Here is a 144,179-nt window from a genome sequence, read left to right as displayed (position 1 = left end):
TTTTGGAGCCTCAAAATACAACAACGGTCAAACATTCTGGGTCAAAGTAGTCACTACATATTGGTGTGGTTTTGTTTTCATGGGGGGGGGCTTGTAATGTGTATCAGCTTGCAAATTTAGTACACAATTATTAAACAACGCCCCGAGATTTAAACATTTTTATTGACTAGTTAAAAGCATTTTGTTAATCCATCATTGTATTGTAAACACTGAGATAGTTCAAAACTGTCCTCTCTTATCACTAATCACATCCCATTAACTGAATGTACTAGATCAGATCCAAGATTATGAATGTCCTGTGCTGCAAGAAGCTAGAATAATTAACTATCGAGAGCAACTTTTCCACTGTCTCACACCTTCCATATACTCTCAGGAACTAGCCAAACTCAGAATAGTACAGCTGGATTATATGCACTATACCGAACAGCTTATTAGATACAAAAGCTTTAAAGCTTGAGCAGGAAGTGATTAAGCATCTCCTATAATAGTACTCTCAGCTTTGCAGAGTGAAATGCAAGGGACTATAGAGAAATTCAGATTCAGATAATCTCTTGAATCACACATTACGCTAGCAGAGTGAAGCTAATGACCAAGAAGAAGTTATTTATGAGAGATCTCCAAAGCCAGGGGAAGTGGCTCAATAAATTTAGTTAACTCAAAACAATGGAAAGGCGGACTATTGGTCCATCCAGCATATCATCAAAACTGAATGGCAATGGCTGTTGGGTTTCCGACAGGGCACTTTCCCCGCCATACCCGATATACAGGGGACTGAACCTGGAACCTGATGCATGCCAAGCACACATCCTACTCCTGACCAAAGGACCTTTCACAGCATAATAAATCCCAACTAGGGCTGGAGCTTCAAAGTGGACTCATGCAGATTTATAAAAGTATTACTTCGTTTAATGAATTCAAGCTGAATTGGGACTAGCTATTCTGTATCAGGGTGACGCTGTGGGTAAAACCTCCGTGCCTATGACTTGCCGATCGTATGGTTGGCGGTTCGAATCCCCGCGGCAACGTGAGCTCCCATCTTTCGGTCCCAGCTCCTGCCCACCTAGCAGTTCGAAAGCACCTCTAAGTGCAAGTAGATAAATAGGTAGCGCTTTATAGTGGGAAGGTAAACGGCGTTTCCGTGTGCTGCGCTGGTGCTGGCTCACCAGAGCAGCTTCATCACGCTGACCACGTGACCCGGAAGTGTCTCTGGACAGCGCTGGCCCCCGGCCTCTTAAGTGAGATGGGCGCACAACCCTAGAGTCGGACATGACTGGCCCGTACTGGCAGGGGTACCTTTACCTTATTCTGTATCAGCAGAAGTAACAGCTCGAAACACTGAAACCCACGCACATTTGTGTAGCACATTGAAAAAACAAGTTACTTACCTTAACTGATGTTTGGGCACATTTGATAGTCCATGGTATCCACAAGTTAATTATTTGAACTTTACAGTCAATTTATTAAGCAATAAAATACTCTAAACAAACTTTTGGGTTTATTCAAATCACACAGACCCTAATTTCCCACTTTAAAAATTCTAGTCCTTAAGTTACAGAGATGCTTGAAACAGTTTAACAAAAAGCTAAAAGGTTGACTTTTAACAGAAATGGTTTAAAAGTCTTCTGAGGTTTGGCATTTCTTCACATTATCAATTGCAGAATGCAAACACTGCATAATTCAACTGCAGCACACCACAACTGTGCCATCATATTTGTGTGAAATAGGCAAGTTTGGATTAAATGCAATTTAAAATTGTGGCCCACAACACTGACCCAATTCCTACCTACATCACAGCCAGAGTGCTTCTAAACTGAGAATCCCAGTTGTTCACCTAGATGCCTTGCACATTGCCTTGTTCTCATTAAATTGTGCGCAAGACCATCAGCAACTCCAACAGCTGCAATGTTTCTGCATTTTATTTTATTCTGTATATACATTCAACAAAAACAGATGTTTTAGCTTATGCAATACCATGAATATATCACAGTGATAAAGGTTATCATCAGAACCAGGGTTTAATCATTTCACCCTTATTTGAATGGCATTTTAAAGCCAATGATGAGTAACATCATCGCAACATACTACATATACTGCATATGTGCATACTGTAAAAATAACGCACTGTAAAGATTTAGGGTGTCGTTTCCCATAGTCACATATGGAAGGCACTCGCTTCAGAGCTAATGACAGCATCAATACATAGTTGGGAAGTCCTCAGAAAGTATTATAAAATGTTACAGAATTCCATGAGGCTATTAAAAAACAAAACATGCAACTCTAGAAAACATGAGGAGACATGAAGGACAAACAGATCTCTTGAAAGACTTCAACATACTCCAAAAACTGGATAAAGCAAATCTAGACTTTTTTATTTTTTTTTAACAATTTGCCAAGACTGGAATGAGAGATAAATAGAAGGCACAACAATTTTGTTTTCGTTTTAATACAAATACAAACTAAACATGAAAAAAACTTCCCTATTTCAATAAAAAAAAAATATCACAAGTTCAGGAACAGTGTTTTAAAGAGTCAAGTTCTAGACATTTAAAACCTATCCCGCAATCCTTGAAAGTGGTAAAACAGTAGTGAGAATTCCTTTTCGTGATCATGTACCAAAAGAGAGCATTCTATCGATACCCTTTATTCCACTTTTACAGCGCCACAGAGAAAGGGTAATGTCAATTTTCAAGTGGCAACATCTCCAGACCAAGGTCCAACAGGTCATGTGACCCCACCCCCCCAAAGGGGTGACGGATTTCTCTGCCCTTGAAACGTTTGTCACGTACTAGTTTTTCCTATAGGCTCCTGAACACATGCAGCTGAAAAGGTTAATTCCACTGACTGAAGCGCACCCCATTTCAGTAAGGAGGGGAAAAAAGCGCCACACATTCCATTAGGAAAAACAACAAGTACCAAAAAAAAAAAATCCAGTCCACATGTCTGCAGCAAGCAAGGATTCAGTTCTTTTCTTTTTTAAAAAAATCCACTTTTTCCCGAAATATTGTTCCACAAAGCTGGAATCTGGGACAAAGACTAGGAAAAAAAAAATCACGAAACCAAACACAAACAAAATGGGCCAAAATAGTATCAAACGTAGCAGTCTATAACAGGGTAGGGCCACATTCCAAGATACCCAAGGCTGAAATTCACAAATCTGCAGGAAGAAGGGTTTGTCTCATCATGTCATCCATTAATCACTGGCGTTGCCCGATGCCCCTTCCAGTGCCAAATCCTGGTTTCTGAGACATTCCTCCACGTGGAGGCCCTCGGATCCCACCTCCCAGCCCCCCACGGGGGCCACCAGGCCCACGGGGTCTGTTGTCTCGGCGATCACCCTCCCTGGCTGCTCGCGTTTTTTTCTCTTCCACATTTAAACGCACTTCTCCTCTGAACATGATCGGCTGGAAGAGAAAAAGTGGTAAAGTGGAATCAATGAACAGGTAAGAAAGTGCTAAATACATACAATAATTCATTGAAGTGAATTATTGCATGCAACAGACATTGCAGAAAAATAAGATCCTGATCTCCCAAAATCCAATGTCTTTGTTTACTCAAGTTGTGAATTCTTTCAACCTCCCACCCCACCCATATTTGGCAAGGATAGTTTTGAACTGTTGCATAGGCCATTATTTTTAACTATAACTGCAAATTAACATTGTAATCTAGCCAAGAGCACCAACAGCTTTGTCTATCTATTCCCACTTCAGCTGCCACCCCCAAGTTAAACAAAGAAGCCATTCTAATTGGCTGCTCTTGGTTTTTCGTGTTTGCTTTATTTCAAAACATCAGTTCTTAGTACACCTCAGTATAACCTTTATCACTTAAATATCATTTAATGTACCCTATTGGCAAGGATCTTCTGAACGGGCTCTGGATCGTCAAACACCACAAATCCAAAATTAGGGAGCTTTCCTCCACTGTTGATACGTAGTTCCACAACATTCCCATAACCTGCAAAAGAATTTCCAATTTCTTTGATCACACATTAGACTGCTCTGTAGAAATAGGCATGTACTTTTAGACACAACCCTGAAGCCCCACCACTAGGCAAGCAATATTCAAGACTTACGTTGGAAGAAATCCTTTAGTTCTGCCTTATCCACATCATGAGGGAGATTCCCAACAAACAGCTGGTGACTGTCTGGGTACCTCACAATACGCCTAGTTTCCATGTCACCTGGCTCTCCTTCCCGCACTTAAATTAAAAAAAGATAGATGTAACTCATTCATCATCTTTTGCTTTCTATAAACACCATCATAAGCTTTGCCTACTGGAACAATGACAGAAGTCAATAGACAATAAAGCTTCAAATAAAACACAAGAAATGAGTGACTTGGTGCTCCCATTCAAAAGCCTGTAGTGTCCACTTAAGATTAAATTGTGGCACTTCAGATTTTGAAAGCATCTGGTTTAATTTATTCCCAAATTCTTTCCAACTCTTACGGCACACTCTTATTGTATTTAGTTTAACATATTTGAGTATCACCACAAGAGTTGACTTTTATCTGTTCCAACAGTAAGCGATGCTTTAGTAGCTATATTGTTATTACCAAATACACCAAATTTCTTACTTGGTCTAGGGCCTCTTTGTGGTGGGATATTTGTCCGTTGTTCTCTCACCCTCTGGTCTCGCTGAGGTCTCTGCGGTGGAGTCTGGGATTCAGGCTTTGATTCAGGTCGGGGCTGCAAAAATGTACCAGCACAAATGTAATGCATTTAAGTCATGGGTAGGCAAACTAAGGCCCGGGAGCCAGATTCAGCCCAATTGCCTTCTAAATCCGACCCACAGACTGTCCAGGAATCAGCGTGTTTTTATATAAGTAGAATGTGTCCTTTTATTTAAAATGCATCTCTGGGATATTTGTGGGGGATAGAAATTCGTTCATTTATTTATTTTTCAAAATATAGTGCAGCCCCCCACAAGGTCTGAGGGACAGTGGACCGGCCCCCCTGTTGAAAAAGTTTGCTGACCCCTGATCTAAGTTAAGCAAAGCTTTATGTCAACATACTTACACCCTAACCATTCTAAATTTGGGAACCCCAAGGAAAGGGGAAAACACAAGTTCAGATGCCAGAATAGAGGAAGATTTATCGGCCCTTTCACTTGAAATCACATGCCAAGCAACGAATTTCAAAAATATTTCCCCTGAAAAGGATGCTTTTGCAGAGAAAGAGATGACTGCATCAACAACAACAAAACGACCATGTCCTAAAAAGTAAAAATAATGCTCTACTACTTTATATACTATCAATTTGCAATTAACCTGACAGTTGTTGATCGTGGTTCAAGTTCATTAGTTGGCTGGTATATTTTTACCTGTGATGCAGGTAATTTGACAACGTGAGGTGGTATGCCTGATACTGGAACAGCTCCACTAGGTGGGAGATTCTTACTGGTTACAGATGCCCATGAAGATGTCTAACAGGAAAAAACAGTATTTTATTATTTCTGAGTAACATCAGGTATCTGTGCTCTTCAAAATTACAAAGTTTCTTGCACGTGTACAAATTTTGACATCTTTCTTCAAATAATTCTACAGCCACAAATGTTTATGTTAGAGACAGCATATGGCCAGACTGCAACTTACTTAGAGGCTTTCAGTAGATTTTGCTGTGACTGCCGAAACTGCACCCCCCCCCCACCAAATTCATGCCACCAAATTGTGCCCCTCACTTGGGTGGCTCTCCCTGCATGCCTTTCTACCCTAGGAAACTGCACTTTTCTAAGTCCGAATGGGTGTTTGGTGGCCTGGGGTAGTGTGATTATGTCCGTGAGGGATATCCCTGATGTGTTTCTATCCTTGGAAACTGCACTCCCCCAACCATGCTGTTTGGCATGCTAAGGAAAACCTCATACCCATGGGTAGCTGGAGCACAAAGAGCCCCCAAAAGCCCACGGCCTGTGGCTACTAGAAGAAAAAAAGATTGCCCATTCATTTTTATGTCTTTAAAATGTTTATAAACTGAACTCACACAAAAATATATTAGAAATGTACAAAAAAAATCAAGAAAGCAGAAATGCTATTTATAGAGAGCCTTTATATAAATAGTATTTAATCCTTGGAAATTAAGGTTCCTTTCAATATCTGGAATGCAAACTTAAGGTGTGTCTTACAAACTGTCCTAAAGGTCTACAAATGGTTAAACCTACACAATTTATGAATGGCTGCAATTTTTCAGGCTCTTTTAGCCAGCAAGAAACCCAATAGACTAAGAGTATTCTTCCAGATACTACTTAGAGCAGTTATGTGGAACAAAAATAGAGAGGGGTTTTTTGGACTTATATGCTACAGTGTGATATAGGGAATTCTTATGCTACAGTGTGATATAGGGAATGCTGTAAAGACTGAAGCTCTACAACTTGGCAACTACAGTACAGTCTGAACAATTGCCTTCTTGTTATCAAGATAGCTGCCACTGACTTTCTGCTAAGATACAACTGCCTTTTCTTCAACCTAATGTGAGTACACAGGAATTATCTTGAATGTCTTGACAGCTCTTGTAATCTTTCTCACTTCAAACTTAAAAATACACACGAGTAAATGTGAAAGGGGATATCATTAAAATCATGCATGTTACCCTTGAGTCCTCTTGCACTACAGGAGCAGGGTCCACAGGGACTGGAGAAGGACTCTTCTCTACAGTGTCTTCAGGTGCTGCTTCCTCCAGCACTGGCTCAGTTTTTTCTTCCTGAGCCTCTGGTTCAGGCTCCTGTTCAGGTTCAGGTTCAACTTCTTGTTCCGGCTCTGCAACTGGTTCCTCCAAATGTTCCTCCAAGTCATTGCTGTTAGTGGAAAAATATTTTCATTATGACAGCAATGCATTTGCAGAGCTCAAGCACCAGGACCATAAATGGAATCCCAATATTGTACTATTTCAGTACCAGGGTTACAAACAAACATTCATCCAATCTGAACCCTCATGCAACAATGCTTTGTTAAGTCAGCAATGTTCCCTTTTTAATCAGTATGGATTATACTCATTCATGTCCTCTCTCTCACACACACTCCCCTAGAAATCTGAACTTCAATGCTCCCACTTCAGTAAATTTTAAGAAAGAGCTGGTGGACTTTTAGTTATGCAAAAAGACTGCAGCATTGTTGAGTATATTGATGGACACTTGTTAGAACAACAGTCTTGAGATCAGGCCCTAAAATTATTATTTTTTTGCAGTAAAGTCAGCACTGATTCTGCAGGAGACCATTATTAAAACAGAAATGAGATTAGGTTTAGTCTGAAAAATTAGTATTCTACAGAATACTGGTCTCCTTCCTACATTTCAGCCAGCAGTTATAGGCAAACTGGTTTGAAGCAGTAGCATAATTATGATTGTAACTGTGTCTGAGTTACCTGACAGACTGCTCATAGTAGGCTGCTGAATCATCAGCAACTGCCTCAGGAGTCTGTTGCCTATCCTCAGGTTCCTCTGCTTCCTCCTCAGATTCTGGTGAGGGAGAAAAAGTAGATTTTACACTGATTAAGTACAGGACAAATTTCCACACTGCAGTCAGAATGTACACACAGTGGCTGCATTCTCGTGTTATAGTAAGCCGTGCTAATGGTTGACCATGAACATGCAGACTGCTTCTATCTCGCTCCTCTCTACTAGCAAACAAGACATCACTAGCATACCACAATGCTTACCTTCATGTTTTGTCAAAACGGGAGACTGTTGCTTGTTTCAATCAAACAAATTATGACTGGTAAGCCAAGAACAAGCCTTGGCTTCAGATTTGGTTTGGAGTGAAACAAACTGAAGCCCCCAATCTGAACATTAACACTAGGCCAAAAATTTTGATTCGTTGCTCCTGCTCGCTAGCAAGGAGTATAGGAGGGACAAACTCTGCATTCCTGGTCAGCCACTTGCAAATATACTCAATGCTTTACATATTAGGAATGGGGAAATTTGATTTTAGTTAGCTGAAATATCCCCTTACCTTGACATTAATTAAATATTTAAGATTTATAGCCTGCCCCCCTCCAACTATGCTAATACCAGGCCAGGTACATTATAAAACAGAGTACGCAACCAAATATATACATAAGAAACAGTAGAATGCTAATAATCTAGTTGTTCACATCATTGCACAAACAGCTGATCAATGCTCAACACATATTTCAGAGGCACAGTTTTGACTGAAGCTTCTAAACTTCAAGCAAGTACACAGCACAGGGTTACAAAAGGTATGAATGACAGCTGCTAAAGAACTGGTTTTAGCCCCTTAACCAGCAAATATGCTTCTATGTCTTGGCATGGCAATTACAGGAGACTGAAATGCTGAAGAGAGTAGTGAATCCCAGTAGTAAGCCTAAACCATAACCAGCAAAGGCCATACCTCCAGTGACGTGTTCACTATTTTTTCTTCTGTTTTGCCATACAACTTATCAGTCTCTTCATATATAGCTCACACTAGGAGCCATCTTAGATAAGGCGAGTGACAATTTAAGGATGGGATTGAAATTACATAAAAATGGCAGTGAAACTTCTCAAGACTGGTCTTCATCAGTTATTGATGAAGATCAAATTCCTACATTTGGTAACTTTAAAAACTCTTATATTGATGTAAATAAAATTTGGCTGGCTCAAGTTTTAGCACTGCTGCTATTAAGGTTTTAGCGTGTTCTGATGTTGGCTCCCAGTCTGGGGAAAAGGTGGGATATAAATATATTAATAATATTAAGTTTGTTATTTGTAAGCAACTTGAATTTGACTGGGCAAATCGTGTTATCATTTTTTCATCACAGAGAACTAATTTAGGAGGAAAACACATTGACAGTCTTGGTACTTACCCTCTGGAGGTTCAGCATCTAAATCACCAAAAACTTCATCCTGGTAACGGAATATGTCATTATGGACATAAAACTTGTTCGCAACAGAACCCTGAAGACAACACAAGGAGAAAAGGAAGTTTAGTCTACTGCATTCAGTACCAGTGTACTATGAACACGGTGTTCGTGTTTAATCTGGCAGCACAAACCCCCTTTGCTTATGTTTGAAACAATCTAACCCTGCTTTACCTACTTGCACTATGCTACAAATATAGAGGGACACTTCAATTGTTACATGAACATTACTTCCTGAACCATCTCAGAAGTACGCTCTACTCAACTAAAAGGCATTCATTCAAAGTATCAATGATCAGAAGAAAGCTAAAAAACAGTTTTTAAAGACAAAAACATAATAGCTTTTAATGCATAATTTATTTATTATGATTTACTAAATTTATATACATCATGATAAAGGATTATCATGGAAGCAGAGATTTTTAGTAACCAACACAGCCAACTAAACAGTGAGATGTCAGTATTAAGACAATGAGTCTACCAAGGCCAGCAAAAATTTAAGGAGCCGTCACACTCATACATTTAGAGATTTCTTATTTAGAAATTATTGGAACCAGGCCTTATGACAAATAGTGCTTTTCAGTTATGAATGCTGATAATTATCCCTTTGTCTATGGTATGCAACAAGAACAGAAAAAGGACTTGACACAGACACAAATGCTAGGCTTATTCTGGCAGAGCCACATATCCAAATACAAGTGCATCACAGTTGTTAATGACTCTAAAGTAAAGAAGTTCTGCAGCCAATGACAGAGGGGAGCCAACTGAACCTTCCTGGCATCCCCAATCCCACTGAACTGATATAAAGTAACACACTGGTTCACAGGCTACATACCTCAGGAGCAAGGACAAAAGTCTGCATGAATCTCCGCATTGGCTGTGTGTTATTGGAGAGCTCACCCATGACCTGTACAACAACACCATCATTCAGAGTGGCATGAGCATCCACGTGGTGGATCTTCGTGCGGCAATCCTTAAAATTCAGCGACAAGACCTTCTTGTGGATATCCTATAGAAATCATATTGAAATATGTATGAGCTACTTTAAGGATTCAAGCAGAGATGAATTACAAGTGTCATGAGTTTAGTACTGTAAAGCAAAGAATTTAAAAAAAACAAAAACCTGAAACATTAACAGGCCCAGACTACCCGCAGTCTGACTTAACTGAAGTCTTGCCCTTCTTACAACAAATAGTCTTCTATTTTATGAAAGCTTTCTTCATTTAAAAAGGGACTTAATTATTAAGAACATAAGAAGAGCCTGCTAGATCAGGCCAATGGCCCGTGTACACTAGCATCCTGTTCTCACAGTGGCCAAACAGGAAGCGGAGCATAGCCATCATGGCTAAAAAGCCATTGACAGACCTCTCTTTTAGGTCTAATCCTCTTTTAAAGCCATCCAAGTAGGTGGCTATCATTGGCTTCTGTAGGAGCGAGCCCCATTGTTTAACTATGCACTGCATGAAGCAGTACTTTCTTTTATCTGCCCTGACTCTTTCAACATTCAGCTTCATTAAATGTGCTCAAGTTCTAGTGTTATGAAGAAGAAAAAACTTTTCTCTATCGACTTTCTCCATGCCGCATCACTCCTTACTCGCATTTTCTCTAAACTAAGAAGTCCCAAAAGCTTCAACCTTTCTTCACAAGGAAGTTGCTCCATCCCCTTGATCATTTTGGTTGCCCTCTTCTGAATCTTTTCCAACCCTGAAATATTCTTTTTGAGGTGAGGCGACACAGTATTCCAAATGTGGTTGCACCATAGATTTGTATCATGGCATTATGCTACTGGCAGTTTTACTTTCAATTCCTTTTCTGATTATACCTAGCATGGAATTTGCCTTTTTCACAGCCGCTGCACACTGGGTCGACACCTTCATCAAACTATCTACGATAACCTCCCATTCTATGACTGCTAAGCTTACTCATGAGTCTTTGGTACGGTACCTTGTCCAAAGCTTTTTGAAAGTCAAGGTACACAATAACAACTGGATCACCTCTATCTATAAGTTTGTTGATACTCTCAGAGAATTCTAATAGGTTCATGAGACAGGACCTGCTGTTGCAGAAGCCATGCTGTCTCCCACTTCAACAAGGTTTGTACTTCTATATGCTTGATTATCCTATCTGCAACAAAACTTTCCACCAGTTTTCCTGGGGCACATATTAAGCTAACCAACATATACATTCCAGCATCCGTTCTTAAAGACTCATGCCACTTTACCTGAAAATACATGACCTATAGAAATCTAGCAAATATCTACTTCAATCAAAGTCCATCCACTGAATATCTAAGGACTAAGAATTCAGATAGCTGGCACAGAAATCTGATGCTAGTTGCCCACCTCCTCAAATTCTATTTTCTAATTTGAAGATATTTTTCCTCACTTTACACTGCATCTCGACTGTGCCTCAGTCAATCATAAAACGATTTTGCAAATGCTTACGGACTGCCCATGGACTGCATCAGCTGGTTTTCCATTCGAATCCAAGCCACCGTGGACATAAGAAGAATTCTTTCCATAGAACCTGTGAAAGAGCAATTTACATCCATTTCATCAATGTACAATTCCATCACATGGTCCTTTTCAGCACTAAAATGTTAGCCATATTGTTGACTTTAGGCGTAAGCAATCTTTTGTTTTGATGTGGGCTGATGGAAAGCCAGCAAGTGATCAAACCAGTTTCTGCAGCTGCTCGTTGTCAAAAACAAGTCTTTTAACTGTCTGTCTCCAAGGAACACAATCCCAACTTTATCACGATTATCTGGCCACCACTGGTAACTAGAAGTTCCCTGCAGGTAACAATCTACATACTGGGGGCACTCAGCTCCAAATCACTCCTGGTGACCTTATTCCCCAGTGCCATATTGATGTTAAAAAGCATGGGGGACAAGATGAAACCCTGCAGTATACTACAGCCAACTGCTAAGGAGTTGAGTAGCAGTCCTCTGATGCCTCTTCTCTGGTAAAGGTCCTAAAGGTCATCAGCCTGTGCCTCAAGGCTCTTTCGGTTCTGATTTTAGGCCCAAAGTCAGATTGAAATGAGGCCAGATAATCCTTTTCCTCCAAGCACATCTGAAGCTGACCACCACTCAACAACCTTGCCCACCCACCCCACATGGTTTTCTCAATGTATAGTTCCGTGCAAGTGTCTATAGTTTGCATAGTCACTTAGGCTTCCATCCACTGCAGTATTGCAAAACAATGTGTTTGATAACAAATGGATTTGCTGTGCCCTGTTGGTTGTTGTTCTGGAGTAAGGTTCCAAGTGATTGTGAAGCACCGTGGCAACACTATGAGCTACTATGACTTGCTTATTGAATTGTACTGTTTTGATTAATTTGTTGCTGTTGTTTGCTTTATTTATATGCTATACTGTTTATTATAATGAATGCAATGTTTAGAGTTTTAAAAAATGTTATTGTGATTAATGTGAGCCACTTTGAGCTCAACATTTGTTGTTGGAAAAGTGGAATACAAATATTAAATCAAATAAAAAACCAGGTTTTCACAGATTGCTTAAATTTGCCACCTGAGTCCCTTGTTTTGTTAAGCAGCACTTTCACATTAGAAGCCTCTTGTTGTTTGCATAAGAGCTCTGTTGTATGTAGAAAAGAGCTCTGCTTTTTGTGTAGTTCACTGTTCAATAAATTAAGATGATGCAGTCCACATATTGCCTGTAGCCTGATGTGGTCTTCGCAAGGAACTCTCATCTCAGGCATAGGCAATCTCGGCCCTCCAGATGTTTTGGGACTACAACTCCCAACATCCCTGACCTTTTAGCTAGGGATGATAGGAGCTGTAGTCCCAAAACACCTGGAGGGCCGAGTTTGCCTATGCATGTCTTATCTCCTTATATTTGCATTTCATTTGCCCGGAGGCTGGGTTATAGGGGAAGATGAGACAGGTTTTGCTGATCCTCCAGGAGCTACAACTTCCATGGAAGAAACCAACCTGGAAACTACTTTTGTATGTAGCTTTATTATTACTATTTTAGGGCAATGCAAGAATAGTGAGTGGCGAGAAGAATGTTAAAACTCCAAAGATTATAGGCAATATCCAACTAAATCATATTCAGAGAAGACTCAATGAGATCAATAGGCTCAAGACCACTGATTTCAAGGAGTCTTTTCTGAATATTACTAACACTGAATATCAACTTATTACTTTACAGTGGTGATAGAAGAGGGAATCTGGTCCAGGAGCATATACAACTCCGGCTCAAATTTAAACTGCAGGGAGGACAGAGAAAAGAAGAGATGTAGAAGTTTATCTGCAAAGTCTTCATTGCACCCATAATTTTTGTTTTGCTTTTGGCAAATTAAACATGTGAAGAGGAGCCAGTATTTCTGTACAACAGTGTCCCTGATTCTGAAATATTATTTTAATTAATTCAAACAGGAGACTTTACCTGTGCAAGAAGTCTGGTGCTTGGTTCAGCAGAATATAATACTGTCTTACGAACTCCCGCCCAACCAGCAGGGGACTTGGCTTCTCCATCACCATTTCTTTGGTCAACTGAAAACTGAAGACCAAAACATTTGTGAAAATATATCCAATACTCATCCTTGCCAAGGAAAGCTTATATAAACTATAACCAATTTCTCACACAGTTGCCAATTTACTGCACACACTGCTAAATTACTTGAAATATTTCAATGGTAGGGAAAAGAAACAAGACAATAATCCAAATACAGCTTTTTGAAGTGATTATATAAAAAAAATACAAGTGCCCAAAATTTCAAGTATAGCAGCAGAAAATTAGTGGTGAGCAAGTAAATCTTCTTGTAGACTTTAAGAGACTATATATGGCTGTACTAATTCCCATTAACCTTGTCTGACTTCAGTAGCTGAACTGAAAGGCTTCAAGAAAAGGTGCAATGACCTTTAAGTTTACATACAGTAAGTCATCTAATATTCTAAGCAATAAGCTGGGACATGATACCTCTTATCCAGGAACCCAATTTTTTACTTGACTGGCTCTCCACCCACCCATTTTGCCAAACTCTTCGCGCGCATACACACACCTCACAAACAACCCCCCACGAGAAAACAGTGGAGTCCAGAGCAGAGTAGGGTAAGGTGCACAAAAAGGTTTTTGCAGTAGCAAAATTTGGGCACCATCATTCCTTCACCCAGCTTTCAGTAAGCTGGAAAGTTGTATTTTTTGTACACAAACAATGCTCTTCACTTGAAAACACATTATTTTATAGGAATGATCATTCCCCTCCATAACAGTCCATCTGTTAAAGTCAACTATTCAATTGTTTTCCATTGAAAAACAGCCACTTCACAATACAGTAAAAAGGTAAAGGGACCCCTGACCATTAGGTTCAGTCGTGGCTGACTCTGGGGTTGTGGCGCTCATCTCGCTTTACTGGCCGAGGGATCCGGCGTACAGCTTCCGGATCATGTAGCCAGCATGACTAAGCCACTTCTGGTGAACCAGAGCAGCGCACAGAAACGCCGTTTACCTTCCCACCTATTTATCTACCTGCACTTTGACATGCTTTCAAAATGCTAGGTTGGCAGGAGCAGGGACCGAGCAACGGGAGCTCACCCCATTGCAGGGATTCAAACCGCCGACCTTCTGATCAGCAAGTCCTAGGCTCTGTGGTTTAACCCACAGCTCCACCTGCGTCCCTCACAATACAGTACACATATCCTAATGCATAAATTTGAATCCTATGCTCTTTCAGCCCATGTGTAGTATGAACGCAGAGGGAAACTTGATCACTCACTAGCCCATCCCACTGCACATCCATAAGAAGCCTAGCAAGGGCAAATGTATTCCTGCAGACCATGTTCTTATCTTCATCCAGCACAGAAGGAACCTGACCAGCCAAAAGTGAGAAACAGGGCTTTCCTTTGTCAGGAGTGGGGTGGGTCTTTAAAAGCTGAACTGCCATTGGAGCTTTGTCCGTAAGAAGGTAATCTTGATGACTGAACTGGAAAGACAATCATACATTCACCTTCATGATCATGGTATTTGGCTGCAGGAGTTGCCAGAAGGAGGTGTACAAGGTGCCATACAACAGTCTTAAGGACCCCACTCCGTATTTGCGTAGGGTTTCTCCTTAGCCTTTTCTTCTCCCAAAGACAAGGCAGCTGCTGTTTAGGATCAGTGTTTCCCTTCTCCTAGATGGGCTACCTTTCCAGGTTGACAAGCCCCATCTGTCCCTCACTTCCCTGTACAGCAAATGCAGAAACCGCCTGTTGACAGCTAGACCCACTATTTGTCTGATCCACTCAATCTGCCACAGCCTTTATTTACATGCAGAGCTGAGTGCATTGTGGGGACCAAAAGTTGGTGAACTACTTCGAAGGAGCAGTGTCCCCCACCAGAGGTACTACCCCCTCCCCTAACATCCCATACATCAGTAAAACAAATACCAGTAAAACAATTAAAGTTGATGCTTTATTGTCTTATGGCTGTATTGGGAGAAACCCTGTGATCCTACTTGGATACAAAGCAGTCTAAAAGTGTGGGGGGGGGGGATAAACTGGCTAAAATAAAATGAAGATTGAACCTTTATCTCTCAGCTACCAGCTAAGCAATATATCATAAACTTGGGGGAAATAGTGGATATATATACATCAAATAAATAGATAATATCACACACAGATGTTGTGGGAAGAGTCAGCGTGACCTAGTAGACAAGGCCTTAAATTTGGGCACACCTTCCATGTTCCAAGAAATATAAACATATTGGTGGTCTTAGAAAACTACAAGTCTGAGTTTTTAAAATGGAAACAATCATCTACCACACTGAGTTATCACAAGGAGTGATATTAGTCTGTGCACATATTAGCAGCACAACAAAGGTCTGTGACCAATAGAGCAGAGCATGTCATTTACTTCCAATACATTACTCAACACTTTCACACAGCAGTCCAAGGCATGCTGGTTGTGGTGGTGATGGGCGGGAGGGGTGATTTTTTCAAGATAAAATATTGCAGTCTTGACTACTGCAGTGGAATCAGAATATTAAGCCTTCCGGATTTCTGGATTTTTCAATGGCCTGGTCTTGTCTTTACAAAACAGTCAATATGTATGTTAAGTTTCTCTTTTGTTGAAGAAGAGTTATCCAGGTTTGGTGACTGTTTAATGTTTTTATATGTCTGGAATTATTAACACAAGCAACTCAGAATTGTGGAAAACTAGTATAATCTCTTGCAGCAAGGAAATAACACCTATACAAAAACACATTTAAAGGGAAGGGCACGCTTTTAAAGAAAAGCACATGCTTTCATGAAATACAGTAGGTTCTTGGTTCAATACCTGAATCTCCAGCTTGGGAAGGAATCCCATGAGTGGGCCAATGGGATGGACCATCATCTGACTCAATTAAGTTAATTTCCTATGTACCTACTATGATTCCCAACTATAAAGAGCCACAAATAAAAACAGAGTAAGAAAAATGTATATTGCTGTATGTGGCTTCACAAAACAGTGGCAAATATCAAGCTCAGCGAATCCACTGACACCCTAATGCTTGTTTCCTCAGTCCCCATTGCACATCTGCCAAAGTCACCTTACAAAGACCTTTTTTCCAGGCTAAAAGAGGTCCAGCCATTTAAGCCCTTCCTATTATAGACTGAGGAAGGGGAATCACGTGATCAAAGCTGCTATATTTGAGCTCATCTCCTTAAAGGGAGATGAGCAAAGTCTACAACTCTTCTTGTACAGTATAGCCATTTTATACCCAAATTACCCTACTACAAACTCAACAAAAAACCCTGGAAGCATTCACTTGTTTCACAGCTACATTTCATTTCAGTCATGTTGCAAACCGAGAAATATCCAAGAATCCTTTATTTCTGTCACCTATTAATGAATGAATCAGCTGGAAGCTATAGAGGGTTCTTATGACCATGCACACTTTGTACGATTAAATTTCACCCTACATGTAAGTTACAGAATAGGGCTGGGCGATATCTGGTTTTCCACATTGTGATATATCACCAGCTAAACATCACGATATACTGAAATATCACGATGCCTGAAATAAGGATGGAACTATGTAGTCATTGGCTGGCTTCATGGGTTTTGCATTTGATTTTTGCATAGTGCGTGCGTGCGTGCGCGCACACACACACACATTAAGGCTTGGCAACGTATTGATACATAGACAACAAATCTGTTTAAAGTCCACATTATGGTAACAGTTTCATAATATTCAACATAGTGATATATTGTTAATCACAATGTGTGTGCTATGTAAAAAAAATTGTGATGTGAAGCCAATCACTGCTTCTCTCATGATTCCTGTCGCTTTGTACTGTACTATAAAATAAGTTGTAACAATGTTACAGGTAAGTAAAAATGTATCAATTTTAGACTCCTAAATAGTAGCAGTTGTCAGGACATTACCTCGTGCACCTCTACATAGTTAGAGCCTTATTTCAGACATCGTGATATATCGGTATATTACAATAAGTCTGGTGATATTTCACAATGCTGAAAGCAATACGTTGTTCAGCCCTAACACACATCATGATTCGCGATATGCCAGGTCAAAAATTATGAAACTGATATCATATGGACTTCAAATTGGTTTTGGATATATCAACATATTGCCCAATGCTACCACCTGTCCTACTACAGCTACCTTTCCTAACCACATAATAACAGAAGACCTCCTCTCAGGGACACACAGAGGTTAAGTGCCCATGCTGTTTTTGGCAGCACAAGTACCACTTTACACTTAGGTGCTCACATGGCACAACTGGTCATCATCTCTTGCATTCAACCAACTACAATTTGTCTAAAATTTGTGTAACATATACTTATCTACAAAGCAAGAGAGATATGACTTCCCATATTCAGCTACTTCTCATTCATTCTGCTTTTCCAATCTCCCACTATTAAGATAGACACTATGAGCAACCCCAGCCAATATGAATAATTCTGGAGATCTCTTTGATTTGGACCTACTTCTGGAAGTTGGAACAAACTGTTTCAGTTCTGCCTCCCTTTTACCACTGTTGCACCTTGGGCTAAATGAAGGACACTGGCTGATGTACAGAAATTCAATCTTTACGTGCTCTGTAACTCACTAACCTGGCTCCAACAGATACTCAGAACTGAAGGTCACCCTTTTTTATGACGAGCCTGATTGAGAGAACATTTCACAGTCTAGCAATTACTGCATACTCAAGACCTATTATATTTCAAAGACTTACAAACTAAATTGCTTAATATCAAATAATGATGCTATAACCACATTAAACATTTCTTACTGCCTGATTCTCTGCATGTTTACTCAAAATGAAGGCCCACTGTTCTGGATGAGGCTTACTCCCTTGTAAGTATATGTAGGACTAATCTCAGGCTGCAATTGAATACTCACCCAAGAATTAGCCCCTTTTAAGTCAATGTAGCTGAGTAGACGTGTACAGGGATGGCACTCCTAATCTCTGTGTTTGTGCCTGAGACTTACACCATCTCAAACACCAGAACTGATTTTAATTCATTGGAAATATTGTCTATTTTCTCCAGAGTAAAAATATTGTCATTTAAGAGTGGAGCTGGGTTCCATATGCTTTGCACAAACAGAATTGGGGGATCCTATACTCCCAGAGGACGGGGGGTGGGGGCTCTTAAGTCCAATAGCTTAACCTCCTACATATTCTTGGTAAGAGGTATTAATAAGAGGGCAATCTAACACGCAGGGGACGCAGGTGGCGCTGTGGGTTAAAGCCTCAGCGCCTAGGACTTGCCGATCGAAAGGTCAGCGGTTCGAATCCCTGCGGCGGGGTGCGCTCCCGCTGCTCGGTGCCAGCGCCTGCCAACCTAGCAGTTCGAAAGCACCCCCGGGTGCAAGTAGATAAATAGGGACCGCTTACCAGCGGGAAGGTAAACGGCGTTTCCGTGTGCGGCTCTGGCTCGCCAGAGCAGCGATGTCACGCTGGCCACGTGACCCGGAAGTGTCTCCGGACAGCGCTGGCCCCTGGCCTCTTAAGTGAGATGGGCGCACAACCCCAGAGTCTGTCAAGACTGGCCCATACGGGCAGGGGTACCTTTACCTTATAATAGTACTCTCAGCTTTGCAGAGTGAAATGCAAGAGACTATAGAGAAATTCAGATTCAGATAATCTCTTGAATCACACATTACGCTAGCAGAGTGAAGCTAATGACCCTTTACCTTTTAATCTAACACGCATAAATGGTATTTGACTTGGGGGGGGGTCTAAACAATAATAATTACCTCACATTAAGTATAGTTTTCTTTGTTCATTTGATAATGTATCTTTATTTTTCCAACTCGAATAAGTCCACAAGAAACCTTCAAGGAATAAAGTGTTATAAACCACAAACTTTAACGAAAAACAGGTAAGTCCAGTAGTAGGACCAACACCCTTCATCTGAGTAACCTTAAGTAAGATGCATGTGGCTTAGATTCAATGTGTGATCTTAGTTGCTAAGAAACTAATCTCAATGACTTAGAAATCCAAAGTTATATTTAATATTAATGGTTGGGTAGCAGAACTGTTAGAATTGCCATCCCTAGAGTGTGTGATGTCATATAATTACCTTACACAAATTTAATGCCATGAGAAACAGCATTCCAGAGTGCATTGATGGCTATTGTATATTGCTCCAAGCAAGAACCATTGCGACCCAATACTTTTATCTGGCTCCTAGCCAAACTGACAACAAAAATTCCCTCCCAACATTTATACTGAGTCGCACCTTCCTACTGACAGAAAACATTTGAACTGTGCATTCACAGAAGTGAGGCAGCATACAAGAACATAAATTATTAGGAGCTTGTTTTCTTTTGAATAATTTTATATCATGTGAGAAAGGCCTGGTTCGTGTCACTTTAAACTAGGCATAGGCAAACTCGGCCCTCCAGATGTTTTGGAACTGCAACTCCCATCATCCCTAGCTAACAGGACCAGTGGTCAGGGATGATGGGAGTTGTAGTCCCAAAACATCTGGAGGGCAGAGTTTGCCTATGCCTGCTTTAAGCAATAAATGAAACACTGGGATAAAGCAAGCAGCATGCTGGTTCACAGCACTGTGGTGCTCCTCTTCCAATTCTACCCACAGGACCCTGGAGAGAAAGCAAGCGAGAAGCTGACTTGGCATTATATGTCAACCAGTGCTCATGCCTTGTAACTAGTATTCTGCACATTCTTGCTATATCACATTTAACTTTTAACAATGATTTACTGTAGTGTGCCAACTGGGCCACTGAATTTGCTTTCCTGGGTTCTAAGATTAATGTTGTTGGTTTTTTTTTTATAAAAAAAACTATATTGTTATTTGTAAAGAAAATAAATATTAAGACATCAATTGACTGATTCCTGCTATTTTTAAGCTTTAGCATGGGGGTCCCAACATTAAATAACTCAAAAGCAAAGAAAATCTTTGAGGTGTCGATTACAGGTACCACAAAGTTCACACATCTACTCAGAAGTTCCATTTTTCCTCAATTTGTTGGAGCTACAGATGTGACAATGCCAGGCTAGTCTCTAAAGAAGTATGAGTTGCTTGGATCAATTTTGAATATATCCCCCGTGAATGCTGACAGTTTGCCATTATGAAAACCACCACATGTACTTTGGCTCTTGAACAGCAGAGTTGGTGAAGGTCAGCGAACAATGGTCTTCTAGCCAAGACACTGAATGTCTTCCTGGAGAAATGGAAGGTTTCTCCTTCTTTAAATCCTTCTTTAAAGAAAGTACTGATCATTAGTTAGGTGATTTATATATAGCTTTTCATTTCAAAAACCTAAGAAGCTGCCTTATTCTGAGTCGGATCTTTGGTCGATCTTCAGCTTTATACATACTATACCTTTAAAGCACACTCAAAGCATATCCTTTCCCTCTAAGACAGGGGTGTCAAACTCAAATTCATCGGGGGCCGCATCAGCAGTTTGGTCACCCTCAAAGGGCCAGTTGTATCTGTAGGACTATGTCTACTCTTTATTATCATAAATTATTGTCACTGCATTCAATTATTACTGTTTTTTCTAATAATGTAGACGGTCCAGAAGGATGTTATGGTCGATTGTATCAAAGGCCGCTGAGAGATCCAGCAGAACTAGGAAACAAAGTTGTTACAAATAATGAGCCCTAATGAGACGATTGCTGCAATCCTATGTGCATTTACTTGAAACTCCTGTCGAAGAAAGTGAGGATAGCTTCTGAGTAAACATACACGGCATGGGGCTGTAAATAAAATGTGTGTGTGTGTGTGTGTGTGTGTGTGTGTGAGAGAGAGAGAGAGAGAGAGAGAGAGAGAGAGAGCACGCAAGAGAGCGCGCGAGAGAGCGCTCTGACAGGAAAGCATCAACATGCCTTGTGCACTCTCATTTTCCTTGGCTAATTCCCCCGCCGCCGCCCCCATCTCGGGGTGCCATTGCATAGCACAAAAGGCAAAAGAGCGCGAGTGCGCTGCCTGCAACTGGATCTCCGGCTTCTTCCTTTCCTTCCCCGAGGCGGGAGGGAGAGATCAAGGCGGAGCTGCGGGCAGGGCGGAGAGCGAGCTGCCCAATTGTGTGACCGAGTGATGGAAGGGCTGCAAGAAGCCGCGTCCGATCTCCTCCCAGGAATGTGCCAGCGGGACTGACATGTGCCGGAAGGCGGGGAGAACCGCGCAGCGCCACTGCGCGGAGTCCAACTTGTGGAGCTGAGATAGAGAGCCGGGCGCCAGATCGCCTTCCTCGCTTGGCTTGCCGCGAAATTGCAAGAGGAGGAGGAGGAAGGCAGCGGTGGGGGGCGGGGAGCGGAGGGGGCGCCAGGGAACACAGCCCCCTCCCATCTCGGCCATCATCATCGCCGCCCCCACTTTACATTTATTTTAAGGGTGTTTGGAGTGTGCGCGTGCGCCTCTCTCTCTCCCCCACTCACCCCCCCACCCCAGATTCCCAAAGAACAACTTGATCACGGGCATCGTCGGTCCTGGAAAGGCTGGCTGTGCAAAGATGGAGAGGGAGGTGAAATGAAGAGGAAGGGAAGCCCCGGGCTGGTGAAATCCAGCGTGGAGAAGAGGACGCCTCCCGCAGGGCGAGTTTGCACGCCGGGATCCAGCATCCCCGGAGAAAATCCAAGGCTGGAATAAAAAAGTTTATCCGAGGAGAAATACTCCCCCTCAGCGCCGAGAGACCTGACCTTCCGCTTGCTCTTTCTGAGCAGTGAGCGGGAGAGAGAAGCCAGCTGCCCGCCTCGCTTCGGTCCCCGAGGACAAAGGCGCAAGTTGAGAGACGCGGGGACATTTGAAGCAGCAGCCACGTCCTTAAGAGCGACGGGGGGGAGGCGAGTAGGGAGCCGCACCATGTAAACTTTATTGTGTCAAAAAAAAAAAGCGAATAAAAGGTGAAGGCTGGCGGCCAGCGGCGGCTACACGGGCCACATGAGGAGGTCTGGCGGGCCGTAATTGGCCCACGGGCATTGTTTGACACCCGTGCTCTAAGAATTCTACTCATTCCTCTGTAGCTTTGCATTTGCTGTGGCTAACCAAACCACAATTTAAAACCATGGTTAAACCAAAGGAGTTGGATTAGCTCATAAGGTCAAATCATAGTTCAAACAAGTCATTGTTTATAAACCAACAAACCATGGCATCACATAATGGTTTGTTATCTGAGAACAAACCATGATGAGCTGGCATAATTCAGACATTTAAATCAGACCTCACTTTGACTACCCCAACTATGAGAGTCAGATCTATCTGAGCAAACCTTTCGGCAAAATGCTACTGTGTGCCTTCTACTGAATACTGGCTAATACACATTCAACCTGTGTTACAGCAATTTCATCAGATACTACTGTTTCTGAGCCCAATTAAAAGTATTAGTTTCTTTTTTAAAAAGAATATTAGTTTCTGTGTTAAGAACCCTTCAAATCAACCCTTAGACTAGTTGCACTCAGAAAATAAAGCCCTGTTTTATGTCCCCTTCATTACCTGAGGTATGATATCCTGCAGCTAGAAGCAGAACACTTGCAGCAGTGGCTCTGCATGTATGGAGCCAAGTTCACATTCAGACCTGCTAAGACTAAGTAGTGTATCTGTCCTGATCTTTGTATGACTAATCTTCTGGCAGGCTTTTGAATGAGTTTAGCTGCCATTATATAATGGTTGAACTGTGGCTTTCTGGATTTTCAGTGGCTGTAAGCATCTTCAGCTGCACATATCAGTATTGCACTCAAAGTAAAAACCTCTCTTAAGCCAGGGTTAGCTTAAACAATTGCTACCTAATAAAAACAAGAAAGGAAGCAATACAACTGGATTCTTTTGCTAGCTCAGACCTTGATGACCAGAAATATGTAGTCATAAAGCAGCACATATTTACGTAATAAAGAAAATGTTTGCACATAGAATTCTAGGTGCTGTCTTTTGGGGGGAGGGGGAGAAGCCAAACAAGTCCCAAGGATTGAACAAAGGGAAATGCATCGCCCCAAAGCTGCTGCTTTTGTAGCCAATTTCGCAGCCACCTTATTTCAAGGATAACTTGCACAAGTTAAACCAACATTTTCCCTCCAGAAAACTTTACATGTACCGCTGGAAAGAAAGCATATATGGGAAGAGGAGGCACATGTCCATATGTTCAGCTGGTATGATTTCATGTACAGTACTTTGGTTCAACTATTATTTCTGTAGCACTGACCCAAGCCCTCCCATGTGCTTAGTATACACAGTGAAACTAAAAGTACTGTATCAGGACCAGTTTAAACAAAATCCTATCAAACTATTTTATTATATTTGAGAAGCAATTCTACACCACAAGCTTCATCCTCTCTTCTCCTACATGTTGAAATAGCAGCATCCTATTGAATGCAAAGAGACGGGTGGTGCTGTGGTGTAAACAGATGGCGCTGTGGGCTTGCCAATCGGAAGGTCGGCGGTTCGAATCCCTGCGACAGGGTGAGCTCCCGTTGCTTGCTCCCACCTCTTGCCAATCTAGCAGTTCAAAAGCTCATCAAAGTGCAAATAGATAAATAGGTACCGCTCCAGCAGGAAGGTAAACAGTGTTTCTGTGTGCTGCTCTGCTTTCACCAGAAGCAGCTTGGTCATGCTGGCCACATGACCCGGAAAAACTGTCTGCAGACAAATGTTGGCTCCCCCGGCCAGTAAAGCAAGATGAGCATCGCAACCCCAGAGTTGTCCGCGACTGGACTTAATTGTCAGGGGTCCTTTACCTTTTTATTGAATGCAAACTAGGAAACTCTAGCTTAATCTCAGGCTACAAACTCAGATATCAAACCAGGATCAGATTATGGTTTGAAAACCGATTAAGCCAGTTTCCCAGTTCAGATATAATGGAAGACTAGTTCAGATATAATAGAGAAGGGAGAGGAGAGGACTGAGGGAACACTCCACCAAGGAGGGTGTTCGAAAAAGGGTGAGAGGCTGCCAGCTCTGCAGTCAAGAGGTGACACAACTGGACTTCTGAGCCCCACGGGGGTGTCACAGAAAGAATGTAGTTGGTTAAGGGAGCCATGGACTTAAAAAGTTTGAAAACCTCTGCCCTAGGCATCAGAAAACTTTCCAGCAAACCCACATCACTGTTGTGCAGAGAATCTTGAACTTCCCGTTGGGTATCAAGACTGAGCTACTACCAGCATGCTTTTATCCCATACTCACCTTTAAGTCTAGAAATGGGCTCACGTCAAAGAAAGCCATTTGTCAAAGTCCATGTGCAAATACGAATGTTTTATTATTCTGGCATACCAATATTGATGCCACAGCAGGTGCAGTGTTTGGAACTCCCATTGTTCTAGGCGCATTTTGAGACAGGGAATTTCATTAGCACGAGCAGTTTCTGAGCGCAGTATTGTGCCTATGATTTCAGATAAAAACTGCATAGTGGAAGGGAAGGTGGAGCTTTTTCTGCCTCCCCACTTCCAGCTACTCTCTGAAGACTGGAGAAGACCCTCTTAAGAATATTAGGGGGGTGGGCAGGGGGAGGACTAAACCATGTGAAAAACAACATATTTTAGCTGAAGTTCATTTTTAGCTTTGTATTCTTGATATTAAAAAAACACACCTATACACGCCTATTACCTAGGTTTAAGGTGCCATTTAGCTCCTAGCTTTCATCTTTGTTTCTAACACTGAGCAGATGTGATAGATATGCGGCTGTACAGATGTTAGAGACTGCAACTCTCACCATCCCCAATAACTTTCTGGCTGGGGATGATGGAAGTCACAGTTCACAAACACCTGGAGGACCACAGGTCCCACCCCCGGGGGGCTTGCAAGGTTGTAAAGATGTTGATATAACATGTAAGAAATACTTTAAACATTAAATGTAACTTTCCTTAGGTAATGTTAACATTTAAGGTGCTGAAAACATTCAATCCTTAAAATTCCTTATTTTACCTAAATGTAAATAATAGTGGTTTTCAAATAGTCAGAAGTGAAATGCAATTGCTAAGCTGATTTGCACCTTCTGGATTTCACTCGAGACTTATTTTATAGTGTGCATAAGACCCAGTAAAGTGTTTAAACTGCCCAGTCTGTACTTAAGTGTGGTTTTGACTTAAACATCACTGAAGGTGGGTGATATCACATTTAAAACACAGAATAACATTTCAGAAATGAAACTGAATTCAGAACTATGAATTTGAATAACTGTCACATGCAAACTGTTTGGCGTGTGGGGAGAGGTAAAAATGTAGTTAATCCTAAACAGTTTTATGTAAAAGCTTTTTCAAACTCATATTCCACAATTATTTCTTCAACAGCAGGTTCGCCGTTTGGGGGTGCTTCTGGATCCAGCTCTATCTCTGGAGGCTTAGGTAGCCTCAGTGGCTAGAAGTGCCTTTTACCAACCGCGGCTGGTTTGACAGGTACAGCCATTCCTGGACCAGGAAAGTCTTGCCACAGTAGTTCATGTGTTGGTTACTTCAAGACTGGATTACTGCAATGCGCTCTATATGTGGGGCTTCCCTTGTGCTTGATCTAGAAGCTGCTGCTAGTGCAGAATGCTGCACCATGACTACAGAGTGATGCCTTGTCAGCATATAACACCTATGCTCAGAAATCTGCACTGGTTGCCAATTTGCTACTGGGCAAAGTTCAAGGTGCTACTATTGGTACATAAAGCCCTCAACAACTTGGGACCAGTTTACCTACAAGATCACCTTATCCCCATGTGCCACCCAACCTCTTCTGTCAGCAGAATTGACACTACTACAGGTGTCACATAATGCCCATTCCACATTTGTAAGAACTTGGTCACTTAATGTGACACTCCCTGCACTTTGGAATTCACTGCATATCGAGATCAAGCAGGCACCTTCACTGTACTCTTTTCAATGCCTGCTAAAAACATTCTTGTTTAGACATGTCTACCCAAATCCTTAGAAGGTTGAGGTAATTTTAATCAGTTTTAGTATTTTAACTTTTGTATGTTTTAAAGTATGGTTGTGAATTTTATTTTACTGTTTAATCGTTTGTATATCACTTTCGAGATTTTTTTGCAATCAAACGGTGTATAAAATTATTAAATATTTCCTCAGCAGCTTAAAGTATACTAATAAATTTATGTATGTATAATCAAGAACATGTATGTATAATTAAATGTATATGTTGTTTTCTAGTTTGAACAGGAGTATAATTTTCAAACCTACTGTAATTTTGTAGCTGCTTTTCCTGACTATCTATGGATTAGCTATCGATCACTACAACCCTACATTTCCCCCAATCTTAAAAAGCCAATGTCAGTTTAGTGAAGGGATAGGAAACCTTATGCCCTTCAAATGCTGATAGAACTTCAATCCCCATCAGTTCCAGTTAAGTATTACCAGCGCTCAGAGTTCTGCAGTGTAGAGGGTAGGGTCACAATTTTATTTACAGTGGTACCTCAGGTTACATAGGGCTTCAGGTTACAGACTCCGCTAACCCAGAAATAGTGCTTCAGGTTAAGAACTTTGCTTCAGGATGAGAACAGAAATCATGCTCTGGCAGCGCGGCGGCGGCAGGAGGCCCCATTAGCTAAAATGGTGCTTCAGGTTAAGAACAGTTTCAGGTTAAGTATGGACCTCTGGAACAAATTAAGTACTTAACATGAGGTACCACTGTACTTTATATAGAAGATCTCAGGGCAAGTTACAATTTAAAAATAATAGGCCAATAACACACAGTTAAAATTTTCCAGTACAATTCAACAATACAAGGATCTGAGATGGGATAGTAGAATGTAGTTATACATAACTTGGATGGCCTGGAAGAATATAAAAGTTCACTCCAGTGGTTCCTATCCAAACCTCAAGGGAAAGGATGCTCTATAATGGAGCTGCATTGCCAAAAAGGCCTTCCTGGCCACCTTATGTATCCTCTGACCTCAACTCAGTGATGGCACTGCCAGAAGAGCCTCCTCTGATCTGAAAGCCCATACAGTTTGAGGAAAGTAGCTTCTTCAGGTAACCTGAGCCTAAGCTATTCAGATCTTTATTTGTCAAAACCAGTATCTTGGTCTGGAATGGTTTGAGTTCTGGTTCAGCAATATCTGGAGTAAGACAAGTTTGTCACCCCCTAGTTTAGAGCATCACAACTCTAAAATTCTACTGCAACTTTCAAGCAGCAGACTATGAGTGGGTAAATTTAGCGAGCATTAATCCACCACAAAATGGCCCATCAAGGCATTTCTCTTGTCTTCATGCTTGTTTTATTCCTGGACTTTTAAGTCTAGGTGAGTGAGCAGAAGTACATCGTAAGGAAATTTATCCGACTACCTTATTTTCTTAGTTTGTCTTTGTTAAGGTATCCTTAGCTTAAATGTCAATAAGCCAGTAGCATATCTGAAATATGTAAGTCTTCTCCATATAAAAGAAAGCAGAAGTTTGTTTCATGTAGTTTGTCTTTAAAAATGACCTGTAGGGAATACCTATTATTAAATCCTTTAAATTATTAGCGTATCAAGAACCAAAAAAGGAATCATTACCCAAGACCCTATTGATTATACATATACAATCTAAAACTCCTGAGATTGTTTTATTCAAATACAAAAAGTTCAGTACACCAGGTGAATATTTTAGTCTAAAATGGATTCTACCACCAGGGTCTGCTATTTTTAGATATAATAGTTCAAGCAGCACTTCCAGTTTAGTACACAGAAGAGCATGTCTGGACAGCACAATGCAAACTTTACCATTGCTGTTTTGGCTGCTACAAACAGAAGTGCAAAAAAGATTTGATGCCAAGCAATTGATAAATTCATTTAAGTCTCATTTATGGATTTAGCAAATTTGAAATGGTTGGCATCTTTGTGAAACCTTATGGGAACACATGATGGTATTTTTCCACTTAACCATACAGAACACCTTAGCAGTGGAATTATCTTTTACTCAATGACTGACCAGAGCCCTGCAAGTGCCCCCAAAACAGTAGCTCTTAATAAATGGGCATTTTTCTATAGCTTAGTAGTCTGCCTGTGTTTCCTAAACCTAGCACTGTGTCCATGGGAGAGGCAGACAAAAATAGCACCAACTGGAAACATGGCTACTTGCTACAAATACTCCGCAATAGATCATGACACGACCAGATTTCAATTATCAGAAAAACATGCCCGTGAACGATTCCCATTAAAGCTATTTCAATAGTTTTTAGTAAGATCCTGGAAATTACTAGAAGCTCCAGGCATGCTTAATCTAGTTTCTATGAACACGTCGAGACTGACCTTGAGCAAGTGTCCTTACTTTTCTACCTTTATTACTTTATTTTTTACAGGCAAAAACTTGTCGAGAGGGCTTTGTTTTTTGGCTTTTAGGCGTCCACAGCACAGGGTTGTTTAAAACACTGCCGATCTCATCTCTCAAGTGAAAGGCTACGCCACTTTAAAACAAAGCTACTTAGCTCTCTATATTCCAGCCTAGCTTTTTTTTTCCCCCTGCGCGCTAAGGAAAAGCGTGTGGCAAGGGACAAAAGCTTGCAGCTCCGTCTGCCTAGACTTGCACAATGAAGCACAGCTCACTTCCGCGGCCCCTTTTCACAAGCGTCTGCCCCACTGAAAAGGAGCACCATTATGCCCCGGTTCCTACGCAGCTACTCCCGCGGACAAGTGAACGGAGCGGCGTCTCGCACCTCCCGTCGCTTTCCTCCTCCACCCCCTACACCGGTGGAACCAGCACCGTTCGTGCATTTCCGCTCTTTCACAAAGCTCGCGGGTTTTTGTTTGGTGGGGTGGGTGGGAGGTTCTGGAGGCGCGAGAGAAGCGCGGGGAGGGCGGCAACGGCGCTTCAAGAGGGTCCCGTTCCCCCTGCCCACCCCCTCCCTTTGGTAGGCCGCTTTACAGGCACGATCAGAAACCTTCCTAGTTTGTTATTCATAGCGCGGGGCGAGCAATCGAGTAGGGAGGGAGAGGACCGCGCGGGGGCCAGGCTGGGCGCCGCCTCCTCCGCATGTCAGAAAGGAGACCCTCATCGTTAAGCCAGCACCGAGTTCCTTTCGCAGGCCAGCGCAGCGACCCGTTAACAGCCGCCCAGCCGCTCCTCTCTGCCCCCTTATCTCTTAGATCACGCACTTCCCCGCACGGGCGGGTCCTTCTCGCCTCGCTTTTGCTACCCAGAGGGCTTCTTAACGGCTCAGGCCCGGCCACGCAGAGGGAGCCCCGCTCGCCGCTATGCCCCAACCCCCCTTTCTCCCCCCCTCCTCAATATACCGCCAGGCCGGCCAGGCAAACGCCCGCCAGCCCCGAGCGCCCCCTCGGCTCAGCGGACACCCCGACCGCCTGCCCACCCGCCACCGGCGTCCCGCTCCCGCCCCGAGGCTCAAGGCCGCGGAGCGAAAAGCGGCGCGCGACAAGGAGGGGGAGGAGCGCCGCCGGGACCCCGCGTGTCTATGGCGACGGTGGCGGCGGCGGAGACGCCACAGGGGTACGAAGCCCCCTCGACCCCCATGAAGGACGTGACCCCTCTGCGCCCCTCCCGCACCAACCTGCGGGCGAGGCGGAGCTGGACGCGGAGGAGGAGGAGGAGGCGGTTTCACTCCGTACGAGGTGGGCAGGCAGGCCGAAGGGGACGAGAAGTACCTCACGCAACAGCGTGCTCAGCCACCGGCTAAATATACCCGGCGCGCAACCTAACCCTATGGCATGCCCGCAGCCAGTTAGGAGCCGGCTCGATGCCCAGCTCGGAGAACGATAGGCCGTAAGGGAGGGAGGGGAGGCGGTTGACATCCAGAGAGGCCAATCGCGGCACAGCAAGCGCAAAGCCGGTTAGTAGGACTGACGTCCGCATTAGTCAATAGCTGTTGCGGAAAGACTTCTGAAGGCGGAGATGGTCATCGCCAATTCGGACGAAGACCAATGAGGCGACGCTCCTTTCGTTATTAGGAGAAAGGTTCTGTGGAGGTGTGGCTACTTTGCCCGCCAAGGATAGGTACGCTGCACAGTAGAAACCCTGGAAGTTGAGGCCTAGAAACCCCGTGTGAGGAAAGGCGTGGCTCCAGAGCGGCACCGGGCATACAGTCCAATTACGAAGGACGTTACCCTATGACGGGCAGGCGAGGAGCTCGGGCTTGTTAAAGAAACACACCTTGCCTTAAAAGAAACAAAAACCCCTTTCTTCAAGATTCCTCTTAAACCTCTCAAAGCCGCATTGCCCACTATAATCCCCCTCACCAAACACCACTAATTACCCAAAACACACACACTCTAAAAATCAGCTGCCTTCCTTAATAATCCCATAATTAGCTCCCATAAAGGAGATGAGCCCCGCAACCCCAGAGTCGTCTGCAACTGGACTTAACTGTCAGGGGTCTTTTACCTTTACCTTTTAATTGTCATAACATGAGTATCTTCAGTCACATTGGATTAGATCAGTACAATGCACTGTATGTGGGGGCTACGCTTGAATACATTTTGGAAACTGCAACCACTATTGGCACGTTTACATTGGCTGCCTTTATCAATCAATCAATAATTTCATTTGTGTGTCTCCTTTCCAAAATCAGTACCTTGCTCAAGACAGCTTACAACATATGTTTGTAGTTATGTTTAAAAAAAACAACACAAAAGTAGTCATAATAAACAAAACACCAAAAAGAACACAACTGAACAATTTCCACATAAATCATAAGATACAAAATAAAGACACAAAAAATTGACCGCAACAACAACCCTTTCCCAACAAAAACCTCTAAATAATACCCCAGCCCAGGATTCTGGTCAAGAGCCTCAGCTTTTGTAGCTGGAGTCAGTCAGGGCCTCACCCTCCCAGACCAGGTGGAAAAGGTGCTACTTTACTGAAATTTGGCAGGATTCATCCCCTCAGAAGGAGATACTCTGCTTGCAAATTGGATCTAATTCTGCTAAAAACAAGAAAGTGAGATTGTTCATTTGTTAGAAGAGGTGTAAATTTTGGAAGGTGTCCATTACAAAAAAAAAAAACCCTCTGGATCTATTTGTCTATAATTTGGCAGGTGTTACCTACTAAGGAGATGTCTGTATGCCTGCTAACCTCATCCACTTGTGTCAAAAGGAAAACAAGGGATGGGGATATTTTTTTTCAGGATAAGAGTTAGAGGTTGTTCCTACGGAACCTCAATAATATAGATTTAAAACAGTGAGCACTGAATCCCAGATAAAGGCAGCCTTCATTTAAATAGGATGGAAATATTGAAGCCCTTTTACAATACTTTCTCTTTTCCTAGAGTAGCTCTCTAAAGACGCCTTCTCCCTGTGTCAAGAGAACTGCAGTCACTAAACTGGCATTTTGGCATTCTCAGATTTTAGTCCTCCCCTCTGCCTAGCTATTTAGGAAAGTGGAACCACTGTGCAAGCTGCCAACTCATAAATCAGCGGCTTAGGCAAAGCTTTTGTAGAACTGATATGAAATAAATGACCAAACAAGAGAGATTCTTTTTCAATAAGCCAACTCCCACACCCAGCTAGTCTTCCAGGAAGAAACTTATTGCACCCAGCCTGAAACAACATCCATGGTGACGCACACAACACATTCCCTGCTCTTGAACTAGTCATCCATAATTCCAGGGAAACAGTATCTTCCTACACCTCTCTTTAGCGGTAGTGCAGCTAAACTGGGAGAGGGAGGAAGAGATCTGGATGGCTTTATGAATTAGCTGAGCTAGCAAAGGCTAGCAGAGAAAGAAAATACTGATCCCTGCCTGTTCATTATGCTTCTCCCTACCCTGCAGATGAAAATGATTTTCCTTCTAAGGGAAAGTTGTTACAGCAGGAAAACTGTGGGGCTCACTAATATAACAATGCATTTCAGGCCAGATCAGAATCCGATCTCAAGGCCCTCTGAAAAGATCTGCTAACACAGTGGTTCCAGGTTAAATAGAAGAGGTGCCTCCCTTTCATGGAGAGCTGTTTTACTGGGGTGGGGGGAAGCACACACGAAACTGTCCCTGGCACTTTTGCCAGGGGGGAAAGCATGACATAGATTTCTGCCTGTCACGCAGAAGTCACAATTTCTCTGAGCGAAGATGGTGGCAAGCCTAGACACTAGAGTCAGCAATGTCTCTCATGCAAAATGGGAGACTCATAGGGAGTCTGGAACTACCATTTAGAAGACAGAGAAGCAAGGAACAAAATTGATATTTTTGTTGTATGCGTCTGCCTGTACACTGTTCTGTTCTGGTCGCCTCATCTCAAAAAAGGATGTTGGGGAGCTGGAAAGGATAAAGAAAATGAGAACTAAAACTATCAGGGGGCTCAGCCATCTCCTGTAAGAGGTTACAGGTTACAATGTTGAGGCTTCTTAGCGTAGAAAAAAAAATGAATTTAGGTGGGGGGCATAACAGAAGTTTATATAACTGTCCATGGCAGAAAGAATGTGGATAGGGAGAACTTTTCTCTTTCATAAAATTTTTACCACCTGGAGCCATCCTGTGAAGGGTGAGAGATTCAGGACAAACAAAGGGAAGAACTTCTTTGCCTCAGTCTTCTCCGATAAAGAAAACAATGCCCGACCTGAAGAATTTGGAGCAAATGATTCAGCAGAGGAAACACAGCCCAGAATAACTAAGGAGATCGTACAAGAATACTTGGCTAGTTTAGATGTATTCAAGTCTCCGGGGCCAGATGAACTGCATCCAAGAGTATTAAAAGAACTGGCAGATGTGATCTCAGAACCACTGGCAGTCATCTTTGAGAATTCCTGGAGAACAGGCGAAGTCCCGGCAGACTGGAGGAGGGCAAATGTTGTCCCTATTTTCAAAAAGGGGAAAAGAGAGGTCCCAAATAATTACCGCCCAGTCAGTCTGACATCAATACCAGGGAAGATTCTGGAGCAGATCATTAAGCAAACAGTCTATGAGCACCTAGAAAGGAATGCTGTGATCACCAATAGTCAGCATGGATTTCTGAAAAATAAGTCATGACAGACTAACCTGATCTCGTTTTGTGACAGAATTACAAGCCTGGTAGATGAAGGGAACGCAGTGGATGTAGCCTACCTTGATTTCAGCAAGGCATTTGACAAGGTGCCCCATGACATTCTTGTAAAGAGGCTGGTAAAATGCGGTCTTGACTATGCTACCACTCAGTGGATTTGTAACTGTCTGTCTGACCGAACCCAACGGGTGCTCATCAATGGTTCCTCTTCATCCTGGAGAAGAGTGACTAGTGGGGTGCCACAGGGTTCTGTCTTGGGCCCGGTCTTATTCAACATCTTTATCAACGACTTGGATGATGGACTCAAGGGCATCCTGATCAAATTTACAGATGACACCAAACTGGGAAGGGTGGCTAACACCCCAGAGGACAGGATCACACTTCAAAACGACCTTGACAGATTAGAGAACTGGGCCAAAACAAGATGAATTTTAACAGGGAGAAATGTAAAGTATTGCACTTGGGCAAAAATAATGAGAGGCACAAATACAAGATGGGTGACACCTGGCTTGAGAGCAGTACATGTGAAAAGGATCTAGGAGTCTTGGTTGACCACAAACTTGACATGAGCCAACAGTGTGACGCGGCAGCTAAAAAAGCCAATGCAATTCTGGGCTGCATCAATAGGAGTATAGCATCTAGATCAAGGGAAGTAATAGTGCCACTGTATTCTGCTCTGGTCAGACCTCACCTGGAGTACTGTGTCCAGTTCTGGGCACCACAGTTCAAGAAGGACACTGACAAACTGGAACGTGTCCAGAGGAGGGCAACCAAAATGGTCAAAGGCCTGGAAACGATGCCTTATGAGGAACGGCTAAGGGAGCTGGGCATGTTTAGCCTGGAGAAGAGGAGGTTAAGGGGTGATATAATAGCCATGTTCAAATATATAAAAGGATGTCACATAGAGGAGGGAGAAAGGTTGTTTTCTGCTGCTCCAGAGAAGCGGACACGGAGCAATGGATCCAAACTACAAGAAAGAAGATTCCACCTAAACATTAGAAGAACTTCCTGACAGTAAGAGCTGTTCGACAGTGGAATTTGCTGCCAAGGAGTGTGGTGGAGTCTCCTTCTTTGGAGGTCTTTAAGCAGAGGCTTGACAACCATATGTCAGGAGTGCTCTGATGGTGTTTCCTGCTTGGCAGGGAGTTGGACTCGATGGCCCTTGTGGTCTCTTCCAACTCTATGATTCTATGATTCTATGACTTACAACAGTACATACATAGGACTTGTCCACATCTGAGCATTATTTAGCTATAAATCCCCTCCCCCCCCTTCAACTGCTACTTCGACTGGAGTAGCACACACCAACACGTTATTTTGTGTATGAGGAACAACTTTGGTATTTCCTGTTCATACTAGTAGCTTTCCCTTTTGTGTTTGTCCATGCCTTCTAATTTGTTGAATCTATGATACCAACTGAATACCAACTGTGTATGGGACCAGATAGGTGCATGTGCACTTTGTTTTTTAAAAGTTTCGTTTCTACCAAAAATAAATAAAATTGAGAACAGTAGAGCAGCTCAAACATGCAAACTAGTCATAATATAATATATATGAATGTTGGCATCTTTCTCGAGAGACAATAGAATGAGCCTTTGGGGATGAGGTCAAACTGCTGTGCTAGCAGCACTGAAGTGACCTTCCCAGGGCACAAGTTTGGGTGGTGTGTATGGAGGGGCTGGGCTGCCCAGACAACAAGAAGGCCTCACTGATGTGGACCAAAGGAAAGCAGAGCAATACATTTGGCACCAGCTTGGCTGCAGGAGTTGCCAGAAGGAGGCATGTAAGATGCCATCCAACCATCTTAGGGACTGCACTCTGGATTTGTGTAGGGTTTGCTCCTTAGCCTTTACTTCTCCTGAAGATGTCCTGCAAGGCAATGGAGATCAGAAATTTCCTTCTCGTAGATGGGCTACCTTCCCAGGTTGATGAGCCCCACCTGCCCCTCAGAATGAATGAAGAAGAAAACTTACACACCCAACATGTTAATTCCCCAAGTTTCTACCATCACTCGCTTACAGATCTAGAGTTAGTGAATGTTAAAAATTAGTAAAATGGTAGAATTTAGATAATACTGTATTTAGGACATTGAAGGGAAAATACAGGCTGCAGCAGCTCTGCTGAACTGTGCCAAACATGGGAATTCCTGGGGTTAACCTATGCAAACTAACCTGGCAGGGCTAGCTGAGTGCAAGCCATTATGAAACAATGGTCAGTCATTAACACATTAAAGAAGCACCTTTGGGACTGGGCAAAAAAGAGTTGCCTTGGTTACTGTTGAGGGAGAAAGGTTGGGAGGAGGCAGGCAGTGCCCACAAGGAGAAAAAATGTCCTTTTACACAGAGGCTCCGGAGCCAGTCGTCCACAAGAGCAATGCAACTGATTTCAATGATATCACTCCTAGTACACCATTAATTACGGTAACTATGAAGTCTGTGTTTCCTTAGCATAATTTTGAAATGGAACACCCCCCAAAATAAATATTATGCAGGAAACATAACCAAACAATATAAGAATAGTCAGAAAATAAGGAAGGACAAAAATTTCAGGAGTTCATTTTCGAACCATTGGCATATCAGGCAAAAGAAAATAAGGATACATTACAAAATGCAATGTTACATTATAAAGCATAATAACCAATATTTCAATCTCTAATGAAACCAACCACCTGTCTCATTGATCGTTGCCCATCCTGGCTTATAAAAGTTAGCCGGGAAGGGCTGGGCGATGGGCTTCGCGGGGTGGTGAATGCTTCTGTCTATGAGGGAGCCTTCCCAGACCCGCTGAAAGAGGCAGTTATTAAACCGCTTCTTAAAAAACCATCTTTAGATGCTGCCAATATGGCCAACTATCACCCAGTCTGAAATCTTCCATTCTTGGGCAAGGTGATTGAGCGAGTGGTTGCTGAACAACTCCAGGCATGCCTGGAAGAAGCGGACCTGGAAGAAGCTGGATTTCTCAGTGGCTTTTGACACCATAACATCCTTCTGGACCATCTACAGGGGCTGGGAGCTGGGGCACTGTTTTACAGTGGTTCCGTTCCTTCCTCCTGGGCCATGTTCAGAAAGTGGGGGGGGGTGAGTGTTCAGACCCCTGGGCTCTCACTTGTGGGGTGCCTCAGGGTTCTGTCCTCTCCCCCATGCTTTTCAACATCTACATGCAGCTGCTGAGAGAGATCATCAGGGGGTTTGGGCTGGGTGTTCATCAGTATGTGGATGATACCCAGCTCTACCTCTCTTCCAAATCAGAACCAGTGAAGGTGGTGAAGGTCCTGTGTGAGTGTCTGGAGGTGGTTGGAGGATGGATGGTGGCTAACAGATTGAGGTTGAATCCTGACAAGACAGAAGTACTGTTTTTGGGGGACAGGAGGCGGGAGGGTGTGGAGGATTCCCTGGTGCTGAATGAGGTAACTGTGCCCCTGAATGACCAGGTGCGCAACCTGGGAGTCATTCTGGGCTCACAGCTGTCCATGGAGGCACAGGTCAATTCTGTGTCCAGGGCAGCTGTTTATCAGCTCCATCTAGTACGCAGGCTGAGACCCTACCTGCCCGCAGACTGTCTTGCCAGAGTGGTGCATGCTCTAGTTATCTCTCGCTTGGACTACTGCAATGCGCTCTATGTGGGGCTACCTTTGAAGGTGACCCAGAAACTACAACTAATCCAGAATGTGGCAGCTAGACTGGTGACTGGGAGCGGCGGCCAAGACCACATAACACCGGTCTTGAAAGACCTACACTGGCTCCCAGTACATTTCCAAGCACAATTCAAAGTGTTGGTGCTGACCTTTAAAGCCCTAAATGGCCTCTGTCCAGTATACCTGAAGGAGTGTCTCCACCTCCATCGTTCTGCCCAGACACTGAGGAGGTCCAGCGCCAAGGGCCTTCTGGCGATTCCCTCGCTGCGAGAAGCCAAGTTACAGGGAACCAGGCAGAGAGCCTTCTCGGTAGTGGCACCCGCCCTGTGGAATGCCCTACCACCAGATGTCAAAGAGAAACATAACTACCAAACTTTTAGAAGACATCTGAAGGCAGCCCTCTTTAGGGAAGCTTTTAATGTTTAATAGGTTATTGTATTTTAGTGTTTTGTTGGAAGCCGCCCAGAGTGGCTGGGGAAACCCAGCCAGATGGGCGGGGTATAAATAATAAATTGTTGTTGTTGTTGTTGTTGTTGTCATGTGCCTTTGACAGCTGTGTGAATGGCAGAATTCAACAACTGCAATTTCCCCTGGCATACAAATACAATGATGGAGTAAACCACTTCTTGAGGATCTGCTTGTCACACAGCTGTTAAGGACATAGGCGTTGGGCCAGAAAAAAATGTGGTAACCTTAACAGAGTCTTCTGTCAGTAAAGTTGATACTTTTTCATTTGTCCTGCTCCTATATACCTCAAATAAGAGCCTGCAACTTACAAAGTCAGGAGGTAAAGCTCTTCCTGGGAAGGATGTTACAGTCATATCTCGGGTTAAATGTGCTTCAGGTTGAGCATTTTCAGGTTACGCTCCGCGCTGACCCAGAAGTAACTGAGAGCGTTACTTCCGGGTCTTGACGCTCACGCATGCGCAGATGCTCAAAATGACGTCACGTGCATGTGTGGAAATGGCGAATCGTGACCCGCGCACAGGCAGATGCGGGTTGCGTTCGCTTCAGGATGTGAACAGGGCTCCGGAACGGATCCCGTTCGCATCCAGAGGTACCACTGAAATGGGTGAAAAAGTTTCACTTTTGTAGAGCGTGATACTGGACATGTGTGTTCCAAAATCAATCCCATGGAGTCTAAACAAACTTGCTCACAGAGTCATAGAGTTGGAGGGGGCCTTGTTTGCTATCATCTAGTTCAAGGTTTCCCAAGCTTTGAGTTCATTGACCCCTTGATGAGTTTATAAAGTTGTCATCAACCCCAAACTAATAATTTTTTGGAATGTCAAGAAATATCAATATATAATCAACATTCATTAATCACTATTAGTCACCATGACCAGATATCATTTCTAAAAATAAAAAAACCAGGAATTTGTGAGATGCATACTTTTTCCAGGAATGATCAAAGGAGAAGATGTGGCAAGTATTAAAGCTCCAGCAGATGGCACCAGATACCTGTCCTTAAGCACTGTGGCATTGGTAGTAGCATCTCTCCCTCTAAAGAATAAAGCCTTGCGGTACCAAAAAACATTTATTTAATCAGTTTTGCAAACTGTGCATGGGTGTGAATATCCAGGTATCACAACCCAGCAAAGTAGAAAAATAAATAAATCAGCAAGGCAGGCCAGACTGGGGTAACTGTGCCCCTGAAGGACCAGGTGTGCAGCCTGGGAGTCATTTTGGACTCACAGCTGTCCTGCTGGGTGACCTTGGGCCAGTCACACTTCTTTGAAGTCTCTCAGCCCCACTCACCTCACAGAGTGTTTGTTGTGGGGGAGGAAGGGAAAGGAGAATGTTAGCCACTTTGAGACTCCTTAAAGGGAGTGAAAGGCGGGATATCAAATCCAAACTCTTCTTCTTCTAGGTCAATTCTGTATGCCTGAAGGAGCCTCTCCACCCCCATCATTCAGCCCGGAAACTGAGGTCCAGCTCCAAGGGCATTCTGACGGTTCCCTCACTGTGAGAAGGGAGGTTACAGGGAACCAGGCAGAGGGCCTTCTTGGTAGTGGCGCACGCCCTGTGGAACGCCCTCCTATCAGATGTCAAGGAATAAACAATTTTCTGACTTTTAGAAGACATCTGAAGGCAGCCCCGTTTAGGGAAGTTTTTAATGCTTGATGTTTTATCATGTTTTTAATATTCTGTTGGGAGCCACCCAGAGTGGCTGGGGAAACCCAGCCAGATGGGTGGGGTATAAATATATTATTATTATTATTATTATTATTATTATTATTATTATTACAGATAGGTGTTGGTCTGCCATAGTCAAAACAAAATAAAGAAATTCCTTCCAGTAGCACCTTAAAGACCAACTAAGTTAGTTCTTGGTATGAGCTTTCGTGTGCATGCACACTTCTTCAGATACACTGAAACAGAAGTCACCAGACCCTTCTATATAGTGAGAAGGTGGGGAGGGGTATTACTCAGAAGGGTGGTGGGATTGGGTGATTGGCAGATAGCTGTGATGAGCCTGTTGACGACTCTTAACGACTGCAATAGGTCTTACAGGAAAAAGCAAGGGGTGAGAAGGTGAAAAATGGCTTTGTCATGTATAATGAGATAAGAATCCAATGTCTTTGTTCAGACCAGGTCTCTCCATTGTTTTAAATTTGGTAATAAGTTGCAATTCAGCAGCTTCTCTTTCCAGTCTATTTCTGAAATTCCTTTGTAATAGAACAGCTACTTTGAGATCTCGTATAGAATGTCCTGGGAGATTGAAGTGTTCTCCTACTGGTTTCTCTGTCTTGTGATTCCTAATGTCAGATTTATGTCCGTTTATTCTTTGGCGTAAGGTTTGGCCTGTTTGTCCAATATAGAGAGTTGAATTTTGTATTATTATTATTATTATTATTATTATTATTATTATTATTATTATTTCTTTTTTCTGGGGAGACACAAGAGTACACATACCCTTAAACATTTTGTGAATCTAAGTTTGGCCCCTTTGAGGGGCAGTATTTCAATATGCGTAGGAAAATTAGAGTGTCCCTAAACACTGAGCCTAGGACTTCCCGATCAGAAGGTCGGCGGTTTGAAACCCCACGATGGGGTGAGCTCCCGTTGCTCGGTCAATGCTCCTGCCAACCTAGCAGTTCGAAAGCACATCAAAGTGCAAGTAGATAAATAGGTACTGCTCTGGCGGGAAGGTAAACGGCGTTTCCGTGCGCTGCTCTGGTTCCCCATGCTGGCCACATGATGCGGAAGCTGTACGCCAGCTCCCTTGGCCAGTAAAGCGAGATAAGCACCGCAACCCCAGAGTTGGCCATGACTGGACCTAATGGTCAGGGGTCCCTTACCTTTACCTTTACCTAAACATTTTCTTAGAAAAAAAGCACTGATTACTATACCCAGGAAGAATCTGCTTTAGGAAGCTTTTAATCTCAGAGTCGTGGGTTCCTGCCCCAGGCTGGGTCAAAGATTCCTCCTGCCTTGCAGGGGATTGGACTAGATGACCCTTCGTGGTCCCTTTCTCCCTCTTAAAATTCTAAGATGCTACAGACTCGTGGAATTTCTCCTCCTAGTGGCGCAAAGTGCGAAGAGCGCGCGCGTCCTCGGCTTCCCCCCGCCTTCCCGACGCCGACTCCGCCGGAGAAGGCTTAGCGCAGGAGGGGTGGCCGGCCAGTGGGAGGGGCGCGAGCTGGTTTGGTGGCCTTTCATTTCGCGGAGGCTGCGGAGGAAGCCGCGTCGTTCCGCTGAGCAGCAGCCAGGAAGGCTTCGGAGGAAGAAGAGGAGGATCAGCCGCAGCAGCAGCAGCAGCCATGCCGGTGGGTGGTGATCTGGGCAGTCGCGCCGTTGCCCTTTTCGGACACAGCATCAGCCTTTCCCCCCATCCATCTGCCGTTGTCGTTTCTACTGCCGGGAAAAGAAGGAGATGGACTCGCCTTCCGGGGATTCCTAACGATCGGGCCCAGTTTGAAAGACTCCCGCCCTCGGCCCCGTTGCGACTCGGGAGGCGCCCCTCCCGCAAAACGGGTGACGATGTGTAAGGGTGCTGCTCAAGGCGCGGGGTGCTCTGCGCTGGGATCGGGGCGTTACCGGATCTACGGCTTGGCACAGGCTTCCCTTGGCGGCCTTGGTCACGTCACTGAAGAAATGCTGGTTGTAAAGGGATTGTCATCATTATTACTATTATTATTATTATTATTACTATTATTATTAGTTTGCTAGCGTTTATAAAGCGCTTGATCGCAGGAAAAACAACCTCCAAGTAGTTTTATGGTACTGTGAGGTTCAGAATGGGCATAGTCAGGATGGTGCAGGGGGGCAGCTGCCCCTCCCAAAAAATCAAGTAAATAAATAAAAATAACAAACTGATCAGTTGTGTTGCAGATACTGTAACTTGGTTCTGCACCCAACCCCCTAACATAAGGCCTGCTCCCCGCCCCCCCCCCAAAAAATCCTGGCTTACACCCATACAGTGGTACCTTGGGTTAAGTACTTAATTCGTTCCGGAGGTCTGTTCTTAACCTGAAACTGTTCTTAACCCAAAGCACCACTTTAGCTAATGGGGCCTTCCGCTGCTGCCGCGCCGCCGAAGCACAAATTCTGTTCTCATCCTGAAGCAAAGTTCTTAACCTGAGGTAATATTTCTGGGTTAGCAGAGTCTGTAACCTGAAGCGCATGTAGCCTGAAGTGTATGTAACCCGAGGTACCACTGTACTGTGAAGTGGTGTTGGCACCAGATTTGCAACCTCGTTTTGCAACACACCCATTATAGCGGTTCTTAAACTTCTGCTCCCTGCTGCTGTGTGTACCACCTCTCTTGATCCAGTTGTATGTCTTCCATGAGGGCCCACGGTTTGCCAAGCCAGGTAGATCACACTGATGATGAGCTGTGAGTTTTAAATCAAGTTAAAAGGTAAAGGGACCCCTGACCATTAGGTCCAGTCGTGACCGACTCTGGGGTTGCGGCGCTCATCTTGCTTTATTGGCGAGGAAGCCGGCATACAGCTTCCGGGTCATGTGGCCAGCATGGCTAAGCCGCTTCTGGCAAACCAGAGCAGCACACGGAAACGCCATTTACCTTCCCACCGGAGCGGTACCTATTTATCTACTTGCACTTTGACGTGCTTTCAAACTGCTAGGTTGGCAGGAGCAGGGACCGAGCAACGGGAGCTCCCCCCGTCGCAGGGATTCGAACAGCCAACCTTCTGATTGGCAAGTCCTAGGCTCTGTGGTTTAACCCACAGCGCCACCCACATAGGGGAAAGCAAATTAGGAGGCTCCCAATAGCAAAGAAATGGGAGCCAAAGCTGTATGTTTTGCTTCACCTGTGGGGCTAAAGGTTTAAAGTGTTTTTATCCCTCTCTTAAGCACAAAAAAGTCTCTCAAAGCCTCTTACACATATCAGTGATAAGACCAACCTTCACCAACCTGTCACCATCCAGATGTTTTGGACCACAATTCCCACCAGCAGTCTGGTTGTCTCTGAGTAATATCTGTGCTTTAGAGGAAAGGCGGTATAGAAATTTAAATAATTATAATATAATATAAACCCTAAGCCTGAAGCCTTGACCACCATCCCCTGTTGTTTTTCTTCATCGCAACCCCAATGGGTAACCTCTGATGGCAGCAACCCATTGCCTCTGAGACTGCAGTTATGAAAAAACAAAAGCCAACCCTTGTATTCCACCCTCACAGGATCACGTTGGGAATTGATCCTTAGGAGCTGATGTTACAACAGGACTGCTAATTTGTGTATTGCTTAGTTGTGAGTGCCTCCTTCCTTGAGCAAGGCCTGATAGTGGTATAGGATCCTGCACACAGTGCCCCTCACATGCAAGGACAAGAATACATTTTAAACGGAGCGTGAGGATCCCTTCAAGAACATTTTGTGATCTTCAAGTGACGCATTAAAGAACAAGTTGTATTAAGGTCTCCCACAGAGCCTAGGACTTGCCAATCAGAAGGTCGGTGATTTGAATCCCCGCGACGGGGTGAACTCCCGTTTCTCGGTCCCTGCTCCTGCCAACCTAGGAGTTTGAAAGCACATCAAAGTGCAAGTAGATAAATAGGTACCGCTCCGGCGGGAAGGTAAACGGCGTTTCCGTGTGCTGCTCTGTTTCGCCAGAAGCGGCTTAGTCATGCTGGCCACATGACCCAGAAGCTGTACACCGGCTCCCTTGGCCAATAAAGCGAGATGAGCGCCACAACCCCAGTCAGTCACGACTGGATCTAATGGTCAGGGGTCCCTTTACCTTATTTTAGTGAAAGTGTCTCGTTTGAATAAACCTTTCAGCTTCTAGCAAAGATGTAAGTGACTTGAATCCATGGAAAGATTCTAGGGGTTTGGTCCATCTTATGTCATCCAGTTCTGTTTGGCCCATCCCTGATATAGAACAGATTATGTAGCTTGGATTTCAGGCCTCTCTCCAGTTTCATCTTTATGAATTGTGTTTTTAGAGGTGCCAGGAAAAACTGGTTAGTAATGCAAGATCTGGCTCTTTTTTCTCCCCCCTCTTCTCCCTGCCCTCCCCCAATAGACTCCAGTAATATTACACAATTAGCCACAGGGACATACAATTCTCTCAGGGCTGGGCTGTTTACGAAGGATGCAAGTTCTGCCACAACTTTTAAACATCCTGGGTTGGGTACATACTTCATACTATGAAGAGAAAAAGTATTCTTAACCTGTCTACTGAGGGGTGTTGTTGTTGTTTACTATAAAATGGCCATTTTATAACTCAGTGTTGTAAATGTCTCTTTAAAAAGATAGTCTAGTTAAAATTGAAATACAAATTAAACACACAAATGTTTTTAGACTGAAGGAACAGCCCTCTATAAAGCAAATAGTTTAAAACTGTTCTTTTGCATAAGCAGAAAAGCAGGAAAAATAAATATGTAATATGGCATAGTAAACGTTATTATGGCCTTGATTCTAGGACCAATGAAGTATCTAGTCATCTCTGAACGTCATTCCAGACCCAGAAAATGCCATCCTGGCTGATCATCGACTGCATCAACCCGAATTATTTCTTTAACTGTGTTAGCTCTGCGATTTGCTCTGTAGTATTTGTTTTCTATCAATAAGGACATTTCCTTTTCGTCTTATGAAAAGAAGCTGTTTGCTTTTTTGCAGGGTGGGGAGAATGGGTCCTTTGTTGTCTTTAAATAGACATTACAGGTCAAGTGTGTTTCTGATTGTAACGGATTTTAGCTACTTTCTGTTCTTGTGTGGAAATACTTTCTGTTTCTGGTGTGGGGCAAGGCAGGAAAGAAAGCAAAAGTGAAAAAAGACACCACCACCCCCAAGAAAGAGTCCTGTTGGATCAGACAAATGCCTATTTACCTCATCTAGTACCTTGTTGCTTGCATTGGCTATTCAGATACCTACCCCATGAGTAGGACCCAAAGGCAATAACTATCTCCTACTGTTCCAGTAAATAATATTCAGAAAGCAGCAATACTATAAAATAGTAGTGTAAATGTTCCATGTAGATGTAGCGTTAATTACCTAATTGTTTAGGAAATGCATGAAGTACCAATAGAATTTCCTAAATCAGCCTTCCCCCACCCCCCTTGGTGATTTAAATTGCCTTGATTTAAATTCACCCTGACGCAAGGAAAGGAGAACATCATTTTGGCTGACAATGTATTCTTAAAGAAAATGCATCTACAACTTGATCCCAACATTTAAACAAAGTCTCAGCAAGTTATGTTCATGTGCATACGCTCAAAGACTATGGAGCACAGGTTTATGCGTGCTCCAGTTGACATGAACCTGAAATGTATTTATTTATTGCATAAATTTCAACATTTTAACAAGGTATCCAAACCCAAGCAGTTAAGGTCAAGCTTTGATACTAACTTTTGTTATTGTTTAATAAACTAGTTTTTATAACATCATTGTGCAGTTGCTCAGTGAGAGATATTTCAATGTCCTCTCCATTCTTTCTCCTTGCAATTTCAGAAACATGAATTCTTTGTAGACATGACCTGTGAAGGGTGCTCTAATGCCGTCACCCGTGTTCTCAACAAGCTGGGAGGTGAGTGGTACCTGGCAGACCACAAGACTGAACACTCAAGGCTTCTTCTTGCACTTAGCGTTTAAAGTATTCCTGCTTGCATTGTTTGAGGCTCCTCACAGGGTCTCTGCCATGGGAGCATATTCACCTAGTGCTTTTCCAGCTGTACTGGCTCCCAGTGGAGTACAGGGTCAGATTTAAGGTGCTGGTTTTGACCTTTAAAGCCCTTCACGGCCTAGGACCCTCGTACCTACAGGACCACCTCTCCTGGTATGCCCTGCGGAGGTCCATAAATAGCAACACCCAAGAGGTCCCGGGCCCTAAGGAAGTTAGATTAGCCTCAACCAGAGCCAGGGCCTTCTAACTTGGTTTGCAGTTGTCAGTGCAGCATGCTAGAAAATGTTCCAACTCATAGTGCATTCATCTTTGCATATTGTATTTTCATTGCAGGGTTTTAAAAAGATTAAATGAGCCACTTAAATGATGTGCAGCTTTTGCTTCATTCTTTGCCCTAGCTGAAGTAGAAAGCAACTGCTAGAGGGCTTCCTACTTTGCTCCTAATACAGTGGTACCTCCATTTATGAACTTAATTCATTCCGGAGATCTGTTCTTAACCCGAAACCGTGATTAACCTCAGGCACGCTTTCGCTAATGGGGCCTCCCGCTGCTGCCGTACTGCTGGCGCACGACTTCCGCTCGCATCCCGGGGCAAAGTTCGCTACCAGGAGACCTACTTCTGGGTTAGTGGAGCTCATTACCCAAAGCGTTCGTAAGGAGGACAGTACGTAACCCGAGGTTCCACTGTAGAGGTAGTTAGTCAGTAACTAAATATTGATTGTTGCTGGAATGTTTAACTTTCATCCCGTGTCCCTTAGGACTGCGTAATTTCCTCTTCTAGACAGTTGTCCAGTCAACTTTATTCTGTTTACAAGATCAAAGGCTTACTCCAAAACTCATTTAAATCATTGACGCATAACTCTGGTTGCTTCTGCTCTGCAGTAGGAGAGCTGAATCTGCTGCTGTCTTTACCTCCTTAGCAAGCGTCTAATCTCCTGTCCTCCATTGTTGTTGGTGTCAGCATAACTGTTGCAAGACATTGAAGGCTGCCCCCACACAAAGGATTTGCTACACATAAATTTCTTCCACGTTGGGACAGAAATGAACCTCATGTGCCTCACAGTCATCTGCATTTCATTCTGTCGGCATATATACTGAGAAGCCGCATGGTGCCTTTTTGTGTATATGTAACGTGGGGTGTGCCTGAAGTCCCCATATGTGGTTCCATGCAGTTTCCTACCCCGATGTTACTTCCCCGTAGGATACTACCAGCCTTGATAATGTTCCTCCTTATAAAATGTTCCCTTGGTATAGAAAGCTAGCATGTGCAAGGTGTTCTTCTTTCATGAAAATGCCTTTCAGCTGCAGACAACTGATGTTGCAGCTAGGGAGAATCCAGCTCCCAACCATCTTGGATTCAAAGCATATGGCCCTTCCTTAGGGAAGATAGTCTAATGGAAGGAGAAGTAAGGGTGAAATTCTAAAGGAAACATCTGTCTCGCTACAAAAGCCCAATACAGAGAAGCCCTTGGTCCATCTTGCTCAGTATTGACTGGCAATGGCTCTTCAGGGTCCTAAAAGGTAAAGGTAAAGGGGACCCCTGACCATTAGGTCCAGTCGTGACTGACTCTGGGGTTGTAGTGCTCATCTCGCTTTATTGGCTGAGGGAGTCGGTGTACAGCTTCTGGGTCATGTGGCCAGCATGACTAAGCCGCTTCTGGCGAACCAGAGCAGCACACGGAAACGCCATTTACCTTCCCGCCAGAGCAGTACCTATTGATCTACTTGCACTTTGACATGCTTTCGAACTGCTAGGTTGGCAGGAGCTGGGACCGAACAACGGGAGCTCACCCCGTTGCGGGGATTCGAATCACCGACCTTCTGATCAGCAAGTCCTAGGCTCTGTGGTTTAACCCACAGCACCACCCGCGTCCCTCTTCAGAGTCTTAGGCAGGGCTTTTTCACATTACATCTTTCACCTGGAGAGGAATATGGGAAACTCCTTTTACACAGAGTCAGACCATTGGTCAATCTCTCTCAGTATTTTCTTAAGCTGACCGGCAGTTGCTCTCCAGGATTTCTGACAGAGGTCTTTCCCAGCCCTATCTGGAGATCCTGGGGATTGAAGCTGAGGCCTTTTTACATGAACTCTACCAGAGTTTCCCTAACTTGATTCTCCAGCAGTTGGTGGACTACAATTCCCATCAACCCTAGGACCAGTGGTCAGGGATGATGGGAGTTGTAGTCCAACAACAGCTGGAGGCCCAAGTTTGTGAAACCTTGTGCTCTACCATCAGACTAAACCATCTTTTACTCATTTTTCAATGCTTAAGATGTTTTCATGGCTCTTTTGATGATTTTATCCCTATACTCCATCTTACTATAGCTTTCTCATAGTGAAGATTACAAATTTGTAAATAAATAAGCACAAGATAAAGTACAGCCCCGCCTCAACTGATGGATGTATTGCAAGTTAATATAGACTATCCATTTGACATTGCCACTAATTCAAGAAGGTGGGAGAATAAATTGTGGGGAGGAGACTTCAAATTTCCAATGCTGCTTCTGTACGCTGTGTCCTTTCTTTTCAGGTGTTCAGTTTGAAATCGACCTGCCCAACAAGAAGGTGAATATAGAGTCAGAGCACAGTGTTGACACCTTACTGAACACCCTGAAGAAGACTGGGAAGGATGCCTCCTACCTTGGAGACAAGTAGCCACACAGGGATGCTTGGCTGCTGGGGCTACTGTGCTTCAGGAAAGGTCAGTTGCTAGGAATACTCTTAAGCCACTCAGGGCAGAATGCTCAAGATGAAAAGTGTGCTGAAAACAGCAACCCCCACATTGTATAAGAAACAAAATGTATGATGTGACAGAAATCTTGCTAAGAGTTTCCCACCTCCAGTGACTTCATAGACTGGACTGAAGTGAGGGCAAGGAAACTCTTAACTGGATGACTTCATGCCACGTGTTCTCTCTTATATATAATATCAGAGGAGGAGATAGATCCTGTGCCATATGTAAAAACTTTCCCTGCAAGCCCCGATATTTTATGTCCATTGAAGCCGGCCTCTTCTTTTGAAGTAGAGGAGCTGGTGCTGTATACAAGCTACGACTCAAATCCAGCAAACTGCGCGTAAATCATTGTGACTGTGTGTGCCAGGCATTTTGAAACCCCACAAACCAGCTGTTTGGCAAGGACAGGGGCAACTGAATCCTGCGACTCCCAAGCATCTTATCAGTGGGATTTCAGCCTTGTTTAAAGGAGGGATGTTTCTGGGCTCTGCTCCCATTGGACCCAAACCAGCATGGCCAGCAAAAAAGATGATGGAAACTATTACTTGACAATATCTGGAAGGCCATAGGTTCCTCAACTGGCTTCATAGTCTATACACATGGATCCATTTGTGGAACTGATTTTACAGTGCCGGTTTATTCTAGCTCATCTGGGTGTGTATATTTTGATTGGGCCATGAAGCTTTGCAGAGCCATGGAGGCCACAAGCTGTGGCCTTCAGTTGCCATCACCTGATGCTCATTTTTCTGTCTTGCTGTGGTGTCTCGTAAAACTTGATTTTTTTTCAAGTTGCATTGCTTTGTAAGAAAGGGGGACCCAAGATTACCCCAGCAGTGTGCTGCAGGAGATATGCATGCACTGTGGTCTGGTGTGAAACTGATAACCCTGTCGCTTAGTTTTTTGTAATGGGTGGAGCTCTGTCCTTCCCCAAACCTTCACTCTTTCTCAAGGTTGGGAACCTGTTTTTAAACTCTTTAAAAATACTTCATTCTTGGTTATGTGAAATAAGAAATACATATCAGCATATAAAGAGAGAGGGAAACAAGATAAGAGCTCCCTTCTTTTTGAACACTTCCTTAACTTTTCCTGAGAATGACATTGCCTAGTCCAGAAATATCTTCTGAGCCTATCTGGTTACTTTCACACCATTGATTGGCCCTGAATTACCAGAAGTGAATTACATTTAGCACTGGGGTAGGAATTAACGGGCTTCTCCACCATCAGCAGCACCTACAAGGGTGCCCCATTAAGTTTGTAGGGTTAGCGAACTACCAGTTTGGTTCTGTTGCCACCGTGGCACTAAGGAGAAAATAGCTTCAAAAATTATCCTCTGCACGCTGCCAGTGTTTTGGCAGAACTGCTGGCTGCCCTGTGGTTCCATCAGTGTGGGAACAATAACAACGAGTTGGGTTTTTTTTTTGGAAGAATGTTCCTTGTGCACTGTGAAAATTTAAGCCTTCATTGAACGTACCGGTTGTTCACACAAAAACACTTTATAGTAGTAGGATTGAGTGGGGCATGTTTGCATGAGAGCAGCAGAACCTAATAACTTCAAGTCCTTCCAAAGTACACAGGGAACATCGGTCCGACTCACATTAAATGGACAAGATTTTTATTTTGGCTATATTTAGGCCTAGTTCTGCATGCCTTTTTCTCTTAAAAAAAATTCTGCGCACTAAAAAAACCAAAATCCTGTGCCACAATAATGATTCTGTACACAGCAAAACTGAATTATTTGATGCACAATCTGCTTTGCACAACACAGCTGCTGCTCATCATGAGAACCAGGGTGGAGAGAAATAGATCTGTAAAATATTATTTGCCTATCTGCTTTTACTACTGAAGATTCTGTTCTGCCCTCCTACCACTCCAGGTTCTGAGTTTTTAGTAGGCATTTGCTGCGCACTAGAATGCAGGCATGCTAATGCCACATCCGCACCATACCTTTAAAGCACCATGATGCCACTTCAAACAGTCACTTGGTTTCCCCAAAAAGAATTCTGGGAGGTGTAGTTTGTTAAGGGTGCCGAGAGTTATTAGGAGACCCCTAGTCCCCTCACAGAGCTACTATTGCCAGAGTGGTTTAACAACCAATCCCTCTTCACAGGAAACTCTGGGAACTGCAGTTTTGTGAAGGGAATAGGGGCCTTCTAACAAGGTGTGGAAGGAATTGTAAACACACAAGTCAGGTAGGTAGGTAGGTAACCCACCAATCCATATACAGCCAAACTGCTTGTGAAGGCCAGCACACCAAGGACTTTCCTTCCTTCCTGCCACCTTTTGTCTGCCAGGAACTGCAGCGATGGGTAGCAGGAGCAGAACATCAAGCACATTATAGGCCGCAAGAAAAGATTTCTGCCTGCTTTCCACACACCAGGGGGAGCAGCAGTTGCAGTAGCCTGCAGTAACCGGCTGAGGGCCCCCCAAAGCAGCCTTTGTTTAAAATGGATGTTCCTTCTAGGTCCCACCAGCAGATGCTGCCCTTGCCTAACTCTCTCCCCCCTTCCTTTATTTTGCAGCAACGCTTAACATGGCTTCAGTCCGAAGGCGGCTGTTTACACTTCTGTCAATCTTCCTTTGACCACAGTTGCCCTGCCAGATGTTGGAGAAGAGGGGAAGGGTGGGAAGAAGAAGAAGAAGAAGGCCTTTGGTGGGGGAAGGACTATGAGAAATTTTGACCGCAGATGTCCCACATACTGTCCTACAGCTGTAGTGTTTCTTCTCTTTGGCTTTGTAATAAAACTTGGATCTGCTATATTCAAGTAAACACCGTGGCTCTTAGTATATATCTTTTAAGCCCTGTTTTTTGTTTTTGGTGGGGCAGGGGCTAACTTTTAAAAATAAGTACCAAGCGTGAGATAATTTATTTCAGTCCACCAATGAGATAATATTCTAAAGAGATGAACTGAGCATTGCTAGGATACATCATTGGGTGCCAAGGAGCGTAGCTCAGACCTAGAGCATCTGCTTTGCATGCAAAAGGTCCCAGGTTTATTCCCTGGCATCTCCAGTAAGGGCTTGGAGTATCCCACCTGAAATCTTGGAGACCCACTGCCAATCATTGGGGGCAATCCTGAGCTTGATGGACCAATGGTGTCGCTCGGTATTAGGTCATTAGGTTCCAAACATATTCTTATTGGACCAAAATTCTCCAATGGCAACATAGCAATTGTGTGGCATAGTGGATCGAGTGTCAGACATGTCAGGGAGGTGAAATCTCTTGTCTTACGTGCAGAGTGACACTTGGATACATTTGACGAGTGACCTTAAACAAGGTACTGCCTCTTCAGCCTAACCTACCTGCCCAAGATAGTGGGCCAATAAAAATGGGAGAACCTCATTTCTATTGCCTTGTGCTCCTTGAAGGAAGGTAGGAAGCAAATGTAGTGTGTCTTTGTCCTTGTACGCTGGTACCTCGGGCTAAGTACTTAATTTGTTCTGGAGGTCCGTTCTTAACCTGAAACTGTTCTTAACCTGAAGCACCACTTTAGCTAATGGGGCCTCCTGCTGCTGCTGTGCCGCCAGAGCCCGATTTCTGTTCTCATCCTGAAGCAAAGTTCTTAACCCGAGGTACTATTTCTGGGTTAGCGGAGTCTGTAATCTGAAGCGTATGTAACCCGAGGTACCATTGTACTTCCAGAAGAGCATCTGCACTTCTTTCTGCTGCTATTGAGAAGAAATGAGCCAGAAATGGCTGTGGTCACTTCAGTTTAATATTAAGACAAGAATAGAGACGGCCTTTTTATTTTTTGGTTGAGGAGTGGGGAAATGTTCTCACGCTGCCTGCACCATTTTAATGGGGAATCAGTGACAGAAGATAGAGCATCTGAGGAAAAATCCAAGAGAAGGTGCTGTGAGCAAATAAGCGATAATAGTTGCGTTAATATCCCACAGCTAGCACGTCTCTGGAGAGCTAAGCTAATTTCCCTCATAGGTCTCAGGAGTAGGTTGTTGTTTGGAAACTATATATAACATTTTCCATCACAACAGTATACACTGCCAAACAGAGGTCTTGAGTAAGGAGAGATGTGCTAGCTACAGTGATGGGTCTCTCTTCTCTCCTCCCATCCTTTCCCAGCTATCGGTTCATGCAATTTCCTTCTCCTTATCTCAGTCCTAAATGTCAATAACAATTGTCACAATGCCACGAGAGTCTGTAAAATGAATCTGAAATGTGACTCTGAGAAATGCAACCAAAACAAACCTAATAGCTGGGGAGTGGCTTGTTCATTTCATCTCCCCCCTACCCCGCCCCACATAATCACAATAGAAATGGTGGATGAGGTTTCCTTGTCCTTTAAAACACACATATAGAAAGTCCATCTTCCAAGACAACCTTTGGCACACTTATCTATCATCTACCTATTTTGATGTCGCCCTTCAATGGAGGATCACAGGGCAGTTTACAATATGAAAACAAACAAAAAAATACATATAGTAACAAATGAGAACAATACTCTCCCCTGTTTAAAAGGCCATAGATTCTCTAATTAGCCAAAGGCCTGAGAGAAGAGGAATGTTTTTGCTTGATGCCTAAAGATACGTAATGAAGGCACTAGGTGAGCCTCCCTGGGGAAAGCATTCCACAAGCAGGGAGTCACCACAGAAAAGGCCTGTTTTCATGCTGCCACCCTCTAGCAAAGGAGGCACAGGAAGAGCAACCTTGCATGATGATTGCAGGGTCCGGGAGGTTCATATGGGGACAGGCAGCCCTTGACGTATTGCAGTCTTAGTTAAGGCTTAGTAGCACTTTGAATTGGGCCCAGAAACTAGCTGGCAGTTCAGCTAGGATTGGCATTATATACTCAATCCATCTTGCCCAGGGCAGAACCTGGCTTCCAAATTCTGCACCAGCTGAAGTTTCCGAACCATCTTCAGAGGCAGCCCCATGTATCATACATTGCAGTAATCTAACCTAGAGGTCACCAGAGCACAGATGACAGGAGCTAGGTTATCCTTGTCCATATAGGGGCGCACCTGGGCCACCAGCCCAAGCTGATGGAAGGTACTCTATGCCACTGAGGCCATGTGAGCCACGTGACAGCCAAGGATCCAGGAGTACCCCCAAGCTACATACATGCCCCTCCAGAGTGAGTGTAACCCCATCAAGAGCAGGCCACCTCCCATCCATCCAGTCTAGCGGACCACCCACTAACAGCGCCTCAGTCTTATCTGGATTGAGCTTCAGTTTGTTGGTTCTCATCCCATTACCAAGGCAAGACAACAGTCCAGCACATTCACTGCCAACCTGCAAGTGTAAATGAGAAGTAGAGCTATGTGCCATCAGCATATTGCTGGCAACGTACTCTCAAACTCTGGATGATGCCACTCAGCAGTTTCATGTAGATGTTAAACAGCAAGGAGGATAAAATTGAGCCCTGAGGAACTCAACATTGAAGGCTCCATAGGGCTCCTCAAACATTAACCTCTGGAAACGACCATTCAAGTTGGACCACCCCAAAGCAGGGCCATCCATCTCTCGCTTAGACGGCCGCTCCAGAAGGACGCCATGGTTGATGGTATCAAAAGCCACTGAGAAGTCGAGGAGAATTAACAAGGACACATTTTGTCATCATACAGGGTGACCAAAGCAGTTTCTATGCCAAAACCGGGCCTAAACTCCAATTGAAATGGATCTGGAGAATCTGTTTCCTAGATCAGGTCTGTGACTATCTGCTCAAGAACCTTGCCCAAGAAGGGGAGGTTGGCAACTGGTCAGTTATTACAGTGGTACCTTGGTTCTCAAATGCCTTGGTTGTCAAACAACTTGGAACCCAAACACAGCAAACCCGGAAGTAAGTGTTCTGGTTTGCGAACTTTTTTCGGAAGCTGAATGTGCTCTGTTTTGATTGTTATGCTTCTGATTTGAGTGCCACTCTTCTGTTTTGTGTGCCACACTTCCATTTTTAGTGTTACGCTGAGGTCTGTCTGTTTTTGCTATTTATTTTGAATTTTTGTGGCTCTTTTTTTGTGTGTGTGTGTGACTTGTGAAACCCAGTTCAGCTACTGATTGATTGATTGTGTGACTGTAGTACATTGTTTATTGCTTTCCTTTTATGGATCAATGGTCTTGTTACATAGTAAAATTCATGTTATATTGCTGTTTTAGGGGTTGTTTTTTAAAGTCTGGAACGGATGAATCCATTTTGCATTACTTTCTATGGGAAAGCGCACCTTGGTTTTGGAGCACTTGGGTTTGGGAATGGACTTTTGGAACGGATTAAGTTTGAGAACCAAGGTACCACTGTACTTAGATTTTCCACATCCAAGGAAGGCTTCTTAAGGAATGGTCTTGCTACTGCCTCCTTGAAGCAGGCAATGGGACTTAACAGCGTAATTCTGTATATGTGTACTCCTAGTGAATTCAATTAAACTTACTCTCCTGGCTAAGCATGTATAGGACTGCAGTCTAAGTGTCCATAATTCTACCCTGGATTGTGGCCATATCTCTCCCCCTTCGCGCGCGCACACTCCAGCATTAAAGCATTCTTATTATTTGTTTAAGCCTTACTAAGAGCATTTGAGGTGTGTGACAGAATCATGTCCATTAATGCTGCCGAAGAATCAATCTTTTGAAACTTTCTGGGTTTCATGCGCTCAGTTTCTCCACTGGATCATTTGAGTTAACAGCTAGTTGACTCTTGTTTACCTATTCAACAGCTTTTCCTTTTAGTTTCTGGCTAACCGTAAATGTATGGAAACACTGGGTATTTAGTTTAAAGCCCTTCATAGCTAAAATTAGAGTGTGGCTCTTCCAAGGAAGGAGAATGAAATCAAAACACACAAACAAAAGGGCTTAACTTTGCTTGCTGGTGGTGGAGTAGCAACATTTAAAGGAGTTCTTGCAGTCTGCTGCTAAACACTTATTTGGAATATATTCAGGATCGCAGTTGCAGGGCACAGGAGCTCAGCCGGTTAGTGTGTGGTGCTGATAATGCCAAGGTTGCAGTTTTGATCTCTGTATGAGGTAGCTACATATTCCTGCCTTGCAGGGGGTTGGACTAGATCAGGCATCCCCAAACTCAGCCCTCCAGATGTTTTGGGACTACAATTCCCATCATCCCTGACCACCGGTCCTATTAGCTAGGGATGATGGGAGTTGTAGTCCCAAAACATCTGGAGGGCCAAGTTTGGGGATGCCTGGACTAGATGATCCTTAGAGTCCCTTCCAACTCTACAATTCTATGATTCTAAGAAAATGGTTTTGGCAGCTGGACACCTGGGGACTTCATACAGCCCTTGCCGTATTTTTTTTGCTCTCACTTCTCCCTGCATTAAATGGGATATGAGGTGCTGTTTATTGAGCATTCGTCTTGATTTGTTTGCAGGGACAATGTTAGACAATGTTGGCTATTTACCGGGCATTCGTTCCAATTTGTTTGCAGGGAGGTTAGATGAGGTGCCAAAGCAAGTGTTATTTTGTACTTTCCAGTCCATTTTCTAGATTTTATTTGTGATTTTACTGTGTGTTTCATGTAAACCACTTAGAGGCTTCGATAAACCATATATAAACATCCTTAAATAAATAGGTAGTCAGCCTGGTAGTCACGCCTCTCCAATTCCAAGCATTCTCCCCATCAACTGAAGAAAAGATCAGGGTGGTCTAATCCCTCTGCCTCCCCACCAGTGGCGTAGCGTGGGGGGTGCAGGGGGGGCCGCCCGCACCGGGCGCAACATCTGGGGGTTAGGGGGCGCAAATCCATGGGTTAGGGGGCACAAATCCACGGGTTAGGGGGTGCAAATTACTTGCCTTGCCCCGGGTGCTGACAACCCACGCTACGCCACTGCTCCCCACCACCAAAATAAGAATAATAATAAAAGTTTATTCAGATTTCATTGCTTAATGAACTAAACTAGAATCTCGGCATACTCTATAAGCAGGCAGTGAATGCTTAGAGTGGGGAATCTGTCCTCCTTTACAGGGTTTATAGTTACCACGCTGCTCCAGAACTGTCCTCTCAGAACCAATAACATATCATTAGTATAGGACCCACAGTTCTCTTTTCCTCTGCCATTATCTCTTAATGGGTTCGGAAAGCCTGTCTTTACTGCATATGTAATTTTCCTGATTCTTTCTTAGTGTGACAGGTTTTAGTTAGCCTCTTCCTCTTCCAGCTCTCTAATAACCAGAATCTTTCACCTCAGGCCCTTGGTGTGTGGTGTCACTGTCTTGTGCTGCAATATTATGAGTTCATTTTGTGGCGTTTGTTCCACCCGCCCTGTCTTTTTCCTTTAGTATTTCAGCTCTAAGGTATGATATCTGCTCCTTAGCCATTAGGAAGCTATAATATGCAAGACTGGCAACATATATTAATTAAAGGCAGGGCTTTTTTCAGTTGGAACTCGCCAGAACTAATTTCTGGCACCGCTCAGGTGGGCGCCATTGCCATTCTAAGAGAATGAGGGAGGTGTTTGTGGCAACTCTTTTTCTAGAAAAAGAGCACCGATTAAAGGTATATCCTGACAGATACAGATTGGAACAAAAGATGATGGAAGAGAAGATATCAGAAAAGGTGGGGAAGCCAGCTTTTCCTTGGCCCCTGATTGTTCATCTTACTGTCTGTGCACAATTAATAATGTGGCTTTTTTAAAATTTATGAGGACAGTTGTTGATGGCGGTTTCATGGCACTGGCCACCCATGTTTGAGTGTTTCCCTTTCTTTCATCAGAATTACATTTGCCTCTGCATTCCACTAAAAAAGAACTAAGCTCACCATTTGTGCTTTTGTTGAATCGCAAAAGCACTTTGATATCACCGACACCCAATTCTGCAGTATTTTCATCAACTCTGCATCCAGGAATTTCAAAGTGTGTTTTAGTACTATGACAACAAGTATTATGTGTTCTCCCCATACCTATATATTTGTGATATATATATATATATATATATATATATATATATATGCCACTTACGTACTGAACCATCTAATGTAACCTCATAGAAAAACTTTTTCATTCCAAGTTGCATTTAAAATTATGAATGTTTATTCCCTGAGTTCAACTGGTTGATATTAAGCAGGCTTCCTCAACCTCAGCCCGCCTGATGTTTTTGGCCTACAACTCCCATGATCCCTAGCTAGCAGGACCAGTGGTCAGGGATGATGGGAATTGTAGTCTCAAAACATCTGGAGGGCCGACGTTGAGGAAGCTTGATATAGCATACAGTGCCCAAAGCAGCACACATGTGAGAACCTATAACCATTAATGCAGCTGTAGGCCTACTCAGCCCATGATGAAAATACAGTTGGTAGAGCATGAGACTCTTAAGCTCAGGGTTATGGGTTTGAGTCCCACATTGGGCAAAAAAGATTTGTGCATTGCAAGAGGTTGGACTAGATGACCCTTGGAGTCCCTTCCAACTCTACAGTTCCATGATTCTACATGTGCATGTAAAAAAAGAACCAGAGCCTAACTTATTTTGTTACATCAAAATAAGCATAATTACTTGAATTGTTTGGAGGACTGACAAGCCACTTCAGGAATGGGCAATTTTGAGCAAAGAAGCAATTCAAATGCAGTGCTTAGCCTTTTCCTGAGCCACTGTTTCTCCATTCCATTTTGACTCCAAGCCACTGTTCCTCCCATGGGGTTATAAGCATATGCAGTGGTACCTCTGGTTATGAACTTCATTCGTTTCGGAGGTCCGTTCTTAACCTGAAACCATTCTTAACCTGAGGTACCACTTAAGCTAATGGGGCCTCCCGCTGCCGCCGCGCCGCCACCACTGCATGATTTCTGTTCTCATCCTGAGGTAAAGTTCTTAACCCTAGGTACTACTTCCGGGTTAGCGGAGTCTGTAACCCAAAGTGTTTGTAACCCAAGGTGTTTGTAACCCGAGGTACCACTGTATTTGTCAGATGTGGAACTTCTGGGGAAGAGATAATGGCATGCATAGAAAGAGTTAAATGACACACACAGAGCCTGCCACTATTTTTCACTAAAGTGTCTCCTCCTTTTCTTTTAAAAAACTGGTTTCATTTGTGTGTAATGTTTCATTAGATCCCCAAGCCAGCAATTTCAGCTCCCTGAAGAGTTGGATACAGCTAAACGTCTAAACAACAACAACAGAAGAAACAGCACCACATGTGGAACAACCCATAATTGCTGAATGGGCAGAAATATTTCCTAGAGAGATTTGCTGCTCGGGATTAGGAAAGAGGGACTGAAAGCAGACTTTCACACAACCTTAACAGTGGATAGTGGAGGCCACCATCTGTGGTCCAAGTCATAAACACAAGAGTTCACAGAGTCCAATTGTTTGTGACTGGGGTAGAATCTACACACGTGTTAAAATTGTGAAAATGCTTTTTAAAAACTGTTTTAGCTCAAGGTCATCATCTAGTGTCACATTGTATACTGCACTTTACAACACATTCAAAACATTTTATTTGCAGCTGTATAGCTGAGTCTCTAGTGTTGTATCAAGGTTGTGTAATGGAGGCACAGGGCCAATCTTGTTTGGACTGGTTTCTGATGAAGATGAGAAGATAACAGTGATTTTAATTTAATATAGCAATCTTCTATTTTTCTGATGGATTTATAAGTTGCCTTCTACATGTGTGTCAAGGCGACTTACAAACATAAAGAAACAGTTTTAGAAACAGTTGAAAAATAACCAAAATTAGATTTAAAAATAATACACAATGAACATCTAAAGCCAGAGTCCTTTTCATCTGACTGGAAATGTTTGTCAACTGCATTCAGTTGTTTCTGGAAAGTACAAATTGTGAGCACCTGCCATATCTTGACAGGGCAGCCACAATGAAAAGCCTGTTCCTGTGGAAGGGGATTCTGGTATGTTTGGGACTCTTAGGAAAAACTGGTCTGCAGAATGCATTGACCTGCATGGTATATAAGGAATAAGGTAGTTTGTGGGCATCTATGGGCATTTCATTGTGCTGTGGTTCAAGCTGCCATCACCTGAAGCAGGGCGGGGCAATAATATTGAAAAGGGAGAACTTCCAAACTGTTTCTATTGGTGGATGAGATTCAATTCCATATCAGCGAATTCAGGTTGTGCAACTAATATTGATTTGGGACTCCTCCAGAACAAATGCATTCTGCACACACACATGCCCCACAGTCAGGGCAGGATTTAGGTTTGATGAGGCCCTAAGCTACTGAAGGTAATGGGACCCTTTATATGTCCAGCTGTCCTTTGTCAACAACAAATTGTCACTGTTTCTTTTGTTGAATATATGCTATATGGTAATTTATGGACCTAATAGGTATCTAAAGCTATTTGCACATAACAAATAGGAGCCTACACAACACAAAACACTGTTGCTGTAGGTAGGTTTTATTTTATTTGTTTTTTATCTTATATTTTGGAAAAGTACTTCCAATTTTTTTCCTTTACATTTTTAGGGGGCCCCAAGAGAGTGGGGCCCAAACTATATTTGTTTAGCTTATATGTAAATCCGGCATTGCCCACATTCAGATTTTGTGATGGGGATAACACTTGCTTGACACAATGGCACATAACTTATGTACAAAGAAATCAAGAGGAACGCTCCATAAAAAGCAACCAGAGAAACAAAATATGCACTGTTGCAGCCTTGGCTTTTCTTGCCTCATTTCTCCACCCCTTTAATACTCTCGTCTTGCTTTCTTGTGCTCCTTTAAAGTCCTTATTTATTTTTCTAAGGTCTTCTGCAGCAACAGAGATGGTGGGGGGAGCAACCAGCTGTAGCACCGAGGGAATTCGCCAAGCAGCTGTTGAAATACAGAGGCATCCCGGAAATGCTAGTACAAATATGCAACAGATTGTGGAGGATTACAACTGTGAGCAAGCAAATCTATCAAAGGGAAGCCAATGCACAGCTAATTGATAGGCCACTCTTATGAACAGGCTTATAGTTATACTATTTGAAGGGCCCAGGATTACTTTGTCATTCAATTATGTCTGCCACCCAAGAAAAGGTGGGTGCAAGCTGGTCCTGAAATGGGACCTGCTGCCTTCTGTTTTCTGACCACATCTACTGCAAAATTAAAACTGGCTTTGAGTCATTCTGTCTTCTCCAAGAACTGTAATTCTGGGAAAGGGCAATAGAGATCTGTAATAGTAGATTCTTACCATCTCCGGGAACCACAGCTACACCCTACTTCAGCAGCAGCAGCAGCAACATGGAAAGGGAACTGTTTTCCTGCAATGTTTGCTGCAATGTTTGAGGGCCCAGCACCTCACAGATGGGGTCCACCATCACACAGTTTCATCCCCAGCAGTTGCCATGTCATCATCATGCTCGGCACTCCTCAGGAGAAGGGAAACACTGAGAGTGGTGCTATCATGCCACATGCCACAAGGGATAAATGTGGACCTGCGAGGGCCACGCTTCCCCTGTAATTAGGCATTTACTCTTAAGGGAACAAGACTAAGATTGGGCATGCATTATGACTGCTGTTTCCAAACAATGGTCTTTTGTAGGGCTGCTGGTTTCAAGCTATGGGCTATGATTCTATACTATTGCTACTTTCTGGCAATGGTCTATGCGTTGGAAGCATCAGGTAAGTAGTGCTGCTCTTCCCCCAACAATTATGACTCAACTCCACACAATTGGCGTCCTTGGGATCTACACACAACATTCAGACTTGGCGCAACTACATCGAAATCTACCACTTGGAAGTGAATAAGACCGGCAGCTTCTAAGCAAACTGCTGATATTTCCACAAATCAGTATCTTTCTGGAAGAACAGGCATGTACTACAAGACTCTTTGTTCTTAATATCCTTTCCTGTCACCTGAGTGGCTGTCCCCCCAGCCGTGAGGATTTATTAGTTAGCACAAAGTTGCTCCCACTATCTAAGGGATAGCTCAGTCAGTAGAGCAGCGGTTCTCAACCTGTGGGTCCCCAGATGTTGTTGGACTACAACTCCCATCATCCCTGAGCTCTGGCCTTGCTAGCTAGGGGTGATGGGAGTTGTAGTTCAACAACATCTGGGGACCCATAGGTTGAGAAAGGCTGCAGTAGAGTATGAGACTCTTTAATCCATGGGTAGGCAAACAAAGGCCCCGGGGCTGGATCCAGCCCACTCACCTTCTAAATCCGGCCCACGAATCAGTGTGTTTTTATATGAGTAGAATGTGTGTTTTTATTTAAAATGCATCTCTGGGTTATTTGTGGGGCATAGGAATTCATTCCTCCCTCCCCCCCAAAAAATATAGTCTGGCCCCCCCACAAGGTCTGAGGGACAGTGGACTGGCTCCCTGCTGAAAAAGTTTGCTGACCCCTGCTTTAATCTCAGGGTTGTGGGTTTGAGCCCCACATTGGACAAAAGATTCCGGCATTGCAGGGGTTGGACTAGATGACCCTTCGAGGTCCCTTCCAACTCTACATTTCTATTAGGAAATTGCCAGGATTTCAAAGGCAGAATTGGCATCTGGGGGGAATTTCTGAAAGGCGATGCTTTGTCCTGGATCTTAGTGTTTTTGTTTTTTAAAAAGCTCAACAACTTTTATATTTTCCTAAGAAAAGCTCAACAATTTCGATGGTTTTTTTTTTTTTTTTTTTTTGCTTTTGGGGTGTCCTGGTTTTTACTTTTTGAAATATGGAAACCCTATTTCTATGATTCTGTGAGTCAGTGTTTACAATCAAAGCCTCGTATGTACTGGGTGGTGTTATTTTGGAAATTCACTTCCCAGGCAGTGGGAGTGCATTTTTACAACTTCTTCTCTCCCAGCCCCATTTACCCATAAACCAAATGAACCATTAATTATAAGGAGCTGAAAAGCTCAGGCTATTTAAAAACATCTGTAAAGTAACCAGCAACACTGCTTTGGTTGCAGAGTGTGGGGAAAACAAGGCAGGAGTATGGATTTTTAAGGGAGAATGGGAAGATTTCAGGGAATATATGGCTCTCCTTACATGCCCACTTTAGGATCAATACTTACCACCTAATGTGCTTTTGAAATCTGCTCTGTACAGTAGATACAGGCCTGCCTTTGAAGAGTGTGCAGAAATTTCAGCTGGTGAAGTACACAGTTATGTAGACAGGACCCTGGGAGTATGATTACACAAGTGCTCCATCTGAGAGAGGCATTATCCATCTTCACTCACAAGTGGCCCCAGATAGAGCAGCACATCTCCACCTGCATTCAAAGATGTTTTCAGCTAGTTTTGGGGGACTCAGCTGAGCATCACTCAGCAGACATAGATGATGGACATCAGGGCCATCTTAAGTATATCAAGCACCATGGTGCAAAGATCCCTCCTGCGCTCCCCCCCCCACCCTGTTTCCCAGAGTTGCGGACCTTTTTACGGCACTGCCGGCAGCTTTGCGGGGCTGGAGGAGGCAGGCAGCGGCTGGAGGGTGGCTCCTCTGGCAGGGAAGAGGCAGAGGCTCCGGGCATGGCGCTGCTTTGGCGAGGGCAGCAAGCTGATGCCAGGAGGTGCCACACCCAGCCTCCGCCTCTTCCCTGGCGCCCTCCAGACCTTGGTGCCCTGGCGCCCTGCGCCACTAGCCTCTATGGGCAAGACGCCCCTGATGGACATGAAGAGGCATATTATCCACATTGGCTGCCAACATGGGAGCTTGCTTCTACATGGATTATGGCACAGGTAGCCAATGTGGTGCTCTCCAGATGTTGCTGGATTGCAGCTCCCATCATTCTTGACCATTGGTGGCTAGGACTAATGGCTAGGAGTTGAAGTTGAGCAACATCTGGAGGGCACCATGTTGACTACCTCTTAATTAAGGGAGCAGTGGCAAATAGGCATTACGTCTGAATAAACCCAGGAATCATTTCGCCAACAAAACGTAAACATGCAATGATTATTAATGGGGAGAATGTAGAGCTGGCTTAACTCTATAAAAAGATCGAGGATCAATGCTGAAGACCAAAAATGATTCCCTCTGTTTCTGAAGTTCACGCTGTAAGTGCTGCTGCTGAGGTAGCCAAAAGCAATTGCGTGGAATTCTTATTTATTTGATTTAGATACCACGGCCCTTCATCAAAAGATCTCAGGGCGGTTGAAAAGATAAAAGAGCAAACAGTGGGCTCAAAGAATTCTGGGCGCTGTAGTCTACCCCTCACAGAGTTACAATTCCCAGCAACTCTTAACAAAGGACAAGGCCCAGAAATGCTTGAGGGAAAGAATGTGCTCTCAATGTCCTGTGCAAGTCCAATGCATATGCAGCCACAGAGTACCCGTTAACCACAGAATCCTGGCTGACTGTGATGGAGAAACAGAAAACCAGGGGGAAGGAAAATGTACTAGAGGACCAGGAGTCCTGTACAGAGAGCACTCTATGCTGCAACCTTTTGTTGCAGGTCCTACTGCTATAGCCTAACTTGTTTTTATTTTTTGGTAACTTCATTTTGTGGGGTGCCATCTGAATGTTCTTTCAGCTAGGGATAGGGGAGAACTTCAATTCAGCTGGCACTGAAAGGTGAGCTTGCCCAATTTGCATTTTACTAAACAATGCACGAGCTGAAACAGCGCTGCCCTTCAAAATTGCACACTTACCCAGATTTCGCCCTGCAGCCAAGTAATGCACACCAAAAAATGCATATACTGTGGTAAAGTGTGCATATAAGTGCATATCTTACTGAAAACAACATACAAAAATGCATCATATTGGGAAAAACAGCTTTGCAAAAATATGTATATTTGGCCAAAAATGCTTGCAAAAATGTATACAGTAAATTCATACAAAAATTCTAACATATTTTCATGAGGGCTTGCTTATTTAAAAGGGAAAAAAAGAGAAACTGATGTAGAAATGTAGAGAACTGGGGGAAACGAGCAGTCGAGAAAGATCAAAACAGACCAATTTGCCCATCCCTACTTTCAGCTAGGACCATTCAGTTAGATTCTGCTTTACTCAGTTACCAGCTGAAGAAGTTGTGTGGGGTGGGCTGGGGCAGGGAGAGGAACTGAATTATGAAGAGACTTTGGCAAACAAACTGAGCTCTCTGTTGTTGTTGTTTTAAAAAAGTTGCTGAGGCATGGATCTCAACCCCTGAGTCCAGCAATACTGAATCTGCTCTTTAATAGTCCTTGATAGACAATATCCCTCTCATGAATCCTCAGAAAGGTACCATGGATCCAAGGCAGACCATTAACAGCGGAGAAAATGTGGCATGGTGACCTGATGCAACACAATCTTCTGATTAGGATCATGACATCTTTTTCGCAGGTGGGCATTGGGAAACTGCTAGCCAGCATGTGAAAGGGACACTTTGTTCTTCTGGAGCTGAGAAGAGGCCCAGGGAGAAAAACAAGAATGTCTTTCCCAATTCCCTTTTAAATAATCCTCAGGCAAAGCTAAGTGAGTTAATAGCAGCACATCTAGGCCATGTGAGTGAGACTAGGGGGAACTCAAAGGCAGCCTCTGTTAACATTATAATGGTGTAGTACCCTAGCGGGATGATGTGTAGATAATTTATGAAGAAAGCAGTGTCATCCAGCTTTACTTCATTATGCCCATCTGCAAAAATTTTTTATGAGGGCTCGTCCTTGTTCCTCTTAATAATCATGAAAAAATGTTGTCCTGAGGCAGTGCTTCTTTTTTGGTTAAAAATGAGGTGCTGGGTGGTATTAATCATATCTCAGAGGATCCAACTCTCTGGGGTCGAGAGGGTCTTTGCCCACCCCTAAAATATTTTGGTATTGAATGGCACTGGCATTCAAATGGTGTCTGTGCACCGCATCATGTGATGCCTCCCCCCCTATTTTATTCAAGTTGGCACCCCTGTCATATCTTGTCAAAAGTATTGTGGGCGTCAAGACAAAATGGCTGCCATGGGCAACAATAAAAGAGGTGACTGTACTTCATACTATTGAGTTCTCTCTCTCTCTCTCTCTCTCTCTCTTACACACACACACACACACCACTGCCCTTAGGCAAAGGAAATAGTCATAGCTGTCAACTTTTCCCTTCTTGCGAGGAATCCTATTTGGAATAAGGGAATTTCCCTTAAAAAAAGGGAAACGTTGACAGCTATGGAAATAGTAGAGGAGGAAAAGGTTCCTCCATACTGGAATTACTTCATCTCCAAAGGTTAGACTGCTGAGCTGTATAAATACGTGCAGCCATGGACTGTGAAAAGAAATGTCAAGATTAACAGTGGCTTGTTGGCTTAGAAAGCTTGGGAATCAGAAATCTTATAGGTTAACATTTATTGAGCAAATCCAGCCTGGATGGTCTCAATAGGCAGCTCAAACATATTGAGTGAGGTTTCCCATAGAGCTTGAAGCACCTCACTCGGAGTCAACAAGAGCTGGACCCTTGACAAGGCTCCTAAGCTGCACTGCTATTGATCGGCCATTGTCCCCTGTGAAAGAAATCCTGCGCCCTGAAAGATACTTCCTGCTGTAGCTGCTCACCCCTGATGTAGAGATGCTAATCGGCTCTCTTGAAATGGGATGAATTTATCTCTCAGGCAAACAAGAACCAAAGGATCACAGGGCTGTGCTTGACCTTTTGCAAGTGTATTCAGCCACAAAAACTGCATTTCTGCATCTCATTTTGACTTGTTTTCTTCCATGCCTGCTTTCAGGTTTTTTGAACCTCCACCGCCCTCCCCCCCCAAAAAAGAAAATCACCACCAAACCAAAAACAAAAACAGTATGAATGGCTTCTCTTTCTGAAGTGGGAGCTTGAAGCCAAGCCTGGAGCCAGCTCGGAGAAAATTGCTGGAGCAAAGGGAAGCGACACAACAGCTCTTGGTGGTGCTTTTGCATTCCATAGCTAGGGAGAGCTGAGCTTTCCTGTTTTTTATTTTTAACTTTGTCCTGACCAGTCTTCCTGAGCCGGTTATAGTGATCCTCCAAAATAAAAATATTTGCTCACCTGCCGGCGCGTTTATTAGTGTCCTCATCAATTAAACCTATTCAGATGATGCTGACATGCTGATTTTAGCTGCTATATTAGGGAAGTCCAATAAAAGCACCTTACCCATCTTGGGCTGGCAAGGCCAATACAGATATACACTGTGATAGCCTTAAGACAGGACCTGTGTGTGTGTGTGTGTGTGTGTGGGCAGGAAAGTGGTTTGCAAGCAGAAGTCTAATTAGGGAATTTGTCAGGTACAAGGGAGAGTAGCAGCGAAAGAGCTGGTCAAAGCATCCAATTGTAAATGGGTTTGGAGCACTTCCAAATGGCTTGTTTATTGAGCATTCATCCTGATTTGTTTGCAGGGAGATTAGACTTAGTTGGCTAAGTCATGAGTATTCATTCTGAATTGTTTGTGGGGAGGTTGGAGAATATTGCATCAAAGCAAGTGTTAACCCACACTGTCTTCTACCTATTCCAATCAATTTCCTTATCGCAAAAAGTCAAATTTTGGGGGAAGAGGGTGTGTCAGGATCCAATATGTGATTGAATCTCTCCTGGAATTAGTGACAGTCTGGAAGTGTGCCTGGTCTGTTTTGTAAGAAAACGAATGCTCAATAACATCAAGAAAATTATTATCCTGAGCTGGTCCATTAGCTAGTCAAAATAAACAAACAAACAAAAAAAACCCGGTAAGAATCCACAAACGTGAATTGTCTTCTATTTTTTTAATGAGCACATAGCTTGCAGGGAGCCCAGGGCAACCCCATTGGCCAAGGTCACCTAGTGCTCTCTTGCGTGTTGGCCTTTTTTCTCTGTCTCATCAGAGTGGTGCATGCTCTAGTTATCTCCCGCTTGGACTACTGCAATGCGCTCTACGTGGGGCTACCTTTGAAGGTGACCTGGAAACTACAGCTAATCCAGAATGTGGCAGCTAATCCAGAATGTGGCAGCTAGCTAGAAGGTGACTGGGAGTGGCTGCTGGGACCATATAACACTGGTCCTGAAAGACCTACATTGCCTCCCAGTATGTTTCCAAGCACAATTCAAAGTGTTGGTGCTGACCTTTAAAGCCCTAAATGGTCTTGGCCCTGGATACCTGAAGGAGCGTCTCCACCCCCATCATTCAGCCTGGACACTGAGGTCCAGCTCTGAGGGCCTTCTGGCAATTCCCTCACTGTGAGATTACAGGGAACCAGGCAGAGGGCCTTCCCAGTAGTGGTGCCTGCCCTGTGGAACGCCCTCCCACCAGATGTCAAGGAAATAAACAACTATCTGACTTTTAGAAGACATCTGAAGACAGCACTGTTTAGGGAAGTTTTTAATGCTTGATGTTTTATCGTGTTTTTAATATTCAGTTGGGAGCAGCCCAGAGTGGCTGGGAAAACTCAGCCTGATGGGTGTCTTCTCCTACTATTTCACTCTCATGCAAGCCAAGACACAAACTAAAATGTCTTCAGTCTTTTCCCTCATAGTGTCCATGCCTTTGACAGTGGTCTCCTCATGCTATACACTTATCCACTCACTGTGAAACACAGGCAAAGGGCAGGCAGGGGTGAGCAAACTTTTCAGCAGGGGGCCGGTCCACTGTCTTTCAGACCTTGTGAGGGGGCCGGACTATATTTTGAAAAAAAAAAAAAAAATGAACGAATTTCTATGCCCCACAAATAACCCAGAGGTGCATTTTAAATAAAAGCACACATTCTACTCATGTAAAAATACCAGGCAGGCCCCATAAATAACCCAGAGATGCATTTTAAATAAAAGGACACGTTCTATTTATGTAAAAACACGCTGACTCCCGGACCGTCCGTGGGCCGGATTTAGAAGGCAATTGGGCCGGATCCGGGCCCTGGACCTTAGTTTGTTTACTCATGGGCAAAGGGATCTTAAAAGCAGCTGTGGTGCAGAGTAAGGGGGTGTATGCCTGTGTCCTTGAGATCCAGTTGTATAAAGGTCTGCTTTTCCATGCAGGAAGCACAATCTGTGCCTCAATCTTCCCTTGTGATGACCACACACGTGTATTCACTGTCTAGAAACATTCTGGGAAGCCATAGCTATTTATTGCCCGTGCAGTGGGCCCACAACCTGCATATACTTTACATATGCAACCTTACACGGAGGGATAAATGGATAAATGGAGAGAGAGGGAAAACCCAACATTCCCATACTCCATATATTTATTCTTTTCCCCACCCACACACCCAGCAAGGCTTTTTTTGCTTCTTGGGCTCTGAGAAGATCACACAAGGGTCCTGGGATGCTCCCAGAGCCTTCAAGCCTTCTTCCCAGAGCCCAGTAAGCAGCCCTCCACCTTGTCGGGGGGGGGGGGGTCTGGGGTTTCTGCTTTTACATGCGGACCCCCAGGACCAAACCCTTGCGTAAGTAGTGAGCCAACTATATAGGTGTGTTATCAAAGGCTCACCGGGTTAGCAAAAGCCTCTTGGTTTCATTTTCCTAATTCCAGCTGCTTCCCCATACAAGTCAATGTGTGGGTGAAATTAACTAGACCAGAGGTATAGCTTCTGGGTTAGTCAATTCAAATCCCTAGGGAAACTTTGAAATAGATCAGAGAATCATAGAATGGTAGAGTTGGAACTGCCATAAGCAGGGGATCTTCATCTTGTAGTCAGCTAGCCCTGAGCATACATCTCTAATTCAAAGCACTTTACAGATGGCCATGTACAGATGGCCTCTTAGGACAACTTTGTCTCATGGCCAGACATGATGTGGTACACAGATAAGCCTTCAGCCACAATCTTTTTTGAGAAACAGATCAATCCGGCAGCCATCTTGCCACATGGAAAGGTTAAAAGCACATTAGCTGAAGAGAAGGCTACAGAATATGACCCGGGTGGAGAAAGAACTTAGTTTCAGGCAGGTAGCCGTGTTGGTCCAACGCATTCGAAATAAATTAAAAAATTAAAAAATTGTCCAGTAGCAACTTAGAGACCAACTAAGTTTGTTTTGGGGATAAGCTTTTGTGTGTATGCACACTTCTTCAGATACACACAGATGTGTATCTGAAGAAGTGTGCATGCACACAAAAGTTTATACCCAGAACAAACTTAGTTGGTCTCTAAGGTGCTACCAGAAATTAGTGTTAACATTTCTGTCACAATGAATTAGCACAAGCCTTAAGCTTAAAATAAATCACATATACAGTGGTACCTTAGGTTACAGACGCTTCAGGTTACATATGCTTCAGGTTACAGACTCTGCTAACCCAGAAATAGTACCTCGGGTCAAGAACTTTGCTTCAGGATGAGAACAGAAATCGTGCTCCGGCGGTGCAGCAGCAGCAGGAGGCCCCATTAGCTAAAGTGGTGCTTCAGGTTAAGAACAGTTTCAGGTTAAGAACGGACCTCCAGAATGAATTAAGTTCTTAACCCGAGGTTCCACTGTATTTTATTAGGTTTAAAATATTCTTTCTGTTTATTATTGCCACGTGCTCAGAGCCACTTCTGAGGCAGGAGGAGAAGTGGCTCTTAAGTCTTTCCATCAAGTAAACAAAGTGAGTGGCTGCCGGCTCCCAGCTGCGAAAACAAATACAGATGGGAATGATTTTGTCTGTGACTTGGGGACAGGGAGATCAAAGTGGGAAGGATGTGCATCCTGAAGAAGGGGGGAATGGGAGATTTGCAATAAAGAGGATTGCTGTAATGATGGTGTTATGTACTGAGTTGAATAGGATCCAAACTGCAGCAGTCTGATTGGTCCTAGAACAATAGGATCCAAATGCAGCAGTCTGATTGGTCCTAGAACAATAGGATTCAGAATGCAGCAGTCTGATTGGTCCTAGAACAATGCAGCAGTATGATTGGTCGGCAGGAGCCACCCAATCCAGTTCCAGATAGAAGTGAATCCACAACCTGATTGGCCTACAGGAGAATTCCGGAATTAGACAATCACATGCAGCCCATTGTGTAAATAATGTATATAAAGCAGATACTTTGAGGGGACTTTCATTCATTCCTCCTCACCACTATGAGCTGAATAAAGAGCATGAAATCCACTCTAGACTCTGAGTATATTTCAGATTCCCAGCTCAGCCAATCAACAGGAGGGGCAGAAGGACATACAGCCTTTTGCACTGCATTGATTGGAAGTTGCCAGAAAGAGGCTCGCATCTCCCCTGGCACTTTTCCCCTTCCACTCTGTGGACTGCTTAGTGCAGTCATAGGCAAACTCGGCTGTACTTGACTACAATTCCCATCATCCCTGACCACTGGTCCTTCTAGCTAGGGATCATGGGAGTTGTAGGCCAAAAACATCTGGAGGGCTGAGTTTGCCTATGCCTGGCTTAATGTGTCAAGAACCATGGGCTCTGCAATTGTTCAAGAAGCAGTGAGGCAACCCACTAAATTGAGCCGATATGTCTGGATTTCTTTTCAAAGTGGTTGGTTTTGATTTGCAATGCACATCTTCAGCGGGCAGTCCTTCCGTTACATAAGCCCCGAGAGCAGAGAGCGAGCATTTCTTTAAAAGGCAATAAAGCTGACTATACTCTGTGGAGCAGATCCAGATTTCACCGTAACCGAAACAGCCCTCAAGTAGGCCGTCTGGTTGGCTTTTGGGAGTGGGAGCTATTCTGGAAATGTCTGGTGCCACTGTGATTATATTCCATGGTTTCCTCTTGGTTTCGTACCTTACATTCAGTAGCTCCGTTGACAGAAGGAGCCAAAACTAACAAAGATGTGGCGCTAGCAGAATATCTGGCCTGGGCTTTCCTGTTGATGGTGCTCTTTTGTGGCGCTGGAGCTGACAGCCCATGAGAAGGGAGATGCTTGGGCTTAAGGAGTGAGGATTTTATGAACAAAATCTTTTTTATTGTTATTAACAGCAGGACTTAGAGAACCGCACAGCAAGCAGAAATAAATAGGTGAAGCTTTTCCCAGCACACGGGATGGGGTGCCAAGCCTATTTTGCCAAGATTTTGACTGACTGCAATGGAGATTTTTTTTCTGTTAGTCATGCTGCTGTAGCTTTTTGCTGCTGTTTTCGGTGGGTGTGTGGTTTATGGGTTTTTCTGAATTGCATGCTTCATAGGATTGCTAGTCCTACTCGAGAGCAGGCTCACTGAAGTTAGTAGACATATCAGTGTTGTTTTTTTGTATGTAATAAGCATGGAAATAAGCATGAAAAAAATAAAATTAAAAAAGAAGAAGTTAGCAGACATGGCTAACTTAATGTTGTTCATTTCAATGGGCAGGATTCATCAAATGAACATCGGCAGGGGTTTGCAGGATCCACTTCCCAGTCACCCCTGCTCTAAGTCCTTAGGGAGGTGAGCAATTTTATCCTCAAAATGCGTTCCATTTTGTTTTTGCTTACCAGGATGATACATATTAATCAGCCTTGTGTGCCTCTCAGAAATGTTCTGCCAGATGGGCTACTTGAGGATGCAATGGAGGTGGAGAAGAAAGCTCTTTTGCCACCTTCACTACCAGGCAGGTGTTGCCTTTGCAGAAACCCTTATGCCTTTTGCATTTAAGCCATCTACTGGATGCTACAGAGCAAATATACTCATGGCTCAAAGTTTCCTTGATGCTGAATGAATCTACTTCATTTGGTGGCCTCACTCAGGAAAATACAAGAAATGAGACGGGTTCGGGAAAAGTACCAGAACGTTCAGGGCTTCTCTAAAAAAAATTATCACTAAAGAATGCTCTTTTCTCCTTGCTTTTTGGACCAAAGTTTGCAGAATTAAACCTACGTTTCTGAAATCCCAAGAGGAAAGGCTGTGAGCCAGTTTCTTGACACGTCAGCTTGTGTACTGAGTGGCCTATTTTCCACTCCAGATGCAAGATATCTCTTGGGCAGAAACAGACGTAGGAGGGATGAAACCGTTCCCCTTCTATCCAGCAAAAGACTCAGAATTTCATTTGGAAGCCTCCCCACACACCCCCTTTTAGAGAGAGTGCTGCATAAAAATGGCATGTCTTTATTTGATTTGATTCCTGTCCTGTATGATGAAATTAAAGGTGCCTTTTCTTGCCCCACTAAATTAAGATCAAGTCTTACTTCAAGCATCTTCTTTTATCAGTGAAGGCATTAAAAGTCCTTTTAGTAGCCGATTGGTTTTGTGGCCTGAATCTAACAAATCATCTACACTAGCAACACCTGTGCAAATGTCATGCATTGCGCATTAAACAGGCAAGTTGATCGATAATGGAAATATTTTATAAAGTGTTTTGATATACTTTTTTCTATATTTCCTTAGGTCGTATTAAGCAACCATGGGCTATTTGGGGGAGAAAAGGGAATGTATAAAATCGATAAGATAAAATAAACACAGGCCACAATCCAGTACAAAGCTAGGCAAACATAACACACACACACCCCAAAAAAAGTGAAAGGGCTTATGCACATTTAACTCTGTTTTGGATTGTGACATCAGCATTTGCGGAAGAGTCGGTGTTAACTCCTCAAACTTAAAACTGGCTACAGTTACTGACAAATATTAATGCTGGCTGTCTATTAAGAGCTCCACTGTGATAGTTTCCATATGAATATGGCCTTCCTTCCTAGAGGGGAGCAGATCTTCAGGCTTGCATAACCCCATTGCAACACCACAACCCATTCAAAGCCATGCACATGTCCCCTGTTTTTTACAGCCAGCAGATGCACAGGAAGGGAAGGTGTTGAAACATACAGACACTAGCCAGCTCTCAGTATTTAGTAGTGTAGTTAGTGACTAATTGCAAGACAGCAGGATGAGGTGGGCCATTTCCACTCAACAGTTCTAGCCTAGAAAAACAGATCCAATCCTAACATGCACTTCTGAAGCCAGGAACAGGAGGAGCAATGCAGGTGTTGTTATGTGGTCAGCTTGGGTGGGTTTTAGATGTTTCCATAGCGATGCGGCAAAGGGCTGACACAATGGGATTTTGGAATCCACCCAGGAGCCAGACAACTGTCCCAGCCGCCTGTGGGCTTTATATCGAGCAAACCTGGCCTTGCACATTACACTTAGGCCACAACAACTGCATATATTTAAAGCACTCTTATGGCATTTTAAAAGTAATATTTTCCTCCCAGAGAATCCCAGTGTCAGGGACCGTACTGAGGAGAGCTGCACTGAGGAGGAATCGTGGGAGCCTTATCCCTCCCCCTGAACCAGATCCTGAATCTTCCCAGGAGCAGGAGGAGCAGTATAGATTTGGAACACTGATTTGCAGAGGGGCACAGTTCAGAAGGCAGAAGCTGGGAAATACTGGATGGGGAACAGCTAGGAGAAGAAACACTGGAAGAGAGAGGGTTAACAGGATGTGAGGGCGATCTGGCTGCGACATCTGTCACCCCATTGATTGCCAGGGTTGATTCAGCTGATCTGGCTGGCTAGGCGGGTGTCCCCTTCCTCCCTCACCACTCCATGTGCATCCCTCCCGAAGCTGCACACTCAGTGGAAGAGGACAACCATCTCAGATAGAAGGAGTGTAACATTCTTCGGTCAAGGGAGAGGGTTAACAGATTCACAGTCTCTGTACAGCATTCCTCCACTGCCCTCCCGAAAGTCGAGAAGAGCTCAGAAAGTGGCAGAACAGAAAGCACAGAGGGTACAAGGTCAGATTACAAGACTTAGAAGTGATGTAGGTTAATAGGGACAGAAAGGGGTGGGATCCTTAATTGGGAGCACCGCCATTATTAGGAGATGTGTTCTTTGTTTTCTCACTGTGATGATTAAGGTTTCAAACTGGTAAGAAGACTCCTTTCCTTTGTTCTACTGCCATGGAGGAGGAAGCTAATTCCCTGAAGCCTGACAACCAGGAAATGTAGTTTGTGAAGAATGCTGAGATTTGTTAGGAGACCCCTACTCACCTCAGAAAGCTACAATTTTCAGAAATATTTTAACAACCAACCCCTCTTTCCAGGGAATCCTGGGAATCATAGCTCTGGGCAGGGAACTGAGGTTTTTGAACAACTCTCAGCATCCTTGACAAACTCCAGTTCCCAGGATTCTTTGGGGGAAGATGTGGCTATTTAAGTGGTATATGTATGGTACAGATGTGGCCTAAGTTTCACTTTCCCATCTGTAAAATAGGAACTGTAGCGATATACTATCCAACCCCAAAGAGCTGCTGGCAAAACGAACAGAGTGCACATTTCACAGGCAGGCCCCTGTGAATTTTGCAAATCTGTAATCTCAACTGTTTGTGGCCCCAGAATGTTTATGGGAGTCACTGTCAATGGGAGGATCAGGTGAGTGCTAGAATTCTGCTTTGCCTGAGCCCACAGTCACCATTTTGGTTATTCCGATCAGTGACTGCACCACCACCCTTAGAATGGCTCCAGCCTCCTCCTCTTTTTCACCCTACCTTCAGCACCAGCCCTCTTCCATACATCCTGTGAATACCACTTATGTGCATCCACATAGTAGCCTCTTGCTTCTTCTGCATTGTTCTGGTCTTTATAAAATTCAATGACATGGTGGAATGTCAACAATACGGAAACAGCTCATTCCATCATTATAATGTTGCGAGCCCTTTGGAGTGTCTGGTGAGCTGTAAGGAGGATATAGTTCTATGCATGTGTACACCCATACACAATGCAACATCTGCTTCCCATTTTATGAAGATCTGCATGTTTTAAAACTTCACATAATTGTGGTGCTGAACGTAGGGTGGTTCACTTCCAAATATGAAAAATCTTCTTTCCTAGCCCTGTATTTTCAGGTCTCGAGACAGTTGATGTGGTTACTTCACTCTCACAGCCTCTAAATATACCATTGATCCTGAGGGAGCTCTTTAGTTCGTTTAAGGCAAGTGTTGGTGACCCTGTGGCCCTCCAAACGTTGGATCCTGACTCCCATCAGGCCCAGATGGTATGGCCAATGGTCAGGGATTATTGGAATGGCAGTCCAGGAACGTTTGGAAGGCCACAAGTTCACCATCCCTGCTTCAACGCCAGACTGGTTGGGAAAGAAGTTAGGACATCCTCTCTTTGAGTTGTATCTTTACTCAGTGTAAATCCATTGGAGGTAATAGATTTAAGGAAGTCATGTTCATGAACATTGATGGGTCTACTCTGAGTATGACTAGCACTGAATGAAGCCTTTTTATCTTTATTTGTCTGTGGCAATATATTCATTTCTAGATGTTCTGTTGTTGCTTTAAGGTAACCATTGCACCATTGTGCTAGTCACAAACATTTTTTTTCTCTTCCATCTGGTGGAATTTGGTTTACTTTTGGGTCTTAGGGTAGCAGAGTATAGTTTCAGTGCTCTGCCCCCAGAACCTCCAAGACCAGAAGTTAATGTCAGTTCACATTTTCCTTATGTGTATCATGGAGAAAAACATTAAGTGAACTGTCTCAAGGAGCAAGTTGTGTCTGAGGGTTCTCTTGAGGGAACATGATTCACAGTTAAGTCATGCATTTCTGGATTCCTCCCTCCAGTACCATAAATTTCTCTCAGATTTATGGAAACTTCCCCAGTTACATGTGTTAACTTGTTTCTGTCTGTATCTAGAATGAGATGCACTGGGCCCATAATTCATGTGTCTGCACTGTTCACACACAAAGCATAAGAATGCATTAAGGACATAACAGCAAATGTCTCTAGGTCCCTCTTCAGCCTACTATGTGGCATATTCTCCAATGGGACTTATTTAATAGCTGTAGTACTCTATTATGTGCACTGGTGGCCTACCTTGCTAGCATGTACCAAATTTTAGAATTCCGACTGTTTTTGTATGTGGGAAGTAATGAGGCAAAACATGAAAATTTTACAACATGCACAACTGTGGCTCCTCCACCCAAAGTTCATCAGAGTATAGTAATGGAGCCCATTTCTGATGACGGGGTTAGATCAGAACAAGTGACATTATATAATAGATTCTGAGCACATGTGGAATTTATTTTCTCCACAGTTGAGCAGCAACCAGATCCCTAGTGATCCTGTGTTAAGTATAAAGGCTTCCCAGGCAACATGGAGGCAGGGCTCAATTCTCTACTGCACATCATTTGAGGATTTAAGACTTCTATCCAATACATAAAGTCCCATTGAATTCAGCGGACCTTGCTTCTGAGTAGGCATGTGCTTGACTGCAGTGAAATCACTGCATGAGTCCTGTTGCAATTCTGCACACTTGTACAAGCTAGGCACATTTGTGAAAACAAAAAGCCCCAGTTGTTGCTATCACAGAAAACAGCTACTCCCATCTAGTACACATACTTACATTTGTAAGTGAAATACAAGGGGATAGCAATCTATCTGATAAGCAAAGGACACTTAGATTATTATTAAGAACTCCTTGTTCCCCCCTCTATTAAGAGCCAAGACGTTAGCCAATCCCACAAGCATCCCCCACTTTTGCTAGCAAAGCAGCTCCTCCCAAGGACATGAAAGCCAAGCTTAGCTTTGTGCAAGGAAAGTGGAGGGGCTGGAGGGGGTCTAGGCTTTGGTGCTGCTTCAGTGCAGCATCTTTTCTGCATTGGATAATCGTAATTGCAAAGACATCCATGTGCTGGAACTTGCAAAGGGGAGGATTCCAGGTTAAATTCTATCTCCCTTTTTTCTGATGCAATTGCTCCTTTTTGCTTTTATCAATGCTGTGCATTCAGCTGCCACGTATGTAAAGAAGTTGCAGTTATAATTATCTCGCTGGCTCTGTCATTTGGTGCTCTTTAAGGGAAGGTTTCGCTTCAGGCCAGAACGCAGAGCATTTAAGCAGCTGCCACGTTGCAAGCAGAAAGCGAGCTGGTTCCACTCTTTAAACTTTTCCAGATGTTTTTGTCTTAACAGGACAAGTCCCAGCAGCTGCACCATTTCAATGCCTCGAGGCTGGAAGGCATAACTAGTCCACCGCAGAAAACATTCAGCCTTGCTGAAGCAAGTGACTGAAATGCAGGAATGGAAATTGTACAGAAGCATCTAAGCCAGTTGCCACCTTTTAAACTGGATCAGCTCCTGTGCCTTTAACAGCACCCCAATGTGCCGAAAAGTTGCTGGTAAAGCTTTTTCAAAAAATCTCTTATGTCCATAACAGCAAGGATGGAGAATTTGTGGCCCCCCCCATAACCTTGGTGGAATTCATCTCCCATCAGCATGGCCAGTGGTCAAGGATGATTGGAGTTGTAGTTCAACAACATCTGGAGGTCCACAGGTTGTCCATCTGTGCCATATCAAGGACTGCTAAATTTCTAGATATCTATAAAAGGTAAAGGTAAAGGTACCCCTGCCCGTACGGGCCAGTCTTGACAGACTCTGGGGTTGTGCGCCCATCTCACTCAAGAGGCCGGGGGCCAGCGCTGTCCGGAGACGCTTCCGGGTCACGTGGCCAGCGTGACATCGCTGCTCTGGCCAGAGCCAGAGCCAGAGCCGCACACGGAAACGCCGTTTACCTTCCCGCTGGTAAGCGGTCCCTATTTATCTACTTGCACCCGGAGGTGCTTTCGAACTGCTAGGTTGGCAGGCGCTGGGACCGAGCAGCGGGAGCGCACCCCGCCGCAGGGATTCGAACCGCCGACCTTTCGATCGGCAAGCCCTAGGCGCTGAGGCTTTAACCCACAGCGCCACCTGCGTCCCTTCTAGATATCTATAGCTACTGTTAAAAGGCATAAGGATGATGGCAGTGTTTAAAAAGAGAGGCACAAGCTTAGGCAGAAGAGAGGCAAACTAATGCATACTGGATGGGAGTGAGTTCCATTTAACTCAGTGGGCTTTACTTCTGAGTAGGTGTGTATAAAATCGCCCTGTCAGTGTCCACATATAATCTTCTTGGGTATTAGACTCCCAGCTATTCTCAGAAAATGCAGCAGTTAGGGGCTAGCAAAAGGGCCGGCCAAGTTATTGCACTCCAGGATGGAGAGGTTGTTTTGTTTTTGCACACCTAAGCCACACAACATCTGTGCACATCCTATCCCAATGTCTCAGTCATCAATGGTGAGCTGCACAAGGATGCTACAGGCCACACGTGGCAACATGCAAGCAACACACTACCGCCTCATGTCTTCTTTGCCCTGAGGTTTGATTCCCACACTTCTGGTTGTACGTTGAAGCCCAAACCAGGCGCTGGGACTACATGAGTTCCCTGTGCTGAGCTGGCCTTAGATACACTCATGCTTACTCTTTTCAAAAAAGAGTTGGTTGAAGACTGCTCTCACACACTCTAGGCCAAGCTGAACATGACACACACACCCCATCTACGTGGCCATTAAGTACTCATTGTAAATCATAGACAAACATTCTCTGAATGTCCCGTTTTATTTGAATCCCAAACGTTTGAAAATGAGAACATGACTATGAGAAACCAGGATGCTGCTGCAGTCCACATTTCTGGTTTCCAGGGCCAAATACCAACAATCCAATTAATTTGTATACCTTCTCTTTCAGATGAGTGTGTCAGACATGGCCTCCCTAAATAAAACAACAGTTTTCCACTCACCTTCAGTAATGGATAGACCAACCTTCTCCTCCCAACCTTATCTAAAATGCTCCTTCATTTTCAGAGTTAACATTTTCTCACTGTTTAAAATGAAGTCTTTGTTAAAACGACAGGGGGGGGGGCGTTGACAAACAAGAGTCCTAAAAGGACTTTTTCTTTGAAAGTTCTTTGCCATGGAAATTCTTAAGGGATATGCCTGGTAGCATTATGAATGAGTTGTTCAAAGACAATGATGCCTCTTGCTTTTGATTTATGAAATATCATAAATGAGGTTTGTGAACCATCACCATTGTTACACAGTAACAGCGTCACACACAAAAAGAACAACACATATGGAAAGTTGCTACTGGAACCTAGTGAGTCACCAATCCCATCCTTTTGAATATGTATCACGAATAATCTAATTGATACCCCATTGACTAAGATCATGCATTCCAACTACTGGTACTTAGGCTTTGCTGCTCAGTCTGTAGACATCTCAGAGCTATCTGCTGGCCACAGAGGTCATGCTCAGGCTGCCTGATAGCTGGACTACATATGATTCAGTCCCATTTACAACTCCCTTGAGGGAATTCTCCCCCCTCCCTGGTTTTGCCTTTAATCTCACAAGAAAAACGAATTGTAATTGAATCAGGAATTCCAAGTCAAAACTTTCCATTTACAGTGGTACCTCAGGTTAAGTACTTAATTCGTTCCGGAGGTCTGTTCTTAGCCTGTAACTGTTCTTAACCTGAAGCACCACTTAAGCTAATAGGGCCTCCTGCTGCTGCCGTGCCACTGGAGCACAATTTCTGTTCCCATCCTGAAGCAACGTTCTTAACCCGAGGTACTATTTCTGGGTTAGCAGAGTCTGTAACCTGAAACGTATGTAACCTGAAGCGTTTGTAACCCGAGGTACCACTGTATGACTATGTAAGCTATAATTATTGAAGTTTTTGCTGTAGCTGACTAACCTATGCAGATTGATAATGTTGAAGCAAGTGTTGACCCGCTACTGTGAGCATCTTTCTATCATTGATAACCATGCCTACATTACCTCTTCTGCCCGCTTCCTTTGCTGTTGCCTTGATGTTGGAAAACAAATTCAAGGTAAATGCCTTCAAGAAGGCCAGTGTCTCTATGTATGATCACAGCAGAGAGACACTTGTTCGGACAGAGATGGAAAGATTTATTATTGTTTAGTATGGAGAAATAGTTGTTGAAACTATGGGAGGCAAGGCTGATATGTTTGATTGGAGAGAGGTCATTGGTGACATTTGTTAATAACAATAATGGGAGAACCCCTTTTTGGACTTTTTGTGTGAAAAGGAAAATGTATGAATTTGGGACACATGGGTCTGAAGACTGGGGAAATATTGCTTAACAGAAAGTAGAACCATTCTAGAGTGAATGTTTTGAATAATTTCTTTTATGTAACTGACAGATAGAAAATTGGAAATCCTATTTATTTCTCTCTCTCTCTTTTGTTTTCCTTTGGTGTCCTCTGCTCTGGGCCATTATTGGAGTCCAAGGATTACACACATATGAAGGAGGTAGGTGGATGAAAGGACCCTGGGTGAGAGGCAGGGTAGGGAAGATCTCCCAGGATGAGAGATTGGGAGAGGAAAGGAAATCTCCCAGGTGAGAGCTGGAAGGGCCCACTACAGAGGTTAAGAGCTACATTTGAGAGAGGACTCTGCGTTTCCTTTTCTCTTTCTTTCTCTGTTCTTGTTCTTACCTAGATTAGTTTCTTTTAACTTACTGTATCACAAAAAAGCTTTAGCGAAATCTTATGGAAAAAGGGCAAGTTTAAATAGGAGCAGGGTTTTGGGGGAGCAGGGGGGAATCACTAAAACTCACAGGCATTGTACTGCTTGAGATTTCTGAAATTATAAATATGCAGACAAGATGGTTGCTAACTCCTTAAATTCTGCTAGCATGAGGGAAGGCAAGAAAGAGGGTATCCCTGAAAACCAGTTACTAGGAACACCAAGTGGGGACCGTACTGTTGCCCCCAGGTCCAGCTTGTGTGGATTTACCACAGGCTACTGTGGGAACAGGATACTGGATTAGATGGGCCTTTGGCCGGATACAGTGAGACTCTTCTTAGGTTATCAGCCAAAAGGTTGGAGAGTTTCTACTCAAGGCTAGGTTGCATTCTATCAATATATAAATGTAAGAATGTTAATAATGCAGATGACAACCAATCCCCTCACCGCCAACCCCCAGTTTATAAATGGCTGTGGTTAATTCTATAAAATGCTGTGTTTCACAAACTAAGTTTTTTTGGAAATTCAGCTTATCTCCCTGGAAAAAAGGGATATCCATGTTAATGGTGTTTTTATTTTCATAGACTTGTTATAATTCCTATTATAGCAATAATAATAATAATAATCTGGATTGTATTACTGGTGTCTTTGGCCCCCCTTCTGCTTCGAGATATCATATATGCTTTCCACGATTATTTTGTTCAGTGTTTTGATTTTGCATTTTAATACAATACAGGAAAAAACAAATAACTGTAGGAACTCTTGTTCACACCATTATGAGGTCACTCACCACCCAACTGGCCACAACCCAACACAGAATTACTGTGCATAAGCCCCTTTTAATCAATGGACTTAAGCTACATTGGATTGTTGCCACCCTCTTTGCAATATGTGAACATGCCCTGAATAGGTTTACGAGGTCAGACGGATCCCTCCGTCTCTTAACAATGCAGACTCTCCTTCCGTATACACTTCTTGTATACACACAAGACGATTTCCCTGTTCTGTAGGTGGGAGGATACAATATCCTAAGGGGCTGCTGCCAAAATGGTACCCGTGTTCATTTTTTCACCTCTGCTATACAGTATGTTGTAGTGGGGCTTAGGTAAAGGTAAAGGGACCCCTGACCTTTAGGTCCTGTCATGGCCGACTCTGGGGTTGCGGCGCTCATCTCACTTTATTGGCCGAGGAAGCCGGCGTACAACTTCTAAGTCATGTGGCCAGCATGACTAAGCCGCTTCTGGCGAACCAGAGCAGCGCACGGATATCCCGTTTACCTTCCTGCCGGAGTGGTACCTACTTATCTACTTGTACTTTGACGTGCTTTCGAACTGCTAGGTTGGCAGGAGCAGGGACCGAGCAATGGGAGCTCACCCCGTCGCGGGGATTCAAACTGCTGACCTTCTGATCAGCAAGTCCTAGGCTCTGTGGTTTAACCTACAGCGCCACCCGTGTCCCTGTAGTGGGGCTTACTAGTACCATTATCCTGAGCACATCATAGCTGAGCAGGGACGTAGAATTAGCATAATAACAGCAGGATGCAAGGAAAGTTGAGTTCCATGCTGTACATAGATGGGGGAGGGAATGTGATGCTGTTTTCAGAAGCAGGCTTAGGGGGGACAGTTGTGTGGGTGATGTGTAGTTTCACTGTGGGAAAAACCAGACACACTGCAAGTTGGGAAGTGCAGCCATGAGTATTAATTCTGCCCCATGGATTAAAAGTCTCTGTATGCACTTTGTCGTACTTCTGACTGAGCTTCTGTCCTTTCATACTGAGCTCTGACTGGTGAGGGCCATTGTGATGTGGTGGTTAGAGTGTCAGACTAGGACCTGGGAGATGAGGGTTCAAATCCCCACTCAGTCACGAAGTTTGCTGAGTCATCTTGAGCCAGTCACTGCCTCTCAGCCTAACCTACTTCACAGGGTTGTTGTGCGGATTAAATGAGCCTTGAGCTCCTCGGGAGAAAAGACAGACATTTATTGCTAGAAAAGCAATAAATGAATAAAAATTCAATAGATAAATATCAGTGTAGGGAAAATATGTGCCAATCACACACTAAAAGATGGCTATGAATGCCACCAAAAAAAAAGTGGTGTGCTTCCTTATATAATTCCCATTATAGCAATTAGGGAAGTTTTTAATGTTTGATGCTCTGTTGTGTTTTTAATATTCGATTGGAAGCTGTCTAGAGTGGCTGGGGAAACCCTGCCAGATGGGTGGGGTATAAATAATAATAATATTATTATTATTATTATTATTATTATTATTATTCCTTTGTCACACTGCTTGCCTTAGGAGTTGGTGCTAATGTTGATGGCACTATTGTTGTCCTTTCGCTAGAATACTTGCAGCTGGATCCTCAGTCAGGTTATGCACCAATACGCAGCCATCTCCATCGGTCTGCAAGGTTTGTATGAACAGGAAGAACTGGGCAGCACCCCATAAAGCCGACAATATTTTTGGGAAGCTCGAGAGAACAAAAGAGTCTTTGCTGGAATCCTGAAATGCGTGCCACAAATGTGGCGCTCGCCTATGATTCTCCATCAGCTCCGCTGCCTAAAGGCAGTGTATTCCTCCGTCACTTCTTGATTGCTCTGGTCTATCATTTAGTTTTTGGCTGCAGCCTCAGATTATATTTTTGGGACTCGGGAAGAAGGGGACGGGGTGGGAGGGGGACGGGAGGGGGAGAGCCAGCCCACTGTAGAGAGAGAAAGAAACAGAATTGGAAAATAGAGGAGGAGGAGGAGGAGAAAGAGAGCCAGCCAAGCAGAAACCCAGCCCAGCAAACCTCGGAACGGTTTCCTGTTGCCTCCTTCTAAAACACTTAGATTCCTTCAGACCCTTGAGAGAGGCTGAAGTTTTCTCAGCTCCGTTGCCCTGTCCTTGAGGTATGGCATCAAATCCTCCTTTTCCATTCTCTGCTCTTTCTCATTCCTCTCTGTTATGATACTAAGCAAGCGGGTCACAGTTTGCCAAAGATCTAACATCGGCATCTGAATTAACAGTGCTGGTGGAGAAGGGGAGTTGTATTAATGTTTGGGGATTTTTTTTTTATTTTTTTTTTTGCATTTTCTTGACTTTCCATTATTGAGAATTTTGCTTGCTGCACCTTACTTTTATTCCTCATTTCGAAAGCTATTCCCACCCCTCTTATAGCTGAAGCATGTTAAGAGGCTTAGTTCAATGACATTTCAGAAAGAACAGGATTTTGCTGCTTATTTCATTGCTTTTCGCTACTTGCCATAAATATGTGTTTATTTATTGGAAGATGACAGTAATTTTCAAGCAAGTTGTTACTCTGTTGCTAGGATTTCACAATTTAATTCCTCCCCTCTAATAATAATAATAATAATAATAATAATAATAATTAGGTCTGGCACATGGAATGCAGCCTGTCACTGGTCACTTCAGGTTACGGGCATCTAAGGAACTAAACTTGTCAAGAGAACATTATCTTTAGCCCAACGATATTTTTCTTTCCAGAAAAAGTCCACCAAAAGAAGAAGAAAGTTGTTGTTTTTAAAGTATACTACTCCCTGCAATTGTCGTTATTTATCTCACTGATTTGCTTTTGGCAGAGTGACAGCAGTACAGAAAGAGGATGAATTTCAAGTCAGAATGTTGTGGGGTTTTGTGTTTGTTTGTTTTTTTTAAAAAAAATAACAACAGTGGATGCTAAAAGGGATTTCATTGCCTTTAAAGGCAGCCACTGCCTCCCCTGCTTTGACCCAAGAGAATAGTTCAGCTGCTCTTTTTTTTTTTTTTGTTCCCTCTTGGAACAGTATTTTATTCCAAAACGTTTGCCAAGAAAAAGGCAGTTAATTTTGAATTGCAGAGTGCAATCTAAGCGCCTGGAGCAGTTTAATCTGGTGCAGATACGAAAGAGCCCTGTTGCTCTGAGCAGTCTATTTGTGTGCGTATTGGTGGGGGACGAGGGGAAATATAACAAAAATGCAATGGATTGTGACTCTGGAAGGGTGGTAAAGTTGAAGGGGAGAAAGTTTTATGTGTGTATGTGAAGGGGATTAAGGAAAATGAAGGCACAGTCCATGAATCAGTTCAAACAAAGCCATTGTCTGCCACATAGGCAGAAGCAGGAGATTGAGGGTGGGGGGTGGGGAGATATCAACTTTTCAAACTTTTGCCAAGCTCCGCCTACTGGGGTGGGGGAAAGGCGCTCTTCTCTTGTATGACTCTCCCACAATGGAATGTCGGCTTCCATGGCAACCCTTTCAGGGCCTTTTGGTTCAGGAGATGCAAGGCCTTTATGGCCTGAGACGCGGAAAGGAAAAGATGTGTTCAGCTGGAACTTTTCCCCTTTGCAGAATTTGAGATGCGGAAAAGTTCAAAGGTTTATTTTTTTGAAGTGCTGCTTTCGGTTCTGAATCGCCCTTCTATGCAGCATCCAAAAAGAAGGAATGTAGAAAGACACAACAGAGCGCCTCTTGACTTCTCCCCAGTTGTCCTTAACTGACGTTTCAATCTATTATGGCAGAGGGGATCTCATAACACACACATCTTCATGTCAGTAAAGTATTTCAGTTCACTCGCTATCATTAAAGCCAGAGCTTGGCTTCTGCAGAGGATCAGCCAGGGCTCCATTGGGGACTGTGTGTTCAATGCTTGAACTCAGTTCTGGAATACGTAAAGAAAAGGAATATATTTTCTGTGCAAGTGTCTTTACCACTAATTATGGTGGTGGTGGTGGTAGTAGTAGTATAGTGGTACCTTGGGTTACGTACGCTTCAGGTTACATATGCTTCAGGTTACAGACTCCTTTAACCCAGATATAGTACCTCGGGTTAAGAACTTTGCTTCAGGATGAGAACAGAAATCGTGCTCCGGCGGCGCGGCAATAGCAGGAGGCCCCATTAGCTAAAGTGGTGCTTCAGGTTAAGAACAGTTTCAGGTTAAGAATGGACCTCTGGAACGAATTAAGTACTTAACCCGAGGTACCACTGTAGTAGTAGTAATAATAATTTATTTATATCCCCAGCCACTCTGGGCGGCTCCCAACAGAATATTAAAAACACAATAAAACTTCAACCATTTTAAAATTTCCCTAAACAGGGTTGCCTTCAGATGTCTTCTAAAAGTCAGATAGATAGTTGTTTATTTCCTTGACATCTGATGGAAGGGTGTTCCACAGAGCGGGTGCCACTACTGAGAAGGCCCTCTGCTTAGTTCCCTGTAACTTCGCTTCTCATAGTGAGAGAACCTCCAGAAGGCCCTCGGCACTGGACCTCAGAGTCTGGGCTGAATGATGGGGGTGGAGACGCTCCTTCAGGTACGCTGGGCCGAGGCTGTTTAGGGCTTTAAAGGTGAGCACCAACACTTTGAATTGTGCTCGGAAACATACTGGGAGCCAATGTAGGTCTTTCAACACCGGTGTTATGTGGTCTCAGCGGCCACTCCCAATCACCAGTCTAGCTGCTGGTCTGTTCCCTGCAACTCCAGATTAAGATGTAAATCTTCCAGAGCCCCAACTCTGGGACAGCCACTGTTTAATGGTATAGCGAAAGAACAGCAATTATGCCCACACAGTTATTTATGTCAGCTACATTCATGCCAGCTGTTTATATCTTAAAACAAAGGGCTATGATTAAACAAACCAGCCTTTAATTAGCTCTGTGCGGTACTTGATAGTTTAGGTATTCTTTATAACTTAAGAAAGTTGCTGATATCTTTTTGCACTGGAGGAGGGGTGAATTGTAGGGATTTCACAGGTGGTGAGCATCTGGGCTTCCGTCCAGGCCAGACTTCCGGCCACTTTCCTCTTGGGACAGACTGCTGGTAGCTGACAACATGAATGCTGAGCAGCTGGCCTTGCTTTCATCATGGTGCCGCAGAATCCATAAAATAACATGACCCAAAATAACTGGAAAATTACAAGCAAAGCAAGCCCAGCTTTCCAGTGCTGGATATCTCAGACAGGACTTAGAATTTAGTCAGGTCCATCCATCCATTTATCTGTAAGCTGCCTTGAGTCCCAGTCTGAGGGGAAAGCATTATTATTATTATATTATTATTATTATTATTAGCCACAATTGTGGCAGGACACCACTTCCCCTGAGATACAGGACATCTCCCCAGAGGCCCATGAGATGGCACAGGGACTTCTGGAGCAGTCTCTTATTTCCTGGTAGGAGGGAAATCTAGAGAGACTAGAGCACAACTTCCTTGTGCTACTTTTGTCTCCACAAATGCCGATAAGAAGTCAGCGCTGTCTGCACTGAAATGAACACGAGAGAATTATTCTCTTGCTCCTTTCTTGCTGCCAGACATCCCTTTCTCTGGGAAATGGAAGATCACCTCAGTACACCAGGGAGTGAAGTAAAGCTATAGCCATAGCTGTCAACGTTTCCCTTTTTTAAGGAGAAATTCCCTTATTCCGAATAGGATTCCTCGCAAGAAAAGGGGAAAGTTGACAGCTATGACTATTGCTAGTCCTTGCAGGAACCCAAATGTACAAGTCCTCTTAAGCCAAAACATTTTAAGGCCCTCTTACTTGAGAGACACCGCCCCACAATAGGGAGCTGTTGTTGTCCCAACTACAGCCCCAAGCTCAGGTTTATCACCCCAATGAGAATTATGCCCCAGGCAGCACATTAAATATCATAAAGGTGCATGTGATTTTTCTTTCTTTCGAAAACTATTTGCTAATTCAGACTGGAAAGTATTTACCTTGTGCAGCTAAGGACTAGCAATAAAGACCTAGATCATATCCCTGATATTACAGTCCTATAAAGCTTCTTTCCCCTTATCTTTACGGTGAAAATTACCTGCTGCTTTCCTCTGCCCTTAAGCCTTGGATGTTCTGACATGTATCATTTTCTCTCCAGATAAAGCCACACATTTGATACTAGGGAGCTGAATTATTGGGCAGTTCTCTTGAATGAGTTCTTAAAATGATAACAATTTATACAGTGCTTCTGCCAGAGCAGACTAACATCAGCTTGTTTTTACAGAGGAGAAAATGAAAGGGATCACCATTTGCCGGCAGGAAAGGGAGGGCTTAATGTGTGTGCCTAACAATACAAAGTGGAGTCAGAAATAGAATCTCCATCCTGAGCTCCTTTGGGAGGAAGGACAGGATTAATAATAATAATAATAATAATAATAATAATACCCAACCATTACCCAAGCTTTTCTTTGCTCATAGTATTACATCTTTGTAAGCTTTTAGCTAGTGTGGCTGCTGAAACATGGAGTTACTAGCAGTGGCGTAACGTCCTTTGCCAGCGCCCAGAGAACATGAGCGCGCATGTGCCCCAGGCAGGAGCAGAGCATGCTCATCCAGCCCTTGCCACTGATGCCGCCGGGCGGGTGTTCACGTGCCATGCGGGAGCAGGGTGTGGAGGGTGCCCTTCACACTTCGCCATCTGCACTCCCCCACGCCTATCACCGATGGGCAAACTCTGCTGTGCTGGGCAGGCGCAGAAGGTGATCTTCATCCTCTGTGCTGTCCAGTCCCTGCCGCTGGCAGGGTGCAAGGGGGATCTCAGTGGGGTGGGGGGCTCCTGGTTCATGCCCCCCCAGATTGTTTGCTCAGGGCAACATCCCCCATTCCCCCCCATGCCACTGGTTACTAGACAGTCTTTAATGTTGTAAATTGCTACTTGGGTTTAATAATTGGAAATGAAATGGTGATGCGATCAGTTTCCCTGAAGATGAACAAGACAGGGTTAAATGCATAAGAAGAGCCCTGCTAGATCAGGCCAGTGGCCCAGCTAGTCCAGCACCCACAAGATGCTTATGGGACGCTTGCAAGCAAGATCCGAGCACAGCAGCACTCTCCCCTCCTGTGGCTTTCAGCAAACTTGCATTCTGTTCATGGAGGCAGAATGCAGCCCCCAGGGTCAGCCGCTATGGATAGCCTTTTCCCCATGAGGTTTAAAAGCAAGCTGTGCTGCATTGATTTATTTTTGAACAACTTTTTATGGGGTTTTTTTATAAACAGCAAGCTGCACTTTAAAAGTATTACCATTGCAGCAATAGCTATCACACAGCCCGCCCGCCCCCATTTCATTTATATATTTTTAAAAATCTGGCATAGCACTTCAAGCAAGACCAGATAGCTGTGCCCACTCTTTATTTAAACTCCCTCTAATTCGTCAGTGTAGGGTTACTCTCAGGCATTGTGAGAAATTCAGCTTGGTGCTGCTGCGCCTCAACCGCCACCAGGTACACGTGCCAGGGCCTGGTGACAGAGGAGGCTGACCATCATCGAGCATTTCCCCAAGGCTCCCTCAGCCTGGCTCAGTGGGCTTCCTCCCATGTTAGTGACTGTCTGTGGATTGCAAGCTACAAGCACAAACCGCTCGGTCATGGTACTCATCTGCAAACCTTGGTTTGCGGTTTGAAGGCTTTCTCCATGAGCAACAGTTGCAAAAGGGATCTGTTTTGTTTAGGGTCCTCCTGGTCAAGCCATAGTAGAAGGTAAAGGACCCCTGGACGGTTAAGTCCAGGCAAAGGCGACTGGGGTGCGGTGTTCATCTCACTTCCAGGCCGAGGGAGCTGGCGTTTGTCCACAGACAGCTTTCTGGGTCATGTGGCCAGCATGACTAAACCACTTCTGGGGCAACAGCACACCGTGGCGTAAACCAGAGTGCACGGAAATGCCATTTACCTTCCTGCCACAGTGGTACCTATTTATCTACTTGCACTGGTGTGCCTCTGAACTGCTATTGGCCAGAGCTGAGACAAAGCAACAGGAACTCACCCCGTTGTATGGATTTGAACTGCTGACCTTCTGATTGGCAAGCCCAAGAGGCTCAGTGGTTTAGACCACAGCACCATACTAGTCAACTTAACTGATTGATAAAAAGCCGGTCCTGAAGAAACATTTTGCTCTATTTGAACACTCGTAAGGCTTCTTGCGCCCTCTCAAATCTGCACCAGAGGGTTTGCTGAACTCTCCAGAACAGAGGGCAACAGCAAAAATTGGGAATTAGTGAGAATTACCTTCCTTCCCAGTCCATCCACAGAATTTTTTGCTGGAGCAATGAGTTGGCCATGAACAGAAGGACCCAACTAGAAACATCCCTTCATAAATGCTGCATTTGAGCCATATTCATATAATGCTGCTACATGGACAGGTGTTGCACAGCTCTTCTCAGAAAGAAAAGGCTCAGGATAAGTGAGCATACTGATGACTGTGCACACTATGATAGCTTTTTAAGAGATGCATGAATTGGCAACATGGGTTAATACCCCCACCATGTCAAAACAGGGTTGAAAGAGTAGTTAGTATGAAGGGTGTGAGAAAAGGGGTGCAGGCTCTAGCCTTGCTCCATGACTCTGCATCCTTTAAATGAGATGGAATGTGAACAAAGAGGACAGCAGAGAAAATTGAGTTTGTGGTCATTTCAAATGCTGGGTAATGAACGTTATCCTTCCTTGGGAAAAGGCAGAGAAAGCAGTCCATACTGTCCAGAGGAAGCCACCAGTGCTAATCTTAGAGGGGAGAGAAGAGAATATCTGCTAAGAGATGCTTGAGATATGCAGTTGATAAAAGGCAGCCACCAAAGCCACCTAAATTGCTGGTGTGGAAATAGGATGATCACACCTTTTCAAAGCTCATTTAAATAACTCTGGTCTCATTATTCATTATCATCATAAGGTGCTGTTTTGCATAGGAACATATGTCAAAAGGAAAGAGCAAGGAAAGGTGGCCTGATGTACGTGTTCTGCAATGGACTCTAGGCATTAAAGACAGCAAGGCAAAATGGTGGAGTCTACTAGGACAAAAGAAACCCTTACAACAGCCTATGTGCTGCATTCCAGATATCACGGGGGGGGGGGGCGGGGGGCACCCAGGGGAGATGCCCTGGTGGGAACCTTCCTTAGCTCTGCAGCAGCTACCAGTTTCAAGCCTATTCTGGGTATAATGTGGACTTGAATGTTGATTTAAAGTGGGGATTCAATATTCCACTGTTCCTCGCGGACTACAGACCACAAGGCAACAAAGAGGTACATGTGGCACCCAAGGGAAATTGCCAGGACAGGGAGCTTATGCAAACTGCCATCTAGTGTGCTTTCCCTTTCACAAGAAGCTTTCCCTGGGATTGTTGTGTCAGATGCAGTGGTGTAGTGGCAAATACTGAAGAGCTCATCATGACAGTCTTCATAGCCACACCCTAAAGGAGTGTCCAAAAGTACAGGCAGCTGCACTGATCCCTATATTTATGTGTGCATAATACGTGTGCAACACACACACCTGCACACATCAAAATGTAGGAGTACATAGCCTATTACCAAATTTATTAGAATGAATATGACCACAATCCAATGTAGTTTCCTGGTAATAAGCACCATGCATAAGGGAAACCATGCATAAGTTTATAGCCATGTCAATCAGAAACGTGAACCATCTTGCAAGGAAGTGTTGCCATTTAACCTGCTAGCATGAAGTAAGAACCCCAAACCAAAGGAAAGAAGTTTCCATCCTCTTGATTATTTTCCTCCTTCTCTGACTGTGCAAAATTGACACAAGCAAGCTTGAAAGCTTTATTATCATGTCACTTACTTGCAAGGAGAGTTTGTCAAGTACCCTAGCACCCCAGCAGATGACATCATTGTTCTTGCACTTTCCTACAACCCCCCAACCCCAATTAGATCATGGGAAAAAGACAACACTTCTGCAGGATAGGAGTGTAGCTGTGATTTATTTGTTCTTGGAGTGGGGATGGACTCTGCACATGCTGAGAAGCTGTCTTTTCCTCCCATGAGATATATAGAGAAATCACTCCAGTTGAAGAAAAGCATGGGATCCTTATCAAATATCAGCACCATTTATAGAACCAGATACCAACCGCAGCTTACACAGCAAGCCCTGGCTGAAACTAAACACAGAATCTGGTTCTTCTGTAGTTCAAACTGGGATAGTGACCATGCCACTTAAACCTTATTCGAAGTTCTGTTCCTTTGGACAACTAGCTTTTGCATCTGTTCTGTGTTCCAACCTACTCCTGTGAAACAGGAAAAGGGGGATTGCGTCTGCATTCATGAGGATATGAATGCATGTGCATTAATCCACTTTGCAGATCCAAACTTTGAGTCTTGGCACTGAGAAGCATGTTCATGGGTTGAGCCCCTGTGAGCCCCGGGTCTGGCTCAAATTAAGCCCCAGCAGCATGCCTTGAGTCTTTTGATTTTCTGCAGATAGCTGTGTGATGGCTGCTACACAGGTCTTCATTGCGAGAGCATCACACTATGCATTTGACACCTCTATTGCAAAGTACCAAGGGTACGGCTGGAAGGCCTCAGCCAAGGCAGCTCCTCTTAGACAAAAAATAAGTCTCTTATGGAGGCATTTCTGGACATTTTTGTTTTTCAAATAAACTTGTTTCCTGTCTCCAGCGACAGACGTTTATGTAAAGCTTGTTTGCTCAGAGAGTTGATCCATGTCCCTTCTACCTCCAAGCACAACAGTGGCTGTTCTCAGTGTTTGCTGGCCTGCTGTCAGATGGGCTCCTATACCTCAGCACAGCCCCGGGCCTTGAAATCTGATATTCTCTGGGGCAAGGAACACCACTTGAGATCCTCATCCAAGGTAGCTCAAGGGCTGTTGTCTTCTGAAAGCAGCCCCTTGACACCTGGCTCGTAGCTGCTGAACCTCAGCGATGCTGTCGGACCTTGGTCATCAGTGGACCTCGGAAGCAAGGCAAGAAAGAGCCCCACTAGGCAAAACACAAGAAAATCCCTTGTAGATCCAGGAGGAGGGAAACAGCCAGATGCAGCTGTACTTTTCCACCCCCAAAAATGCCATTTAAAAGGGGAAGAGCTATTGACCTCAACTTCAGGTCTTGGCAGTGACGAAGGATGCTTTCACCAGCCTCCAGAGCAAATAAAGGCAAGAGGAAAGGACTTGGTGTACTGAACAGCAGGAGAAGAGGTGGGGGCAGAGGAAAGAGCTGTCTGCATTAGACAGCCGCCAAGTCAATGGGAAATAGGCCCCCTACATAGCCAAAGTGGTACTCTCCAGATGTTGTTAGACTGCAACGCCCATCATCCCCAAGCAGCCTGGTCAGGGATGGTGGGATATGTAGTTCAAAGCATCTAAAGGACACAAAGTTGGTCATTCCTGCCTTACTCTATACTCACCAGAAAGTGTCTATAATGATGAACTGTCAAGCACATCCATGATTTTGCATGAAACCATGTTGCATCTTCATGAATGGTTATATTTCTCTTACCATGATCTAACCATATACACAAAAAATACATCATGCAAAACATGCTGGAGGCTGCAGCATGAACGTTTTTAGAAAGTTACAGTGTAAATATTGCTAAAGCCTGCTACATTTGAAATAAATAAAAGCAGAGGTGGAAAATTCAGCCTTTCTGTAGTGCATTGAAGGCAACATGTTTGGAAAACGATTCCCCATTTTGGGTGCAAAGGGAGCATGCAGCAACCTGCCATAGAAATGCCAGGAAATGCATTCATATTAGATCTGCAATATATTGAGGGGTGGAGGGAAATCAGCAACATTTTGTATGAGGTTGCATTTAGGTGTGAAATTTGTTTGTAGGTAGGGAGCTACTTTGCAGAGTTCAAATTTTGAAAGTACTAAGTTGGAGTTCAGAATTTTATATCCTGCAGTTTAAAACTTGGGAGACTTCTGGTTTATGAAAATATTTCACTGTTAGATAAATATTTCACTCAGGCTTGCACTACAAATGAAAAATAAAAACCACTGACAGTGTTGTATTTATATTTTGTCATACATCTGTTACATGAACCTGCTACCAATAGGGAAGGTTATTTGTGAGAGATCTGTACGCATCAGTCTCATAATCTTATTGTGAATACAAATTCCATATTCTCCTGGATTTCCCTTCTTTGTTAGAAGCAGGAAGTGATCAATGAACAATAGATTGTATCTGAGCAATTGAAGAGGCATTTGGCAATAGCATGTTGTATCAGTTGGTCTGGATTTCCAGATGCCCACCAGTTTGTACCCACTCACCCACAGTGATGGTTTTTCGGATTAGCAAAGAGTTCATATATCATTTTACAGTCAACACATTCAGATTCTTGCCTGCATGCTAGGCACAGCAAGAGATTCCCCTTTCTTCACAGTTCATAGCACTTTTCATGGACACAGATATTCAAGTTCTACAAATTGCGTCTGGAGAAGACAAGATAGCTCCATATAGGAGCACTGTCCATCTGTATCAACTCTCTACTCTTAGGAAAATAGGTAAAGGTCTGAAAACTCTCAGCAGCAAATATATAGGCCTGTAGAAGAAGAAGATTCTGCAGTTGCAACCTCTGCTGTATGCCAGACTGCAGATAAGCAAAGAATTTAATCACTCAGGATTTCCTCTGTTTGCTTCCCCAGTGCTTTCTGGCAAGAACTTCCTTGGGCAAGGGTGGACATGCTTTAATGCTAGTGTGTTTGAAAGATAGGACTTTGCACCAGCAGGAAGATGGTTTGGACATTACATGATGCAGAGAATAACACTGACTTCCACTTTTCCACCCTTATTTTTCCCCTTCTGAAATATTTTTGGCTCCCAGTAAAACTCCCATGTTTTTGTTTTTAAATCCAAAGGATATTTAAATTATTCTATGGTTATCTGTTATGCACACTTCTGCAATGTAGTTAATAGGAAAAAGCTCATTTTAGTTCCTTTATTTTCCCCTACTACCCACAAAGTCTGAAACAGAGATTATAACTGAAAAAAATTTATGGATGCCAGGTTTCAGCCCAGAAATAGTGTCTCTGCCTTCTATTTCTCTGCCACCTCTCCTGCTGCATTTTCCTTCTTTGCTTGTAAGGGGTCAAAATGAAGGCTTGCTTTGCTAGGTCCAGGAAGTCAGTGGATGGAGGTCATTGTGGCATCTAGCTCCACAAGGCCACCAAGTTCAATGAAATTTACTCACTGGGCATGTGCTTGGTCAGGGATTTCAGCCTAAAAATCCAGGAAGAAATTTCTGACAATAAGAGCTGTTTGATATTGGAACCAACTCCCTTAGGAGACTCCCCTTCATTACGGGTTTTGAGGCAGAGGTTAGATGGCCAGTTGTCATGGATGTTTTAGTTGAGATTCCCTTGGGGTCCCTTCCAACTCTACAATTCTTTGATTCTATGTATTGTCGAAGGGAGGAAACTGTAGGTATAATCCTTCCATCACCTAATGTTAATCAAGTTCATGAATTGTTCTGCAGAAGACTTCAGCTTTAAGTTCAAGTCATTTTCATTACTCCCATTTCTTTCTTTTTTGAAGCATCCTTGCAGGTCATCAGCATCAACTATGTCAAAAGCCTTATCTACCCTTACTTATTCTTCCTGTAAGAAGAAACAGTAACATGAAAACATGGTGTTGTGGTTACAATGTTTACTCAGCACAGGGCTCAAATCCTCATTTGAGCTCACCATGATTTGGGGCCACTCACTATCTATCAGCTTAGCCTACCTCACAAGGTTGCTGTGAGAATAAAATTGGAGGAGGATCAAGCATGCTACCCTAAATTCCTTGGAGGAAGGGTGGAATAAACTGCAATAAATGAAAATAATAAACTGACTCTCGTGCAATAAAGCCCATAATTTTCATAAAAACTAATACAGTAGAATACAATACTCAATCCCCACCCAAATATAAGTCAAATGTTTCCTCTTCTCTCTCCAGACTTCAAACAAAGATGCGAGCCTGGATTTTCTTCCTCTTCTGCCTGGCAGGCAAGGCCCTGGCAGCACCGGTAAGTATTGAAATGGGATCAAATAAAATTTTAAAACCTGCTTCCTAGAATGAATTTCTGCCCCTCCTGCTATAGGATTGCCATTGGGCAAGGCATGAGAAAGGTGAGTTTCAGGGCCAACATACAACAAAAGGATTGCCGCATTTTGACAGTACAGTACCTTGGAAGTCAAACAAGGTACAGTACCTTGGAAGTCGAATGGAAGCCATTCCAGAAGTCCGTTCGACTTCCAAAACATTCAGAAACCAAATCGCGGCTTCTGATTGGCTGCAGTTAGGGAAATGGAATAAATTGCTGTGTGAACTCAGGCTAAGTCAGAACAAGCATGGATGTACACACACCAGAATCCATCCTTCTCAGATGACTATATTCAAAAGTTTGATTCTTTTCAAAGTCACTGCCAAAACTGCGCCTTAGGGACAGGTGTGCTGTAAGTGTTGCTGGCAAAGTCCATTGGGTGGTGCCCAAGTTAGTGAGCAACAGGAATTCACGGACCTTAACTCTTTGAATTCTAAGTGTGTATATGTTTTAAATAAAATTGGGCCAAGAATACTTGAGTGGCTTCAAGTCTATTAAGGAATGAGATACGGCAATACTGCATTCCAAAGCAAGGCAAGGAGCTCCACAGACTTCAGTGGGGCTGCTAGGTTCTAACTGTGGCAAAGGGGAGCATTATGCAGAAGGTCTCACACTTTCTTCCTGCTGGTTACAGCACTTGGGTAGGGTGGCAGAGGAGCTTTGGTCACTGCAATAGGAGTGGAGCTTCAGGCACAAGGTTGAGGGAAACCCTGCAGTAGAGCTAGGATGGGAGACACATCCACACCTGACTTCCTTATTTCTTCCTTGCAGCAGGATGCTCTACCAGAGGAGATGGAAGTAGTAGAGGACCCTACAATAGAGGTACGAGTTGATGCAATACCCCCCCTTTTTATGTGCTTTGTGGGAGCAGATGCATTGGAAGAGGTGGGATAACGACTGATGGGAAGTTGTATGACCACCACCCAAACAAATTGGGATGGATGCTCAGCAAACAAGTAGTCTGGAAGCAACCTAACACATTTTCTATAGCATATACGTTCAGTGGACTACAATCTGCTTACGCCATAATACAGTGGTGCCCCGCAAGACGAATGCCTCGCAAGACAAAAAACTCGCTAGATGAAAGGGTTTTCCGTTTTTCGAGGTGCTTCGCAAGACTTATTTCCCTATGGGCTTGCTTTGCAAGACGAAAACGTCTTGCGAGTTTGCTTCCTTTTTCTTAAAGCCGTTAATACCCGGGGAATCCGCGCTCCACAAGAAGAAAAAATCACAAGACGAAGCAACTTGCGGAACGAATTAATTTTGTCTTGTGAGGCACCACTGTAAATATGTTAGTCTTTAGGTACCTCGAGACTCTTTGCTCTCTCTTTTTTTGCTAAAACAAACTAACACAGCTATCCTTCTGGAGATAGTTGCTTCAGACCACCATTTCTCAAGGTTGGTCTTTTTATTCATTTTATTATGAGTTAAGAGCTTTCAGACTGCTTGCTTGAAATTTAAGGGTGATCAGAAGAGGAACGGAACTGCAGCCGGAAGCTCTGTTGAGAGGTGGGGCCTGTAACTCAGTCACAGTGTGAAGCACTCTTGTTCAGGGTTCCAGCTAGCCACCAGTCAGCCATACCTCTCCTAGGACACCCCATTCCGTACCATTTCCCCTCCCCACCCTGTTTTCTGTATCCTCCACCCACAACAACCAGTTGTGCCCATTGAGCATGTTCAGTCCTCACTGAATTGCTCAAGAGTCCCCTCCCCTGCTTTTATAGTTCACTAAAAATTGTGCTTCTCCAAATCTTCCTCAAAGACTCCTGTGCTATTTGGCTACATTTTAGAGTATGAACTCACTATTGGCATTTAGTATACTAAATACCTCAAGGACCACCTCTCCCCATATGAACCAAACCAGATCATCATCTGAGGCCCTTCTTTGTGTGCCTCCTTCATGAGAGGCCAGATGGTGGCAACATGAGAATGGGCCTTTTCTGTGGTGGTTCCCCATTTGTGGAATACTCTCCCCAGGGAGACTTGCCTGGCACCTTTGTTACATATCTTCAGGTGCCAGGCAGAAACATTCCTCTTCTCCCAGGCCTTTGTCTAATAACACAATCTATGGCCTTTTAAATTGGAGGGGGGTGTTGTTTTTGTTTGTTATTATGCATTTTCAACCACCCTGTAATCTTCAGGTGAAGGGCTGTATAGAAATTTAATTATTATTAATAATAATACCTCAAGTTGGCTCTTCTTTCATGAAAGGAAATTAACTCTAGAGACATTTCCCTGACCTTTGGCTTCCTAAGGCTGTGAGTCTCTCTTTGAACAGCCTATTTTAGTGGGTATGGTTTCTATGTCACAAAAGGTTTCCAGGTTGTCATCAACCAGAACACAACAATAACTGACCTTATTCCACCTCTCTTCCCAGGAACCTGTGGGTATCAACCCCGTTCAGGTGGAGGTTGGAGAGTTTGAAGAGCCCACTGTGGATGTGGAGGAGATTGTTGCTGAAAGTAAGCAGTACTCTGGATATTATACTTTAAACCTGCAGACATGCAATGTTTTATATGTACACATAATATAAGCAGGGCCAGCCCAAAACATTTTGGCACCTGACATCCTGCCACCTGAGGCGGTTGCCTCACCTTGCCTCAAGGGTGGACCAGCCCTGTATATAAGAATGCATATTTTATAGAAATGCAAAAAACTGAAGAAAAGGGGTTGCTGCAGCAGCCCTGGTATGCTCATGCCACATGATGTTTCTTGCTACTGTCATTTAAGTCCCGCCCTCCCAATCTTACATCCTGAAGATCCAACAGCATCAACTCTCTCCATAGGCTGCTTTAAGTTGCAAGGGGTATTACTTTAAAGGACCACAGAGGGAAGGAAATGGTCTGTGAACTGCATGTTCCCTCTGAGGCCGGTTCTCACTCAATTTCAGCCATGCAGAATGTGTTTCAAGATATCTATCTGTTTTTTAGGCTTGGGAAAGATTCGAAGTACATTAGATGGTGGCAGTAAGGTATCACTCTTTCAGAAGAGAATGCTGACACTTGCAACTTACGTATTTTTCGCTCTATAACACGCACCAGACCATAACACGCACATAGTTTTTAGAGGAGGAAAACAAGAAAAAAAATATTCTAAACAAAATAGTGGATATATGATTTTTGTGGTTCATGCTGTGGCCACAGACATGTGATCTGACAGTGAGTTTGGAGTAGCCCAATGCAAAAATCCTGAGGATCCATGTGGATCCATGCTTTGTAACCATGGAGGAGGGAAGGAAGAGGAACCATGGATCCTCTGCTCACGACTGCAGCAGATCCCCCCCGCCACCCACAGGCATTCACTCCATAACACGCACAGACATTTCCCCTTACGTTCTAGGAGGAAAAAAGTGAGTGTTATGGTGCAAAAAATACGGTAACTCCAATACATCAGTTAAGGAGTTCTGGTTATTCCTGTGCTGCCCTAGTTAGAGACAAACATAGACTATTGGACTATATGCCTTGCTCCATAAAATAAATATGTTAGGCTATCCTACATCTGATGAGCCAAGCAAACACTATGCTGGATGGCTCAGACACTACTGTTGGTGAAAAGGCTGAGTATATCTCTCCATGGCTAGTTTTCCAGGGTTTTCTTTTTATACTGAGGAACCACTGACACTATTTTGGCTTCAAAAATTGCTTCCCCCCCCTGGTCTCGCTTAGATCCTTGCCAGAACTATCACTGCAAGCATGGCAAAGTCTGTGAACTGGACGAAAACAACACCCCTATGTGTGTGTGCCAGGATCCTTCCAGCTGTCCAGCCAGCACTGCAGTGTTTGAGAAGGTGAGCAGAGAAGATGAGTGAAGTCAGGCCAACAGAGCAAACTGACGAAAATGGAGGTCTTGGGAACAGTGATTGCTTATAGCCTCAGTTATATCTTAGCTTTAGCATAGCAGCTGATGCATCTCTGAGGTTTCTCCCAGTAACATCTGTAACTTCTGGTTAGGGCATATCACATAGTTAAGTACCATGCTACCAATGAAGGGTGTTTTGCAAGTTTGGTAAATAGCCACGTCATCCAGCCCAACTGCATGAAAGGAAGCTGCAGGAATTACTGAGAAAGGTATGTGAGCAATGACAGGAGAGTGGCCACCATGCCACTGGACAGAATGAGTGCAGCTTGTCATTCTTCTGAATCTTTCAGTGGTTTTGTTAAATACAACTGACTATCAAGTCTTCCTCAACAGCCCATGACACATGGAGTGAGAGGCCCTGCCTGGCAATAGTTCTTCCCCTACCTGATGGGTCAGTGCCAAGGGCATTACTGGAGGACAGCAGCTCCATCCCCCCTGGACTTTGCCCTGTTGAGTGCCATCTTGACCCTGGCACTCTAACATCTACATGCAGCTGCCAGGAAAGAAAATTACTTGGGAATGCAGTGACAAATATATGCTGACCCCATCAAATCCAGGGTTGCAGTCCAATCCTTAAATGAATTGAAAGTGGAGTTATGGGCTGGATAAGGATTGCCAAGTAGAGGCTTTATGAATACCTAATAGACATTTGAGCTTGTCTAGCTCTGGAAGGTTATTGATGTTGTCCTAGATGGGGAGAAAGATAGATCCATGCTGCATTTGAGCACCTCATCTTTCTAATGCAACTAACCCTTTTCACAAAGGTATGTGGCACTGACAACAAGACCTATGACACCTCTTGCCACTTCTTTGCCACCAAATGCACTTTGGAGGGAACCAAGAAAGGACACAAGCTCCACCTGGACTACATTGGACCTTGCAAATGTGAGTTTTCATCCTTATGAAGTAATCAACACCTGCTTTCTAGATGTTGTGGCACTACAGCTCCCATCATCATTGACCATTGACTATGCTGCCTAGTGCTGTTGGGAGCTGTATCATGACATCATCTAGAAGGCACCACATTGGCTACATCTAGCCTATATTCAACTATATTTTCAGAATTTGCGGCTCCGGCATCCATGTGATCTAAGGAATAGCAAAAACACTACATCAAGTTATGTTAGCATGGAAATACATGGAGATCTACATGATCAATGTGGGTCACAAATAAGGCTTGAATGATGGGCATCCTGAAGACTGTTCATTCACGGGGTGTGCAACACTAGCACATGCTGAAAAAATAAAAACTATAAAAATAATAGTTTTTAAAAATAAAAATACTTCGGTCATTCTGTGACAATACAGAATGTGCCTGCATTCATAACAGTCAAGTGACAGATTCTGGGAAATGTGCTGAGAAAACGGACCCATAGGTCAGCCCAAAGGCATGGCACCTACCATCTTGGTTACCTCAGCGATTGTGTTCACTGGTCCAATAAACCAGGAACAAACCTTGCCTAGAGCTTGTGGTTTGTCTATCGTGAGACAAACCACAAGCCTGCTTTTGGTTGTAATGTTAAGCCAAACCTCAACTTAGCCCCAGGTAACAAGACAAAAGCAGAACCAGGGGAGGAGCGCTGTGGTTGAGATTTCGGCTCTGGGAACCTACACATTTGCTAGTCTGTGCTGTCCCATGGCTTGGTTTAGCATTACATGTGAACTTGGTCTCTGTCAGAAAAAGGTGGCTTGGACTCCATTAATCATCTGCACCTGAAGAAGCAGGAATAGTTAGGAAATCTCTGTAGGCTGCTCAGCTACAGCAACACATCTGAAGACACAACCTTGATCTCTATCTAGCCAAGATTTCCATCACCCTGCTCACTGGTAGACAGGTTTTATAAAGTTTCCATATTTCTTTGCATGCTTCATAATTGCAGCTTATTTTGGGTGTAAGATTTCACAGGGGGGAGAAAATGACATAATCAGTTCCTCAGGTCTGATCGTCACAGAATGCATGATCAAGATGGTTCTGCAATGTTGGGTGTTGGCCTTCAGCTTTGTTTGGTCCCTAACTTTAAGGCAAACGTGATCCCCTATTTCCTGTAAATAGAAAATGTGATCCTGTAAATAGAAAATGGTCTATTTACAATGCTGAAAAGTTCTGCTATAGGCTTTCAGTGGATTTTGTGATGTCTCTTACATGACACCCCAGGTGACAAACAAGTGATAAAGTATTCATTCAAGAGCCTTCTCGTCTCCAGCATCTTTCTACGTCTATCTCTAACCACAAGCCTGTAGAATGAGACAGCTTCTATTTTGCAGGCATTGTCCTTGCCCTAGTTCAAGGTATCCACAGTTGCTTCAGTGGCCGTGATGATTTCCTGTTTCCAGGGGCTCCACTATGGATGCCTTGTGCAACTAACAACCTCTCATTTAAGCATGCAGGCAAACATGTTGAATAAATTATAAACATATCACCAGCCCAACTTTTGAGCAGATGGGATGGAGTTAGATCAGGTCAGAACACAGAATGTGTGGTCAAGGCGGCTTAACTGTTTTAAGTGTTGGCAGGATATTTTTATTTTCAATTGGTCTCTAAGTTTAAGGCAAGAAGCGGCCTTTGCAACCAACAGAAAGAAATACTTTAATATCTTCTCCTCCAGACTGGATTAACGTGATAGCTAGCATTTTAACAAATATGCCATTAGTCAAGTAAGTCCTAGATTAATTTAAAAAAACAAACAAACACAGACATTTAAGCACTGAACTCATGGATGGTTGATGGAGTTAGATAAATGTTTTCCTCCTACCTGGAATGCTATTTTCTGCTGCTTGTGAAAGGCAAGCTTATACTTTCCTATTTTGTACAAAATGAAAAACTTAAGAAGGTAAAAAGTTCAAAGACAAACAAACCTGGATCAATCCACAAGCTGTTTATTGTCTCAGGTTAATCCTAAAGTTGGTTCTGATGTCAGGGTGCGGAAAGAGAGTACTGTCTTGAAGAGATTTTGGGGAGAATGAATGGCATCCCCATAGAAACTTGCAGAATGGGCCTTCTTTTTGCATTGTTAGCAAAAATAAAATTGTGCAAACCTTTTGAATGCAGTGGCTCTCTTTGCTATAATGCGTATCGCTATCTAATAATTTCTGGGCCATTGTTAGGTGGAGTCAGTGTCTCATTGAAATGGACTTATGGTTAAAGAAAATAAACATGGCTTGTCCTTTACTGTAAATGAGCTGATGGGTCTCTGGTTGGGTTTCAGTCATTCCTGAGTGCCTCGACACCGAGCTGAGTGAATTCCCCCTGCGTATGCGTGACTGGCTGAAGAATGTGCTGGTGACCCTGTATGAGCGGGATGAAGACAACAACCTCCTGACCGAGAAGCAGAAACTCAGGGTGAGCTACAGCTCCACATAAACAACCATCCCCATAGCTTACATGGTGCACAAAAGTGGAGTTTTCCTACATTGTTATTTTTCATGGTTATGGATCTACCACCCCATCACACCAAGACCAACACATCAAATCACATCACACACTACTGAATATAGGCAGCTCACCCATTTAAAGAAAACATTCCCAGCCCCCAAAGTGCACCTAATATTATTTAAGTGTATGCCTAAACATATAACATATGAATATAACAATTGTTTTTGAAAACCAGCGCACCCATTAGAGCCAGGATTACATCTGTAACAGATTCATACCCAGCACACATTTCTGGCAAGTCTGGGTCTTCTGCCACACAATGCATGACATGACCTTAGCTGCTCAAATGTGGGCGCAAAGGGAACATGCCATTTGCAAAGCCAGTCTTGTGTCACCAGTCATTGTGTGTCTTGCATTACCTTCACATGCTGGTGTATTCCACCAGATGGAAACTTCTCTTGGACAGCATGTCATACCCCCCTTCATGTACATTTCCACCAGAAATTCACTGCTCTGTGGCTCTTCTTTGGCCATCTCAGGATGAAATGCAAGCTATTGCCCACTTTACCCCAGGAGAAAGGCTCTGATGGTAGCTTCAGACTAATTTCTTTTTTAATGCAAATTGTATCTTGATGAATAGGTGAAAAAGATCCACGAGAATGAGAAGCGCCTGGAAGCTGGGGACCACACAGTGGAACTGCTGACCCGTGATTTTGAGAAGAACTACAACATGTACATCTTCCCTGTGCATTGGCAATTTGGTCAGCTGGACCAGCACCCCGTCGATGGGTATGTACCCACCCACTTCCCTGGCCTGTGATAAACTCTAGCAGAGACAAGACACATTCCTATTAGATCACAAGCAAAATTCTTTTTTTTTTTTTTGTAACCTTCATTAGCCCTCATCAAGCAAGGCTTAAAATAATAAATAGCCTAGGATACAAGAACCAAGTCCCTTATTTATCTTAGGTGTAAAATAGCCTGCACTCAGCTCTTTGAAAAGCTACTTTGTTAGCAGAGGTCAGGGTGGTGTTTACTATGAAAGATGGGCACCTTCCCTTACTGCATGACTGTGCCACAAATCAAGCACTTGGCTTTCAGCCTGCTAAGCAGTACATCCTTCAGATTCTCAGGATTCCTAAATTTAACTTTTAAAAACAGAAAGGGAGTGTCTGCTGAAGGCTCTGGTATCAACGGATAGAGAGTACAGCCCATCCATTCTCCATCCACATAATGCACTTCATGTTTGGGTAATGGGATGTTTTGCAGGTCCTTCCGTTTCTTAGATAAGACTACTCCACAAAATGAGAGAGATTTCCCAAAGAACAAGATATCTTTGGTATATAAAGCCTGATCCATACATTCTCCAAATGGTATGGTGCATCATAACTGCGTCCTGCGATGCTCTAGTAATGTACGAAATGAGAAAATCACAGGAGAAGAATGGAGCACATGGAAAGTTCCTACATTAGTTTTTGTTTCCTTTCATACATTACCAGACTGGCACAAGTCAGAGGGTTGGAACATATGCCCATTGGGTCCCTTCCAACTCTTATGATTCTATGATAGGTCACAGATACAGGAAACTTGCCTCCATGAAGCTTGGGTAATGTATGACAAGGAAACAGGCCTCAGTCCAATATAAAAGGGGGGAATTGCTGCCAGGCACAAGAAGAGATGGGGGCATCAGTGGCTTGAATTGCCAGTGTTGGATTGACCTAGCCCAAAGTTAAGCCCACAGATATGTGCTCATCGTCTTAATGGTACAACGGACCCAGAACATAGAAGCCTTCCTATTGAATGGACATGAGAATGAGCTCCAAAATATAAAGGAAGGGTATGATTGGGTGGGAGTGGAGGACCAGAGCGAAGGGATTGTTGCCTCTGTCCTTTCTGCCAATCCAGTGAAAACTGGTAATTTTAGGGTGTTGTTGTTGTTGTGACCACCTTGATGCTCCTCCTTTCAGGTATCTGTCCCACACTGAGCTGGCCCCACTGAGAGCTCCCCTCATCCCCATGGAACACTGCACCACCCGTTTCTTTGAAACATGTGATCTAGACAATGACAAGTATATCGCTCTTGAGGAATGGGGCAGCTGCTTTGGCATTAAGGAGAGTAAGTATACCGCACACCAGGGCTAAGACATCACTGAGACTTCAATAGAGGGGGGGGGGCTCCTAATTCCAAACATCTCCTGATGATTCCAGACCAAGGGAATCATCTAGGGACTAGGGAGATACACCAGAAATAAAAGCACTTGCATAAAAGGAGCTATATGTCTGCTCAGTAGTAAACCCCACTGAGTTACCACCAGGTAAGTGATTATAGGATTGAAACCAGAGCAACTTCATAAACTAGCCCAGTTGGTGGCACACCTGATGAGCGCTGGGATCTACTCTGGAACTCCTTGACAGTCTGCCTCTTTTTTTTCAGTTGTACCCCAATCTTTCTCCAAGGAACTAAAAGCTTTGGTTTTGGAACTTTGGTTGTCAGGCTGCCTTCCCTGTTAGACAGCTTGTGGGGCTAACCCTGCTTAGCTTTGGCAATGGGACCAGGTCAACACTCTGGTCAAGCTTAAGAGCTGGCCCACGCATTAGGTGGGGTGATGTAGCTGCCTCAGGTGGCAGAAATGCAAGAGGCAGCCACCGAAAAAGCAACCCAGTTAAAGGAAGTGGTGGTGGCAGGGCAGCACAGTTTTGTGCTGCACAGCTTTGCTGCTGAGGGGCCCCTAAGGGTGGAGAGAGGCCTTCTGCAGAACGCCCTGCTCGCAGTGAGTCTCAGCGAGAGGGAGGTGTTTAAGAAGCCCTTGCGGGGTTTGCCCCTCTCCCTGCCCAGTGGCAAGGCTTTGAAAGGGCTCTTGCTTGAGGGGAACCCCTTCCGCAGCCTCACACCCCCACCATGGAGGCATTAACAGGATGTCTCAGGTCACCGCTACCAAGCACTCAATGCTATCTCTTTCCTCAATAGGGCTGTATGCTGCAGAGAACTATGGCCCCATCTGCACTGTCCATTTAAAGCAGTATCATATCACTTTAAACAGCCATGGCTTGCCCCAAAGAATGCTGGGAACTGTAGTTTGTGAAAGGTGATGCGAATTGTTAGGAGACCCCTATTCCCAGAGCTGCAGTTCCCAGAGTTCCCTGGAAAGATAGATTGTTAAACCACTCCTGCGAATTGCAGATTTCTGAGGGGAATAGGGGCCTCATAACAGGATGTGGAAGGAACCTCAACAGGCAAATGGGGCAGCTGGTTTTGGCAGGGGTGGTCAGCTGGGCTGGCAGGCAGGAATTAAGGGTGGATTTTTCAACAAACACTCACATACATATTGGGGAATCACACTGTACAGATTCACACACAGTGTGTTCTTACACCATGCCTTTCTTATTCTTTTGCAGAGGATATTGACAAGGATCTCGTGATCTAAATTCAGCAGCTTCTGCTTCTGTTACCTGCAACTCCCATGTTTTCTTTTCTTTTTTTTTAACAATTTGGGTTTTTGTTGTTGTTTTATCGGGGACAAGGTGCTAATATAGATCTAAACTTATATATTAACGGTGCTAAAAGAAAAAGAGAGACAGAAAATTGTTAGTAGCCTAATCTATACCACTAGATTACTCTGCTCATGCATTCATCTGTGTTTCTGTTGACCTCTTGATTTGATAATATCAGTACAGTGAAACAAATCCGCTTCTGTTCAAAGTATTGACCTCCTTCTCCTGGCCCTCTCTTTTTCTAACTTTTTTTTTTAAGAAACAAAATCTTAACATGTTTTTGGCTATTTAACTCTCAGGCTAAGGACCTCCAGACCAATTTACTCCCCAATTTCTAGAAGGCAAGTAAAGGAAAGTGTACCAAAAAGGGTGTTGGGAGACTGGGCTATACAAAGTCAAGTAGTGGGGCAATTGTTTTATGGAAGTTTAGGAGATCCAGATTTCAGTTACTAGTAGGATGGAAAAAGCATGCAGTTGGGTAAGGTCTACAAAATCCAAAATGGTGACTTTATGAATTCTGCGGTTCTCGAATCTGGCACCAACTCACCTGAAAGGAATGATTACAAGAGAGCAACTGAGATGCAAGGGGGGGGGGGGACGAAGTCTTGTTAACTCCCACCTTTTAAAATAAAAAGTAAGAAAATTCTACCTGCTTCATTGCTACGCAGTGACTGTATTCTTTGTTGTTGTCTTTACCATGCTTTTAAAGTTAGATTTGGTGCTTATCTGTGTTTGGTGGTGCTTATTTTTCTTTTCGTAGTCTTTTTCCCTGCTGTCGTTTGTTTGTCACTGAAATCCATTCTGAGGAGCAAAAGCACATTTCCCTAAGCCAAGTCTTTCCCTCCTAGTCGTCTGTGGTCATTCTAAAATACCCATCTTGCCTCTGAGGAATAACACTAGGCCTGTTCACATGATAAGCTGGATGCGTGTACAAGCATTCTCTACACAGGTACAAGTTTACATTCACTGATGTGTACAGCTCAACTACAGGCCACACACGGACTGGTTGTTCGTGCACACGCATTGAACATAACATGTAAGCACCCCTTTTGCACATGATGGTTCTACTCATAGGGAGGTGTGTCATGAATAAACATTTGCATATGGGTTGAGAAAACTCAGGGGAAGTATCTTCCTAATAAGAACATCTTCAGTAGCAACAAATAGTTAGGTCTCATAGGCTGAGAAGTCACTTTTATTTCTTAATGCACTCTGTACATCTTAGTTGTACAAGAATGTTGCCGCAGTGTGAGCGATGAGGAATTTTCTCAAACAACAACAAAAAAGTAGCTGTTTGAAACCACCACGCTATATGAGATCAAAAATGAATCTGTAGCCCTCAGTATATTACTAGTGACCCTCATCTCAGGAGGGTCACTTCCAACCATCTGCCGGGAGCTGAAACTTGTGCCAATGTCTACCGTTTGAAAAAAAGCCATTTATCCTAGATTTGATCATTTGACACATTTAGTAAAAAAGAAAGACATATATCTACAGGTGAGCATGGCACTGAAGTATGGGCTAGAAGATTAATCAGTTCTATGTCGGTCCTGTTGAATAAAGGTGAGATCTTAGGCCCTGGGAGGTTATGTCTTAATGTACAATCTATATTCAGGATTTGAATTGGTTAAACCGTGATTTCTGTAACCCATGAACCCTGGGAACTGTTTTTCTTAGGTGGCTAGAGAATTCAGACATAGAATTCTCTGCTCCTGTACCAAGATATTATTCCCATGACACTTTGGGAGAAGCTGTGATAGTTAAATTAACACAAAATATTTAGTCTGCTTGCAAAGTGCTCCCCTCTTTTTACCCTGCTTTCATTGAACAGACCACAAACTGTTAAGTAAGTTTAAAATGCTTAGCTTAAGAAATATTCCAAAGGTCAGATTCATGCCTTTATCCAAGCAGCAGCAGAGAGAGCTCAGGCAGAATACTCTTGGATAGAAGATATAGAAAGATTGCTTCAAACACATGCTCTAAGCTTGGAGCAAAACTAAGACACCCTTCTTGGTCAGTTGCATGGTGTGGAGAAAGGCTAGGAAGAGAAGGTTCACTTCCTCTCTCATTGGAGAAGAAGGAGCAGGAGCTAGCCGAGTCTAGTAATCCACCTCTATTGTTTTGACCCCTCATGCACTAACTAGTACTCATGCATAGTTATGTTTCACTGCAATTTCCCACAATCTGCTTCCAGGGGATGTGGTGATGGCCAACAACCTGGATGCCTTTAAAAGAGGATTCAATGAGGTTACGTTTATCAATGGCTGCTAGCCGTGATGGCTATGTTCGACCTCCACTGTTAAGAGGCATTTTCCAGGAATCGCAGATGAGTGGACAGGCATCTGGCTGGCCACCATGAGAACATGATGCTGGACTAGGTGGTCCTTTGGCCTGATGCAGCCGGGCTCTTCTGAGGCTCTTATGTTCCACTTCAGTTGTGGCAACAGGAAGCACAACTTTTCTTGCGCTTCCTGCTTTGCCGCTTATGTCATGAAAAGTCACTCCAGGAGGGTGGGCACACACAAACCTTGCAATTCACACAGGGTTTCATCTCATGTTCTCCAGCCTTGGGCTTTCATGCTTGCTAAGCGGCCCTGGAAAGGAAAACAAACCCCAAGTCATAAATACAGGAGATTGGTTATTTTGGGCAGTGCAGAATGCCGAAGCATTAGCTTAAAACTCCCATGACCGCAGGAAACCATGATGCCACTACTAGTTAGTCGAGGGCATAAAACTGTCAGGGCTCATTTCCGCCCAGCGACATCAACTCCAGTTTTCCATGTGTGCTGCAATCTGAACACCAGGGCTTTCCTAGGTGTCTCTGAGGAATCAATTCACTAAGTCTCTGTGAGCTTCCACACTTGAAAGTTGGATCCAAGTAAGTTATACTCAGAGTAGATCTAAGTGTGTCATGTCCATTAGTTTTAATGAGTCTACTCTGAGTAGGACTACCACAGACTATGAACTTGGGGTGGGGTTCGCTAAGTTGTGGGTAAATATATATCACCCTAAAAAAAAAGAATGTATAAGGCTTATATTAAAATGGCTGATTGACACCACAGCACAGCACATCTTTCAGAGACAGAGCAAAACTGAGCCCCAGAGTCCTCATGATTCCTCTCCTTCCTCTAGCTGTAAATCCAATATTCAAAATAATTAACAATTTGCTACCTTTTCATGGTACCCCATCCAAAACTTTTGTCTGAGGTGGCTGCTCCACTTTGCCTAACATTAGGGCCATTCCTGGCATCTCTTCAGCTAAGTACAGGACCCCTTGTTAGAACCACAAAAATTCAACAAGCAGTGAGCCATGAATAAACCATTCAGCCAGAAATGTTTGTGGGATTGTATCAGTGTCCTGAATCAACAAGCTGCTGCATCAGCAACTAAATATTTTGGATGAGGTGATACTGCCTGTATCACTCAGCCATCATGAAGATCATATTATGGTTGCCAATGATATTGTGCCAGGAGCTATCATCTCCAGATACGGTGCAAGCAATGGCACACAACTGAGTGGAGTAGAAGCAAAACAATAGCAGGAAATATGAGACCCACTTATGGATGACTCATCTGTTTTGTAGATATGCAGCCAAAGATGTTGCAGCTGTTATAACTCAAGCTATGTTAGTACAATACTATATGTCTAATATCTGGCAGGCAACAGCAGCAACCAATATTTAGTGCTGTAATAATTGAACTGAATTGTAGGAGAGACAAGACTCACCACTCTTGCTTATAGCTAAACCACACCATGTTTTTCAGCAGTTATGTATCTGCAGAATTAGGATGGGAATTTGTAAGCCTTGGGATGACATCTGCTCCAGAATTAGAAGGGCACAGGTGGTATTCTTCAGCTTGGGGTGTATTTCAACAGCATCAATTCATCATCCATAATATGGCTGGGTTGAGTGCAATGGACCCTTGCAGGAAATTGGCTGGATACTGAGACAGGGCAACATAGCTTGCATATTTGCAACATAGCTTGCATATCAACAACCCTCATTTCAGTATGTTTATCATTCTGAGGCTCTACAAATCAAAAGCGTTTAGCTCTCGACGGAGCTGATATCATGTGAGTGATAAGCTGAGCAGAGTGAAATTAAGCCATGTTCACTGGTAGGACTGAGATTTGCCTGCCATTCTGTTCTGTTTTTAAGGGCGATTTTGGTCCCCTTTGCAGCTGAGTGGTCCTAAGATGCAGTCAATGGTTCTCAAAGGGGGTTTCTGTCCCTCAGACCACTCAAAAATTGCTGGTGGTCTCAGAGGATCACTCCCTGCCAGACACACACATATCAATGCATGTTTTAACAACCTCTTTTCTTCAGAGGCAACATCCTCATAATCAAAGCAGGGCTGCATTGTGGAAATCACAGGCCAAAGACCACTTTTTTGTGAATGTTTCAGGTCCTAGGCCAGGCCCTTGGTCAAAAGGAGCCTCAATCGCAATAATCTGAAAAAGCATCAAACGCAGGGTCAAGTAGAGATATTCTTGACTATGCACTAGACTATCTGAATGGAGCGCACAGATTACCATTTATTTGAGAACCTCCAATAAAGACAATATAGGTCGACTTAATTTGATTATTGATGTGACATATAATATCCATTTTGATTTAGGAGTTAACCCGATTCCTGAGCACCTATGCATGCATGCTAAATAACATCTAAAGCAGAACAAGGTCCATATGTTCTTTCCCCTCTTGATCTGAATAAAAATTTGTGGGACACTATTGAAGAGCTAATGCTAGTAAGGAGCTCTTCTGTTTACCAGACCTCAAATTACATGAGGGGGCAGAGGAAGCCCACTTCCCTTCTAAGCTATTGGGTGGTATCCAAGGTTAGTCATACTCAGAGAAGACCCACTGAAACCAGTGGACTAACTTAAGTCCATTCATTTCAACAGATCTGCTTTGAGGGTGACTTAATTGGATACCACCCAAGGCTTTTAGAAGGCTATGAGGCACAATTCGGTTAAATTGGGGGGGGGGCAAGTCAGAGGATGTTCATTTTATGAAAAGTCATACTTTTAGCCCTGCTGTTTGCACAAGCATTCATCTTTTGTTATTACATGTAACCTACTTTCAGGTAAGGTATAGCCCACAGAGATAAGGCGTTATATGTTAAAACAAAGAAATAAAGAGATGCCATTACAAAGTTCATTAGAAAAGGCAAACACAAAAGAAAGGCGTGGATTGACATGGAACAGCACACTCAAACGGGCGCAGTGAACGGGTCTTAGACGCTACACATTGAAGTCTGGTGTAGTAGCAAGGCCACTTGCTAGTTCAGGTTGCTGGGCAATGTTGGAACCCAGCTAGAGACCATCTCGGTTTCCTGTTGCTTTTCCTTGGGCCATAGCAGCCGTCCTCAGTTCCACCTCAAGAAACCCCTCAGAGGCTTCCATCTGGGTCCACGATAGTTCAATCGTGCCGTCATGGGTTCTCTCCAGTTTAAAAACTGGCATGGATGTTGAGGAAGGTCACAAAGAAAAACAAAGCAGGATAGGAGATCTGTCCCTTCCTCTCCCTCCATGCACACTCCCACTGCGGACTGAGGAATGGAGGAAAGGAAATGCAGACAATGGATGAGAGCGATCACATAACCTGCTCACCAGTTGCTCCCTCACATCCTAGGGCTCCCTCCCTATCTCCATCAGCAGTCAGAACAAGGGCAGCATTCCATCCGATTGAGCACAGTCTGCATCTCTCCCAGAGTCCAAGCTAATAACAGCCTACCAGACAGGCTCCTTCCCTCACTCCACACACCCACCCCGCCAGTCGATGAAAACCTTGCCAGGCATCTGCACCCCACTCCCTCCCTCCTTCCTTGGCTGCTCCTGGGTCGGCCTGCCTCTGAGAGAGAAAATGGGAGAAGCAAGCAGCAGCTTGGGAGGAAGCTGCAGAGGTCCCCCTGGTGGATTGAGGAGGAAAAGGTTCTGAATGAGAGCCAGGTGTAATTTTGCTGGGCCAGAGGGAGGCAATTTCAGCTTGATGACAATTGCTTTAACAGTTGGAGTGAACATGGACATTGTGAGGTTGGCGGGGCAGAAAATCAGGAAGAGAAGGGGGAGAGAGAAAGAAAGAGGGCAGCGATTTTTAACTTTTTGCTTAGTGCATTTGCAGAGCTCCTCAACCTATCCTCACAACACTGACACAAATACTCTGCAAATGCACTAAGCAAGAGTTAAAAATCGCTGCCCCCTTTCTTTCTCCCTCCCCCTTCTCTTCCCGATTCTCTCCCCCGCCGACCTCACAATGTCTATGACAACAGCGTCTCTCACGCTGAATGCAACTGACCTGTAGAAAGGACTCTTAACTATGAAAACCCTTTAATAAAAATAACTTTTAAAAAAACAACAGTTTGGATGAATGTCCACACCAAGCAACTTCTCCGAAAATGCCAGTTGCATAGATTTTTCAGTTCTGACTTTTTTTCCGGTCTCATCATTGTAATTGTTGATTAGCAACAACGGTTTGGTAATAATTCAGCAACACTTGAAACAAAAAACCAAAACACTGTGATTTGTATTGGGTGCGTGATACACCACAAAATAGTTGTAACTGTGGATATTACACTGTGTCTGCACAGTCAAGAATGGTATCCCTACTGAGCTGCGATAGCAGAATCTTGGATTAGACAGGGACCTCCAAAATCATCCAGCCCAGCCCCCTGCTGAAATCCTCTGCCACAGCATCCCTGATAGGTAACCATCCAACCTTTATTGAAATACCTCTGTCTCAGTGCCATGCATTCCTGATTTAAGAGGTGCAAGAGGCACCACAAGCCTAACTTCCTCTCACATTGGCAGTTTAAACTAGGAACTTTGCAGTTCACAGTCACCTGATTTGCTGTGCACAAATCTGAACCATGAATCTGTATAATACCAAGTATGACCGCAGTGGTTCATTTCTTCCAGCCTTGTCTGCTGTGATTGATAGTGACTTTCTAGGTCTCCCATGATTTGCTATCCTTTTAGCTGGTGATGCCAGAGCTTGAATATTGGACCTTCGGCATGCAAAGCCGTGGCTCCTCCCTAATCTCAGAAGGGGAGTAATGCAGCAGTTTTGCCTTTTCGTCCAAGATGGCCACAAGATGTCAGTAAACAGCTAAAAATGCACCTAATGAAGTGGGCTTCAGTCCATAAAATCTCACGCCGCAATAAAAGTGCTCATCTTGGAGCCACAAGACTCTGTGTTGTTTTTACATTAGCACGTGATGCACTTGTTCTGATAAATGGACTTTTTAAAGTTTTATGTGCTCTGATTGGCTCTGTTAAGGTCACAGACCACGTTGCCTACATCAGTGTTCCAAGATGCAATTTGAAAATTGTTTCTGTTATAATGTATTGGGGGGGGGGGGGAATCCCACACAAAGAGAGCAGCCAACATCTGAAAAGCAAATAAGTTCTGTATTATGGTGATCTTCTCTTTTAGATGTGAACTCAGGTCCTATCTTCACTATACAGTCATACCTCGGGAAGAATACGCTTCAGGTTGAGCATTTTCGGGTTGTGCTCTGCGGCAGCCCGGAAGGAATGGAATGCGTTACTTCCAGGTTTCGCTTCTCACGCATGCGCAGACGCTAAAAATCAAGTCATGTACATGCACGGAAGTGGTGAAACACGACTCGCGCACATGCAGAATTGCAGTCGTGTGTTACGTTCGCTTCAGGATGTGAACGGGGCTCCAGAACGGATCCTGTTTGCATCCAAAGATACCACTGTACCTTTAAAGTGGTATCATATCACTTTAAACAGCCTTGGCTTTTCCAAAAATAATGCTGGGAACCATAGGGCACTGAGAATTGTTAGGAGACCTCTATTCCTTTCACAGATCTACAGAATGGTTTAACAGTCAATCCCTCTTCCCAGGGAACTCTGGGAATTATGGTCCAATTTCTGGCATCTCTAGTGAAGACTCCTGTTTGAAAGCCTCAAGAGCCACTACCAGTGCAGTCAGTATTGACCTCGATCGGCCAGTGACTGCTTCCTATTAAACATAGGGATGCGGGTGGCACTGTGATCTAAGCCACTGTGCCTCTTGGGCTTGCCAATTGGAAGCTTGGTGGTTTGAATCCCCGCGACAGGGTGAGCTCCCTCTTGCTCTGTCCCAGCTCCTGCCAACCTAGCAGTTCGAAAGCACGCCAGTAGATAAATAGGTACTGCTGTAGTGGGAAGGTAAACGGCATTTCCATGCACTCTTCCATCACAATGTTGCACCAAAAGCGGTTTAGTCCTGCTTGCCCCATGACCTGGAAAGCTGTCTGTGAACAAATGCCAGCTCCCTCAACCTGAAAGCGAGATGAGCGTCCCATAGTCACCTTTGACTGGACTCCTTCACCTTTACTTTTACCTATTAAACACAATAACCTCAGTTCTTTGTCTTTGTGTATACTTCATGTACAGTTTGTTAAATAAAGCCTAAAGGCAGATGAAAGGTAACTCAGAACAGAAGGGACATAGATGAGGAAAGGAGGAGCAGAATAGAAAGAGAACACTAGTGGAGCAAAAAACTGGAGCTGGAGTAAATGGCAACATATACACAGCCTGTAGATGCATTCCTAGCTGCCACTGAAAATTCCTCCTTCTGAAACCCAAAGATTATAATAGCATATGAAGGAGAAAATGCTAATGCCTTTTCAGGCTGACATGGTGCCTGGCACAGCAAATCCTCCTTTCCTCCAACATGTGGAAGACAAAGGCAGGAGGTGTGCAGCCAGGCATTCCACCCCATTTGTACCTTGATTTTATGGGACGAATTTCACATCTCAAGGGCAAAGTGCAAAGGCCATCTTCTCAGACTTCGAGTAACGGCAGTGCATTGTGTTACATTGTCCCAGATTTCCTTCTGATGCGCTGTGGGAATCACCAGACTCATTCAGATGCCTTGATCACGAACGGCCCTCACACAGAGAATGGAAACTCTGAAGGCAAATATGCTCTTGCCACTGTGTTTTATGCAGCCTTCAACATAAGGATCAGGAAAACTAACAAAGGAAAGACAAAAGTTAACAGAAGGCAGGTGTAGGTTGTTTGAGGCCTGGGTGTGTTGAAGGGTGTGGAATTTGTGTGAGTGGAAGTGTGTTGAGTGAGTGGAATCTATTTGATGGGTTTTGAGGTTTTATCAGGGCGCTTTGATAGTATAGGGGAGCTGGAGAAAGAGAATGGTTGCAACTGTCAAGAGCAGGTTTCATTGTTTACTAGCATTTTGAGAGTTAATTTTATTGCCCCCTATTATGATCTAATGAATTACGGGATGCTTTTTTATAGAATAATAGAATTGTAGAATTGGAAGGTACCACAAGGATCGTCTAGTTGGACCCCCTGCCATGCAGGAATCTTTTACCCAAAGTGGGTCTCAAACCCTTGACCCTGGGTTTAAAAGTCTCATGCTCTACAGACTGAGCTACTGCGTCAGTATGTTTGATAAAACTCATTCATTGGAGGTTGTTAAGCAGAGGTCAGGTGGCCATCTGTCATGGATGCTTTAGATGAGATTCCTACATGACCCTCAGGGTCCCTTCCAACCCTACAAATCTATGATTCTATGACAGAGCATCTCTTTTACGTGAAGAATGTCCTTGGTTCAATCTCCAGAAGACGGCTAGCCAGCCAGCTAGATGGACCCATGGTCTGATTCCCTTGCCGCTATCTGCTTTATCATTCCATATACAGTAATGTAAAGGTAAAGGGACCCCTGACCATTATGTCCAGTCATGACCGACTCTGGGGTTGCAGTACTCATCTCGCTTTATTGGCGAGGGAGCCGGCGTACAACTTCCAGGTCATGTGGCCAGAATGACTAAGCCTCTTCTGACGAACCAGAGCAGCGCACGGAAACGCCATTTACCTTCCCACCAGAGCGGTACCTATTTATCTACTTGCACTTTGACGTGCTTTCGAACTGCTAGGTTGGCAGGAGCTGGGACCGAGCAACAGGAGCTCCCCCCGTCGCGGGGATTCAAACCGCCGACCTTCTGATCAGCAAGCCCTAGGCTCTGAGGTTTAACCCACAGCGCCACCAGTGTCCCTTCCACATACAGTAGTGTGTTATTTAATTTTGCTGCTGGGTTTCCTTTGATTTGCAACCTTTTTGGATGAAACACAGCTGGTGAGATTGAGCTTATTGATTGGTTGAGTGATATATGGGTTCAAAAGGAGTGTAGACAAGTTCACAGAGGAGAAATATATTCATGGCTTTTAATCATGTACAAAAGCAGGTGGCATTGCATAACCATTAGTTGGAGAGCAACAGAAGGAAAGAGATGTTGCCCTTGTGTCCTGGAGGCAGGACACTCTGAGAAATGGGATGCTGGATTAGACAGGCCTTAGCAGAGTAGAGCACCGCTAGATCAGGCCAAGGGCCCATCTAGTTCAGCATTCTGTTCTCACTGTTGCCAACTAGATGCTCCTAGGAAGCCTGCAAGCATGACCTGAGCATGACATGCTCTTGGGATTCTCAGCAACTGGTGTTCAGGGGCAGACTGCCTCCAGCAGCCACGGGAGGAGGGCAGGGAGGGGCAACAAGACAAAGAATACTGCATGCGGCTGCAACTTAAGTTGACAGAATATGCACAACTTGTGGACATAAAATATAGAATAAGAGAACAAGAAGAATATACGTTTAAAGAAGATTGGAAAATGTTTATTCACCATATGGGAAATAATGGTGTACAGCTGAACGCGCTGGCAGCATTAAGATTAAGTCAACAGCGTAAATAGGTTTTGATGGATGCAATAATGGAATACTGAATGGTATAGTTTTTGTAAAATATGCAGGGATTAATGATATGTAAAATGAACCATGGGAAGAGATGAAGGGAAGTGACTGATATCTTAAGGATATAAAATGAGCATTTTAAATTGTAAAACAGAATATTTAATAAAAATTGTGTGTGTACTTTTGTCCATTTACTGTATTTATGTTTCCTGCTTTGAACTATAAAATGGTGATTTTCTTGAATCAAAATGAGAGTACCCCTAAACATTTTTTAAAGGAAAAAAGCACTCTGCATGTGTGTTTGTGTGTGTGTGTGTGTGTGTGTGTGTGCGCGCGCGCGCGCGCGCACATGTGCTGCATGTGGCTGGTTATTTTGCAGCATTAAAGCCAGGGTTTAAACAGGCAGCAAGCAGTTGTGTGTTCCGAGCAGTTGCAATGCTTAGTATCAGGGTGGGAGTGAGGTGCTGAGTAGAATATGACTGGATGAAGTGAACATACAGCAATACAGGATGAGCACCCTCCATTCCCCACACTGGGTGGATACCCAACCCTCATAGTTCTGAACTTCAAGGTGAAACTGCCACTATACGAGGTGTAATCTCTCAGTTGGTTAATACGCACATGCCTGCACAAACACACATATATAGCACTAAACTCTAAGCTGCTCTTGGAGTACAAAAGATCTAGCACAGGGCAAGCTACGACTGTGGCTGGCTTTCTCGCTGTCTCGCCTCTGGCTGCACCTTTAACATGTGTGGGCACAACCTTAAAGAATCTGCAGAACACAAGCAGCTGCTGAGTCCCACGTTGGAAGAGAGGGCACACTAAGGACCTATGAAGAGCCTGCTGGATCAGGCCAGTGTCCCCTCTACTGGCCTCCCAGATGCCTGGGGGACACCTGCAAGCAGGATTCGAACAAAAGAGCACTCTCCACTCCCTTGGTTCCTACTTTCAATAGAAGGGCTGAAAACTATGAACCTGTCCTCCCCTAGGAGTAGGGATGAGGGGTAAATTCATTTTAATTCACATTTAAAGCCAAATGTATTCAATGTGCACTTTCTGAAATAATGTGAGAAAGAGCCATCCTTTTGAAATTCACACTGATCCGAATTTCGTGATGCAGTTGCTTACAAAAAGGCATACATTGGGTAGAAGTGTGCATAAAAATGAATATATTAGCAACAATAACATACAGAAATGCATTATATTAGGAGAAACCGCTTGCAAAATTGCGTACATTCGTCAAAACTGCGTACAGAAAAGGGTTTATTGGGAGACATTTGCGCTAAAATGCAGGAGGATTTTTTTAAAAAAGTGAAATTTGCAGGGTGCTGCAGAAATGCGGAAAACCAAATTTAAGTTTGGAAAAATGAAAACTGAAAGAACCAAAATTGGTAGATTCTTCCCTCCCTCCCTGGGAGTAAGACACCCTTACTTCTGTGGCACAGGGTGGCAGTGGAAGCATCTCAAGCCTTTTGCCTAGAGCTAGGCCACTTCTAAAAAGGCAAGGACCAACATGCAGGAGTGATTCTTTTAATGCCTTTTTAAAAATGGAGCTATGAAGGAGGCAAGGGTCACCAATTTCAAAAAGGTGGAGGAGGAAGAAGAAGAAAAAGAAAAAGAGGGAAGGGAGTCATTGGAACGATTAGAACTCAAGCAAAACTTGGTCTATTAATGTGTCAGAAACCGTTTACCAGCCCTGAGTAAATAGCAATAATAATGTCATAATGTAAATAATGTCATAAGCTGCTGTGACTGTTTTAAAGATGTTGACTCTTTTTCATTCTTTCAAAATGTTACAGCAAAACATTTCCTTTCATTCCTTGTTTACCCACACCATAAATACATGCAAAACACACAAGTTTTCATTCCTCCTTGTTTTCTAACAAGTTCCCTCTTGTTTGTTTGTTTCTTAAGCCAGCCGAAAATGTTCTTGTTCCCATGCTTTCTAATTTGTTGAGATTTTGTTGCATCTCATCCTCTGCCCCTTCAACAGTCAAATGATGATTGAGCAGCTCTTGCAGACATGACTCCACCTGCTTCAAATTTTTGCCTCAAAAGCTATTATTATTATTAATAATATTATTATGACTATTACCATCTAGTTTTATTTCAGAGTCAACCAACATGGCACCCTCCAGAGGTGCTAGATCACAACTCCCAGCAACCCTGACCATTGGCCATGCTAGCTGGGGCTCTTGGGAGTTGTAGTCCAAAACCTCTGGAGGGCACCACTTTGGCTATCCCTGTTCTGCGTATCTCGTGCTTTACAGAGAACAGGTCTGGCAAGTCCTTACCCCAAGGGAACCAATTTTTAAAAAGACATGAGGGAAAGAGTAGAGGAACTAGAGGCGGGGGAAAGATGCTATTATTTCAGGTAAACATACATAGTTACAATAGGTTAGGTGTGGGGAAACTGAGGTCTTCCACCTGTTGTTGGACTACAACTGCTGTCAGTAAGGCCTATGACAGGCATAGGCAAATTCGGCCCTCCAGAGGTTTTGGGACTACAACTCCCATCATTCCTAGCTAACAGGACCAGTGGTCAGGGATGATGGGAGTTGTAGTCCCAAAACATCTGGAGGGCTGAGTTTGCCTATGCCTGGTCTATGAGTAATCAGGGATGATGGGAATTGTAGTACAGCAGCACTTGGAGGGTCACAGGTCCCTCATCTCTTCAGTAGAGTATTAGCACCTGGGAGTTGTTCCAGAGGAGAGATGTTCATATGATTAAATCATGTCTGACATTTTAAAAAAAACACCCTCTTTATATCTTGCTGTTCTTTCCTATTAAACGAACAAAACCATACTGAACATGGTTGTTGAAGGACAATACCACTGATAGGCTCCTAAGGAACACACCTGTTTGAAGAAGATGTCCCACCAGCGTTGCGGCTAAAGAAAAATCTGAACTCTGGTATGGATAACTGGGAATAGCTCGTTTGTATGCAAGAATGTGTGTCATTGTTTAATTATACATGTCCTATAAAAATCTCTGGGGGGAGCTCTTCACAAACAGAGGCAAGCCAGTAACAGAATCCTTCAGATATGCTGAAGACGGACTCCTTCTGTTGCATTTCCATCCATTTATCTGCAAACACAAGATTTCAGAAAAAGAAGTGAGGACTTCCCCTTCTCCTCTGATGCCATTTTAAAATACATAGGCATATTTATTAATAGTAGGGTCTCTTAAAACCCATGGGGATTTTCACATAAAGGCATTTCACTTGGGTTGTAAGAAGAGCCTTGATCATTCTAACCCTCAAACTACAATCACCGAACATATTGAAGTAAGATGAGTTGATGCATTCTGCCCTGTCCTGATCTCTTCTGTGCACTGAACATTCTGTGGAAGGCATGAATGGACTTTTACATGCATGCAACTATATGCAACTTCTTCCACTTATCAGGAGCTTTGCACCATCACGGTTCCAAATTGCACTTACAAAGCAAAGGATTGTGTCCATGTGCAGCTCCATTCACACCTTTGGTTAGATGCATGGGAAGGGGGCCAGGAAACACAGGCAGTTGCCTTATACTGTGCCAGCCCCTTGGTCCATCTAGCTCAGTATCATCTATTCTGTCCAGGGTTCAGACAGGCAACATTCCCAGTCCTACCTGGAGATGCCAGGGATTGAACCTGCAACCTTCTGTGTGCAAAGCAGATGCTTTGCCACTGAGCCATGGCCTTTCCAACCCAAACTCCCTTCACTCCTAACCTTTATGCACCCTGAAGCAAAGAGCAGAATTCAGGTCTTGCTCTTATAGGGGGAAAAAACAACATGTTTTGGGTGTGTCATTGGGTTGAATGCCACACCCGTAATATTAAATACTGATTAAATCACCACAATGATTAAATACAGGTGTTTAAAGATCAACTGGGTAGTTGTTTCTCCGGTCCAAATTTCACCCGTGCAGAGCAACTTTTCTTGTCTTAAACAAAAAAGTCAGCGGGACTCTGCTGCACACATTTGTATATAATATGTCATTATGCCCTCAGACACAGCCGCCATGCTGTGATATACCAGGATGTTACTTTCAAAACTCATTTTTTACAAAGCTCATTTCCTTTCTGTCTTCTTGTACCAGCAGTTTTGCAGGCTTCTGCACCATCTGCTAATTTAATTTATGGTTCCAGAATAATAGATGTGTAAGAGTCTGTATTACTTTGCAGTGCATTTTATTGTGTTTTTAATATTTTGTTGGGAGCAGCCCAGAATGACTGGAGAAACCCAGTAAGATGGGCAGGATATAAATAATAAAGTAAAGAAAAGTAAACTCATCATCATCATCATCATCATCACAAGTGGTCATCTCCCATGAACAACACAATGCTGCTTAACAGAAGTTACAGAATTCAACAAACCAGCTTCAGTGAGCAGCGATGGTTTGTGTTTGCATGGTCAATGGTTTGCCATGAATGCAGATTTCTCTCCTCATCACCCCATCAAGATCATTGACTTAGCATTACGTTGCAGCTAAGGTTGATGGTTTGTTTCACTGAAATAAATCAATGACTGGTAATCCAAGAACAATTATTGGCTTCATGCAACGGTTTGTTTGGAATGAAACAAACCACCATCTCCAGTTCAGACATAGCACCAAGCAAAGCCTCATGGTTTGTTGCTCCTGCTCTCTAGCAGGGAGGATTAAAGCAGGAACAATCTGTATGATAAACTATTAACCATGGTTTACCATCGTTTGTGAATGCAGCAGACTGACTGAGTTTGTACTCTATTATGCAAATTTACTTGAAACCCCCCCCCTCTGTTTTCAAGAGGACTTATTTACCAGTAAAGGTATGAAGGAGTGCAGACTTTAATGCACAAGAGGACTGTGGAATGTAGCCTATAAACAACTTTTGAAGAATCACCTGTGGAGAACCTCTTGTTTCCAGAGGTTCAAAGAGCAGCACAAGGCTCTTTGCAAAAGAGCTTTCAAACAGCCCTCCCACTCTGCTGTGCCTGTGCATGCAAGGGACCAGGTGCATATAGCCAAACTGAGCAGGATTGAACCCTGGTGAGCAGAGGGTTCAGTCCTGCTGGCTGCAGGGGTTTATTACTCTAGCACATTTTCCCAGGGAACAGGTTGGTGAAGAAGATCCCAGGCAAATTGAGCCACAAGCTTTAGTTGAAATCAACCAGTGTGCAGCTATAAACGGTCTGGTACATAGAAGAAAATATATTTGGGATGTCCGAGTACATAACTAAGTCTCACATTCCATTGATTAAGATTAAGTAGAGAGGGAGAAATATAAAAAGTTAGACAATGGACTTTTTTAAAAAGACTCTAAAAAAAGACTACCCCAGACAGTCTTGTAATGAGGCTTCACATCTGTGTGCAGTTGCATGGACCACTCATGAGTTTACAGATGCTGATCACTGGAATGTTGGAAGATTCAGGATGGATAAAATAAAGTCTTTTTTCATGCAGCACATGGTCAAATGACAGAACTCTCTCCCACAGGAGGCAATGATGCAAGTGACAAGAGGTCATGTGAGCAGGGGTGCTTCACCACATGGGACCATTGTATATGCCCAGACACCACCAGAGTAATAAATAAATAAATAAAGACCTGCCATGGTATACGCCTTCTGTGCAAGCTTTTTCCTACATGGATGCAAGAAATGTGTCTGGTGTGAAGCAACCCTGAATGTTTCCATCTGGAAGATCTCATTTTTGGGTGGGGAGTGCAAGTCTCAGAGAGCAAACGCAGCTCTGAGGGTTTTCTTTGATCTGGATTAAGTCTACGCACACCAAGTCGATGCCTGTATGCCAGGTTGAGGATTAGTGGCAGTATTTCAGCTTTCATCCAGGTAGATTAATTCTGATCTTGCCGGTCTCAGCTTTTATTTAAAACATTTGAAATCATACATTTGAGGTTAACTGTATTTGTCTTTGGGAAGGTTTTTTTTTAAGGTTTTGGCTGGAGTAGGACCAAAACATTGGGTTGCAGCCAATGGCAGTCGTACATAGAGTCGTGTTCATTAACTCCAATGGGCCTACTCCAAGTAGGACTAGCATTGAATATACCCCATTATATTATTTGGCTGTCTTCCTAAACAGACTTGTTTCTCTCCAGCCTGCACAGATGTCAGCATGGCTTCCTGTCAGTACCATTTTTCCAGCCTAAGCAATATCGGGGTGTGCATTGGCTCTGTGCGGGCTCCAAATTATGAGGCAAATTGGTGAAGGTTCTCCAGTTCTGAAGTCAGAGTACACCAATAACAAGATCAGGAACAGCTTACCGGTAAGCTCATGCGTAGCTCTGTGGCTTCAGTTGTCCAAGAATTTTCACTGTCACCTGCTTTTGAGTCCTCTGCTCTGAAAATAAACCAGTAAGTATGGGGAAATGATTGGTGTATGAGCAAGGGAAGAGAGGGAATCCTTCATTTTGATAGACAGCTCTCAATCACAGTGTTTTATTTTCTTCAGGGCACTTCAATTACAGAGATTTGGGGAAGGTATTAAAAACGGTTTTTGTTTTTCATGCAGATCCATGCCTTCTCAAGCAGAGGGCCTTCTCGGTACTATCGCCCTCCCATCAGTTGTCAAGGAAATAAACAACTATCTGAGTTTTAGAAGACATCTGAAGGCAGCCTTGTTTAGGGACGTTTTTAACTTTTGGTGTTTTATCGTGTTTTTAATATTCTGGTGGGAGCCGCCCAGAGTTGGCGGGGTATAAATTTTTATTTTTATTATTATTATTATTATTATTATTATTATTATTATTATTATTATTATTATTATAAAGTCAATTGAGAGGTTTTCATTGTAGCGCAGAAACCCATGGGGGTGGCAAAACCCCAGCCTTCAGCAATGACCATGGGGCGGGGAGTGTCATTGCTGGGAGGGTGACATCTCAGTCTGAGGATTTATGCTGTTTTCCACGAGCCCCTTCCCTTAGGTAAGTAAGGGATCGATCCCTATGCAAGGAAGACATCAATCCATCCCAGGGATCCCAGAAATCTGTAAGGAGGAGCCAGAACTCCACTCCCTACCAATGACCATTGAGGTAATAAAATCCTTCTTGTGGAGAGTGACATTTCACCTATCCAGGTCTTTCTTTGGGATCCATGCTCCCCCCCCCCACAACACTACACCTCAGGCTATGATTCTTGCTGTACTCTCCCCAAAACAGTAAAGACTGTTCTTGCAGGAGAGTGAAAGCAGTAGCTCTAATCCCAAAATTTTGCAAGCTTCATTCCCTCAGGAGGAGTAACAATGCCTGAAACTTGCATCTAATTCTGACAAGTAATGAAGTTATAGACTTTTTCTTTGTCTGTTTGTTTTTAAATCTCTTCTATGTCTGTCAATAATATCATGTCTGTTTTTATATTCCCTCATTTTACTGAGGGGTGGTGGTGGAAAGAGCTCCATTTTAAATTATCTAATTCAGCCTGGAATGATGACTCAAATGCGAAAGACACAGAGCAGCTCTGAAACACATCAGGCTGCTTCTCAAAGCTACAGATACAGATACAAGTTGAATCTTGTAAATGGTACACACATCTAAGCATTATACATACATGCAACTGGTTGTCAAACTTTTAAACTTATAAAATGACAGGAGCCTATTATGCTTGCATTTAACAGGTGAAGGTTTCCCTGGCACAAACGGCTTCACCCATTTCCTACATTTTCACTATTAAAAGCCAGAAATGGTCCTGGTTTTTGTTGTTGTTTTGTTTTGTTTTAAAAAAAACAGTTGTCAGCTACATAGAAGTCTAGCATTTCCTGGGAATTTCATAACTAGCAACTGAAGAGTTCTGCTTCCTCCTACTTTTGAAATGTCCTCCGGTATACAGCTATGCCACACACAAACCTCTGAAATATTAGTGAGATGTCATACACCTGAGACAAAAGAACATTCAAACATAATTTTAATTATCACTTTTGAGACATGAAAAGCCTGAACAAATCAGGAAACAAGTTGAGCCTGCTTTGGGGGTGTGTGTGTGTGTGTGTGTGTGTGTGTGTGTGTGTTTGTAAAGCTCTCTTAAAGTCTGTACTGTTTCTAGAGTTGCACACCTGCACATCAACATGGTCATTTCATTCCAGTTGCAATGAACCCTCACCATGTCGCTAATCTCTGCTACAGAGTGCCATGTTGACTTCACAGATGGGGCTCCTTAGAAAGTAGCCTTTCTGCAATTAACTTCTATGGAGAGGGCAGTTCTGTGTTTACATTCCCTTCACACACAGAACTGTCCCTATTATTGAAAAGGGCAATTTTAAGCTCTTGCCAATGCCATTGAAAACTGAATGCATTCAGGCAATGTAACAATCATCATGGAATCTACTGCAATGAACCTCAGGATTGCATGTTCCCCTCCTCATTTCTTTCCCTTGTGCAAGAGCGGAGATGTAAAGTGTCCAATCATGGTTCTATAACAGACCAGTTTCCCACTTCATCCGAACACAAGAAACTTCGTTTTGTACAAACCATTCTTAGTTTCAAAAACTCATTATTAATCCATAGTTTGGTCCTGGTTTGATTTCCTGATTTCCTGGAAATACAACAGGAAATGGAACTGAACATAGTTAACTGCACATGAACTAGTGGATATATAATGAAAGAGAGAAAATATGAAATACTAGCCTAACATGTGATCCTAGTGGAGGCTTTAAATGGATGTGGGCGGATGAATTTATTATTCAATAATAAGTAATGGTGGTGAGAATTAATGGAGGTACGGTAAATAACAATTTGGTAACCTACCTTGAACTTTTCGGGGGGGGGAGTGAGGACGATGGATGTTAGCATGGACCAAATGTTTAAAATAATCATTTATTTGTTGTTTAATGTAATTGGTAGATAGAAAATTGAAAGTTTTCCTTTTGTATCTTTTGCTGATGTTTCTTTTTCATTCTTCTTTTTCTCACTTTCTTTTTCCTTTCTTTCTTTCTATTGCCACTTTCTTTTTTCTGTTTCTCTTCTTTGTTTCTTTTTCTTTCTTCCTTCTTTAGAGTCCTATGTCTGGGACATTTGTTAAAGTCGAGAGATTGTATACTCATCAGCAAGGTAGATGGTTGATGGAGGATCCTGGGGAATGTCAATATCCCAGGGTGAAAGGCTGGAATGAGAAAGGAAAGATCCCAGCTGGGAACTGGGAGGAGCTACTGTCCCCAGTGGGTAAAAAGGTAAAGGTACCCCTGCCCGTACGGGCCAGTCTTGACAGACTCTGGGGTTGTGCGCCCATCTCACTTAAGAGGCCAGGGGCCAGCGCTGTCCGGAGACACTTCCGGGTCACGTGGCCAGCGTGACATCGCTGCTCTGGCGAGCCAGAGCCGCACACGGAAACGCTGTTTACCTTCCCGCTGGTAAGCGGTCCCTATTTATCTACTTGCACCCGGAGGTGCTTTCGAACTGCTAGGTTGGCAGGCGCTGGGACCGAGCAGCGGGAGCGCACCCCGCCGCAGGGATTCGAACCGCCGACCTTTCGATCGGCAAGTCCTAGGCACTGAGGCTTTAACCCACAGCGCCACCTGCGTCCCTTCCCCAGTGGGTAGTAAGGACCAATAATTACTTTTAAGAGAAGATTTTACTTCTTTGATTTGTATTTTCTGTAGTTGTAATCTTACTATATTATGAAAAATCTTAATAAAAGATTTCCAACCGTCAACTCTCTCTCCCTAATAACGGTTTGCACCAACCACAGTTTTGGTATTCTAACAAAATGCTGTTTGTTACAAACTCTGAACAGAAGTTTCTTTTCATACATGTTGCAGGGGAAAGGAGGATTCCTCAGATCTGAAGCTTGTTGCAGCACGTTCTTCTCACAACAAACCACAGTTCGTTGTCATTGGATCAAAGTACGTATAACTGAGCACGGATAACTTATAAAACCATATTGACGTAAACATTTATTTTGAGAAACTGCCCGCATATGACTGATGATGAGCGTAGCGCATAGATTTGGGTGCAGGCGTTTGCTTGTTGCAGAGAATGCATATTTATCCAAGAACTCGGGGTGAACTAGATGTTAGCAACCACGCCTGAGTTTAAGAAATAATAATGCACAGGTAGTTAAAGGAGCAAGACAACTGAGAGATTGTCAGAATGCAACTTGGGATATGGAAATATAGAAAAGGGACCATTTGAGGGAGGGAATTAACACTGTCATCCACCTGGTTGATGTAGCAATGTTTAGCTTAGTGATGGAGGATATTTAGTTGACTGACAGAGGATAAGGGGGAAAGATTAAACTGGTCTCATTTTCAAAAGTTTCATGTAAATATATCCCCTTAACTGATGTCTGGCTCAGACAGCTTTGACAGTGCCAATCACTTGCCTGGATTGGTGGTGAGATTGGATTTGGTACCTTCCACATTACATTCACACCCAACAGGTGTTCAGTAATGTCAGCACAGATGTTACAACTGTGTGCTAGGGGATGACATACAATTTTCTGTTCCTCACATAAGGCTGACTTACTGCTTCAAAGGGCTAACCTTGAAAGTACCTTTTCCTCATCCCTCCCCTTAACACCAACCTTATGAGGTAGGCAATACAGCAAGTTGTGTAAAAGATTCCCACAGGCTTCATTGCTAAGCAGAGATGTGAATTCAGGCCTTCCCAATCTGGCAGTCTAATTACTACACTTACTCTGTCAGTTCTTTATCAGGAACGCAGACAGTGCAATGCAATGGTTAGAATGTTGGATTAGGAACAGGGAGAGTCAGGCTTATATCCCTACTCAGCCACGAAGTTTAGGCCTGTCACTACCTCTCAGCCTAGCCTATCTTGTAGGGTTGTTGTGAAGACAAAATTGGTGCAGATAACAATGTATGCTCTTCCTTGAACTTCTTGAAGAAAAGGCAAGGAAATAAATAAACAGAAGCTTGACAGTTTGCTTCAGATATACTTTTGATATGACTCTGCAATGGTGTGCTGTTGTTCCAAGTGAAGCCCTTAGACGCTTAGTCCAAGTTTTTCAACTGGAATGGAAATTCCGAATTGCCTCGTACCTCAACCACACCGTTTTCACACAGGGGATCCACGTGCAGAAGCCTGTTTCCACATGTGGGTAATCCTTGATGGATCAGAATGCTTGTATTTTGTCTCGGTCGGCTTCTGTGAAGGTTGGCCAGTTAATTATCATTTCATCGCTGATGCTTCTAAGATAAGTTTGCCACAAATCTCACCTTGTGCCTGCTTGTTGCAAAACACGGAGACAGCTTGAGTAAACGTTACGACGTTCATTGAAGCCTCTGTCACATTCCCTCAGTATCATATAAAAATGCATTTACTCATAATCCCTTTATAATGTGTATCCCGTTAATGAATTGTTTTCTACCTGGAAAAAAAAATCCTTGGAACTGCTGACTCTCTGCAAAAGGAAACCCACATAATTTCCTACTCCCACAGAGTACTCCCGCTGAATGAATGCTCTGTAGTTTAAAAAATGATATCTTCCCCATACTAGTCTATGTACTACATACAGAGTATTAGTACAGTGGTACCTCTGGTTAAGAACTTAATTTGTTCTGGAGGTCCCTTCTTAACCTGAAACTGTTCTTAACCTGAAGCAACACTTTAGCTAATGGGGCCTCCCACTGCCGCTGCGCAATTTCTGTTCTCATTCTTAAGCAAAGTTCTTAACCTGAAGCACTATTTCTGGTTTAGTGGAGTCTGTAAGCTGAAGCTTCTGTAACCTGAAATGTCTGTAACCCGAGGTACCACTGTAGCCTGATTTGTGTGCAAAAAAAGTCTGCTTCAAAACTAGCTGCTACTGCCACTGCAGTATATTTGTGTGTGTGTGTGTGTGTGTGTGTGTGTGTGTGTGTGTATACACAAATATATTTCCTTAGATTTATTTCATAGCAGAAAACGTGGAGCAAGTTTTACTTAGCCTTCTCGGTGGTGGCATCCGCCCGGTGGAATGCCCTCCCATCAGATGTCAAGGAAATAAACAACTATCTGACTTTTAGAAGACATCTGAAGGCAGCCCTGCTTAGGGAAGTTTTTAATGTTTGATGTTTTATTCTGTTTTAATATTCTGTTGGGAGCTGCCCAGAGTGACTGGGAAAACCCAGCCAGATGGGCAGGGTATAAATAATAAATTGTTTTGTTTTTTTAAATGATATATTTGTAAAACATTGATGCACATTACTGCAGTTGCAAACCATGATTGCTTTGAAACTAACATGGGAGACGTGTTTGCCAATAACCATGGGACAAATAAGACACTCCAGGTAGTTAAATGAAGTGTGAAAAGACTAGTTGCAGGTAGGTAGCCATGTTGGTCTGCCGTAGCCAAAACAAAATTTAAAAATTCTTTCCAGTAGCATCTTAGAGAGCAACTAAGTTTGTTATTGGTATGAGCTAGATATCTGAAGAAGTGTGCATGCACACGAAAGCTCATACCAATAACAAACTTAGTTGCTCTCTAAGGTGCTACTGGAAGGAATTTTTTTATTGTGAAAAGACTGACATTGAAACTAGTAGAGCTCATGACTAAGTAAGCTAAGTAACCTAATTTAAGTAGTTAGGTTGTCAAGAAGTGGGGAAATTATTTGCAGATTACCACTGTACTGCTATGACTACTCACTCAACGCCCCATTTCTATGTAGCTAAGACTCCATATTTCTAGAGCTAACTTACCCACTTTGGGGGTAACCCTGTGTGTTGTCCTGATCCCATGATTTCTCCTGCCCATGTGCCCTGGACGAATGTTGTTGTGATGCTACACAATCTGAGAGACTCGTGTGGTTTCCGCTTACCTACTGCTACAACTACAGCACCCTTACCGTGCGCAAATTGTATTGTACACAGTAATGACCCTGCCACAGCAGCAATGAATGGGGCCTAAATCCCACAGGACGGAGTGATGGCCATGCATTTGGCTTTAAAACGGGGTGAGGCAATTTCATGGAGGATAAGGCTGTCATAGTAGTCTATGCGACCCCCGAGCCAAGGAAATAAGTAACTGTACAACCTTTAGAAGACACCCGAAGGCAGTTTTTTAAATGTTTAATGGCTGGCATATAAATAATAAAAGTATTATTATTATTATTATTATTATTATTATTATTTGGGACATCACCATTTTAATCAGAAAAATGTTGAAGGGTATGCTAGTCACAATGACTATGTTCTGTCTCCACTGTTGAAGGCAGTATGCCTCTGAATCCCAGTGGCTGGGAATCCCATGTGGGGAGAGCACTGTTGCTCTCAGGTCCAGTCTGTGGGCGTGCTACTGTTACTATAAAGAAGCAATGCGGCAGCAAGAAGCAGCCAAGTCAGCTGCTTGTGGCTGGAAAGCCAAACAGGATGTGTGTGACTGTTGCCATGGAAACAAAGGGGCAGTCCATTCCCCTTATTGAGCACCGGATGTGAGCTCTGTGTGTGTCATATGACCTGTACAGGATGTACATGGGTGGAGTTTGAGAGTTTCTCTCTGTTGTTCAAAGAGAGCAGACATCTTTAACTGTATGGCTGCTAAAGACAGGAATAAAAGCATGTAGATACATTTCTGTCTGAGTCTGATTCCCCTCCCTGGGGATATGCAGGGTGGAGGAGAAGCAGTGGTGTGTTTTTCTCACAGCCTGGGAAAAATCGCCGATACGGACCTCATCTGTTTTTCCTGCCGGGAGTCGTGGGAGGGAGGTCAAAGGAATTCAGCCGGTGCCTGGAGACTGGCACATCCCTCTGACCGGGGCAGAATTCCAACAGCTACAAGCATCTGGTTGGTAGGGCTGCCATATGTTCAGATTTTCTTGGAAATTACTGTGATTTCAGAGGTGGAATTGATGCCTGGAGGGAATTTCCAAAAGGTGGTGCTTTGTCCTGGATTGTATGCAAGTCAACTGAAAAATCGCAGGGCTGTTAGGTTCCTAGACTTCAGCATCTTAACTTCAGCATCCGTATTCTAAAGCTGGAAAAATCTAAACTGCACTCCCACATAACATTGCCACCCATTCCTATTCTAATTCACACCATAATGATGCAGGAAAAGAGCCACCTCTAAGGGCCATTTTGCCAGATGGAGATTATTAGAGAACAGCATATTTCAGTTTTGTATTCTCCGCTTCAATAGTCAGAAATACAAAAAGGCATAAAGTTTAGCAGACCCATAATCTTGCCCTTCCGGCAAGGTGAGGGATACAGAGCCAGGATCTGATTCATAAGCTCAATAAAACAACATTAAAATATCTTTGAATCATAAAGAACACATTTCAGGGTATGTCACACTTCACAGCGTTGCATGAAGAATAAGCGGCCTTGAAGTTATGATCTCCGGTTACTCAATTCTCCTATTTGCTCAGGCACTGCAGGTTTGCTTAACGGTTACTGCCCCAATATTGCACAACTGGAACTATAACAATACAGTAAGAGAATTCCTGACAGCTGTATGAAGCTGTTTGGCTGCCTCTCACAGAGCCTTATCACTTTCCAGCCAGGGGTGGGGATGGGAATCAGACAAAACACACAACTTGGACAGGAAGAAGTTCATACTATGGCAGTAGACAACTCACACAAGCTCCTCTGTGTATTCTGGCACCTTTCCATCTCAATATTACCTTTCAGTTAAAGGCTCCTTTTCTCATACAGAATACACACATTATGCACTTAGATTTCATAGGACTGGTTGGACACTCAGCAATGGTGGGAGGAACCAGATGGGGTGAGGAACCACCAAGGGAAGAAGGCTTGAAGAAGACCGAGCAGAGGAGGTGTTGGAAGCTGAAGGGGTAACAGGGCTAAGTGAGCTGGGAGAGTCTGTGGCAGAGAGAAGCCCAGAACCAGAGGCAGAAGCTGTAGCGGGATAGCGGGAGGAGGGAGGCCAAGAGGCAGAGATGAGTCAGGCTGCTGAAGAGTCATGAGTGTCTCCCCCTCCTGCTGTGACAAGCGCTCCTCCCTGCCGACTCCAAGAACCAGAAGAGGCATGAAATGGGAGTAGCAAAGACAGGCTGCATGCAGGTGCAGTTTCAGGTTGCTTGCAAGTAGCCCCAAAGAGGAGGAGAAGACACAGAAAACTGGCGGGGGGGGGGGGCTTTTAGTCTCTGCAACTGATTTCAGGGAGTAGGACCCACAGGGCATGAGCTGCTGGGCTCATTATGCCTGAAACTTAGCCAAGTCTGTGAATACCGTGTTTTGCTCATAAAGAGTCAACTCCAGCTTTTAACTGTGTGTTTTTCTGACTGGCTCTGTGACAATAAATCATGGACAAAAGCCTTTGCCAGCCTGATGCTCTCCAGATGTTTTGGACCACAGCTCCCATCAGCCCCAGTCAGCCCTGACCAGGGTTGGTGGGAGCTGTAGCCCTAATCATCTGGACAGCACCAGGTTGGTGAAGGCTGTGATACGGCATTCCACTCCTACAACACACTGACCTGCACTAGCAAAGTTGTAGAGATCCTGTCTCCCCAATACAGAATTAAGCTGGCCAAGCTGGCAGGTACATTCCTGACAAAGGCACACACTCAATGCCAACATTCCAACAACCTATACAGAGAGCTGAAGGAATAAGCAGGTACTGCATTGTCCCAACCCCCACAACCCTTTCTTTTTCCTTTCCTTTTTGTTAAATTAGCATTTCATTGCTTTTCATATTTAGCAAATGTATGTGACATAAATGGCAAGGGAAATGACAACAGCACCCCATCTCATGTGACAAAGCCCACAGCTTTCCCTAAAAGCTAATGAGAAAAATTTAGCAAAGAAAAGGGGGGGGGGGAATGAAATGTCAACATAGCTAAGGATAGGTACATGTGTCGATTTCAGTTTCTTTCCATTTCTCCCTTTCCTAATCTTAAATTCACTTCTCCATATTGCTACCTCAGTTTGCAAAGTGGTCATTTTCACCAGTACACACAATAATTGGCTAGAGAACAACACTGCAAAATTCAGAGAAGTGCAAATTTTTAAGAATGGCAGTGTTTCAGTTCACATCTTGTTTTGGAAAGAACAAATTAGGTAGGTTCACCTTTAAATGCAAACTGAGTCCAATTTCTCTCCAACAAGTTAGCATAAACCTTGTTTATCTTTCCCCCAATCAGGGTAGTGTATACTATACAAGGTAGTATAGAAAAGGCAAGGGAGGGCGTCTCCAAAGTGTCAGTATTTTCTGGGAGGTATTCAGACTTAAGGTTTGCACAATTAAAGTAGATTAAAGCTTTCTGTTGTCCTAGTACAACAAATCCATTTTAAAAAAACAACAAAGGGCTTTTGTGGTTTGGAAAGCGATGAGGAAACACATTGGAATTGGGATGGATGAATGGCTACCGGGGAGACACAGAAACACCCCATAAGAAAGAGATGTCGAGGACACAACCCTGAACATAGGCATAGCCATAGGTATTCCTTTCTCCCATGCTTTTCTCTAGCCTTCCCCCAATATTCAAAGTACAGATGTGAGTCTTGTTCTACAGAGAAGAGTTGGTAGAATTCTGCACTGTCTCAGAATACCACTGAGGGTGAATTTGTGGAAACCTCCTTCATGTTTAAAGCTCCCTGAATGCAATAAACTAGGACACAAAAAACCTTTCTCCCTGGTAAGCTCTTTTACTGCATCTAGGGAATTCCAAACACACAGAGAGAGCAGAATGAAATGGTGGTCCAGAATTTTAGTATCTTAGTTCACCACCACATTCTGTATAATGGGCAGATCAGCTAAGGCAGACCAAGGCAATGGATCCAGTTTCTCTGTGACTTTCTCACAGACTAAACCGCATTTCTGGAACAAGTCAGGAGTTGCACAGCCAGTACATACCGTCTCAAACAACACAGTGTGTAAATTATGCACTGTCCTGAGGTGGCATCAGTCCAAAAAAAGTTAGTCACACTTCAGTGCCATTGAAAACAAAGGAACACAGATTTCTCTAGACTGGTACCAGTGTGTTTTCCTTGCCTGGAATAAGATGTAAAACAGCCTCCCAAAATTTGTGGTTTTAATTTGGGGACAGAGTTTTGGAAGGTTCAGTATTTAGGAAATTCCAAAGATCTCTAGATGCGGTGAAGAAGACACATGATCACTAAATATCCAGCAGTACTTTCATTGTTCCTAAAAGGGTTCCCTGGAGTAATTGCATGTTATTTAAGCACTACATTACCTAAGACCAGAGGAACAAATAACAGACTCATATTAAAAGAAAAGGTTATCATTCATCACAAAATATTTAACATTATCCCAGTGAAGGTCTAATTGTGCTAATGTGCAATTTGACTACCAGAAGAGGCACATTTTATTGAAGCAATATTATTTTCCATCTGTAATAAGACCAGCTGAGAGCCCCTGCCTTCAGCACACAGCATTAATTCAGATGGGGATGCCCAAAAGAATCTAGCATTGCTAGCAAAAGCATCACACTCTGCACTGGATCACCTTTCCTGCTTGAACTTTAGGAACTGCAGAACAACTTCCCTTTTGACATATTTTATCGGCCCTTATCTCTCTTTCTGTCCTCCCCTGCAAGTTCATACTTGATTCTGCAGGATGCAATCCTTCATCCGTTCTACACACACAAAAGGTGAATCTGGGGTCTGTTTTGGAGAAAATGCTTTAGGGTAGGAGGAGTTTGAGAGGGAAGCCAGTCAAAGCTGCACGTTGGGTGGCATAATCCACAGAAGGCAATTGTTGCTGGATAAATTCCCAAGGCTATTAAATCATGATCTGAGAGCATCTCCTTTAGGCCCCCGAACCACTAACGCACCTTGACGTACCTTGTTAATGCACAGTTTATGTGAGCATGTTCTTATGAATAGAAAGGGTTACAAAAACCAGGTAATGGTGACAGGGCCAACCTGTTGGTATTAAGTTGTGGACCTAGCAGGAGATTCTCTCTCTCTCTCTCTCTCTCTCACACATACACACACACACACACACACACACACACACACACACACACACACCATTCATGTTTCCCTGTTTCTATCTCACCTCCCCAATGAGTCCTGGTTTGTTTTGAGGTTTCTGCTGCCTGTCTTCTACGTGAGTGTCAATTTTGCAAGTGGCAAAGGGAGGGAACTGTAGCAACATGCCCAGCTCTTCCTTTCTGCAAAGCACTAATAGCACCAGCTATTTCATTCTGAGGCCTTCATCTCGGTTGACTTCAAGAGGGGTCTGCCATGATCACAATGCCAGACAAGAGATTGTGCAAGTGAGCGTACAACTACTGTAGCATACTGTGACATGGTGCTAGGCATGCCATCCGGCCAGAATTGCACAGGTGGAAGGAGAATGTTATTCTCTTGGTCTATTGCTTGAAATGGGGGAGTGCAAAGCCTGAAGAGATTCCACCAAAGTCAATTTGTGCATGAAGATGCAGAGCTGCTGACACCTGCATTAGAACACTGAATGGGAATTATAGCTTGTACTGTGCAGGCATCTATATGGCATAGCCATGGTGATGGAAAAGGGGGGGGGGCTATACCCATGACTTCGCAAGATGAATGCCATTTGAGATACCAAAGGTTGGGGTGTGCCCAACAGAATCTGGACAGAAAAGGAAGGATTAAAAAGGAAACATTTAAAAAAAATGCTTAAAATGACATTCGTTAAAAAAAAAACAGAAGCTTTTCATTAGGTGTTTTAAGACAATTGCCGAAAGCAAAACGGACATTATTTATGTATGCTACAACAACGGCAAGAATCTTAATAGCTCAAAATTGGAAAACTGGAGAAGTACCATCGAAAGCACAATGGAAGGGAAAGTTGATGAATTATGCAGAGCTTGCAAAATTAACAGACAAACTACATGAAAAGGACAATAGGGACTTTGAAAAAGAATGGGAACCTTTTACAATATATTTGCAGAAATAACAAAAAGAAATGGTCTCGTTGGCAGGATTTAAATAAACATTTACAATTTTATTTACTGAGAACAAGAAGTATAATGTAATAACATAATATAGTATACAAAGAGCAGAATGTATCATCTAATGTAACAAACCAGAAATGGTAGTTGAGGGAAGTCAACAGGGAAGGGGGGGAATTGGAAAATGTATGTTTAGCAATGTTACTGGATATTTGTTATGAGAAAAGAAATTTAATAAAAATTATAGAAAAGAAAAGAAAAGAAAAGAAAAGAAAAGAAAAGAAAAGAAAAGAAAAGAAAAGAAAAAGGAAGGATGCCCATTCTTGGAGAAAAGGAATTCCGAATGTGCCCAAAGGGATTCAGGCTAAGAGAAGAAAAAATATGGCAACTTTATGTGGCAGAAATATGTTGTTTCTATATTACTAAAATGCAGAAGTTACTTTTCATTTTTGTTCAAATGTAAACATTTTAGCACTTGATTATGAAAAGAATCTGATGGAAACAGCATGCATTTAACCCATTTACTTATTCTGGATAATCCATTTCAGTGTTATCTGAATGCTCCCAATTTCCTACATTTGAGTCCCATATTTTAAAATGGATTTCTTCCCCTTCCCCTTAACAAACATTACATTTTGCACAAAATTGACTTCCTTGGTCCAGAAGCTGATTCCAGCTTCTCCTGTATGGGAACACCCCCAATGGATAAAAGCATCACACAGGTGTGTGGATTATAGTGTTATAGTAACCCTTTTCTGGTATGACAATAACTCATTTATGGCTTCCTGTTCAGAATGGCTGGAGGATTAGTGATGTATTGTCCCTAAACTTCCCCTTATCCATTCAGCTTGTTATTCCCAAAGCGGGAGAAACCTAAAGTAGTGGTTTCCTTTCATTGCTATTATTTTTTCTTGTTTTACATTTGGGGTTACCTTTCGTTATTTGTTCTTGTTTTCTTTTTATAGCAAAATAGCAATACTCTGGGGAACAGAAGCTGATAAGCAGAGAAGTCGAAACTCCTGCTAAGCAGCAGCAGAAGAACTTAATGATAGAGACATCACTGCATCTGGAGGAGAATCATTCCTTATGCCAGCCAAAGCAGAAACTGGGAACAGGAAAAGCTCTGGAGTTTTGCTGCCCCAGATCCAAACAGGTGCAGCAGAGAGGCCCAAATTGGGCCCATTGGTAGCTGGACCAGCTTAGGATCCAGCAGGTCCTTGGACAGCCCATCTCCTCCTCTTCTTTGCTCCTCAAATGCCCCATTTTAGAGGTACACACCAGCTACTGCCCATAGAGATCTTGCCAACAGTAGCTTCTGCTTGCATTTTAGGCACGCATGGACATTCCAGAGTGATGGAGCACAGCTAAGCAGAACTGGAGAGAGACAGACAGAGAGAGAGAGAGAGAGAGAGAGGGGCACCTCTGTTTCATCCAAACTCTTTCCAGAACAGCAGATCAGAGGTTTAGATTGCTCTGCCCATAAGGAATCCCCCTAGCTATACTGAACAGGAAGCAAGAAAACTGATTCAGCCTGTAAATGGAAAACTTTTGTTGGAAGACTCAATAGCCTTTAAAGGCCTCAGTAGCGCTAGGCACCAGGCAATTGTGCTTTATAGCAGCAGCAGCAGCAGCAGCAGCAGCAGCAACAACAACAACAAAGCCACAAATCAAACATACAGGACAACTGACATACGTATAATGATTTGCCAACAAGTTATCTGGAATTCTCCATAACCTTTGAGTGAAGAAAGGGTAATCCCAGAAAATGGAGCTAGTGTGGAAGAGACTTAAAGTAGCCAAGAGTGGGAGTATGGCAGTGCCACTGCTGTTGTTTATTCCCATCAGACACCACCTGTAGGCAATGTGATATGCAGAACAGGGACACAGGGTGTTCTCAGTAAACTGCATTGGCAGCTGTGACTCTCAGAGCTATTCCAAGGAAACAGCAATTGACAAAAAACATGATAATCAAGACGATAAGCTCATATATTGAACACAAATCAATGCCCAGATGCTCTGGCAGGGACCTTGACACCCACACCTGTGCCCTGAGTCTAGGAGAAGTTCTTTCCCAGACACTCATGCCCCACAGTTATGACAAGCGGGGTTTTCCTACCCAGCATAAATTCTTGCTCTGCATCTGATAACTTTTGCTGCGGTTCCCCCCACCCCATTCCCATCCTGATCATATCAAACCATTGCACCACTCCTGCATGATTCATTTCTAATAAATGCTACTGGGCACTGGGGAAATATTGGAAGGTCTGTGATCCAAAAGGATTCACTGAACCTGAACCTGCATGTAGGGACGTGGCTCAGCAAGGCGAGTAATGCTGCTACACAAAGGATGCGGCCTTGACAAGCAGAGTTAAGGAAAAGCTGAGAAAATAGCTGGGCTTATCTAGAGTGGGCTCTCTGTCGCAACAAATCCACTTTCAGTTAGAAGCAGGCATTTTATGGTTAGGAAAGTGCCAGGAGAAAAGCACTAAGAAGGGTGGAATGATGATCGACTGATAAGAAGCTGTAGAATCTTCCCTCAGATAAACCAGGGTGACAATATCTGAGAGTTAAAATGCAGCAGCAATTCATATCGTTTGGCAGCATTGATATCAAATGTGCATTGTGCAGTTATAGCAACTACTCTATTCCAAACTTAAAAATGGAGAGCATAATGCTGGTGGTCAACAAAAAAGTTTTGAAGACTCAACGCAAATCTAAAAATTGCAGTATAAGCACTGACAATTGGGAAACACTGGCTTGCGAGTGCTCCAATTGGAGAACAGCATTTACCAAAGGTGTCATGGACTTTGAAGATGCTCAAAATCAGGATGTAAGGGGAAACAAGCTAAGAGGAAGGCACGTTTGGCAAACCCTCACCATGATCAACACCCACCTGGAAACCTATGTCCCCACTGTGGAAGGACATGTGGATCCAGAATTGGCCTCCACAGTCACTTAGGACTCACTGTTAAGACTGTGTTCATGGAAGACAATCTTACTAAGCTACGAATGATTGCCAAATAAAAGAAAGAAGAGTACTTGATATTGTTTGTAGTGCTATTGGTAACACTCAAAGTTCCATTTCATTAGAAATTAGAGAAACTCTGGCCCACTGGCATAATTTCCCACCCATTTAGCTTGTGTGCATTTTCTGGCCACCTGCCTCAGATATATGACATCAAGTGTGAAGCAGATAGAGGTGTGAGGCAGCTGGGTTGAAAGGGGCTTTGTAGGTATCCTTGAGATTGGCACAGTTTGCAAAGCCACATGAACAGCACTTTACAAGGACCAACAATTAGCTAATTGGTGTGGCTTACATAGTGTTGTGTGTGGAAGCTGCAGTGAGTTTACAGATTAGTAAGCCCTTATTCCCAAAGGTTTGCTTGCACCCTAGCCAAGGACACCACCACCTACAACATCCTTGGTGTCACAACAACAATTAACATGTTTACTTGTGAAAAAAATGGCTCAGATTTTCCAAAATACAACATATTGCAGATTGTGCTGGGAAACAGTGATCTCTCTCTAAAGGAAGTACCGCACAGGGTGGTATTTTACTCAGAGTAGACCCACTGAAATTAATGGGTCTAATGATATCTTGACAAATTAAAAAGGAAGATGCATTTGTTACACAAGCAAAGAGGTTTGGTAATAAAGCCCCTGAACATTAATGCAACTGAACTGTGGGTTAGCAAAAGAGCGGCTCCTTCCAAGGTCCTTACTTTGGAAGGCACAAAATGCCAGATCTCAGCATCCTTTAACCAGATATTCCTTTAAGTCTTCCGCTTGCAGAAGGGCGTGAGATCACTTTCCCTCTGATTTGGCTTCAACCCTGTTGTCTTTTAAACTGCATTTCATCACCTCTGGGCAAGACAAAGAGATGGTTAAGTAAACTCTTGCTGCTGCTTTACATTTAATTGCTACAAATAAAGCAAGACTCCCATGGAATAAATAAAATAAACGGACAAAAGGGTGTTTTGCTTTGGTTGATATAGCTTGATGATTGGTAATACTATAGGGCAGGACTACTAGGCTAGATTGTATTGTTTGGCTGCTGGAAACAAAACGGCCACGATGTATTCAAGTGAGGAGCAAACGGAAGGAGTGGTGCTGTGTTAGAGGCCACCCACTGAAACATCATTACAGATTTGACAGGAAAACGTGCTAATGAGCTTCCATACCAGCACTAAACTGCAAATGTATTTTCACTTACCAAATTTTCCTTGGTACGGAATCAGGAAATCCAGATTAAACTTTAAAAATAGGATGGGCTTCCATTTTGATGATGACAGTGGGAATGTTAAAGATACAGTGGTACCTCTGGTTAAGAACGGGATCCGTTCCGGAGGCCCAGCCATATCCTGAAAATTTTGTAAGTGGAGGACTGCTTCTGCACACGCACATGGTGCCGCAGAATACTTCTGCACATGCGCGAAGTGCACAGAGTGTTTCTGCGCACGCGTAAGCGGCAAACCCACTTCTGGGTTTGCCACATTCACAACCTGAAGATTACGTTACCCAAAGCTAACGTAACCCGAGAGTCCACTGTAGTAGGAAAGGATATATTGAATAGTAAGTGATGTAGCAGAGCAGATTTCCTTCAATACAGCTGGAAGCTAGTTTGCAGATTCGTTTGAATCTCTTAGTTAAGATTATTTCCTGGTGTCCCCTTTAATCCCTCTTAAAGTAAAGTGACAAAAAGTTTAACTCACATTTCAGTTCACGATTTGATCCCTGAAAGGCAGGCTTCTCTTAGTAGTTACAAACAGTGAGTTCATCACATATGGAGACTGAACTCATGTGATCACATTAAGAGAACAAAATGGCTGCAGGAGAGCAGCGTGGCAGTAAGAGAGCAGCAAGCAAGAGATCAAGAAAGAGAAAATGGCTTCCTGACTCTGCTCTTTTATGGAGTCAGCCAGAGCCACGCCCATCTCCCAGGTCACATGCAGGGGGAGGAAGCTCCAGATCAGTGGAACAGGAAGTTACACTGACTGGATGTCCTCCTGCTTCTGCCCACTCTAGGGAAATAAGGAATGTTGCATTTGACTGTACCAATGGATTACATCTAATAATAATAATAATAATAATAATAATAATAATAATAATAATAATTTATTATTTGTACCCCGCCCATCTGGCTGGGTTTCCCCAGCCACTCTGGGCGGCTTCCATAGAAACCAAAAATACACTAAAATATCACACATTAAAAACTTCCCTGAACAGGGCTGCCTTAAGATGTCTGCTGAATGTCAGGTAGTTGTTTATCGCTTTGACATCTGATGGGAGGGCGTTCCGCAGGGTGGGCGCCACTACCGAGAAGGCCCTCTGCCTGGTTCCCTGTAGCTTTGCTTCTCGCAATGAGGGAACCGCCAGAAGGCCCTCGGCACTGGATCTCAGCATCCGGGCAGAACGATGGGGGCGGAGACGCTCCTTCAGGTATACTGGGCCGAGGCCGTTTAGGGCTTTAAAGGTCAACACCATCACTTTGAATTGTGCTCGGAAACGTACTGGGAGCCAATGTAGGTCTTTCAAGACCGGTGTTATATGGTCTTGGCGGCCGCTCCCAGTCACCAGTCTAGCTGCCGCATTCTGGATTAGTTGTAGTTTCTGGGTCACCTTCAAAGGTAGCCCCACGTAGAGCGCATTGCAGTAGTCCAAGCGGGAGATAACTAGAGCATGCACCACTCTGGCGAGACAGTCCGCAGGCAGGTAGGGTCTCAGCCTGCGTACCAGGTGGAGTTGGTAGACAGCTGCCCTGGATACAGAATTGACCTCCATGGACAGCTGTGAGTCCAAAATGACTCCCAGGCTGCGCACCTGGTCCTTCAGGGGCATAGTTACCCCATTCTGGACCCGGGAGTTCTCCACACCAGCCCGCCCCCTGTCCCCCAAAAACAATACTTCTGTCAGGATTCAACCTCAATCCATTAGCCACCATCCATCCTCCAACCGCCTCCGGGCACTCACACAGGACCTTCACCGCCTTCACTGGTTCTGATTTGAAAGGCCCCAGTGGTAAAGGTGGTTCCGTTAAATTGCGGATCACCTGAAAGAGTCTCCTGCTACTATTTTCTGCAGATGCAATAGAGGCGGTGAAGAAAGTCTTCTTCGCCGTCACTATCGCCACTTGGTAGGCTCGACGTTGAGCTCTAACCTGTGTCTGGTCAGATTCGGAATGAGTTTTCTGCCACCGTCTCAGCGATTGTTTCATCGCCCTCAGCTCTGAAGAAAACCACGGGGCTGCCCGGGCTCCATGCAATCGGAGAGGGCGCTTTGGAGCCAGACAGTCAATAGCCCTGGTTAACTCCGCATTCCAGCGGGCCAGCAAGGAATCAGCTGAAAGGCCATCAACATGGGATAAAGCATCCCCTACCACTCTCTGGAAACCATTTGGATCCATTAAGTGGCGGGGGCGGACCATCCAAATTGGTCCCACCTCCCTGCAGAGGGGAAGGGTCGCGGAGAAGTCCAGTGGCACCAGGAAGTGATCTGACCATGGCACTTCTTTTGTTTCACTTTTACTTAGTGTCAGATCACCCACATCACCAGAGGTGAACACCAGGTCTAAGGCATGTCCATGACTATGAGTTGGGCCAAACTTATTCAGGGACAGCCCCATGGATGCCATGCTTTCCACGAAGTCCCAAGCGGCTCCTTGTAAGGTCGTGTCGGCATGGATGTTAAAATCCCCTAGGACAACCAAACTAGGTGTCTCCAAGAGAACATCCATCACGACCTGAAGCAGCTCAGACAGGGAATCCTTGGTGCAGCGGGGAGGTCGGTACACCAAAAGGAATCCTGTACTGCCCCTATGGCCCAACTTCCAGAACATGCACTCAGAGAACTGGGTCTTCCCAGTAGGACACCTGATGCAAGCTAATGACTTCCTAAAAATCACTGCAACCCCCCCTCCCCGCTCACATGACCTGGGTTGCTGTGCGTAAGAGAAACCTGGTGGGCAAGCAGTGGCAAGGACAGGCCCATCTGCTTCCTCCAACCAGGTCTCTGTCACACATGCCAGGTCAAATCCTCCATCCACAATCAGGTCGTGGATGGCAGTGGTTTTATTCATCATTGACCTGGCATTACACAGCAACACTTTCAGGTCATGTGGGTTTCCCCTGTTGATTCCAGTATCCATCCGGTCAAGGCCAGACCCAGAGGCAGGGATAGTCTTCAAACAACGACTAAACCTGTCTCCTCAGTAATGACATGGTCTGGTCTTAGCGTAACTCCTCCTCCTGCCCATGATCACCGAGATCGGATGTCCCAGTGCTTCCCCCCCTGTGGAACTTGTCCCAGCCATCGTGTTGGCTGGGGCCCCACTCCCAGGCAGCCCTGATCCCACCACTTAAAAACAAAACACAATCTATACAGAACCAATAAAACAACAAAAAACAAAAACAGAACAATTATACTAAAATTAATCCCCAACCAAATATCCATCCCACCCACCCACCCCCAACAAAGGAAAAAAGGGAAAAAAAGAAATAAAAATTTAATGACAACATCGTGTGGATTCTGCACAACACTTATGTGCATGAGCAGCATGCATTGCGCAATAAGCCCCCACACGCCGGCTGCACCCTTTGTGAGGGATTTCATTGCAAGCTTGTACTTCCTTGCCATGTTTTCTGACCAAAATCACACTCTCTACAGAAGGGAAACACTTCCAGATGTAACAGTGTCCCTCTTTTTTCCTTGTTTCTCCATTTAATTTCCTGGCATTTCAGCAAACTGATAATGTAAGGCTCTTATAGCGCAAAATACATTTTGTGCTATGTAAGAAAAAAAATGATATTGGAAAGTTGAAGAGGTTTGCTGAAATGGAAAGCTTGCCATTGGAATATGTGCTGTTATTGCAGCAAAATGCAACCAGTTGGCATATTCCAAACTAATGTACATTCCAGAGGCCATTGGATAAAGAAGAAGAAGAATTAAGTAGGCAAAGTATGTTAATTCCACAAACTATTAAGCATGTGGAATATGACTCTACTAGGGACAAGGTCCAGTATAGGCTTAGGCAGTGGGACTCACTTCTGGGTAGAGGATGGTAAAGCCTGTCTGGAATGGATATACAGAAGAATGTTGCAGTCAGTACTGAGACGGGACTATGGAGAGACTATGGCTTAGTGGTTGGGCACATGATTCTCATGCCAAAGGTCCCAGGCTCAATCTCTAGCATGTCCACTTAAAAGGATCAGGCAAAAGGTGACAGGAAAGACTTCTCCCTGCTGCAGAGTACTAGTCAGAGCAGATAATGCAAGGCTATATTATAGACCACAGATGTGGAAACTTTTTTAGCCTAGAGGGTTCAGATCTTTATCTCTCCCCATCACTGCAAGGCAACTTTGACAGACCAAGACTGGCCCACAGGGCTAGAGGTTCTCCACCCCTGCTAAGAGACCATAGTCTGGCCTGATACATGGTACCGCACATCCTATATACCAAGGTAGGGTGGCCTACAAAGGAAAGCTCTCTATTGGAAGGGCAGCCAGTTCTCTGTATGAAGGTGTCCTTTATCTGAAGGCAGGAGTGGCCAATGTGGGACTTCAGAGACGCCCTCCTGACACCAGTGTCACTGCCAAGTACCTGGCTGGTGTGATGGCATGGCAGCAGCAAGATCAGGGCTGTGCAGGAGTGCTGGTGGAGTTGATCAAGGTCTCGCACTGATGCACCCACACAGCCCTGACCTTGCCATTACACTACCCAGTCCCATCAAGGTTTGGGGCAGCTACGTCAAATGTTTGGAAGGTGGCACTGCCCCTTCATGCTGGCCATTCCTGTTTGAAGGGTTATCCTATCCAAGTCTGATTTAAAGATACGGAACCACAAGAAGGGACAGCAGCAGGGGCCTGGAAGTTGCCCATCAACCAATAGCATCTGCACAGCTGACCTATCAGAAACAAGGTCTACCTAGTCCAGGGGTCAGCAAACTTTTTCAGCAGAGGGCCGGTCTACAGTCCCTCAGACCTTGTGGTGGGCCGGACTATATTCTTTTTTTGGGGGGAATGAACAAATTCCTATGCCCCACAAATAACCCAGAGATGCATTTTAAATAAAAGGACACATGTAAAAACACGCTGATTCCTGGACCGTCTGCGGGCCGGATTTAGAAGGTGATTGGGCCAGATCCGGCCCCTGGGCCTTAGTTTGCCTACCCATGACCTAGTCACAATCCTCTTTATTATGGTGAGGTGTATTGTATTTCTACTTAAATTACAGTAATTGTTTCTAAATTTTCATATCATTCTCTCTCTCTCTCTCTCTCTCTCTTTCTCTCTCTGCTGTTTATGAACCACTTATTTTAAAAAATATTTCTTGATTGAACATTTTTGAAAATACAAAGCAAAGAGAAAGCAAAGCAAAACAGATGCAAAGAGTGAGTATTAATATAACAGGCTTAAGACAGCTCAATGACTATACTTACTGAAAATCTTAAAATTTTATTTATGCTTTAGATTTTCCATACCAGGTTTCGAGATGAAGAGAGAGAGAAAATCTAAAGGTCCATCATCTGCAGTACATAGTGCATAGTCAATAAACACTTTCCATATCTTCTTGAATAAGTCATTTATTTTTTGCCTTCCCACCCCCAGTACTCTTACTTTTTGTGTTAATTTTTCTAAGAAAGCACACTGCCAAACTTCTGGGT

General features: G+C 43.7%; 3 protein-coding genes and 1 long non-coding RNA gene across 5 annotated transcripts; 2 read left to right on the top strand and 2 right to left on the bottom strand.

Moving 5' to 3' along the window:
• Window positions 1-2,348: 2,348 nt before the first annotated feature.
• On the bottom strand, window positions 2,349-29,920 carry G3BP1 (G3BP stress granule assembly factor 1). Of its 2 annotated transcripts, none has more exons than XM_079968286.1 (12): window positions 29,738-29,920; window positions 13,256-13,369; window positions 11,290-11,371; window positions 9,681-9,854; window positions 8,792-8,882; window positions 7,352-7,445; window positions 6,581-6,785; window positions 5,319-5,420; window positions 4,573-4,684; window positions 4,070-4,195; window positions 3,842-3,972; window positions 2,349-3,401 (listed from the first exon to the last, which is right to left on the bottom strand). In XM_079968286.1, exons 2-12 carry the CDS (start codon window positions 13,348-13,350, stop codon window positions 3,195-3,197), a joined length of 1,419 nt encoding a protein of 472 aa, XP_079824412.1. In that variant the 5' UTR covers window positions 13,351-13,369; window positions 29,738-29,920; the 3' UTR covers window positions 2,349-3,194. The 2 variants fall into 2 exon arrangements, with proteins under 2 accessions (XP_079824412.1, XP_079824413.1); XM_079968287.1 differs by having other exon boundaries at window positions 3,842-3,951; window positions 29,738-29,919.
• A 10,466-nt stretch (window positions 29,921-40,386) lies between these two features.
• On the top strand, window positions 40,387-50,384 carry ATOX1 (antioxidant 1 copper chaperone). Its single transcript, XM_079968354.1, has 4 exons — window positions 40,387-40,565; window positions 44,711-44,786; window positions 47,414-47,584; window positions 50,137-50,384. The coding sequence occupies exons 1-3, from the start codon at window positions 40,560-40,562 to the stop codon at window positions 47,536-47,538; spliced, it is 207 nt and encodes a 68-aa protein (XP_079824480.1). The 5' UTR covers window positions 40,387-40,559; the 3' UTR covers window positions 47,539-47,584; window positions 50,137-50,384.
• Window positions 50,385-82,257: 31,873 nt separating this feature from the next.
• Window positions 82,258-105,695, top strand: SPARC (secreted protein acidic and cysteine rich). The gene is made up of 10 exons (XM_079968316.1): window positions 82,258-82,418; window positions 94,168-94,237; window positions 95,087-95,137; window positions 96,693-96,777; window positions 97,981-98,102; window positions 98,938-99,058; window positions 101,380-101,513; window positions 102,187-102,335; window positions 103,514-103,662; window positions 104,943-105,695. The coding sequence occupies exons 2-10, from the start codon at window positions 94,181-94,183 to the stop codon at window positions 104,969-104,971; spliced, it is 897 nt and encodes a 298-aa protein (XP_079824442.1). The 5' UTR covers window positions 82,258-82,418; window positions 94,168-94,180; the 3' UTR covers window positions 104,972-105,695.
• A 402-nt stretch (window positions 105,696-106,097) lies between these two features.
• On the bottom strand, window positions 106,098-139,365 carry LOC307211618. The gene is made up of 3 exons (XR_013836541.1): window positions 139,234-139,365; window positions 138,244-138,384; window positions 106,098-107,632 (listed from the first exon to the last, which is right to left on the bottom strand). It is a non-coding gene; the product is annotated as an uncharacterized lncRNA (long non-coding RNA).
• Between the last annotated feature and the right edge of the window lie 4,814 nt (window positions 139,366-144,179).

The sequence above is a fragment of the Podarcis cretensis genome, assembly GCF_951804945.1.
Source record: "Podarcis cretensis genome assembly, chromosome: 2".
NCBI classification, from domain to species: Eukaryota; Metazoa; Chordata; class Lepidosauria; order Squamata; family Lacertidae; genus Podarcis; species Podarcis cretensis.
The sequence above is the reverse complement of the archived record's forward strand: the minus strand, read 5'-3'. Positions and strand labels throughout refer to the sequence as shown.

Excerpts from the sequence above, each read along its gene's own strand:
- G3BP1 (XM_079968286.1), bottom strand. The coding sequence starts at position 13,350 with ATGGTGATGGAGAAGCCAAGTCCCCTGCTGGTTGGGCGGGAGTTCGTA. Across the intron at positions 9,855-11,289 it reads ATGCAGTCCATGGGCAGTCC|GATATCCACAAGAAGGTCTT; the intron begins GTAAGCATTTGC and ends TGATTTCTATAG. Across the intron at positions 5,421-6,580 it reads TAGTGCAAGAGGACTCAAGG|ACATCTTCATGGGCATCTGT; the intron begins GTAACATGCATG and ends TTTTCCTGTTAG.
- ATOX1 (XM_079968354.1), top strand. Across the intron at positions 44,787-47,413 it reads TGTTCTCAACAAGCTGGGAG|GTGTTCAGTTTGAAATCGAC; the intron begins GTGAGTGGTACC and ends CTTTCTTTTCAG.
- SPARC (XM_079968316.1), top strand. The coding sequence starts at position 94,181 with ATGCGAGCCTGGATTTTCTTCCTCTTCTGCCTGGCAGGCAAGGCCCTG. Across the intron at positions 95,138-96,692 it reads TAGAGGACCCTACAATAGAG|GAACCTGTGGGTATCAACCC; the intron begins GTACGAGTTGAT and ends CTCTCTTCCCAG. Across the intron at positions 103,663-104,942 it reads CTGCTTTGGCATTAAGGAGA|AGGATATTGACAAGGATCTC; the intron begins GTAAGTATACCG and ends ATTCTTTTGCAG.